The 144,179-nt window shown below is 44.5% G+C and overlaps 1 protein-coding gene across 3 annotated transcripts; it reads right to left on the bottom strand.

Annotated features, from left to right (window-relative positions):
• Positions 1-38,935: 38,935 nt before the first annotated feature.
• LOC129812764 (runt-related transcription factor 3-like) lies at positions 38,936-124,595 on the bottom strand. 3 transcript variants are annotated; one of them, XM_055864610.1, is made up of 8 exons: positions 124,158-124,591; positions 123,027-123,148; positions 81,857-82,098; positions 80,675-80,831; positions 79,329-79,448; positions 62,040-62,204; positions 51,918-51,989; positions 38,936-42,904 (listed from the first exon to the last, which is right to left on the bottom strand). In XM_055864610.1, exons 2-8 carry the CDS (start codon positions 123,082-123,084, stop codon positions 42,396-42,398), a joined length of 1,323 nt encoding a protein of 440 aa, XP_055720585.1. In that variant the 5' UTR covers positions 123,085-123,148; positions 124,158-124,591; the 3' UTR covers positions 38,936-42,395. The 3 variants fall into 3 exon arrangements, with proteins under 3 accessions (XP_055720585.1, XP_055720586.1, XP_055720587.1); XM_055864611.1 differs by having other exon boundaries at positions 79,344-79,448; positions 124,158-124,574; XM_055864612.1 differs by lacking the exon at positions 51,918-51,989 and having other exon boundaries at positions 124,158-124,595.
• Positions 124,596-144,179: the final 19,584 nt, after the last annotated feature.

The raw sequence follows: 144,179 nt of genomic DNA, 5'->3' as shown, positions 1-144,179 counted from the left end.
GCCTGCATGCTCTGGACACTACGCTGACAGACACAGCAAACCTTTTTGCCACAGTTCGCATTGATGTGCCATCCTGGATGAACTGCACTACCTGAGCCACTTGTGTGGGTTGTAGACTCCGTCTCATGCTACCACTAGAGTGAGAGCACCGCCAGCATTCAAAAGTGACCAAAACATCAGCCAGGAAGCATAGGAACTGAGAAGTGGTCTGTGGTCACCACCTGCAGAATCACTCCTTTTTTGGGGGTGTCTTGCTAATTGCCTATAATTTCCACCTTTTGTCTATTCCATTTGCACAACAGCATGTGAAATGTATTGTCAATCAGTGTTGCTTCCTAAGTGGACAGTTTGATTTCACAGAAGTGTGATTGACTTGGAGTTACATTGTGTTGTTTAAGTGTTCCCTTTATTTTTTTGAGCAGTGTATATTTAACTGCTTACCACAGTTAGCTGGCTAACTTAATGATCCTGCTTTCTGGAACACCCCACTGGACTAATGACCTAGTGCTATTTTCAGTGGTGTAAAGTACATAAGTAATACTTTAAAGTATTTTGACTTAAGTTGTTTTTGCGGGTATCTGTACTTTACTATTTTATATTTTTGGACTACTTACTTCCTTACATTCCTAAAGAAAATATTGTGCTTTTTACTCCATAAATATTTAGTAGTCATTACATATTGAATGTTTAGCTGGACAGGAAAATGATTCAATTCACACACCTATCAAGAGAACACATGGTCACCCCTACTGCCTCTGATCTGGTGGACTCACTAAACACATGCATCTTTTGCAAATACTGAGTGTTGGACTGTGCTCCTGGCTATCTGTAAAAAAAATATATATAAACAAGAAAATGGTGCTGTCTGCTTTGCTTAATATAAGGAATTTTAAATTATTTATACTTTTACTGTTTGATACTTAAGTATATTTTTGCAATTGTTAACTTTTTATACTGAAGTATAATTAGAACCAAGATACTTTCTTTTGTTCAAGTAGTATTTTACTTGGTGACTTTTTACTTGAGTAACTTTCTATTTAAAACTTATTTGGGATCGGTGTCCCTTCCACGGGATGGTTGCGCTAACGTAGGCTAATGCGATTAGCATGAGGTTGTAAGTAACAAGAAAATTTCCCAGGACGTAGACATATCTGATATTGGCAGAAAGGTTAACAAGAATTTTAAGCAAACTGCATTGTCCAATTTACAGTAGCTATTACAGTGAAAGAATTCCATGCTGTTTGAGGAGAGTGCATAATTTTGAACAAAGTTATTAATAAACATATTAGGGACATTTGGGCAGTCTTGATACAACATTTTTAACAGAAATGCAATGGCTCATTGGATGTCTAAAACTTTGCACATACACTGCTGCCATCTAGTGGACATATAAATTGCACCTGGGCTGGAATAATATATTATGGACTTTCTCTTGCGTTTCAAAGATGATGGTACAAAAAAAATACAAAAGAACGGTTGTTTTTTTTCTTTGTTATTTTTTACCAGATCTATTGTGTTATATTCTCCTACATTCCTTTCACATTTCCACAAAGTTCAAAGTGTTTCCTTTCAAATGGTACCAAGAATATGCATATCCTTCCTTTAGGGCCAGAACTACAGGCAGTTAGATTTGGGTATGTCATTTTAGGCAAAAATTTGAAAAAAAGGGTTGTATCCTTAAGAGGTTTTAAGGTATGTCTACTTTTTCCACCACTGGTTACAGTATGTGTTATTGATGGTAGATAGAGGAGCTGGACTAAGACCAGTTTTTTGTTTAACTAATTGACCTCTTCATAGTTTTCACTATAGTGGAATGAATGTCCAACCCCTCCTTCCCCCCTGAAGACGCCTTCAAAATCAGCCTCCAGCTTCATGTTTTGGAGCCTGTCTGCTTCTTATTCTCTTCTGTTCCATTGCACAAACAAGTCAATTCTACTCGCAGATAATTCCCAAAGTTGTGCAAGCAGGAAGACGTGTGGGGGCGTACAGTTGGGTGCCCTCCAGATCGTTAAAGTATTGTGTTTCACTCCCAGACATTCTCTTTTTTAACTGAATAGCATTGCCACACAGTCTCTCCTCATAACTCACACAGAGGAAATCCACCCAGACGTAAACAGATGGATGGACTGGAGCTGTGTGTGTGTGTCTGTCTGCCTGTGTCTCTGTCTGACTAAAACAAGGCTGGCTATCATTTAGAGTCAGACCACACATTCATTAGGGGGGAGGTTGGTATAGTGTATTAGGGTAATTGTGTCATTTGTGTGAGGGAGGGGTTGTGTCCGAAATGTTAAGCCCGTGCTGTGTTCCAGTCTCTGCTCTGCTCCGGGGGAGAACAGGGAGGCAGGAACCAGAAGACCAACAGGGGGAGCCAGTCACCATGATCTGCGATGGCCTTGTCCCCTGAGAGATGACATGTGTCTGGTTACTATATGGCCATATGAAATTGTGTTAAATTATGTTTTTGAGCAAGTGGTTGAAAGGATTTTTTTTTTACCAAACAATATTAAATGCACTTAAGACAATTGTTCAGCCAATACCCTTGTTCGTTAGAACTGAATGTCTTGTTTATCTGTTTATCTGTCACAAGAATCCAATAGAAAAAATATATTTTCCCATATTTCACAATTCATGTCTGTTATTATAGTGACTGACTGGTATCTCAGAGCACAGTAAGGTATTATTATATCTGTACCTGGCATTAGACCTTGTCCAGGGCAGCGCCAGCACAGTTTACACGTTCCACACAACACCCATTTATACAGCTGGATAAATATTTACCCTAGCAAAGTATCTTACTCAAAAGTACATAGTGATGTCCCAACTGGGCTTTGAACCTGCAACCCTCTGGTTACCTTCGCCCTAGAATGGGACATCAGGTTGCTGATGGGAAGGCAACATTAGGGGATAGCAGGCCATCTTAAAAACCTACACACTTCTCTATACTGAATAGAGTTGAATTATGTTAAGTTTAGTTTAATAGAGCCAGACAGTCTAAAGTGGATTTATACTGTCGTCTTGAAGAAACAAAATGCCATTCATAGTCATTATCTGGCCTTTCGCATCCCATGGCTCCTGATGAAGAACATGTTTATATTAGAGGCACAGAGCCTGGTGTTAAATTAACTTTTATGGACAATTATTATTTTCATGATCGTTTTTGCGCTGCCACTTTGACTGCCAAGAGCTGTTCACTGTTGATTTGTGCCACGGGCCGCAATACAAAGCACAGTGTTTAGCTTCACTGTATAGGCCCAGGCTGTCCTGTTGAAAAACGTTAACGTACCCCTCACACGCACCAACCCACCCGAGACGCGAAAAGCGCCCGCTTCTGGTAAGGCGGGCACGCGGTGTGTTGTTGTTCTTGGAAGGCGACGGGGCAGAAACATTCCTCCCTGACTCCAGTTCTGTAAATCTCACAGTCCCATAATGCTTTCCATGCACTTTATCTGCGCCTTACATCTTCGGCAGCGTTGGCTTTATGGAGAAAATATGTTGACATCCGACACGTCCCTATAGAAAAACACTGTGTCTGCGACTTGTTAGCGAAAGAAAACCGCCGGGAGTTGGACATGTTGATCCTCCAAAAAGGTGTGTTTTTCTATCCGGCTTTATGAAAGTCACAAGCACCATGTATCGTGCTCCTATGACTTACGTATTCGTTTTCGCCTGTGTTAGAGGGGTTGTCTGTTATTATCTGCATAGGCTTACTGCTCTACAAAAATACAGCAACAATCACCTTAAATAGCAGAGGTATAGGCCTTTCCCCAGGGGGGTTGCGGGTAGGCTATTTACTGTATGTCTCCCTGCTGTGCTGCTAAGATCTTCATATGAAGTGTTTTAAGTTTTAATTTGCATGTGTTTTGGTTTATATCAGAAGTCGATGTTTTATTATTGGGCTATCAGATGTTAACTGCAGCTGACTGACTGGTTACATGTTTCTTCTGATGGTTGACAGTTTCTGGCAATGTGATAGTGTCAGTGAGTGAGTTACTTTACAGGCCTGCAGTCTCCCATTGAGGACAATGTGCCAGTGGCTCAGCAACACACAGTACTGTAGATGTGACTGGGGTACAGCAGGGTGCCAACAGCATTAAAGGGCATGTACATACAAGGTCTGTGCCAGTTACCACACAGCTTATGGCATTGTGGCGCCGTGTCACCCCTCCATCCTCTTAACAGGGCGGTCTATGAATGGAAAGACTTATATTCTATTCAGAGGAGCCATTCCCCGTATTACCTGCAGTTAACCATTGCGGGTTTGTGTGCACACTGTTTGTTTGAGGGTTCATTAAGATGTGGGAGAGAGGGTAGGTTTCTCAGCAGGGCATGGGGGACTCTTGTGGGAGATAGGGCGTTGTGGTGGTCCCTTTGGGCTGCCCAGTGAGCTTGTCTGGTGTCACCCCCCTGGCCCCTTCACTCACACATTGTGGTGAGTGTGGCTCTGTGCTGGCCTGGCAGTGAGGGGCCTACTACAGTCTGTGGAGGGTGGTCTGTGAGACGGCCCCACTAGAGGACACTGTACCACACCAAGCCTGGAGGGAACAGTTTCCTGACCTGGCAGAAACTGGAGTCATGGCCTGAATCCCAACTCACCCACTTCCCGTTGCCCCTCGCCCCCCATTTGCGCATTCATGTACGCCTCTGCCATTTGCACAAGTGTCCCAAAGCTGAGGGAGTGAAAATGATTGAGGCTGTAGGGGCTAATTAGACCCTCAGCGACTTCGACCGAGGCTGCAGGCTTCAGAGCGAAGTGCTATCCCGACATGCACTGCGATATGTTTGGAGTTTGTGTAATTTCATACAAAATAATGGATAGGCGTGCCTAATAATGCCACGTACATTTGTTTATCTCTGATTGTGAGACTTGACACATTACTGAGGTTTATATATTGTAAAAACAGCAATGGTGATTCATTTATTAGATTTTCATGCTTGTTTTATTATTTAAAAGTGGAACATGAATTGCATCGTTCAAGTCAGGAGTGTGTCCAGAAGTTGATGAGTTTAGTGATCCCATCGCCACTCCCTGGAAGTCACCCTCTGAGTTTCGTCAGCAACATGTGACAACAGAGGGCTCTCTGAGCGAGTTGGTAGGAGAGGGGGGGGGGGGAGATTCACCAATGGATAACTGCATACATGGAGTGTGTGTGAAAGTGGGCGTGGTAAATAAGTGGGTGGATCAACAGAAGTGGGTGTATGGAAAGCGAATAAGCTAATTGGGCAGATTTGTTGCTGCTCAAGGCGGTTTTTCGTGGCTGATTGGGATGCATGACGAGTCTCCTAACCTGCTACGTTAGTTTTCTTAAACTGCTATGTAAACATTTAAGCTGAACCGCGGTGCTCCGGGCTATGACTGGGCTGGATTGATGGCAGCATTCGCGCGAAACTGAAAGCGCAAACCACTGCTTTTAACCAGGGCAAAGTGACCGGAAACATGACCGAATACAAACAGTGTAGCTATGCCCTCCGCAAGGCAATCAAACAAGCTAAGCGTCAGTATAGAGAAAAAGTAGAGTTGCAATTCAACGGCTCAGACACAAGAGGTATGTGGCAGGGTCTACAGTCATTCACGGATTACAAAAAGAAAACCAGCCCCGTCGCGGACTAGGATGTCTTGCTCCCAGACAGACTAAATAACTTCTTTGCTCGCTTTGAGGACAATACAGTGCCACTGACATGGCCCACTACCAAAACCTGCGGACTCTCCTTCACTGCAGCTGACGTGAGTAAAACATTTAAACGTGTTAACCCTCGCAAGGCTGCAGGCCCAGACGGCATCCCCAGCCGCGTCTTCAGAGCATGCGCAGACCAGCTGGCTGGTGTGTTTACGGACATATTCAATCAATCCTTATCCCAGTCTGCTGTTCCTACATGCTTCAAGAGGGCCACCATTGTTCCTGTTCCCAAGAAAGCTAAGGTAACTGAGCTAAACGACTACCGCCCCGTAACACTCACTTCCGTCATCATGAAGTGCTTTGAGAGACTAGTCAAGGACCATATCACCTCCACCCTACCTGACACCCTAGACCCATTCCAATTTGCTTACCGCCCCAATAGGTCCACAGACGACGCAATCGCAATCGCAACCACACTGCACACTGCCCTAACCCATCTGGACAAGAGGAATACCTTATGTGAGAATGCTGTTCATCGACTACAGCTCAGCATTTAACACCATAGTACCCTCCAAACTCGTCATTAAGCTGAAGACCCTGGGTCTCGACCCCGCCCTGTGCAACTGGGTACTGGACTTCCTGACGGGCCGCCCCCAGGTGGTGAGGGTAGGTAACAACATCTCCACCCCGCTGATCCTCAACACTGGGGCCCCACAAGGGTGCGTTCTGAGCCCTCTCCTGTACTCCCTGTTCACCCACGACTGCGTGGCCATGCACTTCTCCAAGTTTGCGGACGACACTACAGTGGTAGGCTTGATTACCAACAACGACGAGACAGCCTACAGGGAGGAGGTGAGGGCCCTCAGAGTGTGGTGTCAGGAAAATAACCTTACCCTCAACGTCAACAAAACAAAGGAGATGATTGTGGACTTCAAGAAACAGCAGAGGGAGCACCCCCCTATCCACATCAACGGGACAGTAGTGGAGAGGGTAGTAAGTTTTAAGTTCCTCGGCGTACACATCACGGACAAACTGAATTGGTCCACCCACACAGACAGCGTTGTGAAGAAGGCGCAGCAGCGCCTCTTCAACCTCAGGAGGCTGAAGAAATTTGGCTTGTCACCTAAAACCCTCACAAACTTTTACAGATGCACAATCGAGAGCATCCTGTCGGGCTGTATCACCGCCTGGTACGGCAACTGCTCCGCCCACAACCGCAATGCTCTCCAGAGGGTAGTGAGGTCTGCACAACGCATCACTGGGGACAAACTACCTGCCCTCCAGGACACCTACACCACCCGATGTCACAGGAAGGCCATAAAGATCATCAAGGACAACAACCACCCGAGCCACTGCCTGTTCACCCCGCTATCATCCAGAAGGCGAGGTCAGTACAGGTGCATCAAAGCAGGGACCGAGAGACTGAAAAACAGCTTCTATCTCAAGGCCATCAGACTGTTAAACAGCCACCACTAACATTGAGTGGCTGCTGCCAACATACTGACTCAACTCCAGCTCACTTTAATAATGGAAATTGATGGAAATTGATCAAAAATGTATTACTAGCCACTTTAAACAATGCCACTTAATATAATGTACAGTGGGGCAAAAAAGTATTTAGTCAGCCACCAATTGTGCAAGTTCTCCCACTTAAAAAGATGAGAGAGGCCTGTAATTGTCATCATAGGTACACTTCAACTATGACAGACAAAATGAGAAAAGAAATCCAGAAAATCACATTGTAAGATTTTTGATGAATTTATTTGCAAATTATGGTGGAAAATAAGTATTTGGTCACCTACAAACAAGCAAGATTACCAGCAGCATACCACCCTGCATACCACTGCTGGTTTGCTTCTGAAGCTAAGCAGGGTTGGTCCTGGTCAGTCCCTGGATGGGAGACCAGATGCTGCTGGAAGTGGTGTTGGAGGGCCAGTAGGAGGCACTCTTTCCTCTGGTCTAAAAAATATCCCAATGCCCCAGGGCAGTGATTGGGGACACTGTCCTGTATAAGGTGCCGTCTTTCGGATGGGACGTTAAACGGGTGTCCTGACTCTCTGAGGTCATTAAAGATCCCATGGCACTTATCGTAAGAGTAGGGGTGTTAACCCCGGTGTCCTGGCTAAATTCCCAATCTGGCCCTCAAACCATCATGGTCACCTAATAATCCCCAGTTTACAATTGGCTCATTCATCCCCCTCCTCTCCCCTGTAACTATTCCCCAGGTCGTTGCTGCAAATGAGAACGTGTTCTCAGTCAACTTACCTGGTAAAATAACGGTAAAAAAATAAAAAGATTTCTGGCTCTCACAGACCTGTAACTTCTTCTTTAATAGGCTCCTCTGTCCTCCACTCGTTACCTGTATTAATGGCACCTGTTTGAACTTGTTATCAGTATAAAAGACACCTGTCCACAACCTCAAACAGTCACACTCCAGACTCCACTATGGCCAAGACCAAAGAGCTGTCAAAGGACACCAGAAACAAAATTGTAGATCTGCACCAGGCTGGGAAGACTGAATCTACAATAGGTAAGCAGCTTGGTTTGAAGAAATCAACTGTGGGAGCAATTATTAGGAAATGGAAGACATACAAGACCACTGATAATCTCCCTCGATCTGGGGATCCACGCAAGATCTCACCCCGTGGGGTCAAAATGATCACAAGAACGGTGAGCAAAAATTCCAGAACCACACGGGGGGACCTAGTGAATGACCTGCAGAGAGCTGGGACTAAAGTAACAAAGCCTACCATCAGTAACACACTACGCCGCCAGGGACTCAAATCCTGCAGTGCCAGACGTGTCCCCCTGCTTAAGCCAGTACATGTCCAGGCCCGTCTGAAGTTTGCTAGAGAGCATTTGGATGATCCAGAAGAAGATTGGGAGAATGTCATATGGTCAGATGAAACCAAAATAGAACGTTTTGGTAAAAACTCAACTCGTCGTATTTGGAGGACAAAGAATGCTGAGTTGCATCCAAAGAACACCAAACCTACTGTGAAGCATGGGGGTGGAAACATCATGCTTTGGGGCTGTTTTTCTGCAAAGGGACCAGGACGACTGATCCGTGTAAAGGAAAGAATGAATGGGGCCATGTATCGTGAGATTTTGAGTGAAAACCTCCTTCCATCAGCAAGGGCATTGAAGATGAAACGTGGCTGGGTCTTTCAGCATGACAATGATCCCAAACACACCGCCCGGGCAACGAAGGAGTGGCTTCGTAAGAAGCATTTCAAGGTCCTGGAGTGGCCTAGCCAGTCTCCAGATCTCAACCCCATAGAAAATCTTTGGAGGGAGTTGAAAGTCCGTGTTGCCCAGCAACAGCCCCAAAACATCACTGCTCTAGAGGAGATCTGCATGAAGGAATGGGCCAAAATACCAGCAACAGTGTGTGAAAACCTTGTGAAGACTTACAGAAAACGTTTGACCTCTGTCATTGCCAGCAAAGGGTATATAACAAAGTATTGAGATACACTTTTGTTATTGACCAAATACTTATTTTCCACCATAATTTGCAAATAAATTCATAAAAAAATCCTACAATGTGATTTTCTGGATTTTTTTTTCTCATTTTGTCTATCATAGTTGAAGTGTACCTATGATGAAAATTACAGGCCTCTCTCATCTTTTTAAGTGGGAGAACTTGCACAATTGGTGGCTGACTAAATATTTTTTTGCCCCACTGTATATGTATATACTGTACTCTATATCATCTACTGCATCTTGCCATCTTTATGTAATACATGTATCACTAGCCACTTTAAACTATGCCACTTTTATGTTTACATACCCTACATTACTCATCTCATATGTATATACTGTACTCGATACCATCTACAGCATCTTGCCTATGCCATTCTGTACCATCACTCATTCATATATCTTTATGTACATATTCTTTATCCCTTTACACTTGTGTGTATAAGGTAGTTGTTGTGGAATTGTTAGGCTAGATTACTCGTTGGTTATTACTGCATTGTCGGAACTAGAAGCACAAAAATTTCGCTACACTCACATTAACATCTGCTAACCATGTGTATGTGACAAATAAAATTAGATTTGATTTGATTTGGTCTAACCAATACTGGAGAGCTGATGTTACACCCATCGTTGTTAATCCACCCACTGATGTTACACCCATCATTGTTAATCCACCCACTGATGTTACACCATCGTTGTTAATCCACCCACTGATGTTACACCCGTCGCTGTTAATCCACCCACTGATGTTACACCCATCGCTGTTAATCCACCCACTGATGTTACACCCATCGTTGTTAATCCACCCACTGATGTTACACCCATCGCTGTTAATCCACCCACTGATGTTACACCCATCGTTGTTAATCCACCCACTGATGTTACACCCATCGCTGTTAATCCACCCACTGATGTTACACCCATCGTTGTTAATCCACCCACTGATGTTACACCCATCGCTGTTAATCCACCCACTGATGTTACACCCATCGTTGTTAATCCACCCACTGATGTTACACCCATCGTTGTTAATCCACCCACTGATGTTACATCATCGTTGTTAATCCACCCACTTCTTTTGTAACACCTGCTTTCAGACACACACTCCAAGTGTGCAGTTACCAGCCGATTAAACTCAACTCCACGATTTACGATGAAGTTGAGTGGCAACTAATGTGTGCGGCCTGGAGCGCAGACGTTCTATGTTACTGTGGGCTATTCTTTGGGTGCTGAAATCAGTGGTGTTTGATTAAAACTTAATTTTATGTGAAGTCGGACTTGAGTCTGCCTACACTAGTCGCCGCTCAACTCCATCGTAAATTGTTGAGTTTAGTCGGCTAGCAGTTACCCATACTTAAGAAACTACCACTGGGAAACCTGCCATTGTTCTTATCTCCTCTACAGTCAGCACTTTTGTAGGAAGTTTGTGTATAAGTTACATGCCTTCTACATGAGTTAAGTATCTTCTTCTTGATTGGTATGTCTGGTCATTTGTGTGGGTGGTTTTATGAGATTACAATAGCGGTCTGTTTTGTTTTGTCTGTGACAAACTATTAGACATAAAAGACTTGCTCCGTCAGCACCCCTCTTTCCGCCCCCACGAGAAGATTTACCTTGCAATTTATATGCTATGCTAGTGTGTCAGAGTTGCCCTCAGGGCATATCTGTCTGGTATGTGGCAAATTATTGCTGTGTGAGTGTGCGTGTGTGCGTGCATGCTTGTGTGTTTGTTTAAGCCTGTATGTGTGTGTGTTTAGCATATAGAACCTAAAAGTATCAATGTTATTCCCTGGAAAAGAACCAGGAAACACCAGTATGTTTAGCAAACAGATAATCCGAGGCGTGTGTGTGTCTGGGAGTGCGTGTTTGTGTGTTTCTTTGTACTAAAGTGAACGAGCAGGTTCCCTTTTTAGACCTGTGGCATACAGTATACAGGGGGAAGAGGTCTTTGAAGTGCTGGGTCTGCCATCCATCTCCAAATTGCTGGCTTTCATTTCACGCCAGCTACTGCAGAGGCCAGGGCTATTAAAGAGAAACGCTCACTCGGCCCCTACCCCTCCCTACCAAGTCTCCATTGTGAAACTACAGCTAGAGTACTAGGCCACTTACTCGGAGCACAACTTAAAGATATGGTGAGGAGATGATTATACTGTCAGAATGCTTTAGTGTAGGGCAGAACACAATATAGAGAACTACAGTGGAGTAGAGTGTTGGAGCACAGTATTGTGTTCAATAGAAAAGAGTAGAGTAGAGAAGACTCATTGTTCAGTAGAATAGAGTACAGTCAAACATAGCACAGTTAGTAGAGTACAGCAGGGTTTCCCAAACTCAGTCTGGCTGTGCCTCTAAGTGCACGTTTGTTTTTTACCCTAGCACTACACAGCTGATTTCAAACAATCAAAACTTGATGATGAGTTGGTTATTTGAATCAGCTGTGTAGTGCTAGGGCAGAAACCAACACGTGCACCCAGGACCAAGTTTGGGAAACCCTAGAGTAGAGCACAGCAGGCGCATGAGATCCGTGTGACACTCTCCAAAGTGAACCTCTGATCTCTTACCGCAGGTGCTCCTCCGCCCCCAGCTTCTCAGTCCTCTGATCTCCAAAGCAAGGTGTCTGCTTTACTCGCCAGGAGCCATAATGGATGCCATCGCATTTAAAATTAACACTGGAGGGGGAGAAGGAAGGAAAACCCGGCCTATATCCATTGCCCTGCCGCTTTACCACAGTAGACAATACACAGGGCCTCCGTGAGTGTCTGAGGCAGGTTGTCTCTCCTAAATCAAATCAAATGTATTTATGTAGTCCTTCTTACATCAGCTGATATCTCAAAGTGCTGTACAGAAACCCAGTCTAAAACCCCAAACAGCAAGCAATGTAGGTGTAGAAGCACGGTGGCTAGGAAAAACTCCCTAGAAAGGCCAAAACCTAGGAAGAAACCTAGAGAGGAACCAGGCTATGAGGGGTAGCCAGTCCTCTTCTGGCTGTGCTGGGTGGCGTTTATAACAGAACATGGCCAAGATGTTCAAATGTTCATAAATGACCAGCATGGTCAAATAATAATAATCACAGTAGTTGTTGAGGGTGCAACAAGTCAGCACCTCAGGAGTAAATGTCAGTTGGCTCTTCATAGCCGATCATTAAGAGTATCTCTACCGCTCCTGCTGTCTCTAGAGAGTTGAAAACAGCAGGTCTGGGGCAGGTAGCACGTCCGGTGAACAGGTCAGAGTTCCATAGCCGCAGGCAGAACAGTTGAAACTGGAGCAGCAGCACGGCCAGGTGGACTGGGGACAGCAAGGAGTCATCATGCCAGGTAGTCTTGAGGCATGGTCCTAGGGTTCAGGTCCTCCAAGAGAGAGAAAGAAAGAAAGAGAGAATTAGAGAGAGCATACTTAAATTCACACAGGACACCAGATAAGACAGGAGAAGTACTCCAAATATAACAGACTGACCCTAGCCCCCCGACACATAAACTACTGAAGCATAAATACTGGAGGCTGAGACAGGAGGGGTCAGGAGACACTGGCCCCATCCCATCCAAATGGCTTTTAGCCCTCAATTAGGCCCAGTGCAGGCTTTATGTAAGTAACAGACGGCTAGACAAAATGCTTTAACCATTAATAAGATGGAAAGTGTTACTCCTGAAGGATGTCAGTTCTCCAGGAGGCCTGCTCTGAACATAAGACCTCTACAAAGCCCAGATTAGCCTGCTCCTTTGTTGCAGGGAGCTGTGATCTCAGTGGCCAGACTCAACCCTGTCTGCTGATAATCTCACAGGACATGTTGCAGTAAAGGCTCTGGCTCGGCACAGGACCTCCTGAAGAAAGAATAGGAGGTTGAACAATGGTGTGGTTCAGTACCTTTAACGATGGAGGGGAGGTTGGGCTAATTTGGAACAGGGTCTGAAGTGGATCAGTGTTATATGGTACCAGAACCCTGAGCTGGGCCGCAGGGCTGGCGCGGCTTGAAAGGCAGCGTAGGTTGGAGGAGCCCGGTCGGTTTTGTTGTTCACTTGTGTCTGGTTCTGTTTCCCGGGATGTAGAGGTGGTCATCTTGTTTTTATAAAAGCTATTTATTAGGAGTGAGATCCCTCTCGGTTGTAGTGAAATGCGCTGTAGCCTCACTGTTTCAAATCATGGCGATTTTGGGGTAAGTCTGGCTTTGATGGTACAACAGCCATGGGTTAGGCCTCAGACACACAGACTCACAGAGAAACACACATTTGACGCATGCATGCCCCCCTCCCCCCACACACACACCAGTCCACCTGTATTTCATGATACTTCCTTGTTGTAGTGCCTATAAATTGAACTGAAAGACAGCCTCAGAAAATCAGTGTATTGGTTTGATCTTCTCTCACTATCCCAGTAAATCCTCTATAGAGAGTTCAGAGACCTTGCATGGGATATCCTGCCCAAGCTTGCCCCTCTAGGTTCTGTCCCTGGTGGGTGTGGTGCCTTCTCCCCAGGCCTATCCATACGAGAGCCACCGTGTCCCTGCTCCTTCTTGTGCTCTGTCCTGCTCTCCCTCAGGCTCCTGGGCCTTCACTTTGTGACCACATTTTTCCACTGAGATGTCTGCCGGGAAAGGGACGTTTGTCTGTGTGTGTGTGCTTGTGTCTGTGCCATTTTTGGAAGAGTCCCTGTTTTCTGTCTGCCCCAATGCTCAGTAGACTCATTGAGCTACGGAAGCCCAGCGGGTCCATTTCTGCTGTGGCTCAACCGCATAACCTGGGACGGAGCATCGGTTGGAAATTTGTCTTTTTTTCCACAGATCATAAAACGGAGAGCCTCCCCCGTTCTCTCCAGCCCATATTAAACAGCTCCATTGGCCTGGTTGCCGCTGGTTACAGTAAAAATCAACACCTCGTCTGCCCCAGACTGAGGCATTTCAGTGTGTGTGTGTGTGTCCATCTCTGCTCAGTCATCAGCAGGTGTGTGTGTGTGTGTGTGTGTGTGTGTGTGTGTGTGTGTGTGTGTGTGTGTGTGTGTGTGTGTGTGTGTGTGTGTGTGTGTGTGTGTGTGTGTGTGTGTGTGTGTGTGTGTGTGTGTGTGTATGTGTGTGTGAGAGAGAGTGTGAGAGAGTGTGAGAGAGACTCCAGTGCCTTGGCCAAAACTCTCCTCTACCTCTGAAGCTCTGTAACTGCAGCCTCTGAGGGTGTTTGAGAAAGGGGGCTGTATTTTTTTTGCCCTGTAAACGTGCTGATGAGCATGTGTCTGACTTGGAACCATCTCATCAGTAGTAGACCACAGTGTCAGCCATTGCATCATACTCATTTACAGTTATTTGCATTTGATGGATGATGACCCAATGAAAGTCACTGTCTGCTGTCAAATCAAATGACATTTTATTCAATTACGTTTTATTCGTCACATGCTTCGTAAAGAACAGGTGTGGACTAACAGTGAAATGCTTACTTACAGGCCCTTCCCAACAATGCAGAGAGAAAGAAAATAGAGAAATAATAGAAAAGTAAAACAGTAATAATAGATACACAATGAGTAACAATAACTTGGCTATATACAAGTGGTATACCGAGTCGATGTGCAGGGGTATGAGATAATTGAGGTAGATATGTACATATAACTAGGAATAAAGTGACAGATGGTTAACAGTAGCAGCAGTGTATGTGATGAGTCAAAGTTACCACAAAAAGGGTCAATGCAGAACGGATATCTATTTGGTTAACTATACTGAACAAAAATATAAATGCAACATGTAAAGTGTTGGTCCCATGTTTCATGAGCTGAAATAAAAGATCCCAGAAATTTTCCATACGCACGAAAAGCTTTTTTTTCAAAAATGTTGAGCAGAAATGTGTTTACATCCCTGTTAGTGAGCATTTCTCCTTTGCCAAGATAATCCATTCACCGGACAGGTGGGGCATATCAAGAAGCTGATTAAACAGCATGATCATCACACAGGTGCACCTTGTGCTGGGGATAGTGAAAGGCCATTCTAAAATGTGCAGTTTTGTCACACAACACAATGCCACAGATGTCTCAAGTTTTGAGGGAGTGTCCAATTGGCATGCTGACTGCAGGAATGTCCACCACAGCTGTTGCCAGATAATTACATGTTAATTTATCTACCATAGGCCGCCTCCAATGTCATTTTAGATAATTTGGCACGACGTCCAACTGGCCTCACAACCGCAGACCACGTGTAACCATGCCTGCCCCAGGGCTTCCACATCCGGCTTCTTCACCTGTCTGAGACCAGCCACCCGGACAGCTGATGAAACTGAGGAGAATTTCTGTCTGTAATAAAGCTGTTCAGGGTCCCGTTGGTTCAAGACTTGGTGAATTGGTACCGCTTGCTGTGCGGTAGCAGAGAGAACAGTCTATGATGGGTGGCTGGACAATTTTTAGGGCCTTCTGACACCGCCTGGTATAGAGGCCTAGGGTGGCAAGGAGCTCAGCTGGGCCGTACGCAGTAGCGCCTTGTGGTTGAATGCCATGCAGTTGCCATACCAAGAGGTGATGCAGCCAGTCAAGATGCTCTCAATGGTGCCGCTATAGAACTTTTTGATCTGACGACCCATGCCAAATCTTTTCAGCCTCCAGAGGGGAAGAGGTGTTGTCGTGTCCTCTTCACGACTGTGTTGGTGTGTTTGGACCATGATGGATCCTTAGTGATGTGGACACTGAGGAACTTGAAGCTCTTGACCTGCTCCACTTCAGCCCCGGCGATGTGAATGGGTCGTGCTCGGCCCTCCGTTTTCTGTAGTTCATAATCAGCTTCTTTGTCTTGCTGACGTTGAGGAAGAGCTTGTTATCCTGGCACCACACTGCCAGGTCACTGACCTCCTCCCTATAGGCTGTCTCATTGTTGTCAGTGATCAGGCCTACCACCGTTGTGTCGTCTGCAAACTTAATGATGGTGTTGGAGTTGTGCGCGACCACGCAGTCGTGGGTGAACAGGGAGTACAGGAGGGGACTAAGCACGCACCACTGAGGGGCCCCAGTGCTGAGGATCAGCGTGGCAGATGTGTTGTTGCCTACCCTTACCACCTGGGGCCGGCCCGTCAGGAAGTCCAGGATCCAGTTGCAGAGGAAGGTGTTTAGTCTCAGGGTCGTTAGCTTAGTGATGAGCTTTGAGGGCACTATGGTGTTGAACGCTGAGCTGTAGTCAATGAATAGCATTCTCACATAGGTGTTCCTTTTGTCCAAATGGCAAAGGGCAGTGTGGAGTGCAATAGAGATTGCATCAACTGTGGATCTGTTAGGGCGGTATGCAAATCAGAATGGGTCCAGGGTTTCTGGGATGATGGTTTTGTGAGCCATGACCAGCCTTTCAAAGCATTTCATGGCTACAGATGTGAGTGCTACGGGCGATAGTTCTTGGGCACAGGGACTATGGTGGTCTGCATGAAACCTGTAGGTATTACAGACTGTGCTGTGCACCCCTCATGAAGTGGCATTCATTATATACTGTACTGATGTTGTTTAATGTTGAGATGCCTCATGTAACTCCTTTTTCTTTCATTTTCAATATTTTTATTTCCTGTTTTTCCTTTTTATAGTATTTCTTGTCTTTCTGCTATCATTTTGATGTGCCAGTACCGTCCCTCTTCTCCCCGCTACTCTACCTGTGACACACCTGACGTGACACAATGTCCTCCTCTCCCCTGTCACTCACCCAGCCAGGTAGTGTCTGCCCACTCTAGCCTGTCTGAGACCTGTACAGTACAGTATTGTATAACATTTGGTGGGCAGGTATCCACTCTGAAGGCAGTGGAGGAAACGATAGCAGGCCAGAACAATGGGCTGGCTCCAGATCTGTAGAGCTGTGCTTGGCCTCGCCCAGACGCTACGTCTTATTTCCTCTTTGATTACTCATGCCTGCCTCACGAGCGGTAGGCGCACTCATAGGTTTGTCTGTTTGTCCGTGAGAGAAATTACAAAGAAAAGGCTTTTTGTCAGTGGCTGTTTTAGATTTTTGAGGCTGGAATACTTTTGTGATAATGTTGCATACCCCTTGACTTATTCCACATTTACAACCTGATTTCATAATTGATTACATTTATACTTTTTCTCCTATCTACACACAATACCCCATAATGTCAAAGTGAAAACATGTTTTTCGAATTGTTTTCAAATTGATTGAAAATGAAATACAGAAACATCTTATTTACAAAAAATATACACAACCCTGAGTTAACGTTAGAATCACCTTTGGCAGCGATTACAGATGTTAGTCTTTCTGAGTAAGTCTCTAACAGCTTTGCACACCTGGATTGTACAATATTTACACATTCTTTAAAATCTTCTACAAGCTCTTGCCATAGATTTTCAAGCAGATTTAAGTCACAACTATAACTAAGCCACTCAGGAACATTTAATGTCTTCTTGGTAAGCAACTCCGGTGAATAGTTGGCTTTGTGTTTTTGTTTTCTGCTGAAAGGTGAATTTGTCTCTGAATGTCTGTTGGAAAGCAGAAAAAAAGCACTGTTCTGCACTAACTGTCATTTTTATTCAGATATTTGGAACAACACAAATAAATAATCATAAGATTTAAAACTATATAAATATAAAAATATATACAAAAATAAGACTCATAAATGTCAAGAAGTAACAAAGACAAATAGAAACAAATTGTAGTTTATAAATACAATTAAAGAGAAACGAATTATTACACAATTACCCTATTGCTAACAAAAAACACACAAATAAAACTAAATTGCACAAATCCTATATCACACAAATAGACAAATAGAATAAAACACTTATAAAGAAGAGAACCTGATTATCACACTATTGCACTTCAAACAAGAAACAAGAAACACACAAACTAATTGCACAACTGCCATCTAAACTTGACCTTTCTTGCCTTCCTTGATGCAAAGTCATCAATTATATCATCATAAAAAATCTGCCCAGCAATTGCATGGTTAATGCTGATGACAGCAAGGCCACTAAGGCGTTCCTGTGACATGGTGGACCTCCGGTAGGATTTGATGAGCTTCAGCTTTGAAAAGCTCCTCTCTGCTTCAGCTACGGTCACTGGAAGAGTAAGACAAATTTTGAGATCAGTCCACAAATTTGGATACATTTCTGAGACCTCCCTTTCGTGTATAAATATCAGCAGCTCAAGCAGGGTCATGGTCTTCGATGGCAAGTCAGGCAAGTTATTCAGTTCCTGTGCAAGCTCTCTGCCATCCAAGTCTGAGTGTTCTTTATAGTGCAGTGTCATATTAAGGGCCTCACATTGTTCTGTCAGCTCCTCATTTGAGAGACGTTGGAAGGTTGACAGCACTCCTAACTTCTCTCCCACATTTTCCAACGTGGAAAATCTTTCCTGAAGGGCTGAGGTTGCAGCATCAACAACGACGTTAAGAAATGTCACCAGCTTCTTCAGGACATCACTCAAAGGCTCATCAAACGATTCGTATTAAAAGTGCAGCTTTGTGGACCTCAGCCTTTTTTGTTGTAGAACGGCCTCTACATTCATACCCTCGCAAATATCCTTGGCTGATGTTTGTGCAGTCATAAAGCCTGTTGCCCTGGAGTGTTTCTGTGTGGCCCCTTAGTGCCAGATTTCTAATTGCCAGACTGCACCATAGCAGTCAGACGTGTCAACACCTCTCTCCATCGTATCCTCTCAGCCTCCATAAGTGCCATCTCATGCTTATCAATTGTTTCCCCTTTTTTCCCCCCTCATTGCCAGTTATTTTCATGTTTTCATGCAGTTTTGGTGTTCTGGACTGCCGTTGTGTGAAGTCAGCAAAAAACTTGCATGATTCCAGTCTGTCAGTCCTGAGTTTGATAAATTAATGTTCTTCTTAGAAAAGAGTTTGATAAATTAATGTTCTTATTAGAAAAGAGTTTGCAGCAGAAGAGGCTGTTGTTTCTTTCAGAATACACCAACCAACTTCTAGGGATTTTTCCTCACTCACCAAGGACTTCCTGAAATACTGGTGGTGGCAACTTCTTCCATCACTCTCATTCCTTGGGAGAACAAAGTTAGGTGGTACCTCACTTGGTCCTCTGCAAACTAGTTGTGTCCGAATTCTGTCAGTCAGAACTGAAGGCCAGTCAGCAGGGTCTGTAGATAGTGGTTCATCCTCAGCAGCAGGATTTGGTGGGGATGCTGGTACAGACATTTCTAAAGGAGAGCACATGAGCATTAGTTTACACACATTATTCACAGCCTTTATAGTGGTGGAACATCCCACATACATACACAGTAATAATAAAATCATCATTGTTACCTACAATATGGAAACTTCAATTTGTATTTTATGTTATGCAGGGATGCACACACAAACACATGTGCGTGTACCCACACATACACACACGTGTGCACAAAACAACACCTGAAGAATCCTGCTGGGGAGAAGTGGAAGCAAATGGCTCTTCATCCTCAGGCTCAGACAACATTTGTGAAGACACCTGTGGGTCTGAGGAGGTAGATGGCTCCTCATCCTGGGGCTCCGAGATGATTTCTGAAGAGGCCTGTGTGTCTGAGGAGGTGGATGGCTCCTCATCCTGAGGCCCCGAGATCATTTCTGAAGAGGCTTGTGTGGCTGAGGAGGTGGATGGCTCCTCATCCCGAGGCTCTGAGATCATTTTGAAGAGGCTTGTGTGGCTGAGGAGGTGGATGGCTCCTCATCCTGAACAGTGCTAGAGTGTGCTTCAAAATATTTCAGGAGTGCCCCTGAATTTGCATTGAAATACAATATATGAGTCTGACACCCTAAATACATTTGTTGCACAATTAAATATACCTGTCATTATGCACAATTTATCAAACTTTCAGAATAGGAACCAAATGAACCATACAACCTCCTTGGCTAATTCTAGGCATAAGACACCCCAAAAGACTCAATATATCACAAAAGATACAATATATCAGCATAATATAGACGTCTTCTAAGTTAGCCTACAGCATTGGCAATTCCCCTTACTGAGCTCAGGACCTAGTCAGGACCTAGTTAACCCAATGAAAGTTAACCAAATCAATAATGTGCTAGTTAGGTTGTAATCGTTTTGCTCCAGGCTACACACATTATCATGATTAAACTGTGTGAAATTATATCCAATGTTATGTAAGCTAGTTGGACAGAAAACGGAATATTGTTGCCTGATGTGTAATAACATAGGAAGCAACATAGGCTAACAAACCTAAGTTTTATACTACCCTATTTCATTACATGCATAATATTATACTCATAAAGAGATGACATAGCTGCATAACTTTATCTTTTGCGTGTTTCTCCTCTTCTTCTTTCCTCTTTTTCCTAAACTGGGCACCTGATGGCTTAGACCTTTTCTTATCCATTTGTGTTGATTTGACACTCGAGCATCAATACATCACCCATCCCCCAACACTGTCAACCAAGAGTCAAGACTGAACCAATTCACCTTGGTGGTGTGCAGACTGGTTTTATATTATTCTTAACGATTTCGCACAAACCAGAAAAACTTCAACAATATGTCTGTAAAACTATATATTCACAGTATTATGAATGAATTGTGGTTTATTTGGTAGCATTTTGTAGTGTGACTGATTTTAATAATTGCATTAGTGCTGTACAAAGTTAGAGGTGCACTATTTGATAGATTCCCCTGCTCCCCCTACCTCGGGCTTCCTGTGGGGAGACCTGAGGTCAACCTACCCCCGCCCCCCTCCCCGTCTCATACTTCTGAGTGGGAGACCTTCCCAGGCAGTAGCCTGCCTAGCTCACAAACTAGAATCAGGGCGCCCACTCCGACAAGGTTAATTGACCCACAGTCCCACACGGTGACATGACATCATCCGCCACTGAGTTTGGCTTTGCTTTCTTTTGATCCTAAAAAACTCCCTAGTCCTTGCCGATGACAAGCATACACATAAGACGATGCAGCCACAACCATGCTTAAAAATATGAAAAGTGGTACTCAATGATGTTGTCGGATTTGCCCTAAACATAATACTTTGTGTTCAGGACATAATGCTTTGTGTTCAGTACATAATACTCTGTGTTCAGGACATAATGCTTTGTGTTCAGGACATAATGCTTTGTGTTCAGGACATAATGCTTTGTGTTCAGTACATAATGCTTTGTGTTCAGGACATAATGCTTTGTGTTCAGGACATAATGCTTTGTGTTCAGGACATAATGCTTTGTGTTCAGGACATAATGCTTTGTGTTCAGTACATAATGCTTTGTGTTCAGGACATAATGCTTTGTGTTCAGGACATAATGCTTTGTGTTCAGGACATAATGCTTTGTGTTCAGGACATTCAGGGCACTTAAGGGTAGGCCTTGTCAAAGAGGTGGGGCTCTAGGAGGGACTGAAAGATAGTGATGGACTCTGAGTCATGGATGGCTGGAGGGATGGAGTTCCAGAGCCTATGACCGAAGGTGGAGAAGGCCGAAGCACTGGAGCTACGACCTGAGGATGACAAGGTGGCCTGCTGTGGTGGAATGGAGTGCGTGTGTGGGTTGGTGGGGGAGAAGAAAGTCTGAGAGCTAAGGGGGGGAAGGGCTTTGTAGGTCAGAAGGAAGATCTTGTAATCAATGCATTGTGAGACAGGGGTGATGTGGACAGGGGTGATGTGCTGCCAGGACTTAGTGTGGGTGAGGAGTCGGGCTGCAGAGTTTTGAACCATTTGGAGTTTATGGAGGGAGCTCGAGATGATGCCGGAGAGTAGTGAGTTGCAGTTGTCAAGACTGGAGGACATGAATGCATGTATGAGGATTTCAGCGGCAGGACAGGAGAGGGAGGACCTGACTTTGGCAATGTTGTGGAGGTGAAAGAATGAAGATTTGACAGTGTGTCTTATGTGGTAGTCAAATGAGAGGTTGGAGTCCAGGATGACACCAAGGTTGCGTGCACGGAGGGAGGAAGAGACCGTGGTGTCGTCAATGGTGAGGTTGCCACCTTTGGTGAGGGTGGATTTCCTGCCTATGAGGAGGAGTTCCATTTTGTCACAGTTGAGCTTAAGGAAGTTTTGTTGCATCCATGTTTTTATTGCAGAGAGGCAGGATTCTATGTGGGCCAGAGGTGGGTTGAGGAGGGATTTGGTGCTGAGGTAGATCTGGGTGTCATCGGTATAGCAGTGGAAGTCAAAGTTGACGTGACGGAGGATCTGATCAAGAAGGAGGATGTAGATAATGAGGAGTAGGGGACCCATCACAGAGCCCTGGGGGTCACCCTATGTAACTGCAGCTGAGTCTGAGGTGTGGCCATTGAGGGAGATGTAGTGGTCCGGTTTGTGAGGTATGATTGTCGCCAGGACAGTGCAGATCCCTCAACACCTAGACCCTCAAGCCTGATAAGGAGGATCTGATGTCTCACTGCGTCAAAAGCGGCACTCAGGTTCAGGAGAATCAGGATGTTGAGGGCACCAGCATCAGCAGAGGTGAGGTCATTGACAACTTTGAGGAGTGCAGGTTCAGTAATGTGGAGGGGGCGGAGACCAGACTGGAGGGGCTCAAACAGGTTGTTGATTAGCAGGTGGGTTTGTAATTGGGAGGCAACAGTATGTTCCAGAGTTTTAGGAAGGAAGGGGAGGTTGTAAATGGGGCGGAAGTTATTGAGGATGGTGGTGTCCAGTCCTGGCTTTTTTAAGATGGAGGTGACTGCAGCTGTTTTGTAGTTGGAGGGGACGGTTCCATGGGCGAGGGAGAGGTTGACGATGTGTGTGCTATATAAACAGGGAGCAGGCAGGCTTTGATTAGAACAGTGGGGAGAAGGTCCAGGAAGCAAGTTGTACTCTTGGATGACATGATGAGTTTTGAGATATAGGGAGAGTTAATGGGAGCAAATTTGGACAGCCGGGTTTTAGGTGTGACGACTGGGAGGCTGACGGGGAGGGGCAGCTGAGGGAGATGATGATCAGTGATGAGTTTATTTTTGTGATCTTGGAGGTAGTAGAGAAGCTGTTGTCACAGTGCTGAAGTAGTCTGGGAGTTCTTATTGGAGCTGTTGATGATGTTGGAGAAGTAGGTGGACCTTGCAGCACTGAAGGCATCTCTGTAGGTGGAGAGGTGGAGTTTATAGGCTTCAGTGTGGACATTTTGAACTCAGACTACCTGCTAAGGTGCGCCAGGCAGCTGCTAGCTTGCTTCAGGGCGCGGAATTCAGGGGTAAACCAGGGGGGGAGACCGGTTTAGTTTGGAGGGGGGCCAGAGAGTTGAGGGAGAGCAGTATTGAATTGTGCAGCTAGTTCATCAAATCAAATTTGATTGGTCACGTACACATGGTTAGCAGATGTTAATGCGAGTGTAGTGAAATGCGTGTGCTTCTAGTTCCGACAGTGCAGTAATATCTAACAAGTAATCTAACAATTTCCCAACAACTACCTAATACACACATCTAAAGGGGTGAATGAGAATATGTACATATAAATATATGGATGAGCGATGGCCGAGCGGCATAGGCAAGGGGTAATAGATGGTATAAAATACAGTATATACATATGATGTAGGTAATGTAAGATATGTAAACATTATTAAAGTGGCCTTATTTAAAGTGGCATTGTTTAAAGTGACTAGTGATCCATTTATTAAAGTGTCCAGTGATTGGGTCTCAATGTAGGCAGCAGCCTCTGTGAGTTAGTGATTGCTGTTTAGCAGTCTGATGGCCTTGAGATAGAAGCTGTTTTCCTGTCTCTCGGTCCCAGCTTTGATGCACCTGTACTGACCTCTCCTTCTGGATGGTAGCGGTGTGAACAGGCAGTGGCTCGGGTGGTTGTTGTCCTTGATGATCTTTTTGGCCTTCCTGTGACGTCTGGTGCTGTAGGTGTCCTGGAGGGCAGGTAGTTTGCCTCCGGTGAAGCGTTGTGCAGACCGCACTACCCTCTGGAGAGCCTTGCGGTTGAGGGAGGTGCAGTTGCCGTATCAGGCTGTGATACAGCCAACAGGATGCTCTCGATTGTGCATCTGTAAAAGTTTGTCAGGGTTTTGGGTGACAAGCCGAATTTCTTCAGCCTCCTGAGGTTGAAGAGGCGCTGTTGCGCCTTCTTCACCACACTGTCTGTGTGAGTGGACCATTTCAGTTTGTCTGTGATGTGTACGCCGAGGAACTTAAAACTTTCCACCTTCTCCACTACTGTCCCTTCGATGTGGATATGGGGGTGCTCCCTCTGCTGTTTCCTGAAGTCCACGATCATCTCCTTTGTTTTGTTGACATTGAGAGGTTGTTTTCCTGACACCACACTCCCAGAGCACTCACCTCCTCCCTGTAGGCTGTCTCGTTGTTGTTGGTAATCAAGCCACCTACTGTTGTGTCGTCTGCAAACTTTGAGTTGGAGGCGTGCATGGCCACGCAGTCGTGGTAAGCTGAAGGGGGCGTAGGCAGTCATGGTTTACAGTACGAGATGATGGATTGGGAGTAGGGTGGAGTGAGACCAGAGAGTGTTAATGTTGCTACCAGTAGTGTAGTTGACAGACCAGTTGTGAGGTGAGCCACGATGCAGCGTCTACACAGGATACATGATGAGCGGGCAGGGATAAGTACATCAGAGAAGAGCTGATAGTTATTATTCAGTCGACGAAGATCAAGGGGGGAATCATATTTGGTCTGGATAAAACAGGGAGGGTAAAACTATAGTAATCCAGGGCACAGATTGGGAGCCAGTGGGCAGGTGCATGACAGCGATTTAGATCCAATAAAATGTCAGATAAATCCACACAGAAACCCCCACGGTCGGTAAAGCAGCAAGCCAGAGCCCAACTAACCTACTTATAACCAGCTAGCATTAGAACCCACAGTCAAAACACATCTGAAACACAACCTTTGCCAGCAGAGCAAAAGCAAAGAGAGAGCGGAAATTTACTCAATGACATTGACGTCTGGGGTCCACGCGATAGCAAAGTGGTGGCTGGGTTACCAGAGCGAGAGCCAGGGAGAGAAGTGCTAGCCGGCGAATAAGCAGGGGGAGGCAGGAGCTACACCGAGCCGTGGGACAGTCAAAGAGGGTAATCCAATAGGTATCCAGAGGGAGGTATATGGCGAGGGAAATCCAAAAAAGAGAAATTCCCAAGGCAATAAACCAGAGGTGGGTCAGGGAACCAAAAGCCCAGCGATCAGAGGAAGAATCCAGGCAGGTGGAGGTGATCACAGCAGTCCAGACTCAGAGGTGGGCTAACATCCAACTAGCAAGCTAGCTAGCACTAATATCCAAGGTTCCACGGTTTCTAACAGTCACAACACTCCAGTAAGCCTTAAAGTGGACAAAAACAACAGGCCGAAAAGTAGACAAAACCAACACTTAAAGAAAAGCAGACGAGTAAACACTGTTACTAAACAGGTACCAGGGAGAAGCGGCAGTCAAGCACGACGCCAGCAGATCCTCTTGCCCGGAAATTACATCACAGCGACTCACTGCTAATTTTTGCTAGTGTAATTGAGACTGCAGTGCATGCACTTTCTCATCCTACAGTTACAAATAACAACTCCATTCAGAATATTAAGTAGCATCCCAGTTGGCTCTTGGTCGGTATAGCCGATCCTTCTCCTTTAACTGTTAATTCTGTCATTTTAATTTAATCTCCCATTGATTAGATATCTCCTAACATTTGCCCCACACGGAGGCTCTATGAATGTAACATATTGCCACTTTGATGACTTATGATTGGCCAACAACAAGCTACACGGCCATTCTCCACTCTCGTGAAAGCAAGAGCAGCAGCATAAGTTATCACATTTCTCTCTCTCTCGTCTGCAGCTGTCACATTCGGATCTGTATGGGCCCTTCCGGACAAGTCGGTTAAAATTACACATCAAATCAAATCAGACCCAGACCTGTGACATTATTTAGAATTCGGGTCCTGGATCAGGTCTCGAGTATTCTGGTGCAGGTGTATCCGTGAAGACCTCTTAGTTCCAAGGTCTGCCCAAAACAGCCTTTAAACACAGGACTGGTAGCGCTGCCATGGAGGCCCAGACTGTAAAGCCACCCAAGTGTGCAGATTGTCTGCAGTGGGCTGGTTCTCCTTCACCCACCCCACCCTTGCCTGCCACCAGAACCCCCAGCACCCCCCCCCCCCCTCGAAATCAAACCAATTAAGGTGGTATTTAAAGAAAATTGGAGCAAGGCCGGATAAATTGGGGCTTTTCCAAAAACCACAAAAGGAAAAGTCCAGTAGGCAAAATATGGAATGGCTGCAGGACAAAAATGGAATGGCACTTTTGGGGGTTGATGGTGGTGAAAATATTTTTAGATATTCCCTTTTGATACTGTGATACTTTGTCTCTTACCAGTACAGTGTTGCCTGTGCCGAAAGTCGGTCTAGAAATGTATCCTCTATATAATTCTATCTGTTTAAATATAACCCATTAATCATGTGAATCTGGTCTTGGCAATGGTGTTTCTTATTCGAACAGAGGCTCAGGATGTTCAAAAATGACCAGGATGCATGGCTGCTGTGAGATCTGGCCCAGTGTAGAGTATAGACAGAAAGCAGCATGTGTGTATGGAGCCTAGCCAAGACACTACAGGGGCCAAATCCACTCTCTGTCTAAGCCCCTGGTCGGAAGAGAGGGGCCTCTGAAAGCACAGAGCTGGACAGTGAGGAGGAGTATGGAGTGTGTCTATGGAGTGTGATAGTGGTGCCTGATCCAGTGGGCTGTCAGTATTTTTTGACATTTTACCCTTATTTAACTAGGCAAGTCAGTTAAGAACAAATTCTTATTCAAAGACGGCCTAGGAACAGTGGGTTAACTGCCTTGTTCAGGAGCAGAACGACAGATTTGTACCTCAGGGATTCGATCTTACAACCTTTCGGTTACTAGTCCAATGCTCTAACCACTAGGCTACGCTGCCGACCCAATGAGTGTGTCTCATTGAGTGTGTCTGAAGGAGTGTAATATGTGTGAGTTGATCTGAGGGGGATCTTTAAAGCCAGATAGCTTGTCTGGGATCAGCAGTAATTGCCCACCTTGGTCGGGGACATTAGCACTTTTCTAGCGCTCTCTCTCTCTGATCTTCCTCCTCACTGTCATCTCTCAGGAAAATCCCCTCATGACTGAGCCCAGAATGTAAATGCGCAATTTTACCTCCCCCCACAAGCAGGCTTTGTTGCCTCTCCCATTTTGCTTTTTTCATTTTTTTTTATCTCAGCACTTAAAAGCAATTATACCCTAAATATGAATACTTTCGAACAGACGTTGCTATTCAAAAGTATTTTTTCCTCCCTTCATCTGTCTCCATTTTGCCTTATGGGCAAAATGAAAGGGAGGAAAGTCAAGGTGTCTGGTGTCTGAAGATCTCACACCCCGGCTGCAAAAAGAGAGTTGTTGTAATGTGATCTCACGTTAAGATCACGATGAGATCACAACAATGAGGAGGCGCCATGTCACTGCAGAGGAACCATGGGAACTGTTTCTGAGCCCAGCGATGAAGACTCCAGTCACCCTAGTCATAGACTGTTCACTCTGCTAACCACACGGCAAGCGGTACCGGAGCGCCAAGTCTAGGACCAAAAGGCTCCTTAACAGCTACCAAGCCAAAAGACTGCTGAACAACTAGTCTTAATCAAACGGCCACCCGGACTATTTACATTGATCCCCCCCCCCCCCCCATTTGTTTTTACACTGCTGCTACTCACTGTTTATTATCTAAGCATAGTCACTTTACAAATTACCTCGACTAACCTGTACCCCCACACATTGACTCGGTACCGGTATCCCCTGTATATAGCCTCGTTATTGTTATGTAATTTAAAACTGCATTGTTGGTTAAGGGCTTGTAAGTAAGCATTTTATGGTAAGCCCCCCGATGCTCTACAGATACTATCAACAAAATGTCTGTTGATTAGCAACTGCTTGCTAAGGTTATGGTTAGGGTTGGGTTTAGAATAAGGTTAGGTCTAGGGTAAGGTTAGGGTTAGTAGATAGTTAGTTGAAATGTTACTAATAGTCTGTAGAGCATCTACAGATGGACTATCCAAATAAAGTGTGACCGCAGATTATCTACAGAGAAAACATGAGGTTACGCACACTAAACAGGAAACATGAGTACAGTATGACATTTTATATTGAAAACGGCACTGTCGTTATTGCCTCTCCATAGCAGCTTCCACTGGGAAGCATAAAGGGAAAGGAGGACACGCATATCCAGTTTTAACAAGCCTTTGTTTCCCATGTGACTGAAAACAGACTAAAACAATCATCATTTTACTCACTGCCCGTGCACACAGATGTAAAAAGCGATAGAGATAAAGAAAGAGAGCGAGAGATTGTGTATGTGAACTAGAGAGTGAGCATGTTCACTTCTCATGCAGGAAGTGAACAGAGACCTGGTCCACAGGGATCCCCGTTTCCCCTTTTCGCCTCGTTCCCCCCCACTCAACTCTAGATTCCACGGTAATGGAGGGAGGCCCAAGAAGAGCCTGGCAAAGGCTAGAAGTGTGTGTGTGTGTGTGTGTGTGTGTGTGTGTGTGTGCGTGCGTGCGTGCGTGTGTGTGTGTGTGTGTAATTTAATGTAGTATGAAGGAAGCACTAGCTCTTCACATGAACATGTGATTGTTATTCAGAGTTTACTGTGTGAGAAAGAGGACAATGTGTATCGATTATGTGGATGTGGATGTTTCTTTAAGACATTTCTGCGAATTAGATTTCTAGTTGTCCTACTGTAGGTCACTGATGATGCACAGATATATAAAGTTGAATCCAAAATAAGGAATCTAACTCATGCAAGAACCTAATACAGTGCACCAGTGTTGTTCTGAAATGGTCTGAAAGAGATTTGCTTTGCACTCTATTTCAAATGTTCTGTTTTCTGTCATTTTTACTCTATGAATGTGGCCTAATCAAATTAAGGGTAATTTGGTACGAAAATATGAAGCTACGTGGACATTATGTAAAGGAACCCACAAAGAACAACTCAAACCCATTAAGTGGTCATAATTAAGAATGTATATGTTGTGGTCTTGGTCAGTAAACCCCATGACCACCCACAGGACACAGACGTCAATTCAACATCTATTCCACGTTGGTTCAACATCATTTCATTGAAATGATGTGGAAACAATGTTGATTCAACAATGTGTGCCCAGTAGGCATGGTCTTAGTTAAGGAACTTTCGGTCTGATTGTCTGTCCTGCTGTAGTGGTCTTGCAGGGGAGTAAGGGAGAAGCTCTTTTTTGTCCATAAAATAGCACTGCTTCTCATTAAGTTATTATAAATAAATTCCTGGTCTACTCAGTTTGGCAATTCTTCATTTTTTTTATCCTCAACTCAAATTCATGTCGGCCTCTATGATCCTGACTCAGTTGTGCAGTTGATGATGTATGTAGTGTGAACTACAGTACTTTAATATAAAAGTAGCAAATTGAGAAGTGCATGCAATTGTAACATAATTATTCAACAGCACTTCACCTGCACCATATACAATGAGAACTGGACTGTCTGTTCAAAGATGAGAGCAGGGTTTCTAAGCTTTTCCAACCAGTTTGTTTCAAACTAAGCTCTGATTCTGTGTTTCTCCACACAGGAGCATTACGTTTATCTAGATCTGATAGTGTGAGTTTGTCTGATTATTTTCTGAGCTGGTGCTTCGTCAATGATCCTCATGGGTCTCCGTGGTAACAGAGGTTTGGCTCCATGGAGAGTTCCTCCGCTGTGGGAACTGCATGGTGTTTGGAGAAACAGAGAACTGTCTCTGTAGAGTTACATTGTATGAGAAACTACTTTAAGTGGGAGATTCTCACCCACTCTTCTTTTGCCTCTCCATCTTCTTTCCTCTCTCTCTCTCTCTCTCTCTCTCTCTCTCTCTCTCTCTCTCTCTCTCTCTCTCTCTCTCTCTCTCTCTCTCTCTCTCTCTCTCTCTCTCTCTCTTTCCCCTCTCTCTCTCTCTCTCTCTCCCCTCTCTCCCCCCCTCTCTCAGATCTCTCTCTCTCTCTCTCTCTCTCTCTCTCTCTCTCTCTTTCCCCTCTCTCTCTCTCTCCCCTCTCCCCCCCCCTCTCTCAGTTCTCTCTCTCTCTCTCTCTCTCTCTCTCTCTCTCTCTCTCTCTCTCTCTTAGATCTCTGTCATTGAGTTCATCATGTTCCTCTGTGTGAGAAGGGTTGTATCACTACTCTGATAGACCAAGAGCCCTTGGCTCTTCCCGTTCTCGGTGAATCTGTGGGAACCGTGATTTTGGACGGCAGCCGCTTTTCCCACCACCAGTCCAGTTAGAAAATAGACCCAGTCATACTAAGCACCCAAATCAAACCGGTTTTAGCCCGCTTGCCTCTTCTCATGAGTTCTGGGAGGAGAGATCAGCAGCTCCAGAATAAGCTCTAATGGGTTTCGTATGCAGGTACCGCTGGGCCGCTGTGTTCATGAGAAATGATGGCTTTACGATCATGCACTCCTTCCAAAACATTTTTTCTTCTTCTTCTCCTTACTTCTTCCCAGTTTGTATTTATAAATAGCGTTTCTCATCTTTTCTTCTTCTCTTTTTGAAAAATAGTATTTTCTCTTTCAACTCGGTTTGACATCTCAATATCGGACACACCTTCTTTTGCGGGCCATTGGTTGAAGCCTTATTCAATCACGCCTAACAGTCCAATCAGAGCTTTGTGGATGTACGCCCCATATGTTTATATAACACCCTGCACTGCTCTGGTTTCCAAATTTTTTGGTTCTTCACGTGTCTTTGGTTACTAGCCCGTTAAGCAGCTTTCTTCAGAAAACTAGCTCTCAATTTAACTGTTTCTTTCGGTGTGGGTTTCTACGCCACCACGGAGTGTTGAGTGGCAAATTTGTATATTTTCAGGAATTCAGCTTCACTCTACAGAGTGAAGTTACCTGGGTTAGCTTGCTAGCAGCGCTTTTTGTCGTTAGCCAGCTACAGTTCACCTTTCGCCTGGCCTACTCACAATTGGCATTGTTAGCTAGCTAGCTCCACTGCTTTATCATCCTGCTAATAGCAGGTTCCCACACATTTTAGCTACTTCTACCCTGGGTCTTTAGCTCTCCGTCGGTTCCCATCGTTCAGAGTTAGCTACCTGAACTTTTGAGTGTCTTGAGCACCACTGGTGTTTTAGCTAGCAATCTCTGGGCGAAACCCCCGTTCTGTGTGTTTGGCTAGCATGAGTGGTGTTGTTTTTTCAGTGTGTTACCACACCATTGAAGCACCATGCCTTTTACATTGCCCTGTGAAAGATAACCCAGCGGTTCGTTCTACCTCGAGATGCTTGGTTTACACACAGAGTCGGCACTTGGTATCTCAAGCGGTGGCTCGGCTAGCTGGCTATCATCACTCAGGTGAAGATAGCCAGCTAATTAGCTAGCGTCGCTGTTGGCTCTACTTTCACTACACTGAAAGTATAAATACGGCATTTTGTTTACCACCACCCTGTTAAATAAAGTTTTCTGTTTCTACTTACCTGGCTCAAGCGCACGTTAACCTGTGTTTCTTCCGATTTGCTTTAGTCTGTCCGGGTGAAACGAGATGTCGACAGGCTTACCGGCCAAGTTGTCAGGGAAGAGGGAGAAAAAGCAGCACAAGCCTAGCAAAGCTTGCTCTGGCAATTGTGGGCATCACATGTCCGGTACGGATTCCCGTCTGCTCTGTACTACTTGCCTCGGCGTTGAACACGCTATGGAAGCTCTCGTCAACCAGTTGTGTGCATTGTGCTCGTATGGGCTCCGGTGTCCTTAGAGCGAAGTACACGGAAAGTATTGCCCAGGCCTCATCTTTGCTCAACGATGACTCTGTTGACAATGAAGTCCCAGAGGTGGGAGAAGCTACTCAGGGATCCCCTCTGTCTGTGCTTCAGGCTGTTTTGGAGAACCCTCACCTTTCCCAGAGGGCAGACCTTAATTCCAACGAATCCGGAGGTGAGAACAACGGCATATCTCTTGCCGCATCAGGCAGTGCCCTCTCTGACCAGGAGATGGAGTACGCCATTGAAAAATGTATCCTCTCTGCTCAGTTTGTGCTACCCAGCCAGACTGAAGAGGTAGGGCAGGAGTCAAAACTGACCTCCCCTTATTCGAGGCAATCAGACGCTGCCACCCGACTTGATGTTGAGAATCCCACGCCTCCCCAACTTCTAAGAAGACTAGGATGGATACAATCTCCTCTCAGAGTAATTCTACATCCGTCCGACAGCGTGTACCAGTCTTCCTGGGCGGAGCCACTCAAGTCACTTTTTCCTGTGACTGGCTACGCCCACTTGGATATGCACGGCATTGAGTCGTCGGGATGGCTCAGCCCGCCTTCTGTGGAGCATTCCCTGGCTGAGCACTTCAACACGAAGGCTTTAAGCTCTACTTCCTCTGCACCCAAGCTCACTCATCCCAAAGACTGCTTCACCGCATCTATGTATGAGAGGATCTGCAGCTCAGGCGTGGTGTTCCGTGAACGCAGCTGCCCTCCTGTCCATCTACATGGCGGTGCAGGCTAAGGAGCTGTGCATCTCCTTGGCGAATGGTCGCACCATCACCCAGGAGAAGCTAATGGAGCAAAGTCACCTTGCCGACCATACCACCTGGACCCTCAAGTATACCGCTGAGGCTTCTGGAGGGGTCATGTCGCACATGACCGTCGACCAGAGAGCCCTCTGGTTGAACAACGCAAGGGTGTCTGAGAAGGGGAAGATCCTGGACAGATCGATTCCACCAGGTTCGAGTCTAAGACAAAGGAGACTGAGGCTTGGGGCTTCCTGATACCACAGAAACAAAGCCCCAGAAGCCCATGTTCTCCCAGGATGTCACCATGAGGCCTCCCTCACAGAACTGGAGGATCCCTAAGAAGCCTCAGCAGCCTTCTCTGGCAGCTCCGACCCAGGGACAGACTCAGTCCACTCACCAGCAACCCGGTGCCTCAGGGCACAGGCGTCACTCCACGCAACGAGCAGCGGAGATCCCCTCCATCTGGAGGGAAGGGGAAGATGCGGCACACCTAGCACAAGGCGCAGCGGCTCGAGGAGCCGGCATATATAGCCCTTCTTACATCAGCTGATATCTCAAAGTGCTGTACAGAAACCCAGCCTAAAACCCCAAACAGCAAGTAATGCAGGTGTAGAAGCACTGTGGTTAGGAAAAACTCCATAGAAAGGCCAGTCTCCTCGGGAGTCCTACGACAGGTCACACACGGCAGAGGTGTAGCACGGAAGCACCCACCTCAAGACCCATAAACCCTCGTTGGGGCGGGTCAGCACCACTGTTCCCCAAGTTCAGTTCTCAAATAAAGAGTTTCCATCACATCCAGGCTCACGGCCGAGGGTGATTGTTTTGCATAGGAACATTCTGAACAATCAACCTCTCGAAGGCGTCCTTGTTCGGCCACCAGGCCTGGCAGGCCCCCTGTGGGACGATTGCCACAGGGCTCCCCTGTCCTCCCCAGTGGACAGGCGGGTTCCCTTGCTCCTCACAGAGAGCAGTGGCATGAGTGTGCAGTCCTACGCACCGTAGACCAGGAGTACAGACTACAATTCGCAGTGGCCCCCCACGTTTCATGGGAATAGTGCAGTCCACAAGGGTAAGCGGGTTGAGTCCTCAGAGAGCATTTGAATGGTTCTGAGAGAGGAAGCACACCAGGGCTTCGATGCTTACACATCGCATGCTGTTAGATTCAATTCTGCCAAATGAGTGGTTCACCACAGACCTCAAGGATGCTTATTTCCACATCAGAGTTTATCCTGCACACAGGAGATATCTAAGGTATGCCTTCGACGTGGAGAGAGTTACGGTTTTTCGTCACTGCCTCTGAGTTTGCATGGCAACATCAGTCATGTACTGGATGTGTCTGAGTCTTCTTGGGCTCATGGCCTCCATGATTGTGGTAGTTCTGCTTGGTCTTCTCCTCATGAGTAGCATTGGGTGACCTCACTTTGCTTGGACCTGTCTCTCCACCGGCACAGGCGCGTGCTTCTCTCTGCAAAGTGAGCAGAGAGCACTTTGATGCTGAAGAGACCCATAAGGCGGGTCTGCCCTACTGGGAGAGCCTTCATGCGCAAAGTAGTGACAAGGGATGGGGAGCAGTCCACGAACGGCGTACGGTGGGCTTGCCTCCGAACGTGGTTGCCAAAATTCAGAGCGCCAGAGCCCCTTCTACAAGAGGTCTTTACGACCTGAAGTGGAGGGTATTCGAGAGGCAGTGTGAGAGACGCGAGTTGGTCTCCTTTCAGTGTTCCATCCCTGCCGTTCTCTCCTTACTACAGGAATTGCTTGACAAGGGCAAGGCCTTTGTCGTTAAGGTCTACTTGGTGGCGATCTCAACCTGCCATGTAGGACTAGGTGAGACAACGATTGGGGCACACCCCCTGGTTTGGCATTTATGAAGGGAGCGTGCCGTCTCCGTCAAGTCTCCAAGCCACTTGCCCCATCATGGGACTTGGGACTGGTTCAAGATGCACTTACAGGCGATCACTTTGAACCCCTGGAGACAGTGGATCTTAAGACTCTGTCTTATAAGACAGTCCTGTTGCTCCCCTTGGCTACGGCTAAGTGCGTTAGCGACCTTCATGCGCTCTCGGTTCATCCTTCATGCATTCAGTTTGCCCCTGACTACTCCAAGGTTATGATTTGTCCTAACACTGCGTTCATTCCTAAGGTCATTCCCATGACTTATACACTGCTCAAAAAAATAAAGGGAACACTTAAACAACACAATGTAACTTCAAATCAATCACACTTCTGTGAAATCAAACTGTCCACTTAGGAAGCAACACTGATTGACAATAAATTTCACATGCTGTTGTGCAAATGAAATAGACAAAAGGTGGAAATTATAGGCAATTAGTAAGACACCCCCAAAAAAGGAATGGTTCTGCAGGTTGTGACCACACACCACTTCTCAGTTCCTATGCTTCCTGGCTGATGTTTTGGTCACTTTTGAATGCTGGCAGTGCTTTCACTCTAGTGGTAGCATGAGACGGAGTCTACAACCCACACAAGTGGCTCAGGTAGTGCAGTTCATCCAGGATGGCACATCAATGCGAGCTGTGGCAAAAAGGTTTGTTGTGTCTGTCAGCGTAGTGTCCAGAGCATGGAGGCGCTACCAGGAGACAGGCCAGTACATCAGGAGACGTGGAGGAGGCCGTAGGAGGGCAACAACCCAGCAGCAGGACCGCTACCTCCGCCTTTGTGCAAGGAGGTGCACTGCCAGAGCCCTGCAAAATGACCTCCAGCAGGCCACAAATGTGCATGTGTCAGCATATGGTCTCACAAGGGGTCTGAGAATCTCATCTCGGTACCTAATAGCAGTCAGGCTACCTCTGGCGAGCACATGGAGGGCTGTGCGACCCCACAAAGAAATGCCACCCCACACCATGACTGACCCATCGCCAAACCGGTCATGCTGGAGGATGTTGCAGGCAGCAGAACGTTCTCCACGGCGTCTCCAGACTCTGTCACGTCTGTCACATGTGCTCATGTGCTCAGTGTGAACCTGCTTTCATCTGTGAAGAGCACAGGGCGCCAGTGGCAAATTTGCCAATCTTGGTGTTCTCTGGCAAATGCCAAACGTCCTGCACGGTGTTGGGCTGTAAGCACAACCCCCACCTGTGGACGTCGGGCCCTCAGACCACCCTCATGGAGTCTGTTTCTGACCGTTTGAGCAGACACATGCACATTTGTGGCCTGCTGGAGGTCATTTTGCAGGGCTCTGGCAGCGCACCTCCTTGCACAAAGGCGGAGGTAGCGGTCCTGCTGCTGGGTTGTTGCCCTCCTACGGCCTCCTCCATGTCTCCTGATGTACTGGCCTGTCTCCTGGTAGCGCCTCCATGCTCTGGACATTACGCTGACAGACACAACAAACCTTTTTGCCACAGCTCGCATTGATGTGCCATCCTGGATGAACTGCACTACCTGAGCCACTTGTGTGGGTTGTAGACTCCGTCTCATGCTACCACTAGAGTGAAAGCACCGCCAGCATTCAAAAGTGACCAAAACATCAGCCAGGAAGCATAGGAACTGAGAAGTGGTGTGTGGTCACAACCTGCAGAACCATTCCTTTTTTGGGGGTGTCTTACTAATTGCCTATAATTTCCACCTTTTGTCTATTCCATTTGCACAACTGCATGTGAAATGTATTGTCAATCAGTGTTGCTTCCTAAGTGGACAGTTTGATTTCACAGAAGTGTGATTGACTTGGAGTTACATTGTGTTGTTTAAGTGTTCCCTTTATTTTTTTGAGCAGTGTAGTAGTCAAGCCACTGACCTCTTTCTCTTCCACCCTCCACCGTTCCCTTCTCCAGAGCAGCGACGCATTAACACGTTGTGTCTGGTGCGCGCCCTCCACATCTACATGGACAGGACTAGGCCATTCTGGAGTTGTGACCAACTGTTGGTTTGCTTTGCCAACCCTGCTCGGGGTAGGGCTTGGTTCAAACAATGCCTCTCCCATTGGAGGCTATCGCCAAGGCGTACAGTTGTCGGGGATTGCAGTCTCCCCTGGTTGTCCAGGCACATTCCTCTAGAGGAATTGCCACATCAAGGGCACTGTTCAGAGGCATCTCTGTCTTGGAGATATGTGCTGCGGCTAGTTGGGCTTCCTCTCACACTTTTGTGAGGTTCTATCGCCTGGACGTTACTGCGCCCTCCCTGGTACATACAGTCCTTAGCGCTGGAGCTGAGTAGGATGGATTATGTACATTATCATGTACCACAACAGGCTTTTCAGGAAACGGGCTATTGGCAATCGGGACGTTTTGCAAGTGTCCCATAGTGAGATGTCGAACTTAGTCGACTGAAAGAGAACTTTGGGTTACGGTATTTAACCCCGGTTCTGTGAAGGAGATGAGGGAGACATCTCACAAGGTTGTCCCTATTGCACAACTTGTGTAAGAGGTAGTTCTTAGAATGAGGAAACTAGAGCAGTGCAGGGTGTTATATAGACATGCAGGGCCTGATTGGCCTGTTAGGCGTGATTGAATAAGGCTGACCAGCAAAAGAGGGCGTGTCCAATGGTGAGATGTCTCCTTCAGAGAACCGGAGTTACATACCGTAATCCAAAGTTTTATGTTGTATTACTGTCATCTAGCTGATGAGTTGTGTGTTTGCTCACATGTATTTTGGTGTTTATGTACCAGTATGTTTGATTGCCATGTATCTGTTGGATTGCTCACTGAAGAATAAATCTCCCAATCTCCTCATACTGTAAGACCATTCATCAAGCCGTCTGACTTCTATCACATCCATTCAACTTTGAGTCTGTTTCCCGTCTTCATGGAGAGCTACAGTTTTAGGAAGAGGGCAACAACGAGGGAACAGAGGGAACATTAAAAACACTGAACTCTTCTCGTCTTATGTCTATGACAAAGCCAAAGCCAGATGGGAGTTCTTCTGGCCCCCCTTCATGCTCACAGAGTGTGTGAAAACAGCTGTAAAATTCCCCAGAGCTCTAGCTAATTGAAAGCTTACCATCTTCTCTTTGTATTTCCTGAGCGGTGGGGGAGCGGCGTGGAGGGGCACTGGCTCTGTGATGAGACTAAAGGAAGTGGATGGGAGTGTTTAAGACAGCACAGATCTGTCATACACTGTGAAGTGGAGTGCCACTCTTTCTGTGTGAAAATCTAACCGGTGTGAGATCTGTCATTGGGGATTCTCTCTCTGTGTGTGTGTGTGTGTGTGTGTGTGTGTGTGTGTGTGTGTGTGTGTGTGTGTGTGTGTGTGTGTGTGTGTGTGTGTGTGTGTGTGTGTGTGTGTGTGTGTGTGTGTGTGTGTGTGTGGGGGGGGGGGGTGTTCTAAGTTAATTGAATGCAGTGGTGTCTGGAGCCTGTGTGTGCGCAACCTGAGACTTTGTTGCCCACAGAAGGCCTGAGAGAAAAGAGTAGCTTGGGAGGAGAAGACAGAGTTTAAAGGTAAAAAGGAAGAGGGAGAAAGCAGCATACCAGGGAGGGAGAAATCAGCATACCAGGGAGGGAGAAATCAGCATACCAGGGAGGGAGAAATAAACAAGGGAGTGAAGGAAGCAGCGGACCTTTTCATGGCATCTCAAAAGGTAGAACTAGTTTAAGAGTTAGGGATTGTGGGCATTGTATTTCAGGTTAACCACAGAACTGATATCAGACCACCCTAAGAGAGAGTGTGTTTAATCCTGTGGGCAGACATCAAATGGGCCAAATAGATGCCATCAGCACTGCATAAATTAACACCCAACCTTACAGTGGAAAAGAACGCCGACATTCCTAACTTTGACTCTTTTGTTTTTTAACAAGTGACAACTTGCCAAGGTGCACTGTGCTGAGATTGCCAGGGTGGTGTCGGATTCCTGGGACGTGCTTTATTTACGCCCTGGGTACTGCCGTGTTGACAGCTGTGGTGTTTGTGAGGCACTGAGGAGTGTGGGTAATTTGCCTGTGAGAGGCGTACTGATGGTAGGCTGGGGGATAATTAAGAGTGAAGGCTTGGGTAATGCACCACCATTGAGATGATGAGATGACAACACAGAGAGAAGGGTTTTGAGGAACACGGTATCATTTGTATTTCTGGGTCAAAGCCTAAGAGGGCATTGGATGAGAACAGAATTTGCCAGAAAGTAATGAATTAGAATGCATTGAGTTTGATTCAACTTTGAGATGTTTTCCCGCTTTGTACCCATTATACTGTACCCGTTGATCCTGTTTGTATTTCTAGGGGTTGAATTATAACCTTTGCCTACGTGTTACCGTGTTCACTTTCAACACCTTCCCTTTGCTAACCATAGAGGTATTTACAATCCAGACTTTTCAATATTGAATGTCAGAATTGAAGAAGTATTATCCAGTGGAATGTCTTTGCAATGAAGCTAATCATGTTGAAGAATTTGGTCGTAAATGTTTGAGACCCCTCCAGTTTTACTCAAAGGTTCTATTGTGCTATTGTGCTATAACTTGTGTTGACATAGCTATTCTCCTCATTAGGGGTAACTGAAATACATGTATCATTTTGTCATATTATAATTAGAATAAAAACAACGATCATGAGAAAAAGCTGAAATTGATGTTTTTTTTTAATGAAAATTGTTAAAAACTACATTATCCGCACACTTTACAAGCACTTAATACAGTCTTTAAGGATATTACATGGATGAAAATTAAATTAACATATCAGCTTCAGACATACATGCTTTGAGCATTAAGAAAAAGGAAAGAGAGCAAAATGAATTAACATTATGGTATAACAAAATGAAGAGGAGCTTCTTTAAAATAAACATCAAAAGATCCAACAGAAAATAAAATACAATTAAATTGTATCATTTGGCCTCCCTGTTTTGCAAATGTCATATGATATACACACAACCTCTTTCATAAGAGTTGTGGACATTTTGTCTACAGATCTTGGAAACCAACCAAGGCTTTACAAAAGTTACCACAAACAATTTGTGTAAAACAACACATCCAAACTTGCAATGGAACAATATTACAGGCATTTCTTTGGTTTTGATATAACCACATGATATCAGGTACATCTTTGGTTTCTCATAGCTGCATGAATTTTGCCCAATCTAAAGTTAGGCCTTCAAACCCAAAGAGAATGAGTAGGAACACAGTCTAGGACATGCAATGTTTTCCCTCCACTCACCAGGAGATAGGAATGAATATTGATATTATCGATGGTCTTGAACAAGAATAAGGCATAGGGAAGTAGATACTGTATTCAATTAACCATCCCTAAATGGTAGAACATGGGCTCCCAAGAAGCCCCAACAAGTCTCATCCTCCTCCTTTTCACCAAAAAACCTCTGCCAGTTTGTAACATGAGACACCTGACACCATGACTTAATTAAGTTGCTTTAATACAGCTCATACAAAGATGCTCTGTCCTGACAACATCTTAATCCTGGGCAGAGCCCTGAGCTGCTGGCACTAATGATCAGTAAATTACAATAGGATGGAGAGATATCCCATTCATACAGGCTTCAAAAGACTCACAGCTCATGAAGAAGAAAGGGGCTTGTTTTTTTGTTAGGATTGCCCATGTTGTTGGTAAGAGGATCCCACTTTGACCTCCCTTCCCTCTCCTATCTTCATCCTTATTCTAGGTGTCCCGCTGGGGTACAGGGATCATGACTGTGACAGCATGGGAAAGGCCCTTGAGACTGTGAGAATGTGCAGACCTGTACCTTTACCTCTGTCACTGCTCAATCTACTGTGGTTCTAGTAAGGATATCAGAGGCTTGTTCTCATATGAGCGGCATGTGTATGTGCATTTGAAAATGAGCTCACTTCGTCTCCAATGTTTTGTGAGTCAGTTTATTCAGACATGCCAATATGGTTTGAGATGAAGCCAGTTAAAGTCTGGGGTTTCAGGCGTTCTTCTTACAGGTTAGTATCTTTGTCTGATATACAAAGAAACAAGATCTGCATAGCCACATACTGTGGGTTGGATTGACAACTGTGTGCCTTAGGTATTTAACCATTTTCTTCTCTCTCTGAAAGGAGAATCTGTGTACATAAAAGTTTATTATGATAATTGAATGTTTAGAACAGTGCATTTTTTTTCTTCCCGATGACTTTGGGACCTCAAGGAGGCTGGGGGGGGGGGGGGGGGGGGTCTTTAATCTTTATAAGTAATGTGATTGGTGAAATGAATGCTGAGATCTGTGGTTCTAATGGTGGAATATCGTGAAAGTTTTTAGTGCATCTACGCTACATTGGAATACAAAATAATAACAATAGAAGTGTATTTTTTCATAATTTAGGAGCAATATATTACACAGATTCAAATTTTTATATTAAACAACAAATGAACAAAATAGTTATATAAAAAGAGGAGTTGGAGAGAATGCTAAATGATTTTGGGCATAAGTGAACATTTCCTTAAATTTGGCTCAAATAAATATAAAAAAGTAAACTGTGTTATCCAGTTCAAACATACTATACTAAAACAGTTTGCATACAGAATGAAAAAAACAACAACATTGAGTGTACAAAACAGACACCTTCCTAATATTGAGTTGCACCCCCCCCCTCCCATCCCCTTTGGCCCTCAGAACAGTCTCAATTCGTCGGGGCATGGACTCTACAAGGTGTTGAAAGCGTTCCACAGGGATTCTGGCCCATGTTGGCGCCAATACTTCCCACAGTTTTGTGAAGTTGGCTGGATGTCCTTTGGGTGGTGGACCATTCTTGATAAACATGGGAAACTGTTGAGCGTAAAAACCCCAGCAATGTTGCAGATCTTGACACAAACCGATGAGCCTACTACCATACCCCATTCAAAGGCACTTTAATCTTTTGTCTTGCCCAGTCACCCTCTGAATGGCACATACACAATCCATGTCTCAATTGTCGCAAGGCTTAAAAATCCTTCTTTAACGTGTCTCCTCCTCTTCAATTACACTAATTGAAGTGGATTTAACAAGTGACATCAATAAGGGATCACAGCTTTCACCTGGATTCAGCGGGTCAGTCTGTCATGGAAGGAGCAGGTGTTCTTAATGTTTTGTACACTCAGTGTATATATCATAAGTAAAAATAAAGAAAACAGTCCAACAAACTAAAACAAAAGGAATCCATAAAAATCCTGCTTTAAAAAAAAAAATCTGCTAATGTCCTGTACAGTCTTCAAAATATCAGCTATTCTACTGCATAGATTATCAATACATTAACAACTTTACAGGGGAGCTTCACTCAGACATCAGTACAAATAGTACATTAAATTGTCAAGCAATGCAGAATTACTTTGAGACCATGTATTGTTTTTAAGGATGTTTCATGGACTGAAGGGTGAATCTCCAAACCTCACACCAAATAAAAGCTTCAGAATCAACTGTTATGTTACATTAGCAATACAGCCACAAGCCATCTAGGGCAGGTTCTGAGACACTCGTGAAGCAAACATCATATTTGATCTCTGTTATCACCTGACAGTGAAAGGCTGCTGAGGCAGTACAGTCACTGGTCTGGATGCTTAGCTTGTAATGTCAAGAAAGGTACTGTCATCTGTGGGAAAATGATCATTTTGGTCGTGTTGGCTAGTTAACCACAATAGCACTAGCATTTTTTCAGTTCATTAGCTGCATAGAGTGAATGGCTATGAAGGTTTTGCCATTCACAGTCTTTAGTATGCATGTACCTGTTTTTCAAAAGATCCGGATATATTACTATGGCTTTTTGTTGTAACACCATAACATCTATTTACAGTTATTTTGCATTTCTTACTCATCAATTGAAAAGCATGAGATTTGTATGGTTTCAGAGCCTCAGAGAGTAGTCCCTGTCACAGTGCAGGATATACCCATGGCTTGCATAAAGGTAATCTCTGGCCATGGCATCCTGACAGATAGTGAATGTCTTTGGTCAACTAGGAAAAGGGTACGAAGCGAGTGCGCGAGAAATAAAATACAAACATGCAGCATTTATTTTTGGGGGAGGATTCATCTTTTTTTGTTCATTCATCTTCTTTACTTTTGCTCTTTCTCTCCTGCATTTCCTCTAGCTGTCTGACAGTCAATAAGGCCTCCAGACAGACTCGTCCATGCGTCCAGAGCCGCTCATGGCCGTAGGGGAGTTGCTGTGACTGCCGTCTGCCTCCACCCCTTCGCTCTGGTTGTTCAGGCCCTGGTTCATCAGGCTGTTGCCCCCTCCAGAGGCTGAGATTCCAGAGCAAGGCAGCAGGCGGGTGGGGGAACGCTCACCCCCGGTCCCGGCCGGGCCCACCATGGAGAACTGGTAGGAGCCGGACCCGGTGCCATAGTACAGGTGGTAGGGGGAGGAGTTGGACTGGAAGTGGCTGCCCTGGTTCTGGTTTCCAGGGTAGGGTGGGGGCAGGTAGGTGTGGTAGCGGGAGGAGGCGGACATGCCCGTCACACTGAGGCCTCCGATGCCCGTGCTGGAGGGGTTGGCTGAGTAGGTGAAGGCCCCTGGGTAGTGCATACGTGGGTCTGAGAAACGGGGGTCGGTCAGCGGGGACAGAGAAGGGAAGGTGGTCCTCTGGGGGAAGAGGTCAGCGGTGGGACCTGAGCGAGGGAGAGAGAAACAACAGATTTGGTTTAGAAACTCCTGGCGCACGTAGATCAAACTCATGGAAATTTTCAGTGTCAAAGTGAGATAGGGGGAGTCAGAGTTCCTTCCTTTGACAGGAAGCTGTAGTAAAGTACCACATCCCCAACTGACAGTGTGGGGCCTCCAGTCTACAACCCTGCAAACACTAGTGACAAGTAATAAACTGAGACATCAAGCTGTGACAGCACATCATCACACAGCTCTGGGAACCAGATGAAGTTATGAGTGTCCTCCCTCGAAGCCTTAACATAGCCCTCCTACAGAACCCTACCAGCTGAACTAGAGTAATGTACAGGAACAGCGTTCTCTGTTGTTTGGAGGAATGAAAAGAGGTATTGTCAGAGCAGAGTGGTGCTTTGAGTAAACACTGACAGCTTGTTGTGCAGCGTGTGCTGTTGTGTAACTCTACATACCGTACATCAAACTGATGAGAGAGAACAGGAAACTAAAGAGGTAACCATCACATTCAGACAAACAGAGGGAGGGAGAGGGAGAGAGTTCTATGTATTTGTGTATTTTGTAAAAGTAATGCAAGCCGTATCAATGTCACATTCTTGTCAGTGATAAACTATCCTGAAGTGTAGTCACATAGGTAACACAGCACACAAAAGCCAGCTGTTTTGACTTAAATTTCACAGCCAAACATTCCCTGATTTATTCAACTGATCTTGCTCAAGGATTTGACTCTGCAGTTTTTCTCGCTGGAATTTGGGGCAGCTCCTGTCACCAGCACATTTCCTTAAACACAACACCATACCGCCCCCCCAACAAAACATGCATGACTACAGAGTTAGGCTCATTTGGCAGTTCTTTCAAAATGTGTGTGTTACAAGTTTTAATGTCATGTACAGTGAAATGCCTTTCTTGCCAGCTCTGACCCCAACAATGCAGTAATCAATAAGAATGTAATACTAAAAATAACAAGAGAACAAAAACACACAAGAAATACAAATAAGAACACAAGAAAGTAAGTAAGCATACTATTTACAGGGTCAGCCAGTTCGTTTGTGTGTGTGTGGTGTGTGTGTCTCTCTCTCAGGCTTCTCATTGATCTGGTAACTGGCTGTTTTGGCTACAGCATGCTGCCACCTACTGTACTGTAGTATCTGGGTTTGATAGGTACATACAGGGACAGATACACACACCATGCACTGAATGTATGCACCTAGGCCTTCAGCTAGCCTACCTGTTGGATCAGTCAGGTAGAGAACCCATAAAGGCTCCACTTACAATTACCAATATTGACAACAGTGATTTTTCTTCTTCATTCCGTGTGATGTAGGCTTCTGTAAACCAATAAACTGACGTTTAATATCTCTGTTAAACGGACTATCCTTGTATTTTAGTTGGTTTTTTGACTGTCTCTATGCACACTCTCAGGACTCGACCCACTCACGCACACGGACACTCCAACACACACATTTATACTGACTCCACACACACACACACACACACACACACACACACACACACACACACACACACACACACAGTCACAAACAACCTTCGTTTACGCTGCTACTAATCTGTTTATCCTGTATATAGCTTCTTACTTTCCCCTGTTCTTCAATTTGTATTTATTGTGTGGTTTCTGTTTTACTTCAGGTTATTTTTAATACTACATTGAGTTACAGTGGGGCAAAAAGGTATTTAGTCAGCCACCAATTGTGCAAGTTCTCCCACTTAAAAAGATGAGAGGCCTGTAATTTTCATCATAGGTACACTTCAACTATGACAGACAAAATGAGAAAGAAAAATCCAGAAAATCACATTGTAGGATTTTTAATGAATTTATTTGCAAATTATGGTGTAAAATAAATATTTGGTCAATAACAAAAGTTTATCTCAATACTTTGTTATATACCCTTTGTTGGCAATGACAGAGGTCAAACGTTTTCTGTAAGTCTTTACAAGGTTTTCACACACTGTTGCTGGTATTTTGGCCCATTCCTCCATGCAGATCTCCTCTAGAGCAGTGATGTTTTGGGGCTGTTGCTGGGCAACACGGACTTTCAACTCCGTCCAAAGATATTCTATGGGGTTGAGATCTGGAGACTGGTAGGCCACTCCAAGACCTTGAAAGGCTTCTTACGAAGCCACTCCTTCGTTGCCCGGGCGGTGTGTTTAGGATCATTGTCATGCTGAAAGACCCAGCCACGTTTCATCTTCAATGCCCTTGCTGATGGAAGGAGGTTTTCACTCAAAATCTCACGATACATGGCCCCATTCATTCTTTCCTTTACACGGATCAGTCGTCCTGGTCCCTTTGCAGAAAAACAGCCCCAAACCATGATGTTTCCACCCCCATGCTTCACAGTAGGTTTGGTGTTCTTTGGATGCAACTCAACATTCTTTGTCCTCCAAACACAGCGAGTTGAGTTTTTACCAAAATATAATATTTATAATATATAATATATATATAATATATATAAATATTTTGGTTTCATCTGACCATATGACATTCTCCCAATCTTCTTCTGGATCATCCAAATGCTCTCTAGCAAACTTCAGACGGGCCTGGACATGTACTGGCTTAAGCAGGGGGACACGTCTGGCACTGCAGGATTTGAGTCCCTGGCGGCGTAGTGTGTTACTGATGGTAGGCTTTGTTACTTTGGTCCCAGCTCTCTGCAGGTCATTCACTAGGTCCCACCGTGTGGTTCTGGGATTTTTGCTCACCGTTCTTGTGATCATTTTGACCCCACGGGGTGAGATCTTGCGTGGATCCCCAGATCGAGGGAGATTATCAGTGGTCTTGTATGTCTTCCATTTCCTAATAATTGCTCCCACAGTTGATTTCTTCAAACCAAGCTGCTTACCTATTGCAGATTCAGTCTTCCCAGCCTGGTGCAGGTCTACAATTTTGTTTCTGGTGTCCTTTGACAGCTCTTTGTTCTTGGCCATAGTGGAGTTTGGAGTGTGACTGTTTGAGGTTGTGGACAGGTGTCTTTTATACTGATAACAAGTTCAAACAGGTGCCATTAATACAGGTAACGAGTGGAGGACAGAGGAGCCTCTTAAAGAAGAAGTTACAAGTCTGTGAGAGCCAGAAATCTTGCTTGTTTGTAGGTGACCAAATACTTATTTTCCACCATAATTTGCAAATAAATTCATTAAAAATCCTACAATGTGATTTTCTGGATTTTCTTTTCTCATTTTGTCTGTCATAGTTGAAGTGTACCTATGATGAAAATGACAGGCCTCTCTCATCTTTTTAAGTGGGAAAACTTGCACAATTGGTTGCTGACTAAATACTTTTTTGCCCCACTGTAGCAAGAAAGGCATTTCACTGTACTTGTACACGTGACATTAAACCTTAACTCTCTACTCGATCAGTTTCACTTCTTTTTGGCAGGCAATCAGGAATGAAGGTTTGCTCAGGGTGCGGCAGTCAATCACCTCTGAGAAAGTAGGCCAACGGGAGCCATAGAACACCTGACAACTGTCACTCATCTCTTAGGTCATGTCTCACGGTTTTCTTGCTACTGTAGCCATGGTTTTTGGAATAAGAAATATAGGCCTATATCTGAGACTTTTATTATGGCATTGTTATTTAGACTTTGTTATGGATTTTGGTTTTGCCAATACCCTTCCCATGCTCACCTGTGTCATCATTGGTAAGTCTCCACCTCTTGCTATCCTACTGCTAGGGAAATCACCCCGTTCCTTCCCTATATGCTGTTGCCCACAGTGTATTGACAAACTGTATACAGTGGGTGTATAAAACATTAAGAACACCTGCTATTTCCATGACATAGACTGACCAGGTGAATCCAGGTGAAAGCTGTGATCCCTTATTGATGTCACTTGTTAAATCCACTTCAATCAGTGTAGATGAAGAGGAGGAGACAGGTTAAATAAGGACTTTTAAGTCTTGAGGCAATTGAGACATGGATTGTGTGTGTGTCATTCAGAGGGTGAATGGGCAAGACACAATATTGAAGCACCAGTTTAAGTGTGTAGAGAACTGCAACGCTGCTGGGTTTTTTACGCTCAACAGTTTCCCATGTGTATCAAGAATGGTCCACCACCCAAAGGACATCCAGCCAACTTGACACAACTGTGGGAAGCATTGGAGACAACATGGGCCAGCATCCCTGTGGAACGCTTTCAACACCTTGTAGAGTCCATGCCCCGACGAATTGAGGCTGTTCTGAGGGCAGCCTCAACACAAAGGTGTTCCTAATGTATTGTAGAATCGGTGTATGTTTTAATCTAGATGTACAACAGGGTAATGGGCTGGATGCTGACCTTGTCAGCAGATCCTTTTGTGGCCTGTAGCATGGGTGATTTTCTAGTACATAGGAAAGAATGGCATATGTGTACTGATGAATAGTTAGTTATTGGGTAAGGTGGGCATGCAGGCATGCAGGTATGCATGTACGCTCTGGAATTTGATTGACTTCCTTGTCCTTTGCTGTGGTTTGGGAGAGCTCAACCTACATTGTGAATGCCAACAGGTGTGACGTGGTTTCTTGCACCTGCCACGCACACACCTGCCACACACACACACACACACACACACACACACACACACACACACACACACACACAGACACAGACACAGACACAGACACAGACACAGATACACACACAGACACAGACACAGACACACGCACGCACGCACGCACGCACGCACGCACGCACGCACGCACGCACGCACGCACACACACACACACACACACACACACACACACACACACACACACACACACACACACACACACACACACACACACACACACACACACACACACACACACACCCCTGTCAGAACCTACTCATTTGTTTGTCTGATTCCACTGGATTTGGTTTTGATGGGCTCAGTGTTCCCACATGACTCTAGTATAAAATGTGGATTTGGATGGCAGAGAAAAGACAGGCTGTATTTGTGAAACAGCAAGCGCTTGCACGCCACAGCCCCGAGGGGGGAAGATGCTGAACTTGCGTGCCATAGTCTTGTTGAAATGTCTTTCCCCCACGTCTGGAGAATTGGGTCCATTTTCAGCAACAAAAAAATATGTTCCTTTGCAATTTCCACGGCTCCTGCTTTCTTTTCTCAAGAACACATTTATTTTCTGCAGTTGAAAATGTCTTCCTTTTCGGATGAAGGGGGGTTAGTGAGGAGGGTTGGGGGTGTTGTTTCTTTTTCCAGAGTCTACCAGGCACCAGAGTCGGGCCCCGTATCTGATTTCACGCAAAGAAAATCCAAACCCTCAGCTGCTGTTGATTCAGTATAAGTGGAGTCGGCCCACTAATTCCTACCGGACTCCCAAAAAGCTCCCTTTCTCTCTCTTCCTTTCTCTCTCTCTCTCTCCGTCTCTCTCTCTCTCTCTCCATCTCTCTCCATCTCTCTCTCTCCGTCTCTCTCTCTCTCTCCATCTCTCTCCGTCTCTCTCTCTCTCCGTCTCTCTCCATCTCTCCGTCTCTCTCTCTCCGTCTCTCTCTCTCTCCGTCTCTCTCTCTCTCCGTCTCTCTCTCTCCGTCTCTCTCTCTCTCTCTCCGTCTCTCTCCGTCCATCTCTCTCCGTCTCTGTCTCCCTGATAAATATAGGCTTCAGGGTGGAGCCTGTATCTGTGGCACGGGGACTTGATGGCTCTGGCGGCTTTGGCCCACCCCACACATGATCTCTATTTAATTGTCGCCAGTGGAAACGTGTTGACTAAATTGCGGCGGGGAGAGGCTCCTGTATTTTGTCAGGGGAAACTCAACTGGACACTTATCACAACACCTTAATGGGGTTGTGTCCCGTCACAACCTTGGCGGTGGACCAGCCAGTCACCACCACTGTTCACCTCTCAGCAGCTCAGCTGCTCCCTCTAGAGGATATGGGTAGATCAGCAACTCTCTACTCACACAGAACCACAGTTTTGCAATCTTCTGTTAGCTACCCTGATCCACACACAGCCCCCTCCTCATCTCTCTGCCAGCTAATTATAGGCTGAGGCTCTGCGGCTCTGTGGCTCCGGGGCTGTGGTAACAGCGGGGCTGTGGGTACAAGGGAGGAGGAGTGTTGGATCTTTGGTCCTGATGCGGCCTAGCTGGTAGCAGCGGCCCACCCAACACATGATCTCCATTAGGCTCAGCTGAAACGTGTTGACTAAATTGCAGGGACAGGAGAGGGGATGGACCCCAGAGGGCTAGTTGGTGCGGCCCGCCGTCTGTGATGTTCCCACTCTAAAAGGGGTGGCGGCTGGGAATCCATTTTTTTTTAATAGAGAACACATTGTTCTAGAGCGCTCCTTTTTTTCCTTCACTCTCCTCTCTTTCCCTCGCTCCCTTGCTTGTGTGCGCGTTCCCATATTGAGTTCTGCAACACCGCAGGAGCGGGGTAAATCTCTTTCTCTCTGTCTCTCTCGCTTGCTCTCTGAGGTCCACTAGTCCACAGTCAAGCGTGTAACCCAGATATGGAGGGAGGTTTGCCTCATTTGCTTACGGGAGAAACTGATTTTGGTTGTTAACATAAGGGCAAACTGAGGTCGCCAGCGAGGTGTGTGTATGTGGAGGGGTGGGGGTGAGGGATGCAAATCCAGGCCCTCACCTGTGAAATGTTTACTCAGGCTGAATGCAAACTGTGACGAGCAGCGCCCAGGGAATGGTGTCTCAGGCAAATAAGTGGAGTGGTGGGAAAGGGAGAAAATCTCAGACCAGGCTGGCCCAGAGAGAGAGAGATGGAGAGAGAGATCTCTTCGCCTTTCATCTCCTTCCCTCAGACCGCAGCCAGAGAGGAGTGACTGTCCCATGCTTCCCAGACCATCACTGATTTCAGAGTAGATTCGATTTTTTGGTGATGAGTTGTGAGAATGAAAAGTTGTTACGAATGCAGAGTGAGATCTTGACCAAACGCCGCAAGAATAGTCAAAGTTTGGCCAAGAAATACATTGCCAGGGAAATAATGTTGGTCCACAAGCCAAAGAATAGGAGACACAAATGAACACAAATGATCCTTAGATGTTTGTTTAAGCGCTTAGGCCTTGGGGTTGGAGCTTCGCATCTGATGCAAATAGCCTTCACCTCTTACCGTGGCTCTTCTGAACTAGAACAACACGGTCAACAACACCAAAGCCCTCTCCATTGCAGCCACTGTAGCATGTGAGCCCAGCAGGTTTTGCATGGCTCTACCTATCACTAGCAACACGATTGAGGCATTAGGGAGTTTGTGATGATAAACACCAAGATTTTCCTAATGCATCAATGAACCAGATGTGATTTATGAGTTTGTTAACTAAATCAACTGTTGTTTCCTACTATGACTTATTATTCATTTACCAGGTAAATTGACTGAGAACACATTCTCATTTACAGCAACAACCTGGGGAATAGTTACAGCGGAGAGGAGTGAGCCAATTGTAAGCTGGGAATGATTAGGTGACCATGATGGTCAGATTGGAAATTTAGCCAGGGTTACCTCCCCTACTCTTACAATAAGTGCCATGGGATCTTTAGTGACCACAGAGAGTCAGGACACCCATTTAACATCCCATCTGAAAGACAGCACCCTACACAGGGCAATGTCCCCAATCACCACCCTGGGGCATTTTTTTAGACCAGAGGAAAGGGTGCCTCCTATTGGCCCTCCAACACCACTTCCAGCAGCATCTGGTCTCCCATCCAGGACCAAACCTGCTTAGCATCAGAAGCAAGCCAGCAGTGGAATGCAGGGTGGTATGCTGCTGGCCAATGAGTTCTGGCCAGGTGGCATGTGCACGCTTCGATATTATTGTTGATCGTAATAGTTTAATAATCTCTGTCTCTCTGGAACTGGATATGAATTTCATGATTAGACATTAGGACTTCTCCCCACTACCGTTAGTCCCCATCAAACGCAAATTCCACTTTTCACACCCTAGTGAGTATTTTGTTCTGAAGTGAATATCTGTCAAGGGAATGTCTCGCTCGCGTAGTGTCAAAAGTAAATATGTCAATCTATGCATTCCATCTCTGCATACATTCCATCTTGTAGTCATTGAAAAATGATGAAACTGCTGCATTGTGTTTGGAAATCACTGACAGTCACATCTAACGTCTGTTTTACAACGGGGGCTTTCCCTTATCAAACCTTTTGAAAACCATGAATTTCCAACAAGCCTAATTGATGAGTCATACAGAAGGGGCTTAGTATGAGGATCATCGAGGAGTAAAATGGAATGGTGTGTAAGCAGATGACTCAGCAGGTCTGGTGCAGTGTGCTTCGGTGGTTTCTGGGAAGAGAGCAGGTGGGTGGTTGAGTGGCTGTGGGGCAGGAGAAGAAGAGTGACAAAACACCAGGGAGGGAGGGAGAAAGGGGGTGTTTTGGAATGTTCTGGGATCCAGAGCTCTGAAGGCAAACCAAAACGCATTCCCCAAAATGTCACAACGAGTGGAACGCCCATTGCATATCCTTAGTCCCAGCTCTTCCACTATCTCTATATTAATTCCACCTTGTCAAAGACATGATTGACTGACTATTGATATGAAGCAGTGTCTTAATTGTTGTTCTCAGCTACTCTTGAAGAAGTTGGATATTGTGAATTGGCTAGGGTGATGTTGTGTATGTAGTCCAAGTCTCCTCAATCATCCCCTCTCTGTACATTTCATGCCTGTTTTCTCAGACTAGTAATTATGGCCATCTCTTATTGCTCACCACGCCTCTCGTACTGCTCAGTGATTGGGCCTTGCGTGTTATGATTAAGCCTCAGAAACAAACAAACAACACAAGCAAACATCTTTCCCATATAGGCCTGCACACACAAAAACAGATATGACTCACGCTGAAATGCACCTAAAACCGGGGGTCATATAAGCAGAGCAGGATACTTGTTCACTTCCTACTGCTGTGTGAGTGTGTGTGAATGAGAGGCCGAAAGAAAAAGAAAGAAAAAAATCCCGAGCGACAACAATAGAGAGAAAGCACAAGTGAGAAGTAAGGCGACGTAGAGCAGTTTGGGATAGGGGCCCCAGGTAGAGTAGATATAATATCTCTCTTACTTGACCATCTGAGGTCGTCCTCCACCTTGCATGTCTTCAGAGTTGGTGGGTCAATCTGGTCAGACCACAGGGCTGCAATGGACATAGATAGTATGTGTTAATTAAGGAGAATTTAGACATGACACTAGCCTGACACTACTGTAGTCTGGGCAGGTATGACAACGACCTCATTACATGAGTGTTTCTAATTCTGATGCACAGTAGAAGTGCAAGAGGATTAGAGAGAATTGTTTCCGGTTATGACTCTGTAGGTTCTGTGCATGTACTGTGTTCGAGTGAGGGGAGTGCAGATCTCTTCAATGCCCTAAAAGAAGCCAGCAACATGTCAAAGCTATCTGAGTGTGGTGGTTTGGCTGTCTACCTGTGACAGGCCTGCATGTGCTGACTGAGCAGAGAGGAGGGCAGAAGGGGAGCTCTCACTGGAGTGAGACTAGAGAGAGGGCTTGGGAAAACAGGGCTGAGGGGCTGATGGAGCTAACAGAGATATTTTGGTTTCTCAGGGGGCTGGGAGGAGGAGGTGTGAGGCCTTTGTTGGCCTGTCCAGTCAGCCTGTCAGGGAAAGAAGAATCCTTACAAGCGCAGCGCATGAGACCCTGGTTCACACTCAATGGCCACACCGCAGGAAGCTGACAATTTGACATGCAAAGAGTGTTAGTTTGCTCTCGGACTGAGATAGGGCAGTTGTTACAAGCCAAACTGCAAGAATGAACCGTGGACCTCAAACACACATGCTTTTACTTGTACACACACACACATGCACACACACACACACACACATGCACACACATGCCCACACATTCTCAAAAAACCACTTGTCCATTTATAGATTCAGACATACTGATAGCAGAGAAACTGTAGGACGTTGGCAGTCATATAATGTATCTCCGGTTATGAACAAAAATATAAATGCAACATGCAACAATTTCACCGATTTTACTGAGTTACAGTTCAAATAAGGAAATCAGTCAATTGAAATAAATAAATTAGGTCCTAATCTATCGATTTCACATGACTGAGCAGGCCCACCCACTTGGGAGCCAGGCACACACACTGGAGAGCCAGGCTCAGCCAATCAGAATTACAGACAAAAATACTTGTCAGTTTCATCAGCTGTCCGGGTGGCTGGTCTCAGACGATCCCGCAAGTGAAGAAGCCAGATGTGGAGGTCCTAGGCTGACGTGGTGACACGTGGTCTGCAGTTGTGAGGCCGGTTGGACGTACTGCCAAATTCTCTAAAACAACATTGGACGCGGCTTATGGTAGAGAAATGGACATATAATTCTCTGGCAACATCTCTGGTGGACATTCCTGCAGTCAGCATGCCAATTGCCGCTCCCTCAAAACTTGAGACATCTGTGACGTTGTGTGACAAAACTGCACATTCTAAAGTGGCCTTTTATTGTCCCAGCACAAGGTGCACCTGTGTAAGGATCATGCTGTTTAATCAGCTACTTGATATGCCACACTTGTCAGGGGGATGGATTATCTTGGCAAAAGAGAAATGCTCACTAACAGGGATGTAAACAAATTTGTGCACAAAATGTAAGAGAAACAAGCTTTTTGTGTGTATGGACAATTTCTGGGATATTTTATTTCAGCTCATGAAACATGGGACCAACAATTTATATGTTGTGTTTGTATTTTTGTTCAGTATATACACTGCCACTCTAATATTTGCAGTTTTTTCACACAACACAATGCCACAGATGTCTCAAGTTTTGAGAGAGCGTGCAATTGTCATGCTGACTGCAGGAATGTCCCCCAGAGCTGTTGCCAGAGAACTGAATGTTAAATTCTCTACCATAAGCTGCCTCCAACGTCGTTTTAGAGAACTTGGCATTACATCCAACCAGACCACGTGTATGGCGTCGTGTGGACGACCGGTTTGGGGATGTCAACGTTGTAAACAGAGTGCCCTATGGTGGCAGTGGTGTTTTGGTATGGGCAGGCATAAGCTATAGACAACAAACACAACTGCATTTTATCGATGGCAATTTGAATTCACAGAGATACCGGATTCAGATCCTGAGGCCCATTGTCATGCTATTCATCTGCCGCCATCACTTCATGTTTCAGCATGATAATCCACGGCCTTATGTCCCAAGGATATTTACACAATTCCTGTGAGCTGAAAATGTCCCAGCTCTTCCATGGCCTGCATACTCACCAGACATGTCACCCATTGAGCATGTTTGGGATGCTCTGGATCGACTTGTACAACAGCGTGTTACAGTTCCCGACAATATCCAGCAACTTCCCACAGCCATTGAAGAGGAGTGGGAAAACATTCCACAGGCCACAATCAACAGCCTGATCAACTCTATGAGAAGGAGATGTGTCGCACTGCATGAAGCAAATGGTGGTCACACCAGATACTGACTGGTTTTCTGATCCATGCCCAAACCTTTTTATAAAGGTATCTGTGACCAACAGATGCATATCTGTATTCCCAGTCATGTGAAATCCATGGATCAGGACCTAGAGAATTTATTTCAATTGACTGACTTCCTCATATGAACTGTAACTGTAACTCAGTAAAATCGTTGAAATTGTTGCCTGTTGCGTTTCTATTTTTGTTCAGTATATTTATATTGTAGTTTTGACATGAACATACAGTAACTAAGGCCTGGAGAGTTCCTGATCATATCCCTGTCTCTAGCCGGACTACAGTAACACTACACTATAGTATGAGCTGAGGAACAACATCCTAACCGCTATATTAGCAGTTGTGATCCTGACCTTGAGAGGGGCCAGGAACAGGGGGAGGAGGTAGAGGGGGATGTTCACCTATGCCCACACTGGGCCCAGGCTGGCTGGGGTTGGGGTGTGTAAAAGCTCTCTCACCCCCGGAGCTACTCTACTTCCTCTCCAAAGGCCCGGATCAGCACTTAGCCTCTGAGAGGTCCCGCGCTTCGCCCCACAATGGGAAATTCTTACACATAAATGGGGTTATTCAGAAAGGTTTCGAAGCAGCTGGTGCGATCTGCTCAAGAAAATAAACATTTCCTTCAAATATTTTGATTGGCTGGTGGACAACGTCAATACCAGCGGCACAGATTACCCCTGTTAATATGAGTCTCAGCCCCCTGGGCGGGGCTAGAGATTGGGGGAAGACGGTAGGTGCATTAGGGGTAGAAGACGACGGCCGCGTCACAAATATGAACGTTTTTGGGGTGGCGTCAGTGATGGCTGGGAGGACACAAATAAACACATGCTCTGCTTTTGAAGTGCAGTTGGAGATGAAAGGGCCAAGATGGCGTCTGTCCTCATGACTCTGGATTCGGCAGCGCCTCAGAGACATGTAATGCGCCTGTCGTAATGAAGCGTGTCATTGAGACACAGTGAATGCTGGGCCTTGTGCTGGCTTCCTGTTTCGCTTAGGCCCTAGGCGTCACCACGGAGAGATAGAATGTGAGAGAGAGCAAGAGAGACAGAGTGAGAGGGAGAGAGAGAGAGAGAGAGAGAGAAAGACGCCAGCGAGGAAGGGAGAGGGAGAGAGCGTGTTAGAGAGCGAGTGAGAGGGGAGGAACATGGCCTTGGCTTAGCTATGTGGGACATTTGATATGTCTTTTGAGCCCTCACTTAAACATGAGTAAAAACAAACACATCGACTGAAAAATCCTATGTTCTATTTGAGAGCCCCCTGCCTTGCCTCCCTTTCCCCTCTCTTCAGACTCAATAGAGACTGTTCATTGCGCACATGTAGTTTCTGTAATTGCTGAAATGTAAAGCTCGACCCGGCTCTGATGTTAAATTATAACTAACACAAACAGTTGAGTCTGGAAAAAAAGCTCTCTTTTCTCTTTTTCCAGCTTACTGTTTAGAGATGGCTTCAAAAGGGATTTTTTTTTTATTGGAGAACAAAAACATTTTCAGTTTGAATAATTCAGATCTAACTAAGGTCACAAAAACAGAGTAACCACAAGTGCAGCTCTTATGCACCATAACAAATAAACCCCATGGCGACCATTGATATATTATGTAAATACAGCGCTGGAGAAGTAAAACAGAATCCCTCGTCGCTGGTCTGGATTCCCGCTAGTTTTGGTTGCATTTGGCCTGAGAGCTCCTTTCCTGTATGGGTTTGGCACGGACCAGCATGCATTGCTGCCCAAATGGAGCTTGGAGCCAACAGCATCTCCACCAGGCTCACAGCATGGCCACCTCTCTCTGGTCTTGTCCTGACAGACAGTCAACGACCCACAAACCAACACAATAACCTAGTAAGCACATCTGGTACTAAACAGAGACATGGAGGCACGATGCTTTGACCTTTCCCTCTATAAGCATGTGCTATGTGCCTGGCTGCATGTTCCAGGGACTGGCATACTTGTGTCTTACAGTGACTCTTTGTTGGTTATAATTGGTTGATAATGTCCTGCTGGGTGTTAGAGTGGGTTTGAGGTTTGAGGTAGACACAGATCCAGGATCAGATTACCCAACTCCACATCTTAACACTTACCATTAGGAGGATTAAATAATATCTGACCCTGGACTAGCGGTTAGGGGCTCTGGGTCTGATCAGGGCTGTTAGTGGTAGACTGGAGCAGGCATTCGCTTGGGGGGCCAGCCGGCTTGTTTATGTGGAGTAAACAGTGTGGTCACTGTGGACAGGAGAGGAGGGGTAGGACCTCCCTCTAGCTAGCAGGACTTTCACAACCAGAGAGAGGATAGATTCACCTGTTTGACCTTTCACCACAGCAGCATGCTGCAGATGTATGCCATTGGAAGAGTTTTGGTTTATTGGTGGAGTATCTACGGTAACCACCAGTAAATTGTTTTATTTTGACCCCTGCTATTTTGTAACCTATACCATACAGGTGCCACGGCTTAGCATGCGACCTTGTGACCAGTATTATATAATTAATACAACTAGTGTGTTTTATCACTCAAAGCCAAAACACACACACACACACACACACACACACACACACACACACACACACACACACACACACACACACACACACACACACACACACACACACACACACACACACTCATCAAAGCAGTGGAGCACTTGACTAGATGGCCGAAAGGTATGCTAGTATCTGATATTCATCTCCAGTCAGAAAAACACAGGTGTTGGAACAAATAGCATGTTAAATGATACCACCTCAAAAGGCAAAATACTTTCTTTTGGATGATTCAATTGCTGCTGTCTTTTTTTCTTGAAACACATTTAAGTTAAAAGAGCAGCTTTGTTCTGGCGATCTTGTTTAGTTTAGTCTCCTTTTGAAAAGGGAAAGAGGAAAACTGAAATCAGGATTATTTCTGTAGCGTCCCGTTGAGATCAAATCATTTTCCCGTTTAATTTTAACATCTTTGTCTGGCTGGTAAGACTAGTATGAGCTGTAGACTTTATACCCAGGGTGCTTCAAGGAGATGGCATTCTCTGAAAATCATTCAAACACACATACACACACCACACACCTGACATTTAGTAAACCAGAATAACAATTTTGTAGTCGATTGTCTGAGTGGGAGATTTGCTTGACTGCCCTGGCAGAGCCACACACACAGCTCCCCACACGCCCTCCCGTAGGATCATTCCTCACGGCAGCCTCACCTGTGGTCACGGCTGAACAAAAACAAGCGGCTAGCCGAGCAAGCGCAGTGTCTGCCAGGGCTTGAATCCTGTCACTGCATGCGCTGTAATGAGCTCTTAATTATCCTGGCTGTCTAGAGCGTTAGCAGAGCTTGCAACATTGGCACGTAACTGTGTGTGTGGTGTGTGTTTGTTAGCACATACTGTGTGTGTGTGTTTGTTACCACATACTGTGTGTGTGTGTACGTCTGAGAATCCCGGGCAGCGTTTAGCAGACGTCTCAAAAGCGTTGTGTTGACAACAAAACTCTGTCTCTGTTTCATGGCTCAGACAACAATATGAAGCAAAGGGCTTCATTAGGAGATGATATTGTATTTTATCACGTTGTCGTCAGCTGGAAAGTCCAGGTTTATGTGTGGATAATGGAAAACATTTTTTTTTTGCAATAGCAAGATGGGAATCAATTTAATTATAAAGTGTTGACGGCTCGCTCATCTATTACCCTGTGATCCTCCGCAAAATACAACTCTGCCTGCGACGGCTGCCAAAAGCAGAGCCGTGTTTATATGTAAATACATCCCTGTTTCCAAATGTATTTATTACAAAAGGTACTATTTTAGTTTGAGCTGGGTTTGTAGTTGCGTGTTGTCTAAGCTGGCATGGAGATGCCCAGTGATATATGTCACTGGGTAGCTGAGAGGAGGGAGAATGTATCTTCATTGCTATTGAATTATTTTAGCACTAGCCCTGAGCTACAAAGTCATAATGGTAATATCAGAGATTAAGGTGTGTGGTTTTACAGTCCTCCACGCACGCACGCACGCACGCACGCACGCACGCACGCACGCACGCACACACACACACACACACACACACACACACACACACACACACACACACACACACACACACACACACACACACTTCAGAGAGGGCCCCTAGCACCTGCGGGTGTTGTGTGGAATCAGTTTGGAGCTCTATACCTCTCATCCCTGGCGGCTCTGAGCCACATTAATGTGTTGTGTCTATGCTTGAGGTGTGTGTGTTTGTGTGTGGGGGTTGTGCATATATATGCGCCCCACGTGTTTGTGAGCGCGCCCAGTGTGTGTGTGTGTGTGTGTGTGTGTGTGTGTGTGTGTGTGTGTGTGTGTGTGTGTGTGTGTGTGTGTGTGTGTGTGTGTGTGTGTGTGTGTGTGTGTGTGTGTGTGTGTGTGTGTGTGTGTGTGTGTGTGTTCTACTGGTGCAGGTCTTTGAGATCTGACAGGCCTATGAAGAGGTAATTCCTTCCCTAATCCTCCTGCAGCTATGCAGACAAGTACAGAGCCTTTCTTCACATGCCATCCCAGCGTTGTCTGTACACCTCTCCTGCTAGACAGTTTGGAGATATTAAGAATGCCCTTATGGATAAGTCCCTCTGGATAAGCTTACCTGCCATGGCCCTTCCATTGGCAGACAACACGCGGTAAAGTACAGAACCCAAACTTTATACCATGAAATGTATATTGTATCTCTGTCTAAATGCCAACTAATCCTGGTCCTACTGGTCCACAGCACTGGCAGATGATTTTCCTTGGCCATTTTCAGTACATTACATGGCACTTATGGAGGAACAACAACATCAGTTAAACTAAGTCAAAGCTGCTGCTGATAACCACAGTTGTGTAAGCTGAGCTGTACGATAGGTAGGTCCACAGTGGTGAGTCAGGAGCACAAGGCTAAACCCCATGAGAGATACACTTCCACCCACAGATAGCAAAACACTCCTAAACACACTGATAGAGACTCATTAACTGGGAAGGAGCCTTACTCTGTCTGTCAGCCCTAACCCCCTGCATGAGAACTAGGGAGTGGGTGGGAGAGGACAGCGTGTCTGTGTGCGTGTGCCTCGTGTGTGTTTGTGTCTGTGTGTCTGTTCGTGTTTTGTCTGCACACATCCAGACATGCCATCACGTTATGACACACAGTACCAGTCAAAAGTATGTACACACCTACTCATTCCAGTTTTTTTTTTTTTTTTTTTTTTACTATTTTCTACGTTGTAGAATAATTCTACGTTGTAGAATAATAGTCAAGACATCAAAACTATGAAAAAACACATGGAATCATGTAGTAACCAAAAAAGTGTTAAACAAATCTAAATATATTTTATATTTGAGATTCTTCAAAGTAGCCACCCTTTGCCTTGATGACAGCTTTGCACACTCTTGGCATTCTCTCAACCAGCTTCATGAGGTAGTCACCTGGAATGCATTTCAATTAACAGGTGTGCCTTGTTTAAAGTTAATTTGAGGAATTTCTTTCCTTAATGTGTTTGGGCTTATCAGTTGTGTTGTGACAATGTAGGGGTGGTATACAGAAGATAGCCCTATTTATGGCAAGAACAGCTCAAATAAGCAAAGAGAAATGACAGTCCATCATTACTTTAAGACATGAAGGTCATTCAATATGGAACATTTCAAGAACGTTGAAAGTTTCCTCAAGTGCAGTCGCAAAAACCATTAAGCGCTATTATGAAACTGGCTCTCATGAGGACCACAGGAAAGGAAGACCCAGAGTTACCTCTGCTGCAGAGGATAATAAATTCATTAGAGTTAACTGCACCTCAGATTGCAGCCCAAAATAAATGCTTCACAGAGTTCAAGTATCAGACACATCTCAACATCAACTGTTCAGAGGAGACTGTGTGAATCAGGCCTAAATGGTCGAATTGATACAAAGAACCCACTACTGAAGGACACCAATAAGAAGAGACTTTATTGGGCCAAGAAACACAAGCAATGGAGATTAGACTGGTGGAAATCTGTCCTTTGGTCTGATGAGTCAAAATGTGTGATTTTTGGTTCCAACCGCCGTGTCTTGGTGAGACGCAGAGTAGGTGAACGGATGATCTCCGCATGGGTGGTTCCCAACATGAAGCATGGAGGACGAGGTGTGATAGTGTGGGGGTGCTTTGCTGGTGATACTGTCAGGGATTTATTTAGAATTCAAGGCACACTTAACCAGCATGGCTACCACAGCATTCTGCAGCGATACGCCATCACATCTGGTTTGCGCTTAGTGGGACTATCATTTTTTTCAACAGGACAATGACCCAAAACACACCTCCAGGGCTATTTGACCAAGGAGAGTGATGGAGTGCTGCATCAGATGACCTGGCCTCCACAATCACCCGACCTCAACCCGATTAAGATGGTTTGGGATGAGTTGGACCACAGAGTGAAGGAAAAACAGCCAACAAGTGCTCAGCATATGTGGGAACTCCTTCAAGACTGTTGGAAAAGCATTCCAGGAGAAGCTGGTTGAGAGAATGCCAAGAGTGTGCAAAGCTGTCATCAAGGCAAAGGATGGCTACTTTGAAGAATCTAAAATATTAAATATAGTTTGATTTGTTTAACATTTTTTGGTTACTACATGATTCCATATGTGTTAATTCAAAGTTTTGATGTCTTCACTATTATTCTACAATGTAGAAAATAGTACAAATAAAGAAACCCTTGAATGAGCAGGTGTGTCCAAACTTTTGACTGGTACTGTATGTCTGAGAGCGAACTTCCACCCACGTACCCCCTCCCCTAAGACACACACACCTCCTTCCCCCTGTCTCCATTGCAGATCTGCCCTGTTGTGCCAGTCAGTCTGAGACTGACGTGATTGCGGAGGAAGCGGGCGGCTGTGAGATTCCTGAGGCTGTAGAGTGGTGTGGTGAACCAGCTCCAGCCCCAGTGCCTTGGCCAGGCTGTTTGGCAGTGATCAGGTTGCCACCTGGCCCCAGACTGGACCCTGTGACCGATGCAGGGCATCCGGGGACAGAGCTGGCATGAGTGAGCGGCCCCTGCCAGTAAATGTACTGGACCCTCCCCCAGGTCTGGGCTCTCATATCAGTAGGGAGGGTTGTACTCAACCTGGGGCTTCAGCCTGCCACATACAGGCTAACTCAGCCCATAGACATAAAGTTAGAGCAGCACCGTTAGTTCATTATGTGTCACCGTCAGACCATACAGGCTAACTCGGCTCATAACACCACAGCCATGAGCTGTTCACTCCCTTACCGTCGGGGCAGATGATATTGGAGCATGAGGTCTGATACAGGCTCAGAGACTATTTCTATCTACACGCCATCAGACTGCTGAACACTTGAACTGGACTGACCACCTGGACCGACCACTGACTCTCTACACCTTAGCATGCATTCACACATAGAAACTCCTGGATTATACTTATTCCAAAATGTGTATTCTATTCTACTGAGCCATTTACTTTATGTTCCTTTTCTTATCTTTTCTTATTTCTTAATGTTGTTTCATTGTCCAGAAGGAAGCTGCAAGTAACCATTTACTTGCAGTGTATACCATGTGTATCCTGTACATACGACTAATAAAGCTTGAAACTAATAGCAAAGTCAGCTCTCACAGCTCTCACCTGTAGGCAGGGAGAAGCATTTGTACCGCTAACCCCTATATACAGTGTTGTAGCAGAAGGTGGAGTGTTTTGTGATGAGTGAGCAACACTGATTTGGGACAGACGGTGTGAGTGAGTCAGTGTGATAGTTGTTCCTGTCTGGTCAGCGGCCCTACCTTGTATCTGGGACTGGGTAGACGGCCCCAGGTGGCTCTGGTGCATGGGCCGGGGCTGGGGGTTACCAGGCCCCATCCTCAGGCTGGCCCGCTGGTAGCGCTCAATCTCTGTCAGCCTATCAGAGAACTGCATCTTCTGGGGGTCCTCCATCTTCACCCGGTGTCCTGAAAGAGAGCGAGAGAGGGAGAGAAAAAGAGAGAGAGAGGAGAGCCAAGTTACCACCTACACAGCCGGGAAATCATGGCTCTTTATTATTTTTCCCAGCGGTACCAAATGGTCAAAAATAGTAAAAGCAATAACACGTCCAAATGTTAGGTCTGCTGTCATATTTGAGTTTTATTTCCTCAGGTCTGTCCATGGGCACCAGCAGTTTATAGCTTATTAGGTTTTGTGAGGGTTTGTTTAGAAGTGGGATGGTTATATTGGCAATGGCATCCCATTCTATTCTAAGACACAATTAGTGTGAAAACAAATAGTACAGTGACAGAATTATATACATGAATAAAGGCCACTGTCCTCCACCAACTAATCTGATTCAGTCAGATTACATAAAAGCTTTCTTAGAAATATAACATTATTCATAGAATGTTGACAGGCACTGGACTTGTGGTTGAGCTAATCTTGCACTTGCCTTTGCGTTAAAATCAGATAAATGGCTGCATGCTCCAAATAGCACATTCATATAGGAATAGCACTAATACTCCGGTGTATAACAATAGTACTAGCACAATAATATAATTATAGTATGATAATAATAGTATGAAATTGTTTAACTTTACAGCATGAGAAGATTCTCCTAATCTATCCCCTTATCCCCTTGTCCACTCAGAAGTACAACCCCAGTACAACCCCAGACTGGGTCTGCTTGTCGAAATAGTGACTATACGTCACACAGCGACTCAGGTCTGACCAAGCGGTTACTCAGTGAGGGAAACACCCAGGAATTGCTCCTAGACTATATTACTCATCAGACTGGAACACACTGTGTGGATGGTTGCGTGTATGTGCATGTGTGTGTGTATGTGTGTGTGTGTGTGACGAGAGAGGTGGGAATGTACGAGAAAAAGCATATTTGGCACCTCGAATTCATTTGATCTGAACAAGACTTGGAAAGACAAAACACTACACTCAAACCCGAATCACTTTAAATAGTTTTATTTAAAGTTATACTAATTCAGTGCAATCTCTCTCCAGCTTTGCTTTATCTTGGACAGGTCGCAGTTGTAAATGAGAACTTGTTCTCAACTGGTCTACCTGGTTAAATAAAAAAAGACATGTATTTAACATGTGGTGTCACAATAGAAAATAAAATAGTTTACATAAATATTGCCAGTGTATATTCTACACACACCTAAATGCCATACGTGAGTTTGGATGAGGGACTCCTCTAATGGAGGAAGGGCTTTATATGTAACTATCAATGCAACAAACACATGTCTGAAAGAGCATGTATACCTTCTGTGGTTTTCTCCCTGGCATCTCTAATGTGAAGTAATGGCTGGATTTGAATATTTTATCACTATATAAAGGGGCCAGCAGATGGACTGATATGGATTTTGCCCATCCTCTCTCCAGACTTGACCCAAGGGTAATATATCCTCCCTCCCTGCGACTTGACCCATGTGTAATATATCCTCCCTCCCTGCAACTTGACCCATGGGTAATATATCCTCCCTCCCTGCGACTTGACCCATGTGTAATATATCCTCCCTCCCTGCAACTTGACCCATGTGTAATATATCCTCCCTCCCTGCAACTTGACCCATGGGTAATATATCCTCCCTCCCTGCAACTTGACCCAAGGCTAATATATCCTCCCACCCTGCGACTTGACCCAAGGGTAATATATCCTCCCACCCTGCGACTTGACCCAAGGGTAATATATCCTCCCACCCTGTAACTTGACCCATGGGTAATATATCCTCCCTCCCTGCGTTTTGACCCATGGGTAATATATCCTCCCTCCCTGCGACTTGACCCAAGGCTAATATATCCTCCCACCCTGCGACTTGACCCAAGGGTAATATATCCTCCCACCCTGCGACTTGACCCAAGGGTAATATATTCTCCCACCCTGCGACTTGACCCAAGGGTAATATATCCTCCCACCCTGCGACTTGACCCAAGGGTAATATATCCTCCCTCCCTGCGACTTGACCCATGGGTAATATATCCTCCCTCCCTGCGACTTGACCCAAGGGTAATATATCCTCTCTCCCTGCGACTTGACCCAAGGGTAATATATCCTCCCTCCCTGCGACTTGACCCAACGGTAATATATCCTCCCACCCTACGACTTGACCCAAGGGTAATATATCCTCCCACCCTGCGACTTGACCCAAGGGTAATATATCCTCTCTCCCTGCGACTTGACCCAAGGGTAATATATCCTCCCACCCTGCGACTTGACCCATGGGTAATGTATCCTCCCGTTTACCACTCTGTCCATTTGGTAGAGATTCCCCCACACACAGACGTACACACACCAATGATCTGGACTAAGCTTGACTCCCAAGTAGAATAGAACAGTATACAATGCTTCCAATGGCTAGATGTAGACACATTCAAATCAACACTCACATGCATGCACATAACAAAACATAGATAAATACCCATAACCCGCACAATTGACCCAAGGGTAATATATTCTCCCACCCTGCGACTTGACCCAAGGGTAATATATCCTCCCACCCTGCGACTTGACCCAAGGGTAATATATCCTCCCTCCCTGCGACTTGACCCATGGGTAATATATCCTCCCTCCCTGCGACTTGACCCAAGGGTAATATATCCTCTCTCCCTGCGACTTGACCCAAGGGTAATATATCCTCCCTCCCTGCGACTTGACCCAACGGTAATATATCCTCCCACCCTACGACTTGACCCAAGGGTAATATATCCTCCCACCCTGCGACTTGACCCAAGGGTAATATATCCTCTCTCCCTGCGACTTGACCCAAGGGTAATATATCCTCCCACCCTGCGACTTGACCCATGGGTAATGTATCCTCCCGTTTACCACTCTGTCCATTTGGTAGAGATTCCCCCACACACAGACGTACACACACCAATGATGTGGACTGAGCTTGACTCCCAAGTAGAATAGAACAGTATACAATGCTTCCAATGGCTAGATGTAGACACATTCAAATCAACACTCACATGCATGCACATAACAAAACATAGATAAATACCCATAACCCGCACAATCACCTCCCCATCACACACACCAACACATTTTCTCTTGCCAGTAAAAAAAACACCCACACATGTTAACTCACATACTCACACTGGGATCAACACCCTCCCCCGTGTGTGTGTGTGTGTGTGTAATCCGTTACACACGTCCATGTAAAGGAGGACAAAAAACAAACTGTAATCCATTCCGTTACCAGCTAAAATATTTTTATCCGATTACAGATACTTTTGAAAAACTAGATGATTACTTCTAGGATTACTTTTAAATTCAGAAAGGATGTTTGTTTGACAACTTTCTGTTTTCTCAATGACATTCAAATGAGCATTGAAAAAAGACGCAAGTTTGTTTCCGCCTGAGTGAGTCTGACCACAAGTCAGAGACCACTATGATGACACACCACATGTGTTTGATGGATCCCAGGAAAATAGCAGGAACAGGCTTTAGTAGACTACAGTCCAAGCCATGTCTTCCAATGACGCCACCAATGATTATTCAACTTGAATAAAGGTAAGAGGTAAGGATGACAGTAGTGGTGTAGCCTATGTGCGATACGGATATCACTTATTATTGATATCCACATAGCACATTGATGTGAATCACACTGCTGCTCTCTCATTTAGGTATTTGCTCCTTACGGATTGTGGTTGTTGTGGATGGCTGTTCACAAATGTGTATGTGGTTGAATTGATGACGTTTAAACTGCCAATCAATCATTGTTTCTGCAACTAGTGCGGATCCAAGCCTATGAAATAAAGGTTTGATGGGGTCCCTCCTTCTAAAGCACAGGTGTCAAACTCATTCCACGGAGGGCCGAGTGTCTGCGGGTTTTCGCTCCTCCCTTGTACTTGATTGATGAATTAACATCACTAATTAGTTAGGAACTCCCCACACCTGGTTGTCTAGGGCTTTATTGAAAGGAAAAACCAAAAACCTGCAGACACTAGGCCCTCCGTGGAATGAGTTTGACACCCCTGTTCTAAAGTCTGAGGACTTTAGAAGGACTGTCAACCACTAGTTTCATTTAAGAAGACTCGTGGGGCGTTTATTGTTAAATCGAATGTGTGCTGATAAAAAAAACATAGGCCTAACGGACAAATGCTCAAACTTGCACACTTTTGATAGACTTAAATATTTGCATATAATATCAAGATATCAAAGTGTAACCAACAAAAATGGAAACAATAGGTCTATAGCAAATGCAGTATACGGCATTCATTTTTCACATTCAAATAGCACTTTTAGGTAGTGCTCAAAGCAAGCCATTCCATGAGAGCAGCATTTCTTTTTCAACTCGAGGCATTGAATCCAATCAGTCCTCCATGACAACAAAATCATAAACAACAGAGTAGGGCTGGTTAATAAGTCCTTAGTTTTGGGGTCATGCTCAGGTAAAACAATTTGGCTAATCTATATTTCCAAGTCCTATTTTGGAAGGGGTATTACATTAATAGGAATGACTGGAAATCTGACAGACTTTGGAATTTAATGTAAATATACAATTGCATTATTATTATTATTATATGTAGTAAAAAGTGATGGGTTAGAAGAAGCCTGCATAACCAATCCATAAAATAAAACGTAACATCCATATATGGCCAGCTATATAAACTTTAACATTGATTTATCCTGCAATAGATGTCTTTCAATTGGTAAAAGTAATCTAAAAGTAACGGAAAGTAATCAGATTACTGAGTTTGGGTAATTCAAAAGTCACATTACTGATTACAATTTTGGACAGGTAACTGTAACGGATGAAATTTAAAAAGTAACCTACCCAACTGTGTGTGTGTGTGTGCATATGGATGAGAAATGTGTCTGAATGCGGAGACCAGGGCTGTTGGACATCTCCAGCTGTTTGTGCTCCCCGTGTTGGAAGTTGTAGTAGGATGCAGTAAAAGTGAGTGACCCCACCTATACACCCACCATCTCACTATGACACAGGGACACAGTCTACTCCAGACACACCCGCTTAAACACACTTATACTCACACACTTTTACAACTAGTATCTTGTTATTCACACATTTCTGAATCCAGTCCCCCTCCCAGTCCCCACACCATCGAGAGGGAAAGTGGGACACACACAGGCAGCTACAGAGCCTAGCTGGCTCCATCTCCCACACAGACACTGTGGCTACTGTCTGCTCCACCCCAGAGCAGGGGAGGCCAGGAGAAACGGCCCTCCAAATATAGACCCATGTACAGTGCAGTTAGTGCAGTTATTAAGAGATTTACACCACCTCAAACGGCTGAGGTCAGGGAAATGATACATCCAGCTCTGTGGAAGAAGAAAAAACAACCAGGGGGAAAAATGTAGAATTGGTCACTTTTTCTGTGGCCTGTGGTGGTCTGGGATGAATTGGTTGGCGCTTTGGGGATGAAAGTGATTGTACCGCATGATCACACGCACGCACGCACGCACGCACGCACGCACGCACACACACACACACACACACACACACACACACACACACACACACACACACACACACACACACACACACACACACACACACACACACAGCAGTGGATCTAGTGGCTCAGGTCCAGCTGGCAGGGAGTGTGTGGCGACACACTGTACTGTACTTCCAGTAGAGGGTTTGGCCAGCCATGAGAGAGAACTATAGGAGCAGAGCTGAGGCTTCATTAGGACCATGCCTGGTGCTCATTACCCCAAACCCCACAGTTACTGTTAACACCACTAATCAACTCACATGGTCGACTCTAGCTCTCCTCTCTCCCCCCTCTTCATTCCCGACTTCCTCTCTGTCTGTCCCCTCTTTTCTCTCTCTCGCCCTCCCTCCCTCTCATTTACTTTTTTTATAGAAGAGAAAACTTCAGCAGTTTCCCATCTGGAAGCTAACACAGTTTATACAGTATACACAACCTTCCTCCTGTTTTCTTCTGTTAGATATCATCACCACTCTAAGCCTCAGAGAGAGGAAATGGATTGGTGCGATGGAGGGAGAATGGATGATTGGCTTTTCTAGTCCCTGTCTCGGCCTTGGTTAAGAGACCGACAGAGCCCATGGCCTGCTTGCTGTTCAACGCAGTGTTTAAACCTCTTTTCAGGTCTGACCCCAGCTTTTCCATGAGTGTGTCTGGTAGATTGCCAGAGGTTGACTCCCACTTTGCAGGGTCTTGACCATGGGTCTCTGTGTACCACGGACCCATTTCGGAGGGGATTCTGTGGTGGATGAATATTTTATGTGTCAGGGTGCACTTAGGAGAGAATGCATCGTTGTTTCTCTATGATATCATAACCACAAGATAGAGCTGGGAGATGGAGGCCAACGGGGAGGCAGGGATGATGTGGTTCAAACACCAGTGCTCAATACATGGAAGAAGTAAAATGGATGCCAGAAGCTGTAGATTTACTAGCTTCCTCTCTAGATGGCTGTTGCATCATCTTACAGCATTATGAGGACTGTGAGGAACACATCAAAACGTTGATATAAAATGTCTGGTATTAATGATGTACTGAAAATCCATTTAACTGAAAATCTCTTTAGAAATAAACGCTGTCCCACCCAGCGTTTGTTTTTGTTGCCCAATACAATACCATTTTATCAGCAGATTAACTGAAGACATAGGGCCTTGATGTCCCCCATGTTTTTAGTGTTCTTCAGAACATGTAGATAGGTTCAAGTATAACAGAAAAGATACATCAGTGTGGGAAACTGATCCTGTGACTGGTCCCTTTGAATTGAAACACTGAAGAGCAAAATGATCAACCCTGATCGCATTCAAATTGCATTGAGCCACAAGGAGCAGGATGATTAAGGTTAGTATTTGGGAATTCTGGAGCTGTGCCTATGGGCAACTCTTACTCAGAGCTCACAACCCCTTCAGACGAGCCAATCTCAGCAAGTCCCGCCCTAACCCTCTAAAGCCCATATCAGTGGAACACATAGACAGTGTTTGCTCAGAGAGTGCTAATGACAGCTCATAAACACGGCCGGGTCCAGCTGAATGATCACCCGATACAACTTTTTTTCTAACATTGAAAGAAAGAAACATATGTTCCCTTCCAAAGAGAGACACATTAAACACAAGCTTTTTTTAGTAAAGGGCTGGGCGTGCTTTCAGGGGCAAAGTGAAACTCTATCTGGACTGCAAAGGGCAATACGTGCCTTGGCCCGAACCCAGGGCTGTGCTGAATATATTTGAAGTGTAAATATTTGTATTCGTCGTATAAATGGACTTGAAAGGCACTTGATAACAGACTAGAATTGGTTGAGTGCCTATATCAGACTGAAAACGTCTGGCGCACCTCTATAAGGACTATGGGCATTTCCATGTAAATGGACCCAAGTTCATAGGAGCATATCAAATTGGGTGTCAAATGAAAGCTAAGAGTCTATCTTTTGGGGTAATTAAGGCATAGTTACATTTAGAAAAAACATTTGCATAAGTAAAGGCTTTGATTTCTGGATAAACAGATTGAAAAGGGGTCTTACCAAAACCAAGATATTTTCACATTTCTCTCCCTCATGAGGGAGGATAATAAAAGTTCACAGAAGTAACAAGTAAAGGTAGGCCTATCAATTGGTTATAGTGTTTTACTGATATACATTTTGTTTAGGAATTATTAAGTGATTAAAACTCATAATTCCATTACCAAATTGGTAACGGAATTACCAAAAATTCTGTAATGGAATTACTGCGACTGAATTGGCTACAATGGGAAATCATGATAGTCACAAACCACAGTTAGGTCACCTGCTACTATCCGCCCTTCCACTGGCATACTGTTATGTTCAGCTCATAACTGTTTTATTTCTCTTTCTGTCAAACCAAGAGTGTTAAATGTCTGATTCTGGACAACCTCGCTCTCTCTCTCTCTCTCGCTCTCTCTCTCGGCCTCTCTCTCTCACTCTCTCTCGGCCTCTCTCTCTCTGTCACCTCCCCCATCTCTTATTGTCACCTACCCATGAGCCCCCTCTCTTTCCATTTACTATAAACAGCATCCTCACCCACTGGGCACCGACCGGCACCGGACGTCCATGGACGTTGAAATTTGGTCAGTCCACCCTGGCCTTGATATTAGCGTCCACAGACGGACCACAGCTCTGCCTTTATACAATATAGGTGTACATAGTAAGTTAGGTACATTATATGTTGGCACTGTACCAATTGCTGTAGAGCAGAGTTCTGTGTTTGTCGCTCTATTGTTATGACGTGTTGATGTCAGCCTCCCTGTCTGTAGTGTGTGGATACAGCTGCTGAGATGATTCATAGAGTCACAAAAACAACACATACAACTAACATGCTGCTGTTGACTGTGTTCAGTGATGTGTCTGAATATGCATGTATTAGGGAGGAACCTTTCAAGGCAATAGGCCTTGTACTTTCTACCCTGAACTATAAACTCTCTCAAACGGTTTCTTCGTCAGTCAGAAACGTCAACCTGCCTCAGAATGACAGTTGAGAGGGTGTTGGAGTGGCGTCGGTCGGGTCGCTAGCGAACTTCCGCTTTGTGTTGGCGCTCGAAGACGTTTCAACATCTGTTGAGCGAAGCCTTGCGCACCTGTCTTCCTCTTCCTCCTCTCTTGACTATTTTGCCTCCCGCCTTTCCCTACCCCCTCTGACTTCCCCTTTCACTCTATTACTGGTGCCATCGAGACGCCTGAGGCTTTAGCAATCACACTGTCCCTACAACTCAAATCAATGACAGAGTTGGGTTTTAGAGGCTGTCCAATCATAGATCAGTTTGAGGCTGACACAGAAGGATGTGAGGTTTATTTCTCAGTAGTGTTTGTGGCTGTCTAGTCTGGCTAAATGAGTTTTACAGACACACACAGAGACACGTAAACACACACACACACACAATGAACTCTTTTAATGTCTCTTGTTATATATATTGACGTCCGGTGTCCACGTCATGAACTGAATGGATGCATTATTTCAGACTGTAAACTATCACCATGAGACGGAGGGCCTTTAGCAAGTAGTAAATTCCACCATGGGATTCCATGATACTTACGTGGCTGTGACTAGTCGACTGTCACTCTGCCCATGTTGCACACTGAGGTCTGTGTACTAGTGGGATTTCCACAGCCTACACCAATCTATCAGGGGAAGCTTAGCTAAGCCTGGCTCTCTTCCCAGCCTGTTACTGCTGTCTGTCTGTCTATCTCCGAGCAGATGCTATGCTTCCCCTGGGGACCGTCCTCAGCCTGAAATCCTCCCGTCTACAGCAGGGCTGAAAACACACTCACTGCATAAGAGAGAATGTGAGACCGTGATCCAGTCTTCCCGTCTTGATGAAGGGATAAGGCTGTGTGTGTGTGTGTGTGTGTGTGTGTGTGTGTGTGTGTGTGTGTGTGTGTGTGTGTGTGTGTGTGTGTGTGTGTGTGTGTGTGTGTGTGTGTGTGTGTGTGTGTGTGTGTGTGTGTGTGTGTGTGTGTGTGTGTGTGTGTGTGTGTGTGTGTGTGTGTGTGTGTGTGTGTGTGTGTGTGTGTGTGAGAGATTAGTGAGGAATAGGGGCTATGCCACACAGGGACAGCCCTACAGTGGTGCAGGTCAGGGCAGGCAGTATGAGTGGAGGGGTGTAGGCTAGGCCCCATACAGCCGCATCCACTAACAAGAAAGAGAGGCCTGTAGCACTGAGCAATCAGCCCTCTTTTGTCCCACTACACTACTGTACGTGTGTGTCTCTCCTCTGGGGAGGGGTGATGTGTGTCAGTAGGGCGGAGGCAGTAAAGGTGGGTGAGGAGGAGGTGAGGGGGGTTGTTTTTCAGCACTTCTGCTGCAGAACAGAGAGGGCCCTTTTTTGCCCCGGTGACAGATCCTATTAAAGAAATAAGCTGCACTGAGAGTGTTGTTTTAGGAGGTGCGAGGCTGCAGGGGTAGCAGGGATGTGTGTGCAGGGGTAGCCAGGGCTTGCTAAGCAGTGAGGTGTTGGTAGGAGGGAGGGGAGGTGTCCTCGCAGATCTGTGTGAAAGGAAAGCAACCATCGTTGTCACATGCGTCAACGCAATGCTAGCAGATGTGTCAAACGGTTTCTTATTCACACCTCGGTGCGCATGAACTTATCTACGAGCACACACAAGACCCGTCTGCACACACACAAGACCCGTCTGCACACACACAAGACCCGTCTGCACACATGCGTGCATGGGTCGCACACATACTGCTCAGTGACAAATGACAGGAAGGTAGACTCCAGATGTGTCAAATGGGAGGTGTGAATTTTCTTGTGTAGTTGCGTGTGTGTAAGTGCAAATGAATGTTTACAAGCACGAGTTTGTTTTATTGTTGCAATATCATGTTGTTTTACACTTTAATCTGGACTCCGATCAAGATCAGCAGAGTGCCACAGGAAAAAGCACTGTCCACATTCTCATAGGGGGAAATTCCAACCCAAGTTAAGCATGCGTAAATGGAACTTTTTTATGCTCTTTTCTCTCTACACATATTCTGACCTCGAACTTAAGCATGAGAATAGCATGCTATTCACCCGCTATTCGTTTGGGTTGAAGATCGAAGAATTGAAGGTTTGGCAGAGGTGTGTCTACAGATATGCTGTATTCTGACGTTGACTTAATGCCCTCATAATTCCACCACCTTTACATGAGAGGACACCATGAATAAGGTCGAACAACCTGTAGGTTGTGGAAAAACGTTTACTTTTTATTTTTACCATAGAAATAACACATATCTCCATGCACTGTAATTTATACATTGATAAGAGCTACTGTATTGATAAGACCTGGGTAAATGAGTAATCCGTTTGGATAAGGGGATTGGAAATATAAATGAAAATGATTTTTTATCTATTTTACCCTATGATCACTGAAAAGTGAATTTCGGCCTCTTTTCCACAGTAAAGTATAAATAGCTGTATTTATTCAGAATTTGAATTGTAGGCCTATAGCTTCATCATTTTTGGGGGATGAAATTTGGAGAGCCAAGCCCAGGCTATAGTCTACGGAAACATGTTCACACTGACAGTGGCGTTGAACCTACAGAGTGGATTTATGCACTGTAGAATGTTTTCATTATATGCCCAGACTTTTCCTTTTTCTTAATGACCATTTCTATCATATTAAATATGAAACAGTAGCCACCGTCAGTAATACCCACACACAGTGCAATGACTGTTAGTTTTCTTTCATTTCTAGCCTACTTTTTGCATCCTTCCATTCCATTGACCTTCCTTTCCTCCGTCACGTCCGTGTGGTTGTTCCTTAGGACGTATTACATGATGTGCAATAATGAAGGTCATGTAGCCTATTTGAATAATTATGGAACGCAGACTATACATAGCAGTTTAAACCTGGAGTTTCCCAGTTCTGGGATTAATGAGGATTAGGGTAGACTGTTGTTCAACCCCTGTTATACACTTTTCTATTCTTCCAATATTTCATGGGTTGAACAATTGAATATGGCAAATTTCAGGATGAATCAAACCCCTGTATTTTTTATTCAACAATTTTGTTCTGAAAGTGTCTCTAACCCTGTTTATGTATGGTTAATACATATTTTCTAACCCTAAATAATGTACAAGATCAGAGTATTTTTTTAATATACTGATTGGCGCCGAAAGGAGATGAATATGCGTGTACTTAGATGGCTTTCTGTCATTGATCCCTATTCTGAACCTGTCTGTCGAGAAAATTATAATTAAAGGTACACCATATTTAAAGGGGATGGCTTTAGATAAATGTACTTACTGAAAACACTATTGAATGAAAACTCCACAAGAAAATATTTTGGCCAGCAAGTTGGATGGTTTTCAGCAGTTGAATGACATTTATTCAGCGTGCGTAAGGGAACCATGCCTGCAAAGCCCATTACGCACCTGTATATGTTAAGTCTGAATACCAACTACTGAGAAGTGTTTAAATCAAAACGCGTAAAAAAGGAATAGGAATAAGTCTGAATTGGGCCCATAGTCCAGAGCAGACATTAATATGCTATAACAGGCTGGCCAGTGGTTAGTATTTGCTGCCTTTGTTAAAGTGATGTTTGAACCACAGGCTGAAGAGCCAAGGCTTCTCTCCCCCATGTTTACCCAAGGGATTACTGACTCCTCCAGCTCTGGAACCAACATCTCCAAACACCTATTATTTGCTGACTGTTCCTTACCATTAAGTCCCAGAAAAATAAATATGTCAACCGCAGAGTCATCCACAGCGTTTTCCAGTAAGCCACAGGTACTCCTTCACACTATTCACCCCTCCCCTCTCCATAGAAAAACTGTTTGTCATAATGCAGTAAGGGAGAAAACATTCCAAATCATGGGCTATTTATTTGTCTAAATCGAGATCTGAACTTTTATTAAATGAGGTCTAAAAGGTCGTAATGACTCCCTCCTGTATGGGTGAGTGTAAATAAGGAAGAAGCAGTAAACAGAGTGGGCTTATACTTCCCTCCATTGGTAGGTAAACAGGAAAGACATTTGGGGATGAAAGGGGGCTGAGTTTGGGTATGCAATTTGCCGTGCTTCTCTGTGTTTCTGAGAAAAAGCATCTAGGGTGCCTCACTTGCACCATCAGGCAGAATTAAAAGTACGGGCAGAGGCCTCTGTAAATAATTCTGTAATTCTTTGCGTGTCCACTTGCTGCGTATGACGTCAGTGAATACAAAGTGAAAATGTTGTTGGAGGAAACCCCCCCGGGCATGTGTGTGCGTGCCCATAGCGAGGTGTGTGTGTCCACCCAGACAGGAGCAGACTTGAGCCTATATAACTAACCTGAGGAGTAGAAAGGGGGCATAACAAAGCAGCAGACAATGCTATGCTCGTCCTTTTTTCCTCCTTGATAGAAACTTCTGCAGTCATGTCACAACGACTTTCAGAAGAGCAAACAGAGAGACACAGATGGGGAGAACTGAGGAAAAAGAGCCTGTGATGGGCTCTTTCTCTCCATCTGGACCAGGCTGAGGTATTTAGGCTCATTTGCAGTGCTTTCACAAGGGAGCTTTAGTGGGATTGTCTACAGTGGTGTGTGTGTCTGTTTCTGTCTGCCTGCCTGTATTTCTCTCTTAGTGTGTGTTTGTGTGTATGGAGGGTTTGGGGGTAGCTGAGAGGTTTGGGGGTAGCTGAAGCCGAGTGTTTCCCTTTAGGAGGTTGTACTCGATGCTGATGGGTGTATAGGTCGCATCAGCCAGGGTCAAAGAAGCATCACCTCTACCCTCTCAGCCGTACCTCTCGACTAATGAAGGAACTTAATCATGCCATGGCTCTACAGACCTCACCTCAGGCCTCTAACTGGATGGCTGAGGACACTAGCATATGGAAGTATTATAGCAGAGTCACTGTATACATGGCATATGCCAGCTTCCTTTTGCCCCACTCCTGTACCTAGTCAGAGTGAATGATGAGAATGTTTGTCCCAGAACATAGGTTTCTTCTGAAACCAATCGAACATATTCAATTTACAGACTGCATTCCAGCGGATTTATCAGTCAGTCAGTCAATATTTGCTCTGTTTCTAATCGCAGAAGCCAAGAGACTGAGCCCAGAGAGAGCGCTCGCCGTCGCCTCACGTCATTCCAAACAACAGACTCTCTCCATACCTCCGGCTTGACTGGCCTTAGAAATGTGTGTCCTTTATGTCTTTAACAGCCCATGTCCAATTCCACATCAGATGACATCACGGGTCTCTTAAAGGAGGTGTTTTTCCTCTTTGACATAAGTGCTGCTGCTATGTCACCATGTCTGCAGGTTGTGCATCTGGGAGTTTTAGTGAGGATGGCTGGGCTGGCTAGGTGGTTAGGCAGGAAAGCACCCAACGTCAGACAGACGTGACACTTTTTTCTCTCCTGGCACTGATACACCTGTAGGCTTTTTCAAAAACACCCATCTCCATTTCAACATCAAAGTGGCCTTTGAGATAGCAATTGGCACCGAGGGTGAACCTTTCATGTGATTTGTGGAGCATAGGCGTGGCCGAGCTGCTGACTTAGGGTATGGACACACCTGGCAGGTGCACACACACACACACACACACACACACACACACACACACACACACACACACACACACACACACACACACACACACACACACACACACACACACACACACACACACACACACACACACACACACACAGCTGTGTGCACATAAACACTAAAACACTCGCCTCTCTTTGTTTACTATGAAGAGAAACTGCACTGTCAAGAAAAATAGCAACGCAAATGTCATTGTCTATTTGCATTCTTTGTACAGTCTGCGTGCCAAATGCAAATAGAATCTACCTGCCCACCCTCCCCATACCCCCCTCAACCTTCTGAAGCTGTGTGAACACACCCAACAGAATAAATATTGGCAACAAAATACAGCAATGATCTATTGAATTCTGTAGAAGTACAATAATGCGTGTGGGAAAGAGTGTGGTAGTATCATAGAAACAGGATAGACAGCAGTAAAGGGCTATGACTGAATACATGCATGTGCATACACATGTCTCTGTTTGCATGTATGCAAGTTGATGAACTGTACACACAGTGTAGTGCACCATGGCTGCCTCTGTTGCCTCTCACCTAGGGTTAAGCTACGAAACAAATGGTCCTCTTCCTCTGTTTTTCTCATAGTCATGTATGTTCTCAGCCCAGCCCTGTGTCCCTCGTCTCTGGTGAGTTCCTCTTTCTCAGGAACTGATTAACTCTGGGTGAGATACATAAAGTACCAACAGCCCCTCCCCTCGGAGGATATGTGACGGGTGATGTCATCACGCAGAGAGAGAAGACGGAGGCTAAATACGGTTAGGGGATTAATTCAGCTGAACTCGGTAGGGAGGAGAGGGGAGAGAGAGAGGAAAGGGGGGGAGGCAACTGCATGCGAGCAGCGACAGGGAGGGTCTTAACACTTCAGTCATATCTCTCTTCCTATCGCACGTCTTCCTTCTCTCTCTCTGATCATCAGCAGAACATTGACGTACACAAAGCTGCTTCTCAGAAAGCACAGGGTGACTCTAATCAAAGAGACTGTGCTGTAGGGTTCACTTTGTAAAATGTTGCTCATAGGCCTACTGTACAGCAAGTGAAGTGTTTTGGGACGAAGTGACCCAAAAGCAACATAGTGTATTTGAGGGAAAGAGGAGAAGGGAGGAAAATTTCGAATACTTTCAACATTAGTTGGAAAAAATAATGTGTCTCTGCAAAGCATTTGTGTGTGTTTGTGTGTATGGGTTTTTGGATCATGCTGTGTGAGGTGAGCGTTGTGTGTTTGGCAGATCATTGCCGCAGGGGAGCTTCCTTCCTGTCCATCAGGTTTCCTAGCTGGATCTGTAAACGTTAATAAAACACCTCCCTCCCCCTGTACCAGCCTCTTTGCTGGCAGCCATGGAAATGCAGGCTCTACACAAACACACAGTAAAGCCCTGAGCAGCCCGACCCGCTCTACTCTGCCAGCCAGCCAACAGACAGGTGAACGTATGCAGGCCAACCAGGGTACAGGCTCTCATTCATCTCACAATGGGATAGAGGGATGGTCATCTGCTTTGATGGTATACTTAAACTGCTATGCAGACAGCAGGTTAACTGAGGATATCGTAAAGTCTGTGTTGTGTGTTTTTAATTTTTGATATATTTTTTTACACTGAAATATTTAGGAAGGAATCATGTAAGGATTGTCATTACAGATGGGGTGGTGGCATTCTCTATTTGAGTCCACTCATATCATCCTTTTACACCTTTTTAACACAAAATTCCCCTTCCCTAAATTAAACCATGTCACTGTATAGCAGGATGGGGCCTGGCCAACAGGGTGTATAGTGAATAAAAGGCCACTCTGATGCCTTGAGTGCAGACATGACATGTAGACAGAGAGGAGACTGCTTTACCGTATGTGCATGCTTGTTTCTAACTACAGGAAGCCAACACACTGCCTGTTTCTCTTCAGCAGTGCATGCACACAGACACAAACAAAATGCAGTACATATCATTTACTACATACAGACATAGCCAGCAACTCTATCACATTTCACACAAACACAAAGGATATTATTATCTATTCCTCCCCCTTCCCTTTCTCCACACTGTTCTCCTCCATTTTCAACGCCTCCTCAAATAGCCTCCAGCCTGGCAGCCGATGCTCCACCCCTCGCCCTTCACCCCCTCGCCCCTTGCTAGGATCCCCATGTCCCCTCCATGTGGCATACAGAACCTCCTGGCTCCCTGCATTGGCCAGTTGGTCGGTTTTGACTGGGCTGAATCCACCCTATCCCAAATAAGCATAGCAATTCACCCATCCAGGGCAGCCACTAAAAACCTGTACAGTAGAACCATAATAAACATGATTTCTCAACAGGAAGGATCATTAAACCCTATACCCATCTGATCTGACTGGTGTCAGCCATGCATGGTCACACAGCCACACACCAGCAGCCTTTAGCGGTTGACTCATCCTTGTAACACAATCCTACAGTCTTTCACAGGATCACACATTAAACCACTTTGATATGCATCACTACCCAAATGATGGCTCTAACGGCTTTAGCATATTGGGCTAAATCTGTTAGCATAAACCATCTCTTTAAGAGTATTAAGTCAAGGAGCCACTTATGTGGTCACCCAGGTATGAACATCTGACCAGAGGCAGCAGGGTGAGGCCATAAGCGTTTGGTATTAGCTGCTTGGAGACACACAGCTCCTCTTAGCGGTCTCTGATTATGCATTAATACACTTTACTGTTTCCTCTGACAGTGCCACTCCCCACACCCTAATACCACACAGACACGAACACTGCTGCACCATCCAACACACAGCATTGTCTCCCATTAACTGCAATTGCTGGTCAACTGTTGTTGATCCTCCCACACACTGACCGTACACACACACACTCATGGACACGCACTCACACGGCTACATTTTCTTGTATCATCTGCATATGACTCATGTGTCTCTTTTAGTCTCCAATGATGGCACCCTGTTCTCTTATCCCCTACACCAAGAATAGCCTCTCTCTCTCTCTCTCTCTCTCTCTCTCTCTCTCTCTCTCTCTCTCTCTCTCTCTCTCTCTCTCTCTCTCTCTCTCTCTCTCTCTCTCTCTCTCTCTCTCTCTCTCTCTCTCTCTACACACACAGCTCCTGATATAGCAGTACATTAGACTTCTGACAAGACAAATATTCTCATGTACCCTGTAAGTACTCACGTCTGGGTTCCCTGGGCCCATCCACAGTCACTTTAATGGCACGGTGGTAGGTGGCCACCTGAGGAGGACCGGTGAAGACTGTGATGGTCAGAGTGAAGCTCTTTCCTGGGTTAGACAGAATAGAGAGGGCCTTGGTAAGTGAAATGCATCAGTAAGACATAGATTCAGGAGGAACATCATGTGTGAGGGTTTATAGGCTTGGTTAATTAATTGTGGAAATAACAGATTTTTGTGGAACAAGCACTTTGGTAATAACCACCACAGTCAACTTGCTGAATTAAAATTGCCTTCTGATATGCCTCTCTTTTAAGTTTGTGAATTAAAGGGACCACCTCCTTGATGAGCTGAAACCTGGGCATGATTTGAATTATTGAGAGAATGTACTCCAGATTCTCTGAAAGGCTTACAGCAACAGTTTATTGTTCAACAAGGCCGATTGTTGCACGAGCATCCTTGAGCTCTCCGTCTGCATGAAAGGCGTGGGGAGAGCGCTGGATCATGCAACGGTCCGTTTTTCATCTCAGGCTATGAAGCGGCGCTTTAATAAAAACAAGGCATAGCCTATCTTGTTAAAGAGACTGTTGGGGAAAAAGGAATCCTGGGGGGGGATAATTGACTACAAAAATGAAAGGAACTACTAGAGCGTTTTCCATTCATCAGTCAGCGACTATTTAAAGTGTGAATGCGCGGGCCAGGAGGAAGGAGAGGGAAGAGAGAAGGTTCTGGTGGAATGTGAGCTATGCGAGCGCTAGTTTTTAAAGGTGTGTAAACAAGCAAGTCCCAAGCCTTGAACAGAATATTCTGGTCCAGGCATTTTGCTGATTTGGACATGTAAAGACAATGGTATAATGTTCATATAATATACAGGCTGTGGCTACTAACCCGATCATCTTTTGAGAGGGGCGTGCGTGATGGTCAATTATGGAAAGAACTGTGGTAATGCCTCAGCATTAGGCTGTAGTTTGAAATTGGGCTTCGCTCTTTGTCCATTAAGCATTATCAAACGAAATCTTAACATGTGGAATAATTATATTGTGCTCTGGATTCCCTCTCTTCTAATAAACACTGGTAATGGTGGTGCGCTCATTAAAGCTATTACACCAGGAGATGAATTTCGACGTGGTTTTCATCTGATTCTCACGTCCCCTAACCTTTTTATTTGATCCATTAATTTATTTCATCACTTTCTTTGTTTAAAATCGATTACCAAAATTAGGTATACTCAGGCTATAGTTTTGCAAGTCAGTGCAATGACGCATGCAGGGAGGTGTTTTGTATGTGAAGTAAACTCTTCATTATTAATGATGAAAGATAGAGGTCCTTCCGCTCACCTCGTCCGCTCCTGCCCACGAACCGCAGGTCGTTGAAGCGGGCGACCTGGTTCTTCATCACCGCAGACGCGTTCCTAAGCTCCGCTGAGTAGTTCTCGTCGTTCCCCGCCATCACGGTGACCAAAGTCCCGTCGGGCACATCACCGAGTGCGACAACCTGTGAGAACACAACGCGGTCAACCTGGATCACCATGCTAAACAAACACAGACTACACCAAACCACATCCGGTGGAAGAAAATAAAACGCACCATAAAACTAAAATATTAGACCTGATTTCCAATCCATTAAAAAATGCATTTTATATTTAGTTAGAAAATATTTGGGTCCAAATATAAAGGCCTATTGTGCTATAGGTGGGTTAAATGACATGGTAAGATGCTTCCTTGAAGCAAGCTTTCAATTGAAACACTTAATATTTAAGCTATGGAAATTACTTTTACATTTGATCGGCCTATATCCAAATCGCTTTTAAAAAGAATGTTAGTACATTTTAATAAATAAGAATACGATCTCAACAAGCATTTTTACATTTGGATGTGATACAATAAAATATATTTAGGCTATTTTACAAAACATTACACTTTTAGCCCACGAATTCTATCACTTCCTGGTGTATAAATATAATTGATAACGTACAGTGAAGCATCGTTTCATTGCTTCTAAATATGCAGATTTTATTCTGCACTGAAAGGCCTTTCAAAATAGCAATTTAATAATAACTAGCTGACCAACTATAATTAATTAATTGTATTATTATCATTATTATTACTAAATTATAATTATTTATATTATGTTGTATGCTAATTGTTCCTTCATTGTATGTAGGCCTATTTGCAGTTCGTGCAAATCCAAACACTAGGCTATGTAAATGTCATATTCAATTAGGTCAAATGCAACTAAAAAAGCAAAAACTAAAAAAATCTACTGCCAAGTTATCACTTTGGTAGGCCAATAGGATTTTCACAACTTGATTTAATTAAATTATTTATATTACATACATGGCTCTGCGTAAACTTTGTAATACTAATGCCAGTTTATGCCCTGTTGGCTATATGAAGCTCAAGAAAGCTTAAAAATGGCATTTGACACTTGAGTTCAAATTATTCTGCGGTAGCAGTAATACATCATTAGGTCGTTCATTATTTTACAAGTGCCCATTTGTAATTAGTAATTTGCCTTACCTTGAAAGCCACAGGGAGTGTCTTGTTGCACCTCCAGTGTGAGGGCAGCACGGAGCAGAGGAAGTTTGGGCTGTCCGTCCGGACCAGTTCGCCAGCGTGGTCTGACAGGACGTCCACCACATTCCTGGCCTCGGGTCGTGTCCTCAGCGGTCCAGGGGTGCCCATGCTCCCGCTGCCGTCTCCAATCTTGCTGCAGGGGAACGACGTGGAGGGCGGTGTGAACCGTCTGGTGGTGGTGGGGTCTACGGGAATATGCATCACAACAGCTTGGGTCACAGCCACTTCTCTAGGGGTTTTGACGAGTGTTCGGGGCTCTTTTTTTGAATATGTGTATTTTCTCGTTCTCTGACACTTGCTCCTTTGGTCTCGGCGAAGTCCAGTGGTTTACGCGATGATGGAGCTGAGCGCACGCAGCCCCCGGTTAATCTATCACTATGAGTCCTGGACTGTCCAGTGTGTGTAGTAGATGTTGTACCTTGCAGAGACGATAACGTTTAATGGTTGCGTGTTATATCATCTGCTCAGGATGTAGCTACCTGACAAACATCAAGTTGGTTTCTGTTTCTCACGGACTACAACAAAACCAAGAAACCGCAAACTCCGATCTAACCTCTTTCTCACTGTGCTCTGTTCTGGTTGCCTATGCTATGGCTCACTTTCTATTTTGCACTATTCAGCACTTGATGCGACGCCCCTCCACACTACAATTTTGGCCGCATATTAGAAAATAAAGGTCTAAGGCAAACTATAAAATCCAGTCGTTTTTGCAATATTCACGGAAGCTGACGATTCGAGTGTTGCTTGTTTGCGCTTCAACTTCACAGCAGAATTTTCTCAATCTTGTTTTAAACTCGGTGACTGAATGAGCTCCTTCAATTGAATTATGCTCATCGAGTCTCGCCAAAGTAGGCTACAGTGTACTCAGTAATTCACAGTTCTCGACGCAGAGTTTGAGACGCAGAAGTCCGATGGTTACACGCGGACGTCAAGTGAAGAAGTTTCTTTTTATTCAATGATTTTTGTTCTTCGGTATCAAATGTCCTGCCACTTGCCACATATTATCCTTAATGAAACTAAAAAGTATGTCGAGATCCCAAAACTATTTTCTTGTGAACTATTCTCTCTCTAGGTTGAAATAGGCGCTTGACTGAGTGGTGGTGCGAGAGTGAAGACTGCCGTGATATTATTTACTCGAGTCATTTTACTGTTTAGTGGTTGGAGTGTGCGGATGACTTCGACCAATGAGTCGCCTGGGTTGGGCTTTCTTTCATTAGACCAATCAACGTCTCCGGAATATAAGCGAAGTGAAGCGCTCTCTGCTTACTCTGTTATACACACACGATCTATTATTGACAGACTACGTATCTTGTGCTTTTCTACACTATGTGCTTAGTTGTTTTAATGTTTTGCACAGTTAGGCTACATTTATACTTCAAATTACTGCAACTGTTCTCATGCATTCATTATAGTGTTGAAATGACATCCGGCATCGCGGCTGTACGGTGAAGTTATAATGCTAAATAAAAGTTAGGCCTATTTGTTTATTGAAGATTTAAAAAAACGTCGGGTTATGATTGACCAGTCTTCCTTCTTTATGCCTATATATGACACCGGCAAAATTATATAGGCTACTACCTTCGAAGAAATAGAATCACATAATGCATCCTGGTTATATTAGCACATCACCGCAGTGTGTTTACATACAGTGTGAAAAGAAAACAATAATTCAAGCTGGCGCATTTATTTGGTGACTGCAGAAGAGACATTTAGGGAAACATATATCATTAATATTTTCATGATAAGTAGGCCAGTCATATAATGTAGCGTAGGTCTACTTATGATATTTTTATGGGTTTATACTCACTATTAGCAAAATGTGGTTTTACTAAAATGAATAGGCTGCTACTTCTGAATGCAGAATTGTCAATCAACTGCAATGCGCTATTTATCATGTCAGGAGTTCATGCACCATTCAAATGACATATGGTTTATTGATCAATATGAGTTGTGAAATTTGATATGATTTTCCCATCCTTGTCCCTGCAATTCACTCCTGCTTTTTCAGAGAACATCAAAGGCAGCTAGGGATGAATGTTTTTTGTTTAGTATTATGTAATATAGAGTAATAGGCTTGGGCTAGATTAAATGAACCGTAGTGGTGCTGGGGTTAGAGACCTATTGACATACTATGTGGAATTAGCAATATACTTTTTGTTCTCTTTCTTTTCCTTTTAAAATATTATTTGTTACTACCATATCCAGGGAAAGGGGTTGAATTAGGCTAATGATGAGTACTATAAATAAATAATATTGGCCTCCATTTTACACAATATGCATAGTAGGTGCATCTTTGTAAATATAGCCTATATAATTATATATAATTGTCTTATCACTTTCATTCGATCACGCCAAATTGAAACTAATAGGCTTACATAACAACTACAATTGTGCCAAGTACAGTAGCCACAGGCAATTATTAATTGGAATTCCATCCATTAACAGGTTACTATGTACTGCACAAGAAACGACACACCCTGTTCACTACTTCCCAGGCAATGATGGCTCGCAGGCGCTAGTTGGCGCAATTTGTCTTTGTCAAATGGACCTGCCTTCAGTACAGAGGGGGTCTGGAGAGAGAAACGGCATTTATACCATCAGAGAAATGAGAAATAACAACATATATACTATATGCCTGCACCAAGACGAGAAAATGTGAGTCATAGACGACCTATTATCACCTGTGTCGAACTTGACTTTTTTTTGTTGTTGAAAATTCATCAGAAATTGTACTCGGGATCCCAAATAATGACATTTACATTATTTTCTGAATTAAAGTATAGGCTTCTAGGGGGAAGTAAAATCACTTTATTCGTTTAATGTCACCTTTTACTTTCTAATCAAGTTATGAATAAATGTGTTGTTTTACTCCCATAGCCGATCATTTCGATTAAGGACGTGGATTTTGTTTTAGAATTTAGACTTTTTTTCCACCGCAGGTGTATGGAGGGATATTTCCCATTTTGTCCAACGCACAATAAATTATGGAATAAACAAAGATATGACTGTATAGCCCACATATCGAATAGCAGTTATTTAGTAAGCATACAAAAGTAAGCAAAAAACATTATGGAGTTTACCTACAATCACATTCGATATAGGCCTAGAGTACATATTAATACAAATCCAAAATTAAAATGAAATGTCAAATATTTGTGGATAACTTGTTTATTAAATCAAGAGGTATTTGATTGTTGGGGCTATTTTGTGGCGTTAAATGATCCATAGATGCACACAAACCACAAAGATATTAAAGACCGCTCCCATCAGAATTATGTCAGAAATGAATAACACAAAACACATCCAGGGATGGAATAATGCCTTGCAACGATTCATTGATGCAAGCTGTTACAATTTACCTCCCAAAGTGTGGGTCTAAGGTCAATTTATTCGCCTTCAATTTTCCAAAATACTGTTTAGTTGCAGGCAGTAGGCTGTATATTATTGCGTTATTGAAGTTAATTCCCAATGCGATTACTAATGTAGGTTAATAGTGTTTGATATATAAGTATGCATGACAATAACTAGACTACTCATAATTACACTATTTAAATGTACATTTAAATGTATTTTTCCCCCTTATGTTGAACATGCTAAGTGTGTGTGTGTTTGTTTGCGTGCGTGCGCGCGCGCGCGCGTGTAGCGCGTGTACGTTTCTTCGGTTGTTTATTTTAGATAGTAAGGAAATTGTGGTAAGGAAGGGATGGGAGTGGGTTTAGATGTACCCTTCATTTTCTTTAATATACTGGTGTCAGTCAGACAGATACGAAGCCAAAGTCTTGCGGGGAGAGTGGCGAGGGAGATGGGATGAGAAAATTATACACTCTTCACGCCTGCCAAGGCCGAGACCGTTAGGACGGAAGCCATTTTAAATCATATTTTAACAACACGAATTGGCGCCAAACACATTGATAACAATTATCACACAGCCATAGTCTGTCTATACAGTGCCTTCAGAAAGTATTCACACCCCTTGACTTTTTCCACATTTCGTTCTGTTACATACTGCCTGAATTTAAAATTGATTGCATTTAGATTTCTTAAATCACTGGCCTACACACAATATCCCATAATGTCAAAATGTAATTATGTTTTTCGAAAATTTTACAAATTAATAAAAAATGAAAAGCTGAAATGTCTTGAGTCAATAAGTATTCAACCCCTTTGTTATGGCAAGCCTAAATAAGTTCAGGAGTAAAAATGTGCTTAACAAGTCATATGGTAAGTTGTTTGGACTCACTCAGAGTGCAATAATAGTGTTTAACATTATTTTTTAAATGACTACCTCATCTCTGCTACTCTGTACCCCACACATACAATTATCTGTAAGGTCCCTCAGTCAAGCAGTTAATTTCGAACACAGATTCAACCACAAATTCCAGGGTGGTTTTCCTAAGCCTTACAAAGAAGGCCAACCATTGGTAGATGGGTAAAAATAAAGCAGACATTGAATATCCCTTTGAGCATGATGAAGTTATTAATTACACGTTGGCTAGTGTATCAATACACCAAGTCACTACAAAGATACAGGTGTCCTTCCTAACTCAGTTGCCAGAGAGGAAGGAAACAGCTCAGGGATTTCACCATGAGGCCAATGGTGACTTTAAAACAGTTACAGTTTAATGGCTGTGAAAGGAGAAAACTGAGGATGGATCAACAACATTGTAGTTACTCCACAATACTAACCTAAATGACAGTGAAAAGAAGGAAGCCTGTACAGCAGTGTTTCCTAAACTCGGTCCTCAGGACCCCAAGGCGTGCACGTTTAGGTTTTTGCCCTAGCACTACACAGCTGATTCAAATAATGAACTCATCATCAAGCTTTGATTATTTGAATCAGCTGTGTAATACTAAGGCAAAAACCAAAATGTGCACCCTTTGGAGTCCCCAGGAGCGAGTTTGGGAAACGCTGCGTACAGAATAAAAATATTCAAAAACATGCACTAAAGTAAAACTACAAAAAAAAAGTCAAATAAATGTACTTTATCTCCAGAATACAAAGCATTATGTGTGTGGCAAGTACAACACACAACTGAGTACCACTGTTCATGTTTTCAAATATGGTGGTGTATGCATCATGTTATAGGTCTACTTGTCATTTGCAAGGATTATGGAGTTTTTTAGGATAAAAATGTGCGGAATAGAACTAATCACAGGCAAAATCCTAGAGGAAAACCTGTTTGTCTGCTTTCTAACAGACACTGGGAGACAAATTCACCTTTCAGCAGGACAATAACCTAAAACACAAGGCCAAATATATAATATAATTGATTACCAAGATGACATTGAATGTTCCTGAGTGGACTAGTTTTTTTATTTTATTTTAAATCAGCTTGAAAATCTATGACAAGACTTGAAAATGGCTGTCTAGCTATGATCAACAACCAACTTGACAGAGCTTGAATCATTTTTAAAAGAATAATGTGCAAATATTGTACTATCCAGGTGTGCATAGCTCTTAGAGACTTGCCCAGCAAGACTGATTCTAACTTGTATTGACTCAGTGGGTTGAATACTTGTCTAATCAAGATATATTAGTGTTTTATTTGTCATATATATATTTTTTTCACAAATGTTAGAATGACAATTAAATCCATTTTAATGCCACTTTGTAACACAACAAAATGGGGTTTGAATACTTTCTGAAGGCACTTCTGCTAGGCGGTTGTCTAGAGTGCAGACTGCATAGTGATGTGAGACCTCAACGGGGTGAGCTGTCAGCAAACCTGTTTCTTTACGAAGAGAGAAAATTCTTAATTGCCACAACCACGCTAAATGACCTCAAAGATCAAGGCGTGTGGCTTTTGGAGAACAAGGGACATTTGTCTAAAACAGGTCATTCTTCTAATTATAAACTCATATGCCTAATATCTTCTGAGTTTATATCTGAGTAGTTAGAAAGTAACTATTCAACCAACTGTTAAATATAATAATAACTATAATAATATGATCTTAAAATGTAAATGCTATATGATCTTAAAATGTAGGCTAAATGCTATTAGCTGAAGCTGCAGGGTGCATATTTCAGGACCTCATATCTTCAAAAGTATCGCCTATCATTGTCCGCTATTTTGAGGCAATGAAAGAACTAAAGAGGGACAATGACATTGGCGACATTTCAGTCGTCCTCATGCCTCTGTTTATTATTAATATATGACCACACGACTAGCTACCCTGCGCAGCGGTAACACACGCTTCGGGTTCCTGTCATATTTATACTCCTACATTGCAACATGCAGTTTCTATAGTTTCAGCCACACAGACACTGAGGACGTAGCCTGTCGTGCCCCTGAACGATTTTTAATGATCCAAGTGGGTTCCGCTCCACCTCACGCAGAACTCCTGGAGGATGTCTAACCCCAGACCCAACTCACGCAGAACTCCTGGAGGATGTCTAACCCCAGACCCACCTCACGCAGAACTCCTGGAGGATGACTAACCCCAGACCCACCTCACGCAGAACTCCTGGAGGATGTCTAACCCCAGACCCACCTCACGCAGAACTCCTGGAGGATGACTAACCCCAGACCCACCTCACGCAGAACTCCTGGAGGATGTCTAACCCCAGACCCACCTCACGCAGAACTCCTGGAGGATGACTAACCCCAGACCCACCTCACGCAGAACTCCTGGAGGATGTCTAACCCCAGACCCACCTCACGCAGAACTCCTGGAGGATGTCTAACCCCAGACCCACCTCACGCAGAACTCCTGGAGGATGTCTAACCCCAGACCCACCTCACGCAGACGCTAGACTAGTTTTTACCCTCTACTTTTAAAACCCAGAGTTTTCAGCACTAGCCTCTATAGGCCCAGTCAAAACACTACATGCCTCCAGTTTGGAAAGAGTTTGGGGGGTTAGAGTAAGAAAGGTTAGGGAGAGCTCCAACCAAAATTAATAGATTCCCATTTAAGTTTCCTCCTTTAAATCATATTAACTCTTACTGTGAACTGCACACTGGCATATAAACCTCCAGCCCTTCTGTCCCCCTCTGTTTTCAAGAACTCAGAGCCATATTACCATCAAGGTTTTCAGAAGAGAAAGCACAGGCCTTTGAAAGCATCACACACTTTCAGCCCTTTCATTCCCACTTGAGGCATGGTTTCAAATGAGTATACTCAGGCCTGCCTTGCCCTACAGTCGCCAACCAACACCACAAACCATGGAAGATCAAGGGGAGTGGCAAAGTTTTCTTCCTCTCAATTTTCATATGGTTTGGCTAATAATGAGACAGAATGTAAAAGCTAATAGTTTGAATATCATCCCCATTAGCTGAGAAACCCACACAAGCCTTTGAGGTGTAAACCTATACCCGACGCTATCATGCCCGCCACCCAGCCATATCTCCCATGGCTGATGTCACTTTAAAGAGGCTCTGATGGGGAGACACTTTCAGATATGTGAGGAGATACAAAAGTGAAATGTTCATTCTCAATATGTATATGAATAACCACATAAACACACAAGCTATTTTCAGGCGTGTGCACATGTGCCATTGGAGGGGATCTTTTCTTTTGAAAAAGTGGGCTATGGGGCAATTAGAAATAGTTTGAGGTTAAATGATGACATAAGACAAAGATTTCTATCTTTAGCGGCTGTGGCGGTCGCACATTTCTGTACATTCACAAATTACAGGGCGAGTCTGGCCCTCAACCCACCGAACACATTCCTTCCAAAAAGTGTCTGCTCGAATTTCAGCCGGGGGTTTTCTGCTCAGTGGAAATATGAGTGTTCTGAATGGACGACTCCTATGAAATGGAGTTTTATTCCTCTTGGATTAAATTAGCTCTACATTTTGGATCAGGGTATTTTTTTGTACCAATGATGCATTCTGTGGTATACTTGAAATGCCAGAGCTGTTTACCCGCTGTCGTTTTTGAAATGCAGTTTGCTATGAAATGGACTTCTGCTGCTTGATATGACAAGAGTGTCAGTGATTAGTTTTCCAAGCATGACGTAAGTCATCAAAGCATTCTGTCCCTCGTCCCAAAGCCAAATCATATTGTATCATTTGGATGTTTACACACAGACTATAGAGAGACTTTTAGAAGTAATCCTTCACAGAGAGACTGGGTAAAGATTGTTTCATTTTGTATGGGGATTCTGAGCTCTGAATGCTGATGTTTTCTCAAATGATGATTATATAATGTGTCAGCACATTGCAGTTGGTGGTCATTGTTGTCCATTATGATGTAGACCAGCAAATAGGAACCACATTGCTAGTTTTTATCATACCTTCTCAGATCTAAAGTGTTAGCCAATTACTCCTTCATCATATGATGTTCCATTTAGCTGCTTCAGATACGAGCACCACTACTCCTTTATTGAGATTACACAATCTTTATTTTCTAATGACTTTAAACTAATTTGGGGTAAATCACAAATTGAATACTGTAGGCCTTCACTTGGGTATATGCATGTGATTCATGAGAAAGTCCTATTGGGGATCCGTTTAGGCAGTCAGAATATACACTGCTCAAAAAAATAAAGGGAACACTTAAACAACACAATGTAACTCCAAGTCAATCACACTTCTGTGAAATCAAACTGTCCACGTAGGAAGCAACACTGATTGACAATAAATTTCACATGCTGTTGTGCAAATGGAATAGACAAAAGGTGGAAATTATAGGCAATTAGCAAGACACCCCCAATAAAGGAGTGGTTCTGCAGGTGGTGACCACAGACCACTTCTCAGTTCCTATGCTTCCTGGCTGATGTTTTGGTCACTTTTGAATGCTGGCGGTGCTTTCACTCTAGTGGTAGCATTAGACGGAGTCTACAACCCACACAAGTGGCTCAGGTAGTGCAGCTCATCCAGGATGGCACATCAATGCGAGCTGTGGCAAGAAATTTTGCTGTGTCTGTCAGCGTAGTGTACAGAGCATGGAGGCGCTACCAGGAGACAGGCCAGTACATCAGGAGACGTGGAGGAGGCCATAGGAGGGCAACAACCCAGCAGCAGGACCGCTACCTCCGCCTTTGTGCAAGGAGGAGCACTGCCAGAGCCCTGCAAAATGACCTCCAGCAGGCCACAAATGTGCATGTGTCTGCTCAAATGGTCAGAAACAGACTCCATGAGGGTGGTATGAGGGCCCGACGTCCACAGGTGAGGGTTGTGCTTACAGCCCAACACCGTGCAGGACGTTTGGCATTTGCCAGAGAACACCAAGATTGGCAAATTTGCCACTGGCGCCCTGTGCTCTTCACAGATGAAAGCAGGTTCACACTGAGCACATGAGCATATGTGACAGACGTGACAGAGTCTGGAGACGCCGTGGAGAACATTCTGCAGCCTGCAACATCCTCCAGCATGACCGGTTTGGCGGTGGGTCAGTCATGGTGTGGGGTGGCATTTCTTTGGGGGGCCGCACAGCCCTCCATGTGCTCGCTAGAGGTAGCCTGACTGCCATTAGGTACCGAGATGAGATCCTCAGACCCCTTGTGAGACCATATGCTGACACATGCACATTTGTGGCCTGCTGGAGGTCATTTTGCACTCCTTTTGCACTCCTCACTCCTTTATTGGGGGTGTCTTGCTAATTGCCTATAATTTCCACCTTTGTCTATTCCATTTGCACAACAGCATGTGAAGTTTATTGTCAATCAGTGTTGCTTCCTAAGTGGACAGTTTGATTTCACAGAAGTGTGATTGACTTGGAGTTACATTGTGTTGTTTAAGTGTTCCCTTTATTTTTTTGAGCAGTGTATATCCCATAAAATGATGAATGAGTCTGTAACATCTCCAAAACCAGCAGCTAATTACTATGTAAGCATGACGAGCTGAAATAGTGCAGTCGCAGAGATAGACAACCAGCACATTCAGCTCATGCATCTTTAATCCACAGCCTACATGTTTTAAAAGGTGCGGAGTGTAGCCAAGGGCTTATTAAAGTAAAATAATGGCGGTTGGGGTTGTCTCTGTCTTGTGTCTGGGCACTACAGCTAGCTACAGTAACTGAGTGAAGACATTGGTTGCGATGAAGAGGCCAGTCAGATCACTGTTATCAACATACTCCGAGACATTTAACTTTCAGCACTTGAGAGAGAAATAGGACAAACACCAAATTGAGACTGCATGCAGAATTCTGCAAAAATATCCGCGGCGTACAACGTAAAACACCAAATAATGCACGCAGAGCAGAATTAGGCCCATGCCCGCTAATGATCAAAATCCAGAAAAGAGACGTTAATTTCTGGAACCACCTAAAAGGTTGCGATTCCCAAACCTTTCATAACAAAGCCATCACCTACAGAGAGATGAATTTAGATAAGAGTCCCCTAAGCAAGCTGGTCCTGGGGCTCTGTTCACAAACACAAACAGACCCCACAGAGCCCCAGGACAGCAACACAAATAGGCCCAACCAAATCATGAGAAAAACAAAAAGATAATTACTTGACACATTGGAAAGAATTAACCAAAAAACAGAGCAAACTAGAATGCCATTTGGCCCTAATGAGAGAGTACACAGTGGCAGAATACCTGACCACTGTGACTGACCCAAACTTAAGGAAAGTTTTGACAATGTACAGACTCAGTGAGCATAGCCTTGCTATTGGCAGACCTGGCTCTCAAGATAAGACAGGCTATGTGCACACTGCCCACAAAATGAGGTGGAATTTGAGCTGCACTTCCTAACCTCCTGCCAAATGTAAGACCATATTAGAGACACATATTTCCCTCAGATTACACAGATCCACAAAGAATTATAAAAACAAACCAAATTTGGATAAACTGCCATATCTATTGGATGAAATACCACAGTGTGCCATCACAGCAGCAAGATTTGTGACCTGTTGCCATAAGAAAAGGGCAACCAGTGAAGAACAAACACCATTGTAAATATAACTCATATTTATGTTTATTTATTTGACCGTTTAGTACTTTAACTATTTGAACATAATATGACATTTGTAATGTCTTTATTCTTTTGGAACTTTTGTGAGTGTAATGTTTACTATGAATTTTATTGTTTATTTCACTTTTGTTTATTATCTAGTTCACTTGCTTTGACAATGTTAACATATGTTGCCCATGTCAATAAAGCCCTTAAATTGAATTGAGAGAGAGAGAGAGAGAGAGAGAGAGAGAGAGAGAGAGAGAGAGAGAGAGAGAGAGAGAGAGAGAGAGAGAGAGAGAGAGAGAGAGAGAGAGAGAGAGACTCTCCTCTAGAGGGGGCTGCTGCAGACGTGACTAGGGGTGAGGTGACTGTACTGTATGTTCTCCTGTAGTAGTATTCATATACTCTCCCTCTGATACGCCCTAGCATGTGTGCAATTCTTCTAAAGTCTGCACTAAAACAGACAAAAAAAGTACTACACCATAACGATTGCATAATAATTCAAATTGGTAGCATGAAAATTATAGGTATACAAAGATCAATTGACTTGTCGGTAGTGTGACCTCACATTGACATGCTTTATCAATACCAGATCAAAGATGTTGTGTAAGAAATAGTTTCAAGTCGTGCGTGTTTGATTTAAAGGTTTAGATCAGGGTGTAGGGTTAACTCCGTGGTTAGACCCCACCCCTGTCACCCCTGTCCTTTAGTAGCAGTTCAAGGGGACACCTCCAGGCCTGCCCTGAGGACTCTCTCTGTGAACTCTCATGTCACCATTGGTCCGCCCTCACACATCATCTGTCGGGTACACTCGCTCCACGATGACAGTTAGAAGGCTGTGATGTGGTTATGCGTGGTGTTTATTCATTGGAAAGCCACTAAGAGTACCATTGGATGATAAAGTCACAAAAAGAGCTGTGTTATTATAGGAGCACGTTTGGTTGAGTTTTGATCTAGTTGGTTGCGTGTGAGTTGTGGGCCCTTTCTTGCCGAGCTAGCGGATCCAGTATGATGTCTTGTTGAGGGCAGTAGACTGATGACCTGAAGGCTGCCTCATCAACTCCGTTATACTGCCACGTCTGATTAGGCTTTGAACTATGTTTTGTATACATTGACGTCATTTTGTAATTGGTAAATCATACACTTCAACTTCTGCACTCTGCAAACTTGAAGAGACTTGTTTATCCTCCAAATAGGAATATTTAGCTTCATGGTGAAGTAGCAGATTGTATTTAGAGTGATCCTTACTTGGCCCTAACTGTCCATGACCTTAGTCTCTAAATGTGTCTCATGAATGCACCAACTCATCCATCTTTGAGGTTTTTAGTATGACTTGTAATCATTTCTCTTCTTTCTTTGTCTCTTTGTCTGTCTATAAGTTTGTCTGTCTGTGCAGGCACCCATCCCAGTGTTTCTTCCTCTCTCTGGTGAGTTCTTCTGATGCAAGGAAGGCAATCTGTAATCTGTAGTAATTGCATGTTGCAGAAAAACATTTTTCCGCTGTGGTAATCGCTGCAATATGTGCCTCGGCATTGCCAAAGTGACAGCAGCCCCACCCCCCCCCCCAACACACAGACGCACACACACACCCCCGACTGGCTGACTCACTCCGGCGAGCCTCAGCCAACTGTGTCCGGCTGCAGGAGCCGTGATCCTAGCCTCCTCTGGATGGGGGAGATACGGTAGACAGACGGCTGTAGAATACAGAGGAACTAACTGGCAGGCAGCACACCTGTGGCAGCAGCAGCATCACGCTACATTCACCTTCAGCAGCAGATTTATAGTTCCTCCCAGTGACAGTTTAACTGCCATACCATACCACTGCCAGAGCCCTGCCGGAGCCAGATCACAGCTCCAGCTAGCCTCAGCTACCACACGCAGGCTGAGGCCAGGGCCAGGGAACAGCTTGGGACAGGGAGGCAGCTCCAATTCTATGTCTGTGTGGTAGAGTATTCAGAATGTGTTTTGTTGCGCATCACAAAAATAGGCTAAAAGGATATTACGAACATACCGATATTCTGTTTCTTTGACAGTTATTCTTGCGACCAAATTCCCTTTTGTTACTTTCCTTAAAATTTGCTTTGCTTAATCATTGTTAATAGGCATAATTGAGCCACTGGTGAGGAAATTTGTGAATTGAGCTAAGGTCAGATAAAGGTAGATATGTCTGCTGCTTCGGGCTGGGATTGGGCTGTTGATGCATGTTTATCAAGCCATCGTTCACCACCACCACTCTACCACTCTAAAACTCCAACACTCCACCACTCTACCACTCTAAAACTCCAACACTCCACCACTAAAACTCTACCACTCTAAAACTCCAACACTCCACCACTAAAACTCCAACACTCTAAAACTCCAACACTCCACCACTAAAACTCTACCACTCTAAAACTCCAACACTCCACCACTAAAACTCCAACACTCTAAAACTCCAACACTCCACCACTAACACTCCACCACTCTAAAACTCCAACACTCCACCACTAAAACTCCAACACTCTAAAACTCCAACACTCCACCACTAAAACTCCAACACTCTAAAACTCCAACACTCCACCACTAAAACTCCAACACTCTAAAACTCCAACACTCCACCACTAAAACTCCAACACTCTAAAACTCCAACACTCCACCACTAAAACTCCAACACTCTAAAACTCCAACACTCCACCACTAAAACTCCAACACTCTAAAACTCCAACACTCCACCACTAAAACTCCAACACTCTAAAACTCCAACACTCCACCACTAAAACTCTACCACTCTAAAACTCCAACACTCCACAACTAACACTCCACCACTCTAAAACTCCAACACTCCACCACTAACACTCCACCACTCTAAAACTCCAACACTCCACCACTAAAACTCTACCACTCAAAAACTCCAACACTCCACCACTAACACTCCACCACTCTAAAACTCCAACACTCCACCACTAAAACTCCACCACTCTAAAACTCCAACACTCCACCACTAACACCACCACTCTAAAACTCCAACACTCCACCACTAACACTCCACCACTCTAAAACTCCACCACTCCACCACTAACACTCTACCACTCTAAAACTCCAACACGCCACCACTAACACTCCACCACTCTAAAACTCCAACACTCCACCACTAAAACTCCACCACTCTAAAACTCCACCACTCCACCACTAACACTCTACCACTCTAAAACTCCAACACGCCACAACTAACACTCTACCACTCTAAAACTCCAACACGCCACCACTAACACTCCACCACTCTAAAACTCCAACACTCCACCACTAACACTCCACCACTCTAAAACTCCACCACTCCACCACTCTAACACTCCACCACTAACATTCTACCACTAACACTCCACCACTCTAACACTCCCCCACTCTAAAACTCCACCACTAACATTCTACTACTAACACTCCACCATTCTAATACTCTAACACTCCACCACTCTAAATATCCACCACTCTAACACTCCACCACTCTACCTCTCCACCACTCTAACACTCCACCACTCTAAAACTCCACCACTCTAACACTCCACCACTTTAACACTCCACCACTAACATTCTACCACTAACACTCCAGGACTCTAACACTCCACCACTCTAAAACTCCACCACTCCACCACTAACATTCTACTACTAACACTCCACCACTCTAATACTCTAACACTCCACCACTCTAATATCCACCACTCTAACACTCCACCACTCTACCTCTCCACCACTCGAACACTCCAACCACTCTAAAACTTCACCACTCTAACACTCCACCACTCTAAATATCCACCACTCTAACACTCCACCACTTTAACACTCCACCACTCTAACACTCCCCCACTCTAATACTCCACCACTCTAACACTCCACCACTCTAACACTCCACCACTAACATTCTACCACTAACACTCCACGACTCTAACACTCCACCACTCTTACACTCCACCACTCTAACACTCCACCACTCTAATACTCCACCACCACCACACTAACATTCTACTACTAACACTCCACCACTCTAACACTCCACCACTCTAACACTCCACCACTCTAAATATCCACACTCCACCACTCTACCTCTCCACCACTCTAACACTCCACCACTCTAAAACTCCACCACTCTAACACTCCACCACTCTAACACTCCACCACTAACATTCTACCACTAACACTCCACGACTCTAACACTCCACTACTCTTACACTCCACCACTCTAACACTCCACCACTCTAATACTCCACCACCACCACACTAACATTCTACTACTAACACTCCACCACTCTAACACTCCATCACTCTAACACTCCATCACTCTAACACTCTACCAATCTAAAACTCCACCACTCTAAAACTCCACCACTAACACTCCACCACTCTAACACTCCATCACTCTAACACTCCACCACTCTAACACTCCACCACTCTAACACTCCACCACTCTAACACTCTACCAATCTAACACTCTACCAATCTAAAACTCCACCACTCTAAAACTCCACCACTAACACTCCACCACTCTAACACTCCACCACTCTAACACTCCACCACTCTAATACTCCACCACCACCACACTAACATTCTACTACTAACACTCCACCACTCTAACACTCCACCACTCTAACACTCCACCACTAACATTCTATCACTAACATTCCACCACTATAACACTCCACCACTAACACTCCACCACTCTAACACTCCACCACTCTAACACTCCACTACTCCAAAACTCCACCACTCTAACACTCCACCACTCTAGCACTCCAACACTCCACCACTCCACCATTAACATTCTACTACAAACACTCCATCACTCTAACACTCCACCGCTAACACTCCACCACTCTAACACTCCACCACTCTAACACTCCACCACTCCAAAACTCCACCACTCTAACACTCCACCACTCTAGCACTCCAACACTCCACCACTCCACCATTAACATTCTACTACTAACACTCCATCACTCTAACACTCCACCACTAACACTCCACCACTCTAACACTCCACCACTCTAACACTCCATCACTCTAACACTCCACCACTCTAACACTCCACCACTCTAACAATTCCACCACTAACATTCTACCACTAACACTCCACCACTCTAACACTCCACCACTCTAACACTCCACCATTCCACCACTAACGTTCTACTCCTAACACTCCACCACTCTAACACTCCACCATTCTAGCACCACCACTCCATCACTCTAACACTCCACCACTAACATTCTACTACTAACACTCCACCACTCTAACATTCCACCACTCTAACATTCCACCAATCTAACACTCCACCACTCTAACACTCCACCACTCTAACATTCCACCACTCTAACACTCCACCACTCTAACACTCCACCACTCTAACACTCCACCACTAACATTCTACTACTAACACTCCACCACTCTAACACTCCACCACTCTAACAATTCCACCACTAACATTCTACCACTAACACTCCACCACTCTAACACTCCACCACTCTAACACTCCACCATTCCACCACTAACGTTCTACTACTAACACTCCACCACTCTAACACTCCACCACTAACATTCTACTACTAACACTCCACCACTCTAACATTCCACCACTCTAACATTCCACCACTCTAACACTCCACCACTCTAACACTCCACCACTCTAACACTCCACCACTAACATTCTACTACTAACACTCCACCACTCTAACACTCCACCACTAACATTCTACTACTAACACTCCACCACTCTAACACTCCACCACGCTAACACTCCACCACTCTAACACTCCACCACTAACATTCTACTACTAACACTCCACCACTCTAACACTCCACCACTCTAACACTCCACCACTAACATTCTACTACTAACACTCCACCACTCTAACACTCCACCACTAACATTCTACTACTAACACTCCACCACTCTAACACTCCACCACTCTAACACTCCACCACTAACATTCTACTACTAACACTCCACCACTCTAACACTCCACCACTAACATTCTACTACTAACACTCCACCACTCTAACACTCCACCACTCTAACACTCCACCACTAACATTCTACTACTAACACTCCACCACTCTAACACTCCACCACTCTAACACTCCACCACTAACATTCTACTACTAACACTCCACCACTCTAACACTCCACCACTAACATTCTACTACTAACACTCCACCACACTAACACTGTCACGCCCTGAACTTAGATATTTCTGTTTTTCTATATATTTTGGTTAGGTCAGGGTGTGACTAGGGTGGGTATGCTAGTTTTGTATGTCTAGGGTTTTTATATGTCTAGGGTGTTGTCATCTAGGTGTATTGTATGACTATGTTGGCCTGATATGGTTCCCAATCAGAGACAGCTGTTTATCGTTGTCTCTGATTGGGGATCATATTTAGGTAGCCATTTCCTTGTTTGTGTTGTGGGATCTTGTCTACGTATAGTTGCCTTTGTGCACATTAGTAGCTTCACGTTTCGTTTGTGCTTTTGTTGTTTTCGTTTCTGAGTTTTCTCTTTGTTAAATATGTGGAACTCTATTCACACAGCGCCTTGGTCTCTCTCGTACGATGATCGTGAAAAACACTTCACCACTCTAACACTCCACCACTAACACTCCACCACTCCACTACTTTAAAACTCCACCACTCTAAAACTCCACCACTAACACTCCACCACACTAACACTCCACCACACTAACACTCCACCACTCTAACACTCCACCACTCTAACAATCCACCACACTAACACTCCACCACTCTAACACTCCACCACTCTAACACTCCACCACACTAACACTCCACCACTCTAACACTCCACCACTCTAACACTCCACCACACTAACACTCCACCACTCTAACACTCCACCACTCTAACACTCCACCACTCTAACACTCCACCACACTAACACTCCACCACTCTAACACTCTAACACTCTAACACTCCACCAAACTAACACTCCACCACACTAACACTCCACCACTCTAACATTCCACCACTCTAACACTTCACCACTCCACCACACTAACACTCCATCACTAACACTCCACCCCTCTAACATGTCACCACTCCACCACTCTAAATCTCCACCACTCTAAAACTAACACTCCACTCCTCTAACTCTCCACCACACTAACATTCCACCACACTAACACTCCACCACTCTAACACTCCACCACACTAACACTCCACCACACTAACACTCCAACACACTAACACTCCACCACACTAACACTCCACCACTCTAACACTCCACCACTCTAACACTCCACCACACTAACACTCCACCACACTAACACTCCACCACACTAACACTCCACCACACTAACACTCCACCACTCTGACACTCCACCACTCTAACACTCCACCACACTAACACTCCACCACACTAACCTCCACCACTCTGACACTCCACCACTCTAACACTCCACCACTCTACACTCCACCACACTAACACTCCACCACTCTAACACTCCACCACACTAATACTCCACCACACTAACACTCCACCACACTAACATTCCACCACACTAACACTCCACCACACTAACACTCCACCACTCTAACACTCCACCACACTAACACTCCACCACTCTAACACTCCACCACTCTAACACTCCACCACACTAATACTCCACCACAATAACACTCCACCACACTAACACTCCACCACTCTACCACTCCACCACTCTAACACTTTAACACTCCACCACTCTAACACTAACACTCCACTCCTCTAACACTCCACCACACTAACATTCCACCACACTAACACTCCACCACTCTAACACTCCACCACACTAACACTCCACCACACTAACACTCCACCACACTAACACTCCACCACACTAACACTCCACCACTCTAACACTCCACCACACTAACACTCCACCACACTAACACTCCACCACACTAACACTCCACCGCTCTAACATGTCACCACTCCACCACTCTAAATCTCCACCACTCTAAAACTCCACCACACCACTAACATTCTGCTACTAACACTCCACCACTCTAACATTCCACCACTCTAACACTTCACCACTCCACCACACTAACACTCCATCACTAACACTCCACCCCTCTAACATGTCACCACTCCACCACTCTAAATCTCCACCACTCTAAAACTAACACTCCACTCCTCTAACACTCCACCACACTAACATTCCACCACACTAACACTCCACCACTCTAACACTCCACCACACTAACACTCCACCACACTAACACTCCACCACACTAACAATCCACCACACTAACACTCCACCACACTAACACTCCACCACTCTAACACTCCACCACTCTAACACTCCCCCACACTAACACTCCACCACACTAACACTCCACCACACTAACACTCCACCACACTAACACTCCACCACTCTGACACTCCACCACTCTAACACTCCACCACACTAACACTCCACCACACTAACCTCCACCACTCTGACACTCCACCACTCTAACACTCCACCACTCTACACTCCACCACACTAACACTCCACCACTCTAACACTCCACCACACTAACACTCCACCACACTAACACTCCACCACACTAACATTCCACCACACTAACACTCCACCACACTAACACACCACCACTCTAACACTCCACCACACTAACACTCTAACACTCTAACACTCCACCAAACTAACACTCCACCACACTAACACTCCACCACTCTAACATTCCACCACTCTAACACTTCACCACTCCACCACACTAACACTCCATCACTAACACTCCACCCCTCTAACATGTCACCACTCCACCACTCTAAATCTCCACCACTCTAAAACTAACACTCCACTCCTCTAACTCTCCACCACACTAACATTCCACCACACTAACACTCCACCACTCTAACACTCCACCACACTAACACTCCACCACACTAACACTCCAACACACTAACACTCCACCACACTAACACTCCACCACTCTAACACTCCACCACTCTAACACTCCACCACACTAACACTCCACCACACTAACACTCCACCACACTAACACTCCACCACACTAACACTCCACCACTCTGACACTCCACCACTCTAACACTCCACCACACTAACACTCCACCACACTAACCTCCACCACTCTGACACTCCACCACTCTAACACTCCACCACTCTACACTCCACCACACTAACACTCCACCACTCTAACACTCCACCACACTAATACTCCACCACACTAACACTCCACCACACTAACATTCCACCACACTAACACTCCACCACACTAACACTCCACCACTCTAACACTCCACCACACTAACACTCCACCACTCTAACACTCCACCACTCTAACACTCCACCACACTAATACTCCACCACAATAACACTCCACCACACTAACACTCCACCACTCTACCACTCCACCACTCTAACACTTTAACACTCCACCACACTAACACTAACACTCCACTCCTCTAACACTCCACCACACTAACACTAACACTCCACTCCTCTAACACTCCACCACACTAACATTCCACCACACTAACACTCCACCACTCTAACACTCCACCACACTAACACTCCACCACACTAACACTCCACCACACTAACACTCCACCACACTAACACTCCACCACTCTAACACTCCACCACACTAACACTCCACCACACTAACACTCCACCACACTAACACTCCACCGCTCTAACATGTCACCACTCCACCACTCTAAAACTCCACCACACCACTAACATTCTGCTACTAACACTCCACCACTCTAACATTCCACCACTCTAACACTTCACCACTCCACCACACTAACACTCCATCACTAACACTCCACCCCTCTAACATGTCACCACTCCACCACTCTAAATCTCCACCACTCTAAAACTAACACTCCACTCCTCTAACACTCCACCACACTAACATTCCACCACACTAACACTCCACCACTCTAACACTCCACCACACTAACACTCCACCACACTAACACTCCACCACACTAACAATCCACCACACTAACACTCCACCACACTAACACTCCACCACTCTAACACTCCACCACTCTAACACTCCCCCACACTAACACTCCACCACACTAACACTCCACCACACTAACACTCCACCACACTAACACTCCACCACTCTGACACTCCACCACTCTAACACTCCACCACACTAACACTCCACCACACTAACCTCCACCACTCTGACACTCCACCACTCTAACACTCCACCACTCTACACTCCACCACACTAACACTCCACCACTCTAACACTCCACCACACTAACACTCCACCACACTAACACTCCACCACACTAACATTCCACCACACTAACACTCCACCACACTAACACACCACCACTCTAACACTCCACCACACTAACACTCCACCACTCTAACACTCCACCACACTAATACTCCACCACACTAACACTCCACCACACTAACATTTCACCACACTAACACTCCACCACTCTAACACTCCACCACTCTAACACTCCACCACACTAACACTCCACCACTCTAACACTCCATCACACTAACACTCCACCACACTAACATTCCACCACACTAACATTCCACCACACTAACACTCCACCACACTAACACTCCACCACTCTAACACTCCACCACACTAACACTCCACCACTCTAACACTCCACCACACTAATACTCCACCACACTAACACTCCACCACACTAACATTTCACCACACTAACACTCCACCACACTAACACTCCACCACTCTAACACTCCACCACACTAACACTCCACCACTCTAACACTCCACCACTCTAACACTCTAACACTCCACCACACTAACACTAACACTCCACTCCTCTAACACTCCACCACACTAACATTCCACCACACTAACACTCCACCACTCTAACACTCCACCACACTAACACTCCACCACACTAACACTCCACCACACTAACAATCCACCACACTAACACTCCATCACACTAACACTCCACCACACTAACACTCCACCACACTAACCTCCACCACTCTGACACTCCACCACTCTAACACTCCACTCCTCTAACACTCCACCACACTAACATTCCACCACACTAACACTCCACCACTCTAACACTCCACCACACTAACACTCCACTCCTCTAACACTCCACCACACTAACATTCCACCACACTAACACTCCACCACTCTAACACTCCACCACACTAACACTCCACCACACTAACACTCCACCACACTAACAATCCACCACACTAACACTCCACCACACTAACACTCCACCACTCTAACACTCCACCACTCTAACACTCCACCACACTAACACTCCACCACACTAACACTCCACCACTCTGACACTCCACCACTCTAACACTCCACCACACTAACACTCCACCACACTAACCTCCACCACTCTGACACTCCACCACTCTAACACTCCACCACTCTACACTCCACCACACTAACACTCCACCACTCTAACACTCCACCACACTAATACTCCACCACACTAACACTCCACCACACTAACATTCCACCACACTAACACTCCACCACACTAACACTCCACCACTCTAACACTCCACCACATTAACACTCCACCACTCTAACACTCCACCACACTAATACTCCACCACACTAACACTCCACCACACTAACATTTCACCACACTAACACTCCACCACTCTAACACTCCACCACTCTAACACACTAACACTCCACCACACTAACATTCCACCACACTAACACTCCACCACACTAACATTCCACCACACTAACACTCCACCACTCTAACACTCCACCACTCTAACACACTAACACTCCACCACTCTAACACTCCACCACACTAACACTCTAACACTCCACCACACTAACACTAACACTCCACTCCTCTAACACTCCACCACTCCAACACTCCACCGCTCTAACATGTCACCACTCCACCACTCTAAATCTCCACCACTCTAAAACTCCACCACTTCACCACTAACATTCTGCTACTAACACTCCACCACTCTAACATTCCACCACTCTAACACTTCACCACTCCACCACACTAACACTCCATCACTAACACTCCACCACTCTAACACTCCACCACTCCAACACTCCACCGCTCTAACATGTCACCACTCCACCACTCTAAATCTCCACCACTCTAAAACTCCACCACTTCACCACTAACATTCTGCTACTAACACTCCACCACTCTAACATTCCACCACTCTAACACTTCACCACTCCACCACACTAACACTCCATCACTAACACTCCACCCCTCTAACATGTCACCACTCCACCACTCTAAATCTCCACCACTCTAAAACTCCACCACTCCACCACTAACATTCTGCTACTAACACTCCACCACTCTAACATTCCACCACTCTAACACTTCACCACTCCACCACTCGAACACTCGACCCCTCTAACACTCCACCACTATAACACTCCACCACTCTTACACGTCACCATTCCACCACTCTAAATCTCCACCACTGTAAAACTCCAGCACTATAACACTCCACCACTATAACACTCCACCACTCTAACACGTCACCACTCCACCACTCTAAATCTCCACCACTCTAAAACTCCACCACTCCACCACTAACATTCTGCTACTAACACTCCACCACTCTAACATTCCACCACTCTAACACTTCACCACTCCACCACACTAACACTCCATCACTAACACTCCACCCCTCTAACATGTCACCACTCCACCACTCTAAATCTCCACCACTCTAAAACTCCACCACTCCACCACTAACATTCTGCTACTAACACTCCACCACTCTAACATTCCACCACTCTAACACTTCACCACTCCACCACTCGAACACTCGACCCCTCTAACACTCCACCACTATAACACTCCACCACTCTAACACGTCACCACTCCACCACTCTAAATCTCCACCACTCTAAAACTCCACCACTCCACCACTAACATTCTGCTACTAACACTCCACCACTCTAACATTCCACCACTCTAACACTTCACCACTCCACCACTCGAACACTCCACCACTCTAACACTCCACCTCTCTAGCACTCCACCACTCTGACACTCCACCACTCTAACACTCCACCACGCTGGTTTGCTATGTGTGATTGTGGCTCATGTTTATGAGGTCACCATATCAATCCCCCCCACCTCCGCCCCACGTCCCACACACTGTACTGTGAGACTGTGGTGTGAGTTGATGAAGTCCTCGCCCACCATTTCACCAATCCAACAAACAGCTTCTCGATGTGTAACTGTGGCCCACGTTTGTGAAGTCATTAGGCACTGCATCACCACCCCTGTACCCAACACAGCCTCAAGACATGTTAGCTCACTGGTTCTGCACTTCCTCACACTCCACACTGGGTAACCACACACCTATGGTGGGCAGGGACAAAAGTAATGCCATGAGACATTTATAGATTCAGTGTACAGACACTGTGATTACATCCAGACTGTCCACAGTGAGGTGAGCAACCCTTTCCTCTCTGAACTGCTGCCTGGTGCCCTGCTGCACAGCACTGCCTATCAAACCACCCAGCAGTTGAACTTCCCTCTGTGTATTAAATGGTCTCTGAGAGATCAAACGTGTCACCCTGATGAGAAGAGGAGACAGCTCGGAGCTCTGGAAGCCTTTCAGTCTGACAGCCAAACACGTTTGACTGGCAAACAGAGACATTTTCCCCCTTCCCCCTGCCAAAATGGGAGTCTGTCTGTGATCCTGTAGCTCGACATCGCACACAAATATAGAAGCGCAATGAGAGACCCAGCGAGGGGTGAACCCTAGCCCGCCGGCTCTGAAAATAAGTTGAGGCGTCCCTCTCGCACAAAGGCAAAGCCCCATAACTCAGTGTTTTCCCAAATGAAATCGCATGTGAACCGAATATTAGGAAGTGTGCATGGCTGCCAACAGCCGCCAAGCCATTATAGCTGGGCCTGTTAACCACATTTTCACCAGCAGACAATGCCCCTTTGTGCTCGTGTGTGGCTGTCCCCTCTGCCGGAAACCAGAGAGGAGCCCTGTACAATTAAACAGTGTGGATGAGGAGAGGGGAGCAGAGAAGAGGAGAGGAGAAGAAAGATGGAGATTGGGGAGAGGAGAGCAGAAGAAAGGGGAGGAGAGGTGGAGAGGAAAGAGGATGTATAGACTGGAGTGTCAGTTCTGTTCTCTAGTTAATTAGTCACAGTCGTGTCAGCAGGAGGCAGGGGAGCCTGCCTTCATGGCCAGAGGAACCTTTCATGTGGTTACTCATGGAATGCTGTTGTTCATTCCTTCCTGCAACAAAAGCCACATGTTTTAATTTTTTTGTAGAGTATAGGCTGTCCCCATGGAAATATGAAGGAACAAGACAAGGTATGTCACGTATGAGTGGTATGACTGCTAAGAAGAAAAAGGCTATCTGGTGAGGAATTCACCAAACAATCCTGTCTGTGCCAATATGATAATCTTTGGTTCATGTTGTTAAATACATTTTGGACCATAAACTGGCCACCACCCCTTTTGCCTTCAGGACACTCTCACACATTGGTGCCTAGTGTAAAATACTTAAGTAAAAATACTTAAAAGTACAACTTAAGTAATGTAAATTATGTCTGTGTTGGAGTGTGCCCTTGGCTATCTGCAAATAAACAAATAAAAATGCATTCTGGTTTTCCAATTGTATGACAAGTATGACAATTGGAGACTTTTTCCACCACTGACTGTACTATCTACACACTCACTCACTCACTCACTCACTCACTCACTCACTCACTCACTCACTCACTCACTCACTCACTCACTCACTCACTCACTCACTCACTCACTCACTCACTCATTTGTTGTCTATGCAGCTACCCTGCCCTGTTAAACTCCTTCATCCTTGTTTGGGTATTTAACGGAGGTCCTCCCAGGTTCTGTCACACATTCAAGTGTAAAGGCGCCTCAAAGGATTTCTAAATATTGAAATCGCATATATTTCTCTTCACTGGAGTTCAATCTCCTCGGCCCTGTCTGGTTTACTGGAGAGCGAGACTAGAATAAAACAGTGACCCAGCGCCTGTTTCCTGACAACTGTCCATGGTACTTTCCACTGCAGACGTGAGACAACTCTGAAAGCAGCGAGCGACTGCACTGGGCCTGAAGGCTTTCATTCCGATGCAGGAAGGGCGTGGCTCCTCTCAGTCAAAGAGTTTAAAGAGTCTCACAGACATAAATTATTTTCATCACCTGCAATAAAACCACTCTTTTGAACACAAAATCATTACTGTCAATCATCAAATTGAACCCAATTGAGTTTGAATGAAATCATGAGAAGAGAAGAGACCAGCTGTCATCACTGTGATTTTACTTGAACTCTCGTCTCTACTCTGAACTCTTACTGTGTCCGGACAGACGGACACTATCTCTCTCCATTGCATGCAGCTCTCTTTGTCTCTCTATGAGTTCCATGTGTCCATGTGGCTGAATGTTTCCTCTCATAATCTTTGTGACTAATCACTAGTGATGTTGCCATTGAGTGGTTAGCACCCTGCCCCATGCAGTGCAATGTAGCGTACTTTCCTCACTCTCTCTGTGACTCAGAGCCTCTGAGGAGCCCTAACTGCTCACTAATCCTCTGATTGCTGTGTTTGGCCCCTCGGGCTCCTCAGCGCCAGGGCGGGCCAGGCTAACGACAGGCTAACGACGACGACAAAGAGCGTTTATAAACCAAATCAGGAGGCTAGAGTCTGGCTTGTCGTGTGGTGATTAGCCTGATCAAACGCTCGCTAACAGCCTTCTAGTCCACTGACTGACTGGCTGACTGTTCGCTGTGTCATTATGCTGATTAAAGGAGCCTCGGTTGGTCCCTAGCTACATATAACACACGTCTTTCTGCTGGGTTGGTTAAGTTTGCAGAGGTAGACCTGCAGTTTTCTTTATCGTGCGTGAAAGCCAAGGGGATGGTGGATGAGATGGTGTGAAGATAAGAGGTTTTGTGTTGATGGTGAAATTAAGGTTCAGTGTAGGTTGTGTGGCCGCAAAAAGAGGAGTCTGGTTTGTGAGGCTTTAAATCTCAGTTGTTTAACTCTCTGGTGATGGTCTGGTTTGTGAGGTTTTAAATCTCAGTTGTTTAACTCTCTGGTGATGGTCTGGTTTGTGAGGCTTTAAATCTCAGTGGTTTAACCCTCTGGTGATGGTCTGGTTTGTGTATGACAGCATGTAAGAGGTGATAGTACCTGATTTCTCACCACTGCCAGGGAGGACGGCTTCCATCACATTAATATAACCTGTATTTTTCCAATGCAAACAAAACAAAATAAATATGCATGTACAATCAAATCTCTGTTATAATTAAGGTTTTCAAAAATTCTGTTTGTAAATTTACTACACCAGTATTAGTCATTTCAAGTCTGCGTTTACTCCAACTGTGGGTTGTCCTTGACTGTGATAAAAGCAGCAGTAGGCCATCTGTGAGCTCTTACAGACTATTACACTGAGGTCAGACGGGATTGAGAGAGAGAGAGAGAGAGAATGATATGGTCATCACGTTGACACACTGTACAGCACTCCTCTCTGACTCACAGTCTGTATGTTGTGTATGTATGTGTGTATATGTGTGTGTGTGTCCGTGAGAAGAGTTTCAGAGCCAGACGGAGTGACCTATCACCAGACAGAGAAGGGAGAGAGAATGGGAAGGGATAGAGAGACCACTTCTGCTCCATAGCCGAGAGGGGATTCCCTCGTGTAGGGCTTTCTGCTGAGTTTTTACAGAACTGAGCAGCTGGAGAGAAAGTACAGCAACAGATCCACACTAAGGTTACCTTAGGTCAGTCTTTTAGGGGGGAAATGTATTCATATATTTCATTCTGCACAACTCATATTACATTGATTTTTAGAATTCTTGTCATTCTTAGTAATCTTGTCATGTTTACTGTCAATGGGCATTTCAGTATTAAGTTTCAGTATGCACGCATTGTTGTTCATTTTTAACTACCCTTTTAACAAAAACTGTGCCTTGCCATGGTAACTACACTGAACAAAAATATAACGCAACATGCAACAATTTTAAAGATTTTACTGAGTTACAGTTCATATAAGGAAATCAGACAAATGAAATAAATTCATTAGGCCCTCATCTATGGATTCCACATGACCGGCAATACAGATATGCATCTGTTGGTCACAAATACCAATACAAATGACTTCTGTCGTCATATGGACGGTGTTTCCTCCGACACATTGGTGCGGATGGCTTCCGGGTTAAGCGAGCAGTGTGTCAAGAAGCTGTGCGGCTTGGCAGGGTTGTGTTTTGGATGACTCTCCACCTTCGCCTCTCCCGAGTCTGTAGGGTAGTTGCAGCGATGAGACAAGATCGTAACTAACAATTGGATATCACGAAATTGGGGAAAAAAGGAGGTAAAGTAAAAATGATTTAAAAAGTAGGGGCGTGGATCAGAAAACCCGTCAGTATCTGGTGTGACCACCATTTTCTTCAAGCAGTGTGACACATCTCCTTCACATGGAGTTGATTAGGTTATTGATTGTGGCCTGTGGAATGTTGAATGTTGTCCCACTCCTTTTCAATGGCTGTGCGAAGTTGCTGGATATTGGCGGGAACTGGAACACGCTGTCGTGCACGTCGATCCAGAGCATCTCAAACATGTTCAATGGGTGACATATCTGGTGAGTATGCAGGCCATGGAAGAACTGGGACATTTTCAGCTACAAGGAATTGTGTACAGATCCTTGTGACATGCTGAAACATGAAGTGATGGCGGTGGATGAATGGCATGACAATGGGCATCAGGATCTCGTCACAGTATCTATGTGTTTTAATAAAATGCAATTGTGTTCGTTGTCCATAGCTTATGCCTGCCCATACCATAACCCCACCGCAACCATGGGGTAATCTGTTCACAGCGTTGACATCAGCAAACCGCTTGTCCCCACACGAAGCCATACACGCTGATACACGCTCGCCCCCACACGACGCTGTAACCACTGAAGTCGGTTACGACGCCGAACTGCAGTCAGGTCAAGACCCTGGTGAGGACGACGAGCACACAGATGAGACAGTTTGAGACAGTTTGAGACAGTCCCTGAGACAGTTTCTGACAGTTTGTGCAGAAATTCTTCGGTTGTGCAACCCCAACAGTTTCATCAGCTGTCCGTGTCGCTGGTCCTAGATGATCCCGCAGGTGAAGAAGCCGGATGTGGAGGTCCTGGGCTGGCGGGTTACACATGGTCTGCGATTGTGAGGCTGGTTGGACGTATTGGAGGCGGCTTATGGTAGAGAAATTAACATTATCTGGTAACAGCTCTGGTTGACATTCATGCAGTCAGCATGCCAACTGCACGCTCCCTCAAAACTTGAGACATCTGTGGCATTGTGTTGTATGACAAAACTACACCTTTTAGAGTGGCCTTTTATTGTCCCCAGCACAAGGTGCAACTGTGTAATGATCATGCTGTTTAATCAGCTTCTTGATATGCCACAGCTGTCAGGTGAATTTATTATCTTGGTAAAGGATAAATTCTCACTAACAGGGATGTACGCTTTTGGTGAGTATGGAACATTTCTGGGATCTTTTATTTCAGCTCATTAAACATGGGACCAACACTTTACATGTTGCATTTATATTTTTGTTCAGTATACATACTATGCATGTACAAATTTCCCAAATCCTGTGGCTGGTAAAGCTGAATCACCTGTAAAATACATTATGACCACCAAAACTGACTGACATTTGACATTTGCCAAGGCAGCAGCTACTCTTCCTGGGGCCCGAACACCAAAGCTCACACATTACATATAAAACAAAAGATAAAACAGTGAACTATGTTTGTACTGAATGAGCTAAAGATAAAACAGTACATCATATACAGTTGAAGTCGAAAGTTTACATACCGTGCTTCTACACCTGCATTGCTTGCTGTTTGGGGTTTTAGGCTGGGTTTCTGTACAGCACTTTGAGATATCAGCTGATGTACGAAGGGCTATATAAATACATTTGATTTGATTTGATTTGATTTTGATTTGACATACACCTTAGAGAAATACAATTAAACTGAGTTTTTCACAATTCCTGACATTTAATCCTAGTAAAAATTCCCTTTCTTAGGTCAGTTAGGATCACCACTTTATTTTAAGAATGTGAAATGTCAGAATAATAATAGAGAGAGGGATTTATTTCAGCTTTTATTTCTTTCATCACATTCCCAGTGGGTCATAAGTTTACATACACTCAATTAGTATTTGGTAGCATTGCCTTTAAATTTTTTAACTCTGATCAAACGTTTTGGGTGGTCTTCCACAAGCTTCCCACAATAAGTTGGGTGAATTTTGGCCCATTCCTCCTGACAGAGCTGGTGTAACTGAGTCAGGTTTGCAGTTCTCCTTGCTCGCACACGTTTTTCAGTTCTGTCCACAAATTTTCTATAGGATTGAGGTCAGGGCTTTGTGATGGCCACTCCAATACCTTGACTATGTTGTCCTTAAGCCATTTTGCCACAACATTGGAAGTATGCTTGGGGTCTTGTCCATTTGGAAGATCCATTTGCTACCAAGCTTTAACTTCCTGACTGATGTGTTGAGATGTTGCTTCAATTTATCCACGTCATTTTCCTTTCTCATGATGCCATCTATTTTGTGAAGTGCACCAGTCCCTCCTGCAGCAAAGCACCCCCACAATATGATGCTGCCACCCCCATGCTTCACGGTTGGGATGGTGTTCTTCAGCTTGCAAGCCTCCCCCTTTTTCCTCCAAACATAACGATGGTTATTATGGCCAAACAGTTCTATTTTTGTTTCATCAGACCAGAGGACACTTCTCCAAAATGTACGATCTTTGTCCCCATGTGCAGTTGCAAACCTTAGTCTTGCTTTTTTATGGCGGTTTGGAGCAGTGGCTTCTTCCTTGCTGAGTGGCCTTTCAGGTTATATCGATATAGGACTCGTTTTACTGTGGATATAGATACTTTTGTACCTGTTTCCTCCAGCATCTTCACAAGGTCCTTTGCTGTTGTTCTGGGATTGTTTTGCACTTTTCGCACCAAATTACATTCTTCTCTAGGAGACAGAACGCGTCTCCTTCCTGAGCGGTATGACGTATGATGGTCCCATGGTGTTTATACTTGCATACTATTGTTTGTACAGATGAACGTGGTACCTTCAGGCGTTTGGAAATTGCTCCCAAGGTGAACCAGACTTGTGGAGGTCTATAAATGTTTTTTCTGAGGTATTGGCTGATTTCTTTTGATTTTCCCATGATGTCAAGGAAAGAGGCACTGAGTTTGAAGGTAAGCCTTGAAATACATCCACAGGTACACCTCCAATTGACTCAAATGATGTCAATTAGCCTATCAGAAGCTTCTAAAGCCATGACATAATTTTCTGGAATTTTCCAAGCTGTTTAAAGTCACAGTCAACTTAGTGTATGTAAACTTCTGACCCACTGGAATTGTGATACAGTGAATTATAAGTGAAATAATCTGTCTGTAAACAATTATTGGAAAAATTACTTGTTTCATGCACAACGTAGATGTCCTAACCAACTTGCCAATACTATAGTTTGTTAACAAGACATTTGTGGAGTGGTTGAAAAACAAGTTTTAATGACTCCAACCTAAGTGTATGTAAACTTCCAACTTCAACTGTAACATCCCTACACCACCACATATCCACAACACAAAATGTTCAATACCACCATACAACAATATCACAATGTGTCTGTACCTTTGTGTGTGTCTCTTCACAGTCACCGTTGTTCCGTAAGGTGTATTTTTACCTGCTTTTTAAATCTGATTCTACTGCTTGCATCAGTTACCTGATGTGGAATATAGTTTCATTTATTCATGGCTCCATGTAGTACTGTGCGCCTCTCATAGTCTGTTCTGGACTTGGGGACTGTGAAGAGACCTCTGGTGGCATGTCTTGTGGGTTATGCATGAGTGTCCAAGCTGTGTGCAAGTATTTTAAACAAACAGCTCGGTACATTCAGCTTGTCAACACTTCTTACAAAAAGAAGTAATGATGAAGTCAATCTCTCTTCCACTTTGAGCCATGGAGAGATTGACATGCATGTCATTAATGTTAGCTCTCCATGTACTTTTAAGGGCCAGCCGTGCTGCCCTGTTCTGAGCCAGCCAACTGCAATTTCCCCAAGTCCCTCTTTGTGGCACCTGACCACACTACTGAACAGTAGTCCAGGTGCGACAACACCAGGGCTTGTAGGACTTGCCTTGTTGATAGTGTTGTTAAGAAGGCAGATCAGTGCATTATTATGGACAGACTTTTCCCCATTTTAGCTAATGTTGTATCAATATGTTTTGACCATGACAGTTTACAATCCAGGGTTACTCCAAGCAGTTTAGTCACCTCAACTTGCTCAATTTACACATCATTCATTATGAGATGTAGTTGAGGTTTAGGGTTTAGTGAATGATTTGTCCCAAATACAATGCATTTAGTTTTGGAAATATATCGGACTAACTTATTCCTTTTTACCCATTCCGAAACTAACTGCAACTCTTTGTTAAGTGTTGCAGTCATTTCAGTTGCTGTAGTAGCTGACGTGTATAATGTTGAATCATCTGCATACATAGACGCACTGGCCTTACTCAAAAGCAGTGCATGTCTTTAGTAAAGATTGAAAAAAGCATGGGGCCTAAACAGCTACCCTGGGGAATTCCTGATTCTACCTGATTTATGTTTGAGAGGCTTCCATTAAAGAACACCCTCTGTGTTCTGTTAGACAAGTCACTCTTTATCCACATTATAGCAGGGGGTGTAAAGCCATATCACATACGTTTTTCCAGCAGCAGACTATGATCGATAATGTCAAAAGCTACGCTGAAGTCTAACAAGACAGGCCCCATTTGATCATTTTATCATCAATTTCTCTCAGCCAATCATCAGTCATTTGTGTAAGTGCTGTGCTTGTTGAGTGTCCTTCCCTATATGCATGCTGAACGTCTGTAGCCAATTTGTTTACTGTGAAATAGCATTGTATCTGGTCCCAATTTCTTTCCCAGAAGTTTACTAAGGGTTGGTAACAAGCTGATTGGTTGGCTATTTGAGCCAGTAGAGGGGGCTTTACTATTCTTGGGTAGCGTAATGACTTTAACTTCCCTCCAGGCCTGAGGGCATACACTTTCTAGTAGGCTTAATGTTGTCCGCTATTATCCTCAGTAATTTTCCATCCAGATTGTCAGACCCTGGTGTCTTGTCATTGTTGATAGACAACAATAGTTTGTTGACTTCTTCTACACTGACTTTACGGAATTCAAAAGTACAATTCTTGTCTTTCATCATTTGTTCAGATATACTTGGATGTTTAGTGTCAGCGTTTGTTGCTGGCATGTCATCCCTAAATTTGCTTATCTTGCCAATTAAAAAGTCATTAAAGTAGTTATCAATATCAATGGGTTTTGTGATAAATGAGCCATCTGATTCAATGAATGATGGAGCCTAGTTGGCTTTTTTTCCCAAAATTTCATTTAAGGTGCTCCAAAACTTTTTACTCTCATTCTTTATATTATTTCCCTTTGGTTCATATTATAGTTTATTTTTATTTAGTTTAGTCACATAATTTCTTAATTTGCAGTACGTTTGCCAATCAGTTGGGCTGCCAGACTTATTTGCCATACCTTTTGCCTCATCCCTCTCAACCATAGAATTTTTCAATTCCTCATCAATCCAAGGGGATTTAACATTTGCTGGAACAACTTAATGTAAAAGCCAAATCCCTTATCTGCCAAATATAGACTGTAAATACATTAAACAGAGGGTTCAATGCACAGAGGACAGTTTCACTGTGAGTATGGTGTCGGCATTTCCATGTAAAAGGACTCATGAGCCGAAACATGGGAGATTCACAGGAGCATGTCAAATCTGGTATCAAATTTAAAGCTAAATCTATATTTTTTATTTTATTTAGGCATATATACATTTTCAACCATTTCCTATCCTAAATATTATAAATAAGCAAAGGCTGCAGACATTGATTTTTGGTCTGGTCCAGCTTTGATTTGGCCCAATCATAGATGTCTATGTTTCACAAGTTTGGTGAGCACAGTACAGTACAGTAGGGCACAGTACAATACAGTAGAGCACAGTAGAGTGCTGTACAGTAAAGTTAAAAAAAGGTGAGTGTAGTTCAGTACAGTACACAGTAGAGTACACTAGAGTTGAGTAAACTGTAATGTACTGTATTGTACTGTACTGAACTATAATCTACTTTACTGTAATGTACTGTGTTGTACTGTACTGAACTATAATCTACTTTACTGTAAAGTACTTTATTGTACTGTACTGAACTATAATCTACTTTACTGTAAAGTACTTTATTGTACTGTACTGAACTATAATGTACTTTACTGTAATGTGCTTTATTGTACTGTACTGAACTATAATCTACTTTACTGTAATGTACTGTATTGTACTGTACTGAACTATAATCTACTTTACTGTAATGTACTTTATTGTACTGTACTGAACTATAATCTACTTTACTGTAATGTACTTTATTGTACTGTACTGAACTATAATCTACTTTACTGTAATGTACTCAACTGTGCTGTGCTGTACTGTGCTCTACTGTGCTGTACTTTGAAGTCCAAATTTGTGAAACATAGATGTCTATGATTCGTTCAGATATGGTCCGGACCAACCAAATTTGGTCTTGTTTGGGGGAAGAGCTCATTAAAATACTAGCCAGTGTGTAGAATAATACCCAAGTATGCAAAGGAGGATATTGCATATTTCTACATTTGTGTATCTATTTAGGATACATCCCCATTTGTATTTGTATCTATCATTTGTATCTATTACAAATACACCTGCATTGCTTGCTGTTTGGGGTTTTAGGCTGGGTTTCTGTACAGCACTTTGAGATATCGGCTGATGTAAGAAGGGCTATATACATTTGATTTGATTTGATTTGATTAGTAGGGATCCCCATTAGTTCCTGCCAAGACAGCAGCTACTCTTCCTGGGGTCCAAATACATTAAGGCACTTACATCACACATACAACAAAAGGACCATGGAGAGAATGGCATTCATATCCGTAACTATGCATTTCTGAGAAGCACAGATAAGGGACCCATGATGAAATTCCTTTACCGTAATCCAGGTGTAAATCCACTACTTACCTAACTACTTACTGTCGTTCAATAACCAAAATAATAAGCCCAGGGTAAACCCAGGGTGTCATGTCATAGCTGACACCTTATTCTTTCTGCAGACATCTTTGAATCATAATTTGGAGCAGATTTTTAAAATGTTTTTAGAAAACATGATCACATAAAATTGCCCCTGTCCAAAAAGTCACGTTGCAAAAAAAGTCACGTAGTCATTTCCCATTTCTGAAATGATCATCTCTTGAGATAACTTGTTCTACTTTTTGGGAAGGTTGTCACGTCCCTAAAACATGTTTTATTGCACCAAAGATAATTAACTAATGCAAACATCTTGGGATTTTTCTGGGAAAAACATTCATACAAAAACATTTGTATCAAAAACAATTTCATAGCCTGCAACTTATACATCCTATCATTATCTGCATCTTTGCTCCACTGTAATTAATTTGTTTCTTTATTGCTTTTGGGAAGAGGGATGGGCTATGGACGTTTTGAGCATGATTAAGATTTATCATAATGAAGGAAGAAGAGGCTTCAGTCTTTAGTTCAGTTTCACATTCTGGCTTGTTGAGCTGTTTTGCTGTTGAGTTGTTCGATGTCTCCACGTTGAAAACCAGATGTGCCATACTGTATGTAGGCAACTCAAATTAGCTGCATGTGAAAATAAAACTATGCTGAAATAGATGGGATGATTCTTTATGTTGTGTCTACAGATCGGATGTTGTTCGAAACATCTGTTTAACGGTATTACTAAGCAGGGAGGGGTCATGCCTTATGAAAAACAACAACATTCTGTAGAAGTTTCAAATTCACTTCAAATGGACTCTGTTTGTCTCGTGTTGGCTTCTTTTGATAGACAAGATAGTTCAAAAAAGAATATATCACTCATTCATTTTCAAGAAGGATCTTCATTTTCATTCTTTAATTTCCTGTAAATCCGTTGTTGGTTGTAATCTGATCTATTATCTCCTTCATTAGTACAACTAGAGTCTCATTTAGTTGATTAATCACATGGTAATTAACACTTTATGGCATGGCAAAATTACATAACAGCACTTATATAAGCTTCCTGTAACTTAATTATTGCCAAACTTAGGTCACCATGCATAATCACTGGTGGTATTAGACTGTTGCTTGCCCCTAATTGTCAGCTACCTCAGTGTATGACACTAGCTGGGGTTCAGGGCAGCTGTTATACAACTGCATGATAAGTGATTGAAAACATTACAAGCCTGGGTTTGTTCATAATTCAATTCTCTCAGACAAAAGGGATGAGGTTATTAAAAGCATTATAGCAGTGATGTGTATTTAATCAATACCACAGTAAGGGCCTAATGAAATATGATCATCTCATAAGAGAACGTAATTAAGCGTAAAGAAATGACTCATCGGAATAATGTAACTATAAACAGTAGATATAAGACTTTAAAAAAAACAACCAGAAAATTATATTGTGATCATTTCCATCTCCTTGTCCAGTTAACCAAATACTTTCATCGTCTGAATACTTTCCTGCCTGCATGCTAGTGTTCCTGTTCCGATATTTATTTTCCACATCAGAGGGTACCAGTTAAAATAGCTTGTCTAGACGTTATGAATTGCGCTGACATCCCAGTGCATTGTATCATGACAGACTTGGACATTCGTGTCTCTCACCATACCAATTATTTCATTCTGCCACTCCATAATTATTAAGTAAGGGCATAATATGTATTTTCTCCTTTTTGCTTGTCTGAGGGAGGTGTGGTACTGTATTTACCATCAATTCACAGAGTTCAGTCCCCTCAGAACTGCCGTAGACAATCAGAGAGCTGCCCTTAATGTGAAGTCTAACTTTGGATGAACTGTGCTGAAGGGGCTGAGATGCCACACAGAGCTTTCTTAATGCTTCAGTCTGGCACAATGCCCACTGACTCCAGCATCAGATCATATTCACTATACACACCAGCCATGCCATACTACGTAAAGTCTACCTTTAGTTTGTTTTCAAGATGAATTTCAGAAACTTATGTTGATCACCCGTCCAGTGCTGTTTGTTGATAGAAAGTTGTCTGCCCTTCCGAAACAATTACTTGTCCAAACTAAATTTGTACCAATACAGGAAATATCCACATTATCAGATTGGAGACCAGCTCCAGAGAATCTGGCCCTTGTGGTTGCCGGTCGACCACCAGAACATTTTATTTACTACAACACTTAGCACAACTTTAACCTTGACCAACGTTATATAGAGTTTAGCGTGCTTAGCCAAACAATTTAGGGGAGACGGGATTTGGAAATTGGTTGACCACATAATCAGCAGATGCCGCCTCCCTTCCTCTACCTGGAAGCCATCTTGTTGGCAACCCCTGAAGGTGTTACCCATCAACAGGTGTTGACAGACGGTGAAAACGACGAGACGAACCAAATAAGTACCTCAAACGTTCGCAATGCTAATCAAGTCCAGAGCGTTGCTACCATCCAATGTGCCCCCAGAGTTTTATAAATAGATATTATACTCTGCTAAATTGGAGACAGGATTCTGCTACTCGGTGGTTGTCATGAGTTTTGTATTATTTCCCTTTCTTTTTGAATATTGAAACTCAATATCTGGTTACAGATTTCAGCTCACTCAGCCACTCTCCATATTTTGGCATCGGAGGCCGAAGGCTGAGCAGAAGGCTTTGACTGGCTTCCAATTAAGTATTTGATTAATTTAGGAGGGTGAATTTTGGGGTGAATTTTAAAACTTTTAAAGCTACTGTATAGTAACATGACTTTGTCACAACAACTTTGTTGTAATATATGTTTTAGCACCAAAGATCTGATCATTTTGTTAAATTCATCTTGAGGCTTATTTGTAATGTGAGAGAATTCATTTGAGGGTTTTATCCAAAGTTTGTTTTTCTCATACAATTCTAACAGTTGTGAGTCTTTTAGCGTTTTATTTCCAAGTTGTAGAACTAACCAGACCACCTCCCAGAATCCACCAAAAATCAACTCACTACTACTGTGGCGAAGCACAGCGTGTTTCTCACACAGAAACCCGAACTTTCATTCATACAGTGCAACAAGCCAAACATATAAAACCATTCCCACCCTAATAAAGTGGGGCCTTTTTTCTGCCACAAAGGGAACTGTGGCTCCCCCCCCCCCCCCCCCCCCCCTGTCTAAAGGGCCTATTGGGTAAAAAGCTTCCTTTCCAGCTAGGAGGAAAAGCGGTCAGGGAACCAAGCCAAGGATATGACCCAGTACCCATGCCCAATCAGGAAACCTCACCTGACTCAAACGCTGAAGACAGCAAAAGTGGCAGGTTTGTAACCCAATAAAAGTTTATGCATTTTTCTCCACAGAGTGAAATAGTTGCTATTTTCACTTGTATCACCTGGTATTTCACTCATATCAAGAATTTGGGATACCAAGCTGCTAATGTTAGTTCTGTGAGTATTTAGCATACCTCATATGTGTGTGTGTGTGTCTGGATAATTGGTCTGTTGTGAGAGAGGAGCAGGTGTAACCTCATTGTGGTTATCGGGGAACGGCAGGAGCTCTCTTAGTCTGCATCAGATCAGCGCCTTTAGAGAGCAGCTCCATCTCACATACAGCCTGCCCTAGTGTGCTAACTGTCAGGGCCTCGCAACTGTTTTTGGAGGTGCTCTCTTTCTCATTACAAATAGCGTGAGAGCTTCAGTGTCCTTCTCTCACTTCTCTTCTCTCTTCTCTCTCTTTTCTCTCTCCTCTTCTCTGTGCTACAGGAGTGAGGTTTTTGAGGTGAAGCACATTCTTTTCTCACACAAAGCGCGTCAGATGTTGCACATCACGTGCTCACATGTGTTCACTTCTCAGCATGAGATATACTGCTGCTTAATGTGATAGAGCTAAGAATATCATTCTATACTTGCTTATGGACAGGGCTCCTGTCTACTTGTATTTATGTATTCAGATGATTGTGTCTGAATGCATATTCATCTATGGGTAGACTATCTCTCTTGAGTTGCTAATCATTAGATATAGATCTTGCAAAAATTATGAAGAACGTGAAATGTTTGTGATTAAAACATTTTTTTACCAGCTAAATAAAAAAAATGTACTTTAGAAGCACAATCTATAGGCAGAGTTTAGCTGTAACACTATGACTCCTGAAAACATTTATTCATCCACATTTCCATAGTATTCCATTCAGGAATTGGAAACATACAATATCCACAACCATTAAACAGCCTCTTTGATTTTCTTTCGACCCGTACCTCTTAATTTCAGTCAAAAAAATAAATGCATTTTCCAAACTGCTTTGCCTGTGTAATGCAAGTTGTTAAACTAACCGCCAGAGTATTTCGCTCACATGAGGTCGTCTATTTGAAATGCTTTCAAATTGAACTGGAGGATTTAATGACTTTTGGCCTTTGTTCTATTACAGTTTGGTTTCATTTTCTCGACTGAATAAATTGTAAAAGGATATTGCATATTCATTAATGATTTCCAATGGTGATTACAGCTTTAAACACTCTCTATTTTCCCATCCTATTTTTTGCATGCACGTTGGTTTTCCCTTCTTGCTACAGTCAAAATACAAATTCAAGCATCCGAAGCGCTTTACATAAGAGACCCGCTAAGTGTAAGATCTGATCCCAACTCAGTCCTTATTCAGACATTAGAGGGTTACACACTAAATAAGGCCGTAATGCTTTAAAGGAGAATAACCAACCAACATCCAGTCCTCATGCTCCAGTCTGAATGATAATAAGCAATGAAGGATGAATAAGAGAGTGGGAGAGAAACATTTAGTGATGCCGAGGAATGAGAGTGAGAGAAAGATATAGTGCAGAGATGCGGCTTTGTCAAGAGGAAACTATAAATGACTGAGTATCTGTCTGAGCTGTGAGAACACTGGAACACCTCTGTCACTCTGCTCACTGTGGTTCCAGTAGGGATATCAGAGGCTTGTTCTCATATGAGCTGCAGATGTGTGTGCGTGTGTGCGTGTGTGCGCACGTGCGTGCGCGCATGTTTATAGAGGGGGAAACTGGGCTCCAGAGATTTTAAGATTTATTCTGCAAACAATTAGGAGCTGGTAGTGCTTATCCTGTGGCTCTCTAATTACCACAGCAACCAGGCCGTAATCGAGGGTAGATTTTCTGTAGGGAACCAATCTCCCAGACCTCCTCAGATTAATACTCTCACAGCAACATGCTCTCGATAAAATGACATGTTGGGGACTTTTTAAATGAATAGCAAAATGATACAAACACATTTTCAAGCAGCTAGAAAGTGAAGAAACCATGTAAAACTTCTGTTCTGTTTGTCACAGGAGAATATCTGACTTCCACTCTAAATCTAACTGTTGAAAACTCTGAATTAACTGTATAAACTGTTGGCTGAGGCCTTTCGCAATTGAACACAATTGAATCTTCGATCACTATATGTAATCTAATTTATTACGTTGTTATTTATTAATCTTATAATTTATTGTTTCATTATATCAGCGGGAAAATTCTCTCTAAACTTGACTTCAATCTAGGCTTTAATCCAAGTACTGCTGGATTGAGGTAACCATGGAAAAAAAATGGCTCCTTCATTAACAGCAGTCTTTAGCCTGAGTGTAATGCACTCACCTCACCACACAGGCCAAGAGTACCTCCTGTAAGTAGTGAAGGAGACAGACCAATGTTTTTTCTCTTTCTGTTTTATCGTATCGCTGTGTTCCAGTAAAGGCTGGTCCGATGGAGCCTTCCTTCCTTCTATTCTCCCAGAGAGCTAGACAAACTTCCTATTGATGGCTGTGGTGAGAAGCCCATTATTGGTGTGCTCCATCAAGACTACATCAGACGCAGCCCTGAGGCCCACAGCTGTAAGGGCCCTGTCACTAACGGCCTTGGCTACTGTATGGACCCATGCCTCCTTTTACCCATTTAATAGGAATGTTAGGGCATTCAGCGTGTGTGGTGCGATCCTTTCAGAGAGGGTCTACTCAAACACCAAAACAAAGTCTCTCTTTTAGAAGTGTTGCTGTCCCTGCTGTTTTGGAACACGCACACACCCCCACACTCCTTCGTGTTGCCAAACAGACGAGGCCACACATTTTAAACAACTGGGAGCGAGTGGACCGCCAGAGCCGCCAATATCATTCTCTCTCTGACGCCTCGAGCCACAGACATGACAGAGGAGAGAGAGAGGGAGAGGGGAGAGTATAGAGGGGAGGAGAGAGTGCTTACCTCTCAGTAGAGTGGGGCCGTAGTTCCCGAAGCAGTCAAAGATGCTGTTGGAAGCCATGTCCTCGTGGCTGAAGTGGTGCCAGAGCCGTCGTCAGCCCTCTCTACAGACGATAACGACCAACCTTGGAGAGAAACGGTGGTTGAAATAGAGAACGAAAGAGTGAGAGAGAGGAGAGCGAGGGAGAAGGATAGATCCTGGAACTCGGAGCCCATTTGCAACCAAGAATTTGGGGTTTGTAACTACCACAGGAATCCCTCGCCACAAGCCTGCAAAGAGAGCAGTATAAGTATGCAGCACCAGGGGTATGAGACATTCAGAAAGAAAGAGAGGAAGAGGGAATGATAGGGGGAGAGGGAGTGAAAGAGAGGGAGAGGGAGAGAGAATGGTAGGCTGGGAGGGTGAGGGAGAGGGAGAGAGAATGGTAGGCTGGGAGGGTGAGGGAGAGGGAGAGAGAATGGCAGGCTGGGAGGGTGAGGGAGAGGGAGAATGGTAGGCTGGGAGGGTGAGGGAGAGGGAGAGAGAATGGCAGGCTGGGAGGGTGAAGAGGAGGGAGAGAGAATGGTAGGCTGGGAGAGTGAGGGAGAGGGAGAGAGAATGGTAGGCTGGGAGGGTGAGGGAGAGGGAGAGAGAATGGCAGGCTGGGAGGGTGAAGAGGAGGGAGAGAGAATGGTAGGCTGGGAGGGTGAGTGAGAGAGAGAATGGTAGGCTGGGAGGGTGAGGGAGAGGGAGAGGGAGAGGGAGAGAGAATGGTAGGCTGGGAGAGTGAGGGAGAGGGAGAGAGAATGGCAGGCTGGGAGGGTGAGGGAGAGGGAGAGAGAATGGCAGGCTAGGAGGGTGAGGGAGAGGGAGAGAGAGAGAATGGCAGGCTGGGAGGGAGAGGGAGAGAGAGAATGGTAGGCTGGGAGGGTGAGGGAGAGGGAGAGAGAATGGTAGGCTGGGAGAGTGAGGGAGAGGGAGAGAGAATGGCAGGCTGGGAGGGTGAGGGAGAGGGAGAGAGAATGGCAGGCTAGGAGGGTGAGGGAGAGGGAGAGAGAGAGAATGGCAGGCTGGGAGGGAGAGGGAGAGTGTGGCTACACTGAGATGCAGTGGTACCATCCCTCTCCAGGACTATGGCCTTCCAATGGACTCACCGTTGTTGTATCGGGTCTGAACGTCTTGTTAGCAGGCCAGGGTGGGGTGGCAGGGAGGTGTGGTGCTGTGCTGTGCTGGTCCGGTCCGTCAGTGGGCAGGGGCTCTGAGGTTAGCCAGGTTCTCTCTCTCTCTGTCAGGAGACGTGGTGTCCCACAGTGATGGCCTGACTGGAGCGTCAGTGTTAGCTAGCGTCGGCTAAAGCCACAGCTCTCTTTGCGTCCTCGCCATCCTCCAACTCCCCTCCGTGAGTGGAGGAGCCCACGTCACATGTCACATGAGGTCACAGGGCCTCCCCTCCCCTCTCTCTTTTCGCTCTTACTCGGTGTAGCTTGTTTTTTCCTCTTTGCTTTTACATTTTCAGCTCTCTGCTTCCCTCTCTCTTTTCTCTCTCTTTTGATTGGTCGGCCAAGTTTTGGAAATGTTCTGTTTTCTTTAAGTTCAAACCAGGCAGTGGCCCACGCCATTCAAAGTCTGTGAGGCTTTCACAGGGCGCCGAAACCCAGTGTGAACAACCAGAAAAGAATTGAACATGCATTAAGAGAAATAGAAATAAGAGAGAAGAAAGAGTGAGAGAGAGAGAGAGAGAGAGAGAGAGAGAGAGCGTTGACTGTGGAGACTGGGGCTCGCCGCAGCACAGAGAGAGGAAAGGAGCAGAGCAGAGTAGAGAGTGTTCTGTCTCTGAGCACTTTCAGAGAGAGCCTGTGTGTATGTATGTGTTTGTGTGTGTATGTCTGACTCACTGCGCATCTGTGTTTGTAAGAGCTGGTGGTTTTGGGCCTGGAAAACCAACCCTCCACCCTCACTTACCGCTTGATAGTATCGTAATCGTAGCTGCAGTGCTGCTCTGCTCTGCTGTCCCCTCTCTTCTTACTACCTCTCTCTCACACACTGTCCCTTTTACTCTGCTTCTCACCAAGTCTATTCTTACCTACCACACAATACAATTATTTGGGAATATTTATTTCACACCTGTAATACAGGACAAAGGAGCAATACACAAAAGTTGAAATATGTAGAAAATACAGTATATAAACATAGATCCACTACTACACCTCTTAGTAAAAAGCATTTTGGCTTTAAGCACAGCCTGACAGTGAATTGCATATTTTCCAGTGTGTTGTGGGTATGTCAGAGTTCCCCCCCCTCAAATATCTAAACCGGATTTAACCTGATTGTGGTTTTGACACTTTCAGAAAACACAATCTGGTCAGGGCTCTAAAAAGAGAAGCCTGTAGAGCCCTACATTTGATATATTGCATAACTACACAAGTGTACGAAACATGTGTTGCTGCCTTGTTATGTTGTTGTCTTAGGCCTCTCTTTATGTAGTGTTTGTGTTGTCTGTCTTGTTGTGATGTGTGTTTTGTCCTATATTTATATATATACATATATATATATATTTTTTTTTAAATCCCAGCCCCCGTCCCCGCAGGAGGCCTTTTGCCTTTTGGTAGGCCCTCATTGAAAATAAGAATGTGTTCTTAACTGACTTGCCTAGTTAAATAAAGGTTAAATAAAAAAATAATAAAAATAAAACATTAAGAACACCTGCTCTTTCCATGACATGGACTGACCAGGTGGATCAAATCAAATCAAATTGTATTTGTCACATGCGCCGAATACAACAGGTGTAGTCCAGGTGAAAGCTATGATCCCTTATTGATGTCACTTGTTAAATCCACTTCAATCAGTCTAGATGAAGGAGAGGAGACAGGTTAAAGAGGGATTTTTAAGCCTTGAGACAATTGAGACGTGGTATTGTGTATGTGTCATTCAGAGGGGGAATGGGCAAGACAAAACATTGAAGTGCCTTTGAACTGGGTATGGTAGTTGGTGCCAGGTGCACCGGTTTGTGTCAAGAACTGCAACGCTGCTGGGTTTTTCTCTCTCAACAGTGTATATGTATCATGAATGGTTTACCACCCAAAGGACATCCAGCCAACTTGACACAACTGTGGGAAGCATTGGAGTCAACATGGGCCAGCATCCCTGTGGAACGCGAGTCCATGCCCCGACGAATTGAGACTGTTCTGAGGGCAAAGGGGGATGCAACTCAATATTAGGAAGGTGTTCTTGGCCTCCCGGGTGGCGCAGTGGTCTAGAGCACTGCATCGCAGTGCTAACTGCGCCACCAGAGTCTCTGGGTTCGCCCCCAGGCTCTGTCGCAGCCGGCCGCGACGGGGAGGTCCGTGGGGCGACGCACAATTGGGCTAGCGTCGTCCGGGTAAGGGAGGGTTTGGCCGGTAGGGATTTCCTTGTCTCATCGCGCTCCAGCGACTCCTGTGGCGGGCTGGGCGCAGTGCGTGCTAACCAAAGGGGCCAGGTGCACGGTGTTTCCTCCGACACATTGGTGCGGCTGGCTTCCGGGTTGGAGGCGCGCTGTGTTAAAGAAGCAGTGCGGCTTGGTTGGGTTGTGCTTCGGAGGACGCATGACTTTCGACCTTCGTCTCTCCCGAGCCCGTACGGGAGTTGTAGCGATGAGACAAGATAGTAATTACTAGCGATTGGATACCACGAAAATTGGGGAGAAAAGGGGATAAAAAAAATAAAAATAAAAAAAGGAAGGTGTTCTTAATGTTTTGTACACTCTGTGTATGTTAATTTATCATTTATAATCTAAAATTGAGAAATACAAGATGCAAACCAGACAGACAGACAGACAGACAGACAGACAGACACACAGACACACAGACACACAGACAGAGACGCAGACAGACATTGTCCTCTGAAGTACTACACCCTGCATGTGCGAGTCATGTAATTGGGTGTGCCTTAGCTAGCCAAGCTGCCCAAACTTCCCCTCTCTCTCTCTCTCTCTCTCTCTCTCTCTCCTCTCTCTCTCTCTCTCTCTCTCTCTCTCTCTCTCTCTCTCTCTCTCTCTCTCTCTCTCTCTCTCTCTCTCTCTCTCTCTCTCTCTCTCTCTCTCTCTCTCTCTCTCTCTCTCTCTCTCTCTCTCTCTCTCTCTCTCTCTCTCTCTCTCTCTCTCTCTCTCTCTCTCTCTCTCTCTCTCTCTCTCTCTCTCTCTCTCTCTCTCTCTCTCTCTCTCTCTCTCTCCCAGTCACGCTAACCATGTCTATACAACAGGACCCACAACCACTGTCTGGACAGTCATGTGACCCACGGTTACCCTGGGCAACCAGTGTTTGTTTGTGTGTGTCCGCACATGTATATGTATATGCTACTTGTGAGTTTGTATGCGTATGTGAGTATTGTTGTAAATCATTTTAGGATTTGCAGCATTTTGCGTGTCTATGACTCATAGCCATGTTTGTCTATGTGTAGTGTGTGACTCGTGACCCGCACGTGCTCATGTGCTAATTGCTGGACAGGGCTGTATGCTCCATGCTCTGGTCTGTGTGTTAGTGTGTCTCTGTGCGCCTCAAAGCCCACACTGCCCTGTAAATGAGCAGTTGCTGTTGGTTAGGCGGCAACGCGGGGACGGGAAAATGACACGGCGTCGGGGAGTGTGGCCGAAGGCTGAGGTCACAGCACGGCCCCAGGACTTTATTCAGTATTTCTCCTCGGCCACTACAGGCCTCTGACAAAAACTCACACCCACAGCACAGCCTCCCCTTCTCACACCTCTGTAGCCCGCGCTGTGCCAGGCCACCAGGGGGTTGCAGCTCTGTGGAACTGTTATGTACTGTACCAGAGATCTGGGTAAGACATCCTGGGTAGAAGTTTGACATATTTGACATGTTATGTGAACAGGTTGTAAGCTATATGGATTCCAGCTCTAGGGAAGACCCTTTCTGCATTACACACAGCCCTCAACACAGAGTTGTTCAGTCAGGTCAGTCAGGCCTGATCGACTCTGAGGAGAGACTGACTGCATCACTTCTTCTTCTTTTTAGAAGAAACATGAATGTGTTGAAAATCACAAATTGTTTACATAGTCAATTTACACACAACTGTGACACACACACTTACCCCACCAGACATGCCATCAGGGGTCTTTTCACAGTCCCCAAATCCAGAACAAATTCAAGAAAGCGTACAGTATCATATTGAGCTCTTATACTGTATCTCATAATGCTCAAATAAACAGTAAACTTGATTTTAAAAAACAGATAAAGCAACACCTCTCATCACAACATCTCTCCACTATTTGACCTAGATAGTTTGTGTGTATGTATTGATATGTAGGCTACGTGTGCCTTTTTAAAAATGTATGTAGTTCTGTCCTTGAGCTGTTCTTGTCTATTAATGTTCTGTATTATGTCATGTTTCATGTTTTGTGTGGACCCCGGGAAGAGTAGCGGCTGCTTTTGCAACAGCTAATGGGGATCCTAATAAAATGCCAAATACCACTATACACTACTCTCCTCCACTACTCTCCTCTACTACTCTCCTACACTACTCTCCTCCACTACTCTCCTCTACTACTCTCCTACACTACTATCCTCCACTACTCTCCTCCACTACTCTCCTCCACTACCCTCCTCTACTACTCTACTACTCTCCTCCACTACCCTCCTCTACTACTCTACTACTCTCCTCCACTACTCTCCTCTACTACTCTCCTACACTACTCTCCTCCACTACTCTCCTCCACTACTCACCTCCACTACTCTCCTCCACTACTCTCCTCTACTACTCTCCTCCACTACTTTCCTCCACTACTCTCCTCCACTACTCTCCTCTACTATTCTCCTTACTACTCTCCTCTACTACTCTCCTCCACTACTATCCTTTACTACTCTCCTATACTGCTCTCATCCACTACTCTCCACTACTCTCCACTGCTCTCCTGTACTACTCTCCTACACTACTCTCCTCCACTACTCTACTACTCTCCTCCACTACTCTCCTCCACTACTCTCCTCTACTACTCTCCTCTTCTGCTCTCATCCACTACTCTCCACTACTCTCCACTGCTCTCCTGTACTACTCTCCTACACTACTCTCCTCCACTACTCTACTACTCTCCTCCACTACTCTCCTCTACTACTCTCCTCCACTACTCTCCTCCAATACTCTCCTCCACTACTCTCCTCTACTACTCTCCTCCACTACTCTCCCCCACTACTCTCCTCCACTACACTCCTCCACTACTCTCCTCCACTACTCTCCTCCACTACCCTCCTCTACTACTCTACTACTCTCCTCCACTACCCTCCTCTACTACTCTACTACTCTCCTCCACTACTCTCCTCTACTACTCTCCTACACTACTCTCCTCCACTACTCTCCTCCACTACTATCCTCTATTACGCTCCACTACTACTCTCCTCCACTGCTCTCCTCTACTGCTCTCCTCCAATACTCTCCTCTACTACTCTCCTCTACTACTCTCCTCCGCTACTCTCCTCCAATACTCTCCTCTACTACTCTCCACTACTACTCTCCTCCACTACTCTCCTCCACTACTCTCCTCTGATACTCTCCTTCACTACTCTCTACTACTACTCTCCACTACTCTCCTCTACTACTTGCCTCCACTACTCTCATCTGATACTCTCCTCCACTACTCTCATCTGATACTCTCCTCCGCTAATCTCGTCTACTACTCTCCACTACTCTCCTCTACTACTCTCATCCATTACTCTCCTCCAATACTCTCCTCTACTACTCTCCTCCACTACTCTCCTCTAATACTCTCCTCCACTACTCTCTTCTACTACTCTCCACTACTCTCCTCTACTACTCTCCTCTGATACTCTCCTCCACTACTCTCTTCTACTACTCTCCACTACTCTCCTCTACTACTCTCCTCCACTACTCTCCTCCACTACTCTCCTCTACTACTCTCCTCCACTACTCTCCTCTACCACTCTCCTCAACTACTCTCCTCTACTACTCTCCTCTACTACTCTCCTCCACTACTCTCCTCCACTACTCTCCTCTGATACTCTCCTTCACTACTCTCCACTACTGCTCTTCTCCACTATTCTCCTCCACTACGCTCCTCCACTACTCTCATCCACTACTCTCCACTACTCTCCACTACTCTCCTACAGCACTCTCCTCTACTACTCTTCACTACTCTCCTCTACTACTCTCATCCATTACTCTCATCCAATACTCTCCTCTACTACTCTCCTCCACTACTCTCCTCTACTACTCTCCACTACTCTCCTCTACTACTCTCCCTCATTACTCTCCTCCATTACTCTCCTCTGATACTCTCCTCCACTACTCTCCACCACTCTCCTCTACTACTCTCCACCACTCTCCACTACTATCCTCTACTACTCTCTTCCACTAATCTCCTCTACTACTCTCCAGAAATCTCATCGACTACTCCTCTACTACTCTCCACCACTCTCCACTACTATCCTCTACTACTCTCCTCCACTACTCTCCTCTACTACTCTCCACCACTCTCCTCTACTACTCTCCACCACTCTCCACTACTATCCTCTACTACTCTCTTCCACTAATCTCCTCTACTACTCTCCACTACTCTCCTCCACTACTCTCCTCCACTACTCTCCACTACTCTCCTCCACTACTCTCCTCTACTACTCTCCACTATTCTCCACTACTCTCCTCTACTACTCTCTTCCACTACTCTCCTGTACTACTCTCCTGTACTACTCTCCTACACTACTCTCCTCTACTACTCTCCTGTACTACTCTCCTACACTACTCTCCTCTACTACTCTCCTCTACTACTATCTTCTACTACTCTCTTCCACTACTCTCTTCCACTACTCTCCTCTACTACTCTCCCCCATTACTCTCCTCCATTACTCTCCTCTGATACTCTCCTCCACTACTTCTACTACTCTCCTCCACTCTCCTCTACTACTCTACTACTCTCTTCCACTACTCTCCTGTACTACTCTCCTGTACTACTCTCCTACACTACTCTCCTCTACTACTCTCCTGTACTACTCTCCTACACTACTCTCCTCTACTTCTCTCCTCTACTACTATCTTCTACTACTCTCTTCCACTACTCTCATCTACTACTCTCCCCCATTACTCTCCTCCACTACTCTCCTCTGATACTCTCCTTCACTACTCTCCACTACTGCTCTTCTCCACTATTCTCCTCCACTACGCTCCTCCACTACTCTCATCCACTACTCTCCACTACTCTCCACTACTCTCCTACAGTACTCTCCTCTACTACTCTTCACTACTCTCCTCTACTACTCTCATCCATTACTCTCCTCCAATACTCTCCTCTACTACTCTCCTCCACTACTCTCCTCTACTACTCTCCACTAGTCTCCTTTACTACTCTCCTCTACTACTCTCCCTCATTACTCTCCTCCATTACTCTCCTCTGATACTCTCCTCCACTAATCTCCACCACTCTCCTCTACTACTCTCCACCACTCTCCACTACTATCCTCTACTACTCTCTTCCACTAATCTCCTCTACTACTCTCCAGAAATCTCATCAATTACTCCTCTACTACTCTCCACCACTCTCCACTACTATCCTCTACTACTCTCCTCCACTACTCTCCTCTACTACTCTCCACCACTCTCCTCTACTACTCTCCACCACTCTCCACTACTATCCTCTACTACTCTCTTCCACTAATCTCCTCTACTACTCTCCACCACTCTCCTCCCCCACTCTCCTCCACTACTCTCCACTACTCTCCTCCACTACTCTCCTCTACTACTCTCCACTATTCTCCACTACTCTCTTCTACTACTCTCTTCCACTACTCTCCTGTACTACTCTCCTGTACTACTCTCCTACACTACTCTCCTCTACTACTCTCCTCTACTACTATCTTCTACTACTCTCTTCCACTACTCTCTTCCACTACTCTCCTCTACTACTCTCCCCCATTACTCTCCTCCATTACTCTCCTCTGATACTCTCCTCCACTACTTCTACTACTCTCCTCCACTCTCCTCTACTACTCTACTACTCTCTTCCACTACTCTCCTCTACTACTCTACTACTCTCCTCTACTACTCTCCACTACTCTCCTTTCCTACTCTCCTCCACTACTCTCCACTGCTCTCCTCCGCTACTCTCCTCTACTACTCTCCTCCGCTACTCTCCTCTACTGCTCTCCTATACTACTCTCCTCTATTACTCTCCTCTACTACTCTCCTCTACTACTCTCCTCCACTACTCTACTACTCTCCTCCGCTACTCTCCTCCGCTACTCTCCTCTACTACTCTCCTCTACTGCTCTCCTCTACTACTCTCCTCTACTACTCTCCTCTACTACTCTCCTCTACTACTCTCCTCTACTACTCTCCTCCACTACTCTCCTCCGCTACTCTCCTCTACTACTCTCCTCCACTAGTGTCCTCTACTACTCTCCTCTACTACTCTCCACTGCTCTCCTCTACTACTCTCCTCCGCTACTCTCCTCTACTACTCCCCTCTACTGCTCTCCTCTACTACTCTCCTCTACTGCTCTCCTCTACTACTCTCCTCTACTACTCTCCTCTGCTACTCTCCTCCGCTACTCTCCTCTACTACTCTCCTCTACTACTCTCCTCCACTACTGTCCTCTACTACTCTCCTCTACTACTCTCCACTGCTCTCCTCTACTACTCTCCTCCACTACTCTCCTCTACTACTCTCCTCTACTACTCTCCTCCACTACTCTCCTCTACTACTCTCCTCTACTACTCTCCTCCACTACTATCCTCTGTTCCTGAGCTGTTGGAATGGAGGGCCTCTGTGGCTTCCTGGCCTGTTTCATCTGTATGTGTTTATGGTGGGGGAGACCAGAGATCAGTAGTGGAGAATCGTAATAGGATCATTGGTCTCACAGTAGGAGCTTTACCGGCTAGGTCTGTGGCAATGCGTTTGGGTGTAGCAGAAGTGGTGTACAATGTTTAAGCTTTACATCGGAACAACAGTGTATGTGGTTTGTATGCATAATTTAAATATTGTTGTTGGTGGCATGTCAATGATATATTATTTATTCACATTTAATTGATTCCTTTTCAATTATATTGGTATTTTGGAAGTTTACAAGAAGAAAAGCACTTCAGACAATCAACAGTTTCCTTTTTTTTGCTGTTGCTGTGTGTGAAGAAATTGCATCTGGATTTTCCATGGGGGAACAGAAAAGCCAAACGAAAATAAAATCATCCCCAGCCTTTCTCTTAGAGTAGTTATTCAACATGTGACCGTTATTGTTGCTGAGCAATAAATATCATTGGCTCTGTCCATCTAGTTGCCCTAGCTAAATCAAGAATTCAACTGAGTGGATTCAAGGCTTTGTCTTTGTCCTCTCTTCTCTCTGTATTTGCTCTTTGTCTAGGTAAACATCTGCTTCATGGTTTAAACTGCATCCCAGTTGCACTGCCCATGACCGTGAGAGAAATGGTCAGAAGATCATTGTGGTCTTTTGGATCATTTTTTCTGCTGCCCATGCCTTGTTTATCAAGCCCCTGTATTTAAGCTCAATATAACTCCTGTTTTGCTGAGAAAACTGTGGTGGTTTAATCACTGTCAGTGGTCCTACGCCTTTCGGGTGTGGCTCGGGAGGCAAAAAGGACCGAGTGCGGTCGTGCGTCCAGCTGCAAAGGGTCTTATTTTGTGGTCTAAAAATTGCAGGCTTCCCCATATGTTCCCCATAAACGTGGAATGCAGTGTGGGACTTGAGGAGGCTTTTATAATGAAGTGGCCGTCATTGCATCAAACGCCGGCGGGGATATGGGCCGCCCTTTTGTCCACTGGTCCTGGGCTTGGACTGGATTTGGACAATAGTCAGGCTTAGTATCCTTACTGTTCACAACCACCTTGTCTTCTCTTGCTATACCAATACTGCCCAATTGTAATTGTAGAAAATAGATTGGAGTGCATGTTACTTTTATATGTTTCTGTGCATATAAAGTTTGTACACAGGTTGTTATTAAGGATTGATCTGGGACACATTTTAACACTGCAGATGATGTACAATCCAAAATACCATTTGGAATCAGTTATTTTGACCTTTTGTTGGAAATTTGATTGGAAATTCAAAACTTTCTCTCTCTGTATTTTTCCCAGTAGTGGCACCTCCAGAACCCTCACCAGGAGGAAGTTGGTGTGCCACCATGTCTAGAAGAATGATAACGTGGGAAAATTCAAAAATAACATACTGTTAAAAACACAGCCAAACTGTCAGACCCAGTCATTTCCTGAACTCATTGAGAGCCTTGTGAAGCATTGTTACTGCAGTTATAGCATCCCAAACTGAGCAGAAGCCCATGCCGCTAAGCCTTGTGTGTTTTTGCTAAAGCAAGGCACTCCCAGATGCAGTGCAGTGGTTGAGAATTCAGTATCATGGTTGGAAGTGATCACTCTGCCCATTATTTATTTATTGGCTCTAGCAGACATAGAGACTGTGGTGAGCCCACAGAGAGCAGAGCAGGCCGTTGTGTCGCTACACTCTATTACACACTGTAGGGGAGCTCTGCCCTGTGGCAGCTAGGCCTGCACAACAGACCCTGCAGGCAGGGCCGGAACTCTGGGAGACCACTGTCAGGGGAACATACTGTAGGGGAGCTCTGCCCTGTGGCAGCTAGGCCTGCACAACAGACCCTGCAGGCAGGGCCGGAACTCTGGGAGACCACTGTCAGGGGAACATACTGTAGGGATAGAAGGAGAAACTCTTTAAAGACAAGCCAGGTTTTATGTTGTGGTGGAGCAGTAGGACTTAGTAGAGGGGGGACTGTAGAGGATCCATACTAATACACTCTGATATAGTTCATGTTGAAAATAGGTATAATAAAGTACAATACTGATGGTGGAATTATAAAACAGAGTTTTGAATATTAGTTGTGTTACAATCTCTTTACTATGTTCTGGTTCTGTGGTGCACCCCCCACCCTTGCTTTACCCTAACTCTTCCTGTTGTTCAGACACAATGTGCCAACCCAGACACTAAACTCTCTGCTTCTCACGAGCCGCCAAAGCATTCACAGTATGCATGTACTTTGGATTGTGACTTAAAAATATAAAACGGGTGTCATTGTATATAGTTGTGCTATCTCACGTGTATTTGGAGAGTTTTGATTTGTTTTGGTTTAACCATCAGTGTGATGGTAACGACACCGTGGGGTACCATACTATGGGTGCCACGGCGATAATGCAGCTGTATGTGGGACAGAAAATGGCTATGTGTGTGTCAGCGTCGGTTTCTCTTCACTGGCGACAACAGTGATTGATGGGCGCTGAGGGGGTGGAGCTGCCTTCTGTGGGGTTTCCATCTCTTACAGTCGATAAGCGCCGGAGCCTCTCAAAAATCAGCAACCCCGAGACCTCAAACACCCTAAACACCAAGCACACATTCCCTAAACCAAACCAGGCCGGGCCCAGCCCAGACCAGATCAGACCTAACCCAGACCAGACTACGGTCTACCATCAACCCAGCTGCTCTCCACCAACCTCACAATGCTGCCAGGAAACGCAGAGGAAACATTGCTGCAACGTTGCGCACTTGCATCAAAACACTTCTTCTACATGATTGTTGTTTCTGTCTTCCCAGCTGCATGTAACTCATGTCAATTGCACACTGTATGTCTGTTTGCAGGGAGGTTTTGGCAGAGCATTTGTTTTACACAGTTACTAAGTCATTTAGGCCGACCATGTTTTATTACCTGTGTGTGTTTCTGTGTGTGTGTGTGTGTGTGTTTCCTGTGGTTCAGACAGAGGTTTGGATGTGATAGACTGGTCTGCTCACACGCTCGTCTGTCTGTGGAGGCAGGATGCTGCTCCACGCTAGCTACTCTATTAGTGCACAGACAGCTGCACGGTGACTTACTTTCTCTGTGTGTGTGTGTGTGTGTGTGTGTGTGTGTGTGTGTGTGTGTGTGTGTGTGTGTGTGTGTGTGTGTGTGTGTGTGTGTGTGCATGTGCGTGCGTGCATGTGTGTGTGTGTGTGTGCGTGTGTGTGTACGTGTGTGTGTGCACGTACTGCCTGTACTCTTTCACATGTATACAGTGCTTGACTTGGACTGAAATAGGTTCTGGTACTCATTTTTGGGTGCTGGTACTGTTTATATTTAGGTATAAAAGGAACAGGAGCTCAAGCATTTGAGGTGCCGGTACTCAGCTCCAGTGAGCTCCTGCCCAAGTCAAGCTCTGCATGTATGGCAGAGTCTGGTGCCATTCACACAAACAACGGTGATGTGTAAAACGGAATAAACTTCAGGTGCTTCTTTCAGTTGCAGTTACAGAAAACTGTCACTTTCAGATGTGGGCGGTTCTGTGGGAAGGTCAACCTGAGCATGCCCAAATAAAGTAATTTAGTAATTAGTAATTTCCAAAATGTAACCATGTTTACATTTATCCTTAAGGTCTATATGCTGGAGTTCATGCTTTATATGAAACGTTTAAGGAGGAAATTACATGAATTTTGGCCATTTCAGAGTAGGAGGCCAAGTCTCAAAAATGGCTTTTCAGTCAATCATATGTGACCTTATGTGTGGTCTTATGTGGTCTTATGTGGTCTTATGTGTGGTCTTATGTAGCAAAATCTGAAATTATGTTTTTTACATTGGATAAAAGTAGAGGCTCAGAGCTAGAAAATGGTATATCATACACTACAGTTGAGGAACAATGGGAAAGTCATTCTGCTTTGAATGTTGATAAACCTTTAACACCAATCTTGAGAAAATGTCCCTGTTTTGGAACACCTACTGTAGAGCTCTTCTTTGTCTACACCCATTCAGAATCCTTCACACCCTCTTGTCTTAGCCCCACCCATCTCTAAGGATTCACATGTGAGGCCATGTGCTAAACAGAGTGAGTATGGTAGTGTACTAAACAATCAAAGATTTCAAGACTAAAGGCTGGTTTAAACTACGTCTATCGACATGTCTGTAGACAGTTGTCACAGGGACGTCATGAACATTCTATTGTCGTCCGACATCAAACTTGTCGTTGTCGTTATGAAAAAGTATAAACACAAAACCTACAGGCTGCATGACATCAGTAGCCTGATGGTCCAAAATAAACCCATCCGTTTAAAAATGTATTTAGTATGTGTCAATCTTGCAAACTAGGCAACTAAAAGCAACTTTCTAAACAACGTTTTGGTTCGTTTCTAGCTTGTTAGCTAGCTAGCGAACGTTAAGTTATCTGGCTAGCCAGTTCAAATAATGACCATATGTGACCCGTTTCAGGAAGCTAGGCATATGTCGCACGTCATTTGAGTATATTTTTTCTTCTTTTTTTAAATGTATTTTTGGGCAGAAATGCCTTCTGGAACATGTGTACTTTCATATGCCTTAATAACAAACTTGTATTGCATCTGTATATACAATTAAAATTGTTAAATTACGAGCCTAGTTGGTTTAGTCACAGAAAAAAACAGGAACCTTCCCGCTAGCCATGATTGGCTGAGTTAATGGATGGGCTGGACATGCCTGGCGATGAGTTTGGATTGGTCTGCCATGTAGCATGCTTCTGTCTATAATGTGAGCTGCTCAGCATGTGTCCTTTCCACCTTGGCATTTTTGAAAGATATAACATTAGCCATCGAAAACTACAAACGTTTTGCTACTTTTCTCAACAACATTGATGCCCCGAATTTAGCAGGCGCTATCGACAGATCAGTTGGAAAAAGTTGTAAAGGGCTACTTTCTGCACACTCCACGGTCAGAGTGAACCGGAGTGACTTGACACAATGCTAGCCAAACAGTCCAGTCTGCCGTGAAGCGTTCATCCATATATACAAGTAAGAGTCTAGCTAAATGTTCAGATATTATACATTTCTAATTTTGTCAGAAAGTCGTTTTCAATGCAAGTTTAAGTGTACTGCTCGCTGGCTCGCTAGCTAACATTACGTGTATGATCTGTGTAGTACTATTATTTGAATCAGAAATCAATTTGCATTTGCTAGTTATAGCCTAATGTTAGCTAGCTAACATTGAACCTAACAGTACATTCGGAAAGTATTCAGACCCCTCAACTTTCCCACATTTTGTTAGGATACAGCATTATCCTAAAAAAAAAATTATTTTATTTATTTCCTCATCAATCTACACACAATACCCCATAATGACAAAGAGAAAACAGGTTTTTAGAAATGTTTTCTAATTCATAACATATTAAACACTGAAATATCACATTTACATAAGTATTCAGACACTTTATTCAGTACTTTGTTGAAGCACCTTTGGCAGCGATTACAGCCTTGAGTCTTCTTGGGGATGACGCTACAAGCTTGGCACACCTGTATTTGGGGAGTTTCTCGCATTCTTCTCTGCAGATCCTCTCAAGCTCTGTCAGGTTGGATGGGGAGCTCCGCTGCACAGCTATTTTCAGGTCACTCCAGAGATGTTAGGTCAGTTTCAAATGCAGGCTCTGGCTGGGCCACTCAAAGACATTCAGAGACTTGTCCCGAAGCCATTCCTGCATTGTTTTGGCTTTGTGCTTAGGGTCATTGTTCTGTTGGAAGGTGAACCTTCGCCCCAGTCTGAGGTCCAGAGCGCTCTGGAGCAGGTTTTCATCAAGGATCTCTCTGTACTTTGCTCCGTTCATCTTTCCCTCAATCCTGACTAGTGTCCCAGTCCCTGTCGCTGACAAATATCCCCACAGCATGATGCTGCCACCACCATGCTTCACCGTAGGGATGGTGCCAGATTTCTTCCAGACGTGAAGCTTGGCATTCAGGCCAAAGAGTTCAATCTTGTTGGCATTCAGCCCTTCTCCCCCGATTGGTCAGTTTGTCCGGGTGGCCAGCTCTAGGAAGAGTCTTGTTGGTTCCAAACTTCTTTGATTTAAGAGTGATGGAGGCCACTGTGTTCTTGGGGACCTTCAATGCTGCAGAAATGTTTTGGTACTCATCCCCAGATCTGTGCCTCGCCACAATCCTGTCTCGGAGCTCTACGGACAATTCCTTCAACCTCATTGCTTGGTTTTTGCTCTGACATGCAATGTCAACTGTGGGACCTAATATAGACAGGTGTGTGCCTTTCCAAATCATGTCCAATGAATTGAATTTACCACAGGTGGACTCCAATCAAGTTGTAGAAACATCTCAAGGATGATCAATGGAAACAGAACGCACCTGAGCTCAATTTCTAGTCTCAAAGCAAAGGGTCTGAATACTAATGTAAATAAGGTATTTCTGTTTTTTATGTTTTATAAATGTGCGAAAATGTCTAAAAACATGTTTCACTTTGTCATTATGGCATATAGTGTGTAGATTGATGAGGATTTTGGGGTTTTAATCCATTTTAGAACAAGGCTGTAACGTAACAAAATGTGGACAACAGGAAGGTGTCTGAAAACTTTCCGATTGCACCGTGTACCAACTTCATCCAGTGTCCAGACAAGTGGATTGGCAATATAGGCACATTGTATCATTTGTGAAATTTTGTTACAATATTTCAGAAAAATTGTATTACAAAAAACTCTTATATTTGTGTGTAACGGTAGTCATATTCTTCCTCCTCCTCGGATGAGGAGAGGCGAGACGGATCGGACCAATACGCAGAGTGGTTAGTGTTCATGATGATTTATTATAACGAAACTTGAACACTGAATTACAAAAACAAATAAACAAAGTGCAGAAACCTATACAGTACCGTGTGGTGAAAACACAAACACGGAAACAAACACCCACAAAACACACGTAAAACCCAGGCTGCCTAAGTATGATTCTCAATCAGGGACAACGATTGACAGCTGCCTCTGATTGAGAATCATACCAGGCTGAACACAAAAATCCCAACATAGAAAATCAACCATAGACAAACCCACCCAACTCACGCCCTGACCAACTAAAATAAATACAAGACAAAGGAAAACAGGTCAGGAACGTGACATTGTGTCTACATTCAACTGGTAAATGTTAATTTTGATACATAAAGTGAAAAATATTTTTTTTAGGGTGTGGTGCCATGCTGTCACGTATACTCCCTCTCCGGCCTCTAGGTCATCAGGCTGCTGATTATCCCGTACACCTGTCACCATTGTCTCGCGCACCTGCAACACATGACCCTCACCTGGACTCCATCACCTCCTTGATTATCTTCCCTATATCTGTCACTCCTCTTGGCTCTTTCCTCAGGTGTTATTGACTCTGTTTTCATGTCGGTGGCTTGTTTGTGTTTCGTGTTCGTTGTTTCTTTTATTTATTTAAATACTCACTCCCTGAACCTGCTTCCCGACTCTCAGCGCACTCATTACACTTGCCTTCTATACTCTTCAGCCTTCTGCTGACCTTTAAAAACAATCTCACCAAAAAGATTGTCCATTTCATCTAACATACACCACTCTTCTTATTTGCTTTATCTCTCCTACATGCCAATATTTTGAAGTCCGATTTCTCGGATTTACCACCCCTTCAAGGGTACTAGAGACACACACACACATCCAAAGTTTAATTTCTATTTTGTTTGACCATTCTGTAAGAAATTAAAGTTGTGAATTTGCGTGCGAATGTAATGTCCATAACGCTGGAATCACCCATATACCTACAGTTGAAGTCGGAAGTTAACATACAGTTATGTTGGAGTCATTAAAACTAGTTTTTCAACCACTCCACAAATTTCTTGTTAACAAACTATAGTTTTGGAAAGTCAGTTAGGACATCTACTTCGTGCATGACACAAGTAATTTTTCCAACAATTGTTTACAGAGATTATTTCACTTATAATTCACTGTATCACAATTCCAGTGGGCCAGAAGTTTACATACACTAAGTTGACTGTGCCTTTAAACAGCTTGGAAAATTCCAGAAATTATGTCATGGCTTTAGAAGCTTCTGATAGTCTAATTGACATCATTTGAGTCAATTGGAGGTGTACCTGTGGATGTATTTCAAGGCCTACCTTCAAACTCAGTGCCTCTTTGCTTGACATCATGGGGAAATCAAAAGAAATCAGCCAAGACATCAGAAAAAAATGTGTTGATCTCCCCAAGTCTGGTTCATCCTTGGGAAAAATGTCCAAACGCCTGAAGGTACCACATTCATCTGTACAAACAATAGTACGCAAGTATAAACACCATGGGACCACGCAGCCGTCATACCGCTCAGGAAGGAGACGCGTTCTGTCTCCTAGAGATGAATATACTTTGGTGCGAAAAGTGCAAATCATTCCCAGAACAACAGCAAAGGACCTTGTGAAGATGCTGGAGGAAACGGGTCCAAAAGTATCTCTATCCACAGTAAAACGAGTCCTATATCGACATAATCTGAAAGGCCGCTCAGCAAGGAAGAAGCCACTGCTCCAAAGCCTCCATAAAAAAGCCAGACTACGGTTTGCAACTGCACATGGGGACAAAGATTGTACTTTTTGGAGAAATGTCCTCTGGTCTGATGAAACACAAATAGAACTGTTTTGTCATAATGACCATCGTTATGTTTGTAGGAAAAAGGGGGATGCTTGCAAGCCGAAGAACACCATCCCAACCGTGAAGCACAGGGGTGGCAGCATCATGTTGTGGGGGTGCTTTGCTGCATGAGGGACTGGTGCACTTCACAAAATAGATGGTATCATGAGAAAGGAAAATTATGTGGACATATTGAAGCAACATCTCAACACATCAGTCAGGAAGTTTAAGCTTGGTCGCAAATGGGTCTTCCAAATGGACAATGACCCCAATGTCACGAACCGGCTCGAAGCCCGTAACAAAAAGGGAGACAACGTGGAGATAAAGAAAAACAAAACATATTTGTTAACTGAAGTAATGTAAAAACAATTAACAATGGTTTGCGTTTAGTCAGTAGTGTAGGTGAGTGGTCGCGTGTATACATGTGATAATGAGGGGTGTTGAAAGGTGCCAACGCAAACAAACCAAATAGCCACAAAAATGGCACAACCAAAATCTGTCTGTGTCTGCATGGAGAGCGTCTCCTCAATGAATGGGGAAGAGGTGCATTTATCCTGGGACACACCCGAGCCACACCTGACGACCCTCCCGGCTCCGCCCACCGACATCCTATTAAGGAAAACAAGAGCAAAGAGAAAGAATTCGGCAGACAGAGTGGGAGGGTCGTCACACCAAGCATACTTCCAAAGTTGTGGCAAAATGGCTTAAGGACAACAATGTCAAAGTATTGAAGTGGCCATCACAAAGTCTGATCTCAATCCTATAGAACATTTGTGGGCAGAACTGAAAAAGCGTGTGCGAGCAAGGAGGCCTACAAACCTGACTCAAACCTGACCAGCTCTGTCAGGAGGAATGGGCCAAAATTCACATAACTTATTGTGGGAAACTTGTGGAAGGCTACCCAAAACGTTTGACCCAAGTTAAACAATTTAAAGGCAATGTTACCAAATACTAATTGAGTGTATGTAAACGTCTGACTCACTGGGAATGTGATGAAAGAAATAAAAACTAAAATAAATAATTCTCTCTGCTATTATTCTGACATTTCACATTCTTAAAACAAAGTGGTGATCCTAACTGACCTAAGACAGGGACTTTTTACTTATATTAAATGTCAGGAATTGTGAAAAACTGAGATGTAATGTATTTGGCTAAGGTGTATGTAAACTTCCAACTTCAACTGTATATAGTCTAACACCCATCATTTAAAATCTTCTGGGAATAACTTGCCGTTCTTTAAACTTGCCTTAATTTCCTTTATGTGATGTGGATGTGGATTTTACAACATGTGTAAACAAACAGCATAATCAGTTGGTTGGCAGTTTCTCCATCTCTCAGCAGAGATCTGATAGCGGTTCAGACTCAGGCAGGGCTGATAAGAAGACAGGCGGGTTTGAGAGGATCATTGTACCAGCCTCTGTGAGAAAGATAGAGAGGTGATAACACCAGGAAACTGTTGCAGGGGCATTGCATATAGCTATGTGCCAAGGGCTACTGCACACACAGCTCAAGTGTGTGTGTGTGTGTGTGTGTGTGTGTGTGTGTGTGTGTGTGTGTGTGTGTGTGTGTGTGTGTGTGTGTGTGTGTGTGTGTGTGTGTGTGTGTGTGTGTGTGTGTGTGTGTGTGTGTGTGTGTGTGTGTGTGTGTGTGCGCGCGCGCGCGCGTGCGTCTTAGAGAGAATCAGTTTCTCCTCCCTGTTTCAAGTGGGGGCAGTTGCCTTTTGTCTTTTTGTCTTTTATTGCAGGGAGTCCTAATTTCTTTTGATACCTCAAACACAATTATCATTCTGGGTTGTCACTTCCGAAGGTGTGAGTTTCGACATTGTATACAGGAGCTTTCCATCACACATAAACAAAAAATTAGCTCGTTTACAGTGGACTTTCTCACAAAGCAAAATGCTTCACATTTAGACTAGACTCAACATGTGCAGCTGTAGACCAGTCTATGAATACCGCTCCTGGTCTAGAAGAATGTTTATCATTTCAAAGCACAATAACGCTTAATCGTCTGTAGGTCTCTGTTACAGGACCACTGATGTTTTCTCACTATTAAAACCAGGCCTGTCCCTGCCTTACCCTAAGCCACCATAACTCTCCCTGCACTGCACATGGTTTGATTTGGAGAACAGACATACAGAAAAATACATGTATTGCTATGTAGGAACAGTTTAAAAATCACAGGCACTGTGTGCTTTTAGCATAGCCTACCCTGAGCATATTTTAGATATTGCAATCACTCTCGGATTCTTAAGAAAAATTGTTTAGAATCTTTTTTGTTGTTGTTGTTGCACCCACAGGCATTGACATGGAAAGAAAAAGCAGCATTTTCGATAATGTAGCTGTTCAGAGGAAAGGTGTTTTGGTACTTCTTTTTTTTGTTTCTCAGAAAGGTGACTCATGTTGTCACCACAATGGTCAAACTTCTCTGGATCTGTTTTCCACGGTAGAGTGTGTGTTCTATGGTAGAGTGTGTGTTCTATGGTAGAGTGTGTGTTCCATGGTAGAGTGTGTGTTCTATGGCAGAGTGTGTGTTCTATGGTAGAGTGTGTGTTCTATGGCAGAGTGTGTGTTCTATGGCAGAGTGTGTGTTCTATGGCAGAGTGTGTGTTCTATGGTAGAGTGTGTGTTCTATGGTAGAGTGTGTGTTCTATGGTCGAGTGTGTGTTCTATGGTAGAGTGTGTGTTCTATGGTAGAGTGTGTGTTCTATGTTAGAGTGTGTGTTCCATGGTAGAGTGTGTGTTCTATGGTAGAGTGTGTGTTCTATGGTAGAGTGTGTGTTCTATGGTAGATTGTGTGTTCTATGGTAGAGTGG

The sequence above is a fragment of the Salvelinus fontinalis genome, chromosome 16 (assembly GCF_029448725.1).
Source record: "Salvelinus fontinalis isolate EN_2023a chromosome 16, ASM2944872v1, whole genome shotgun sequence".
Classification (NCBI taxonomy): Eukaryota; Metazoa; Chordata; class Actinopteri; order Salmoniformes; family Salmonidae; genus Salvelinus; species Salvelinus fontinalis.
The sequence above is the reverse complement of the archived record's forward strand: the minus strand, read 5'-3'. Positions and strand labels throughout refer to the sequence as shown.

What these genes read in the sequence shown, in the direction of transcription:
- LOC129812764 (XM_055864610.1), bottom strand. Translation starts at nt 123,084, where the DNA reads ATGGCTTCCAACAGCATCTTTGACTGCTTCGGGAACTACGGCCCCACT. An exon ending in CACTCCCTGTGGCTTTCAAG is followed by an intron (nt 80,832 to 81,856) that starts GTAAGGCAAATT and finishes GTGTTCTCACAG; the next exon opens with GTTGTCGCACTCGGTGATGT. An exon ending in CAGACGTGAGTACTTACAGG is followed by an intron (nt 62,205 to 79,328) that starts GTACATGAGAAT and finishes GCTCTCTTTCAG; the next exon opens with GACACCGGGTGAAGATGGAG.